General features: G+C 39.8%; 3 protein-coding genes across 7 annotated transcripts; 2 read left to right on the forward strand and 1 right to left on the reverse strand.

Annotated features, from left to right (window-relative positions):
* Positions 1 to 8,757: 8,757 nt before the first annotated feature.
* LOC121856401 (coatomer subunit beta'-like) lies at positions 8,758 to 44,014 on the reverse strand. 4 transcript variants are annotated; one of them, XM_042351977.1, is made up of 21 exons: positions 43,899 to 44,014; positions 40,950 to 41,108; positions 40,210 to 40,402; positions 39,675 to 39,823; positions 38,543 to 38,741; positions 37,609 to 37,799; positions 34,749 to 34,948; positions 34,015 to 34,214; positions 32,884 to 33,058; positions 32,610 to 32,700; positions 30,698 to 30,816; positions 30,264 to 30,518; positions 25,791 to 25,978; positions 24,848 to 25,004; positions 24,313 to 24,508; positions 23,508 to 23,631; positions 19,257 to 19,433; positions 16,799 to 17,332; positions 14,982 to 15,254; positions 11,341 to 11,438; positions 8,758 to 9,298 (listed from the first exon to the last, which is right to left on the reverse strand). In XM_042351977.1, the coding sequence occupies exons 1-21, from the start codon at positions 43,899 to 43,901 to the stop codon at positions 9,260 to 9,262; spliced, it is 3,720 nt and encodes a 1,239-aa protein (XP_042207911.1). In that variant the 5' UTR covers positions 43,902 to 44,014; the 3' UTR covers positions 8,758 to 9,259. The 4 variants fall into 4 exon arrangements, with proteins under 4 accessions (XP_042207911.1, XP_042207912.1, XP_042207913.1 ...); XM_042351978.1 differs by lacking the exon at positions 14,982 to 15,254; XM_042351979.1 differs by lacking the exons at positions 14,982 to 15,254; positions 16,799 to 17,332.
* A 3,267-nt stretch (positions 44,015 to 47,281) lies between these two features.
* LOC121856309 (transmembrane protein 107-like) lies at positions 47,282 to 57,543 on the forward strand. Of its 2 annotated transcripts, none has more exons than XM_042351787.1 (6): positions 47,282 to 47,394; positions 52,011 to 52,077; positions 52,291 to 52,428; positions 52,900 to 52,967; positions 55,069 to 55,169; positions 57,151 to 57,543. In XM_042351787.1, the coding sequence occupies exons 3-6, from the start codon at positions 52,345 to 52,347 to the stop codon at positions 57,312 to 57,314; spliced, it is 417 nt and encodes a 138-aa protein (XP_042207721.1). In that variant the 5' UTR covers positions 47,282 to 47,394; positions 52,011 to 52,077; positions 52,291 to 52,344; the 3' UTR covers positions 57,315 to 57,543. The 2 variants fall into 2 exon arrangements, with proteins under 2 accessions (XP_042207721.1, XP_042207720.1); XM_042351786.1 differs by having other exon boundaries at positions 47,352 to 47,493.
* On the forward strand, positions 47,578 to 49,567 carry LOC121856310 (thioredoxin domain-containing protein 17-like). The gene has a single exon (XM_042351788.1). The coding sequence runs from the start codon at positions 47,691 to 47,693 to the stop codon at positions 48,066 to 48,068; it is 378 nt and encodes a 125-aa protein (XP_042207722.1). The 5' UTR covers positions 47,578 to 47,690; the 3' UTR covers positions 48,069 to 49,567.
* Positions 57,544 to 144,179: the final 86,636 nt, after the last annotated feature.

A 144,179-nucleotide genomic window follows, 5' to 3' on the forward strand; every position in this document is an offset into this window, starting at 1 on the left:
ATGAACGATGTTGGTGGGAAAGCACTTACATTTACTTAGTTTTCATTTCTTTATAGTATTCGATTTTATTACTAGGAATATCAGATCTGCCATTTGCAAACTAATAAAGAGTATATAGCCAATCTGCCCTTTAACCCTTTGGTTAGGAAAGCCAAATTACGTCTGTCTGAAGGTAATAAATGGTGAACGACACAAGTTTTCGGCGTAATGTTGAAAGCTCTGTTGGTAATATTTGGTGAAAGGGGTTTGGGTTTAGGTGCTTTCATCTTTCAGGGATCTTTATTACCGACTTTCTCAACTATCAGTGGCAGTCAGTGTTCCCAATTCCAAATTACATTGGTTATTTCTTCATTCGGTGGCTCTAGTTTACGCCGCGGATTTAACTAATACTAATACAAGTAAATTTCAAGATTTGACATATTTTTGTTTACATTATTTTTTTCAATTTTCGTAGATTTTACGACGTAATTATATTTGAAGTTGAAAACAATTATTTTCGCAGAAATTTTCATAAAAATGCCAATGGTGTTGAGCCATTCGAATTCTGTTCCATTTTTTTATAGACAGATGATGTATGGAATACTTATCGTAAAATTTATATGTAATGACCACATTGGCCTCTACAAAACTGATTTGTATTCATCAAAAATTTTTATAAAAATACAACACATTTTCTTAACAATCAAGTGTTTCGAATATTAAAAATAAAAAGGATAGGATCTCTTTTTTGGGGGGGGGGGGAGGGGTTCCCTGTTAAATGGTAAAAAGCGAACTAAAGTTGGTAGCTTCTGCACTATTGCTCGGATTATCCTATTTCCTGCTTTACGTTGGTGAAAAGTAACAACTAAACGAACCTTGTCAAGGATAATGCATGATTCTTTTGTCTGGAAACTGGTTCCGTTGTCTATACTCTACATATACAACACTAAACATTTAAATTTACCCTTTTTTTCTAAAATCGGGTACTGTATTATACAAAACATTATATTTCAGTGACGGTCACCGCTAACACAGGCACTGGCCACGATGGCAGAAGTGTAACTAATTTCCTGTTAGTCATATAAATTTTGTACAGTATCTCCGTTAACACATCTCGACTACTGAAACAATTTTGAATAGGGTCTTTTGTGATGTTAGTTGTCAGATCGGCAAGAAGTTGTTCAAGCTATTTAGAATTCCACCTAATGCTGTACTGTAAACACACACACAAACTGGCACAACACACACAAACAGGCACAACACAAACACACAGGCGGCACAACACATTCACACAGGCGGCACAACACATACACACAGACAGCACAATAAACAAACATACACAACACACACACACACAGCGCACACAAACACACAGGCGGAACAACACATACACACAGACAGCACAATAAACAAACATACACAACACACACACACACACAGCGCACACACACACGGGCACAACACACAAACACACAGGCGGAACAACACATACATACATACATACATACATACATACATACATACATACACACACACACACACACACACACACACAGACAGCACAATAAACAAACATACACACAGGTGGCACAAACACACACACACACACAAAATGCACACACACACACAAATGGCACAACACACACACACACACACAAATGCACACACACACACAAATGGCACACACACACACACACACACACACTCACACACAGGCACAACACACACACACACACACACAGCACACACACACACAACACACACAAGCACAACACACAACACACACACACAGGCACAACACACACAGGCACAACACACACACACACAACACACAACACACACAAGCACAACACACACACACACACACAGGCACAACACACACACACAGAGGCACAACACACACAAGCACAACACACACACACACACACACAAATATGAATCCTAAATAAAACAGTCACCCAGTCAAAAATTTCGGGGTTTGCAAATCCTAACACGAATTTTTGCAAATAATACGAGTGTAGTATATGTCCTATCATTGGTTTGAATGGTCCATTTAATTTAACTACATAATAACTATACTATGCAAATGCGTTTTCCAAAAAAAAGTACCGATGGAGTAAATAACACGTAAAATTTAGGGTGTGTGACAGAAACCATCATTAGCCAAGCTATAACGGAGAGTAACGCGGAAGGTTTTGCACACAAATTGCTGGCCGGTGCGACGCCAACACCAGCGGCCCAACCTAGAGTGAGCACGGCTGCCGACGTACACAGGTGAATAGTAGAGGATTTTCTCTCTCGCGACAATGGCTCTCTCCAGTATCAGGAGTGATTCTTATTATGAATACTTCACATGAAAATAGAAATTATTTTCTTAAAGGGTTTTACTTTTTCAATTTGGCAAGTCTTGATTTGTGAATGGAAACTTTCCTAGTTGTGTATGCACGTCGAATAATATTTAACTCACGATCTAAAATGCTTAATGCTCACACTATTGTTGGGACTAATATAGTGAGATGAGTTTACACTCAAAAATTATTTTTATGGAAGCTGCGTGGTGTGAGTAAACTTTGTTGATCTTTATTTATGTGATGTTTTTATATGTGGTTATAACATTAAATACAATTTATATTTTAAACTATGGGAAATTGGAATATGCCCCATGGAGGCTCGCAAACATTTAGGATGTATTCAACACTGGACAAATATTAGGGTCTGACATTTTAGTCTGGTTAGTTTAGTTTGGCTTACATTAATAAGTACCCAAGAAACAGATTCTCAAGACTAACCAAAATCTTCCTCCTCTAACTAGCACTATGAGAAAACATCTAGTTATAGTAGTCTCAATGTAATTCCCACCCATTTAAGCCCTGGGGCCACTTAAAATTAACTTAGTTAATCAAGATAGTGGGCCAAGATATTACTTAAAATTGTACCTTTGTCTCATATCTCTTCACTTGTGATGGGCATTTGATATTTTACCCACGTGTTACACTTGTATCTGGCCAAAGAATAGCTGGGTACTGAGCATACTGCCAAGGTTTTCAAAAAGGTAGGATGAGATGGTTCAGGGATGTGAGGAAGATAGGAGACCAACTGGGTCAAGAAATGCATGTGTTTGAATGTAGGCCAAGTATGACATGGGAGATTTTTTATATAACATCAGATTTAAGAACCTGATGAGAGAAGCTGCAAGAGACTGTTCAGCACAAATAACTGCCATCAGGTAATCATAGCTAACACATACAAGGGGTCCTCTTAATCCGAGGCTTATTAGGGACTGAAAAATCGCCGCTTGAAGTAGGGAATTTCTGGCCATATGAATTCATGGAAATAGGGTTTGAGTGGGACCATAAGATACTAAATGACACTCAAAAAGATAATTTTCATGCCATTTATATTTATACTAGGGACCTGAAGAGCATGTGAGATGTCTATCATACGTTCACCACTTTTCTTCTGACACAATGTCTTATTCACATCTAATCCACAGCTGATAGGCTCCCTTTTAGGGACGGCACTTATTTCAATATGCTTTGAACTCATGGCTAAAACAATACCAATGATATTTCAAGAATGCACACAAAAATAACAAACACCTTGGGAGATGAGACACTGTTTACGGTGGGCAGTCACCAAGCTGACTCTCTGAGATGTGTGTGTGTGCATTTACTGCCCACTGCCTCCATAAGTATGTACAGTACATTGACTCCACACACACATACACACCCATGCTCTTAATTTTTCTTACTTTATAGTTATATATTATACAGTATTTTCTTTCTAAGCCACATTACAGTATTATAATGATTAATCCACAACTTCACAGTTTAATACCATGTAACAATGGCAACATGTCATCTCACCTCAACCCCAGTTTTTCCCATTCCCAGTGAGTCAAGCTACCGCTACACTGAATTTTGACCTAATGTTAATTTTTGCATGTTCTTGTGGGCACCGCCAGGTATCTGAACCATCATTGGTCCCAAGGAGTTTGGATAAAAGGAATTACACTGTATGGGGGATGAGCATGGTGGGAGTAGGGGGATGAGCAGCAGTATAAAGGGAGATTTGAGTCATTCTCTTTTGAGACTTCCGCACTTCATGGATATTATTCCTTATACGTAATCTCCATAAGTGCGGGGACTTTGTACGTATGGCTCGGCAATAATCTGGCCTCATAAATTCGACGACATGGATATCGATGACTCGAATAACGAGGACCCCTTTGTACAAATATTGTATGGAAAATGGCTGTAAAGTAACATTAATGCTGCCCAATCTACAAATACTAATTTCAAGTCATCTTCACACTACAGTACTCACAAATTGGAGTTGACATACACGTACACCAAGCACCGAGTCGTCCTTCCATAAGTCGTCTCTTGTACTGTACTGCCCTCGACTGGAGCAAAAACAGCTCTATTCATTGAAAAGCCTGCCAAACTAATGATGCCAGGCATAAACTCATTCAAATTACAAGTTTCTATTTTACAGACTATAAATTAATAATATTAATCTATCACCACCATTTATACTAATGAATCAAGAATTACAAACAATACTGTGTATATAAAAAAATCAATGCCTTATCCTGACAATGAATACATTCAACAATGAAGTGGTACAGAAGCTCACTATCTGTGCATAAGAACACTTACAAGGCTAATGGTAGCAAATTCTCTTATGATTTTTATAAATCAAAGATTGTTGGTGAAAATAATTTCCACAAGAAACATTACAAAATATTATACAGCTATACAGTAATATAAAAGTTTGCATCAGTTTTATTATGTTTATTTTCCATATTTTTTTTTAAAGTCCATGAAAAAATGTTAAGAGATCAATAATTTTTGCTGACACCATACTGTTGGATACAGTATATTATTTGCCTCTTGCTCTTACAGTTGCTGGTTTGATCCCATGGCACCCCAAGTACACTCAACTGTAAATGGATACTCAGCTATACAGTACAGGGAGAAGTGAGTGGTAAAGTGCAGTATTACATATACAGGTAGTCCCCGACTTACGACTGACTCAACTTACATCCATCCGCACTTACGACCTGCTCTGACCTTACGACCGTCGGGACATACCGCCGCAGTCGTGACCAAAAATTTTTTCAAATGACGCGCGCATTTTCTATACCGAAACGTTTCCGTCCTGAGCGAGAGCGTGGCGTGACTTGGGTCACCGCGTGGGTACACTCACTCAGTACAGCACTTAGTGTGTGGCTATCGTATCCTATACTGATCGCGCTGTGAACTTATGTTATTATCGTATTTAATTGACTTTATAATGACTGGAAAGCGTACAAGTGAGAGTGCTGGTGGTGCCCCAAAGAAAAGGAGACAGGCAATTACTTTTGAGATGAAAATGAAGATAATAATGCAGTATGAGAATGGAAAAACCGTAGCAACAATCTCACGTGACCTAGGTTTCTCGCACTCGACCATATCCACTATTCTGAAGGTCAAGGAATGTATTCGTGATGTAGTGAAAGGAACAACACCTATAAAAGGAACTATAATTTCGAAGAAAAGACAAGGTCCTATTCACGATATGGAAAAATTATTGGTGATATGGATAGAAGACCAGATACAGAAGCCTGTACCCTTAAGCCTTCTAACCTTACAGGCTAAATCAAGAAGCCTGTTCCAAAGCCTGAACGAGCAGGCAGGAGATGAATGTGAGCAAACCTTTAAGCCCCGTCCACACGATCGAGCAGTGCCCGGCGGGCTTTGCCCGCCTGTGTGTTGTTGTACACACGGGGGTGGTTGGCGGCAGTCATAGTCGGGCGCCGGTAGCTAGTAGGTGGTCGACAGTGGCGGGTGCGGTACGATCACCATGGTGTGTCGCAGGAATAATCGCCGGACAGTTAAAGTGAAGAGCATAGCGTTGTGTACTATAATAATTGCTGCTCTGTGCAAAAAGAAGAACCAAATGCAGAAAAAGGAATGGTGCAAAGAGTGGTTAGGTCGAAGAAAAGTATTGGGAAGTCATGCCACGATTTTACGTGAACTGCAAGATGGACAAGATGGACATGAGCAAGACTTCACCAATTACATGAGAATGGACCCCAACACCTTTTACAAACTTCGAGCGAAAGTGGAACCATATACAGGTATAAAAAAAAACAGGATGCCAATATGAGGGAGAGTATATCTGCAGAGGCTCATCTAGAGGCAACGCTCGTATATCTTTCAACTGGGTGCACCTACACGTCACTTCAGTATAGAACGAGGATATCAAAACAAAGTTTGTCTCGCATAATACCTGCCATGTATGAAGTACTCAAGGAAGATTACTTGCAGGTGAGATTTGTAGTACATAAAAATTCATTGAATAATGTTAGAATTATGATATGCATAGACAGGAAGCTATGGGACTAGAGTGAGGAGAGCAGCAGGAACGAAGAACACACACGAATGTCCTCATTACATAATACATAAACAATCTCCCGTTTATTGTCACGCCAATATTGTACATTGTATAAGCTTATTTGGTTATACACTGGACGTCTGGATCAAGCGGGGAACATACACGTATCACATTTGCAGTACTTAAAGTCGTCGCTCCATATCGGGCAGCAAACCACCAGGCAGGCGAACCACGATTTCGCTCAACGACGGGTACGGGCACTCCACTGGTTTGCCAGTCAATTTTGCCCGATAACAGGCATTTAGCGCGTGCCCGCCAGGCACTGCTCGATCGTGTGGACGGGCCTTGACAGCAAGTCATGGGTGGTTTAATAGACTTAAAAAATGCTACAGTCTACACAATGTTAAGGTGAGTGGAGAGGCAGCTAGTGCTGATGTTGGTGCTGCCGAAGCTTTTAAGGAGGAGTTAGATGATGTGATTGTGGAAGGGAATTATTTGCCTGAGCAAATATTCAATGTGGATGAGACTGGATTATTGTGGAAGTGCATGCCTGAGCGGACATACATCCACAAAGAGGCGAAAACAATGCCAGGATTCAAGGCATTCAAGGACAGAATTACACTTCTGTTGGGGGGAATGTTGCTGGTTTCACGTTAAAGCCCTTCATGACCTATCATTCAGAGAACCCCAGGGCTTTTAAACATTATCAGCAAGCACACACTGCCAGTGCTTTATCGCAGTAATAAGAAAGCCTGGATGACCTTAGCACTGTTTGAGGATTGGTTCATGACTTGTTTCATTCCACGAGCCAAGGAGTATTGTCTGCAACAACGGATTCCATTCAAGATTTTGCTGATTTTGGATAATGCTCCGGGACACCCACCACACCTGGACGACATGCACCCTGATGTTAAGATAGTGTACATTCCACCTAACACTACCTCTGTCATCCAACCCATGAATCAAGGTGCTATTGCACCAAAAGAACATTCCTATACTGCTCTTGGCTCCTTAAGCCATGAAAGATCATCACTGCAATGCAAAATCATTTCAAAATGTGTAGTTAGAAGAATTAGTAACTTGGCCAAATACTTAGGCTCACCAAACATGAGTCTTAAAGTCATTAAACAGAGTTTGAACTCTATCCTGGCTTTAATTGGATGCCAATGTAAGTCCGATCAAGAATGGAATAATAGGAGTCCTAGGTGTGAGAACAAAAATAAGCCTGACAATCCTGTTCAATACTGTTTGAACTTTCTTCAGTAAATAATTAGGTTGGCAGACCTATAATGAGTTACAATAGTCAACCTGAGACAAAATAAATGAATGTAATAGTGTCACAAGACATTGGCTATCCAAAAACTGTTTAACTACATACAGTATAGATTTCGAATATGAAAGTTACAACTCTAAACTACTGAATTTATATGCTCTTTAAAATTCAGTTTTGAGTCCAAATGCACTCCAAGATTACAACAGAATCGACAGGACAGAGTTGTACTTGTAATAGCCCCTGTCTTATAGGCAGAAGTATTTATATAAATGGGTTAATTACATTTGATTTATATACTCTATCACCCTCTGTAACTTTCCACTAGCTATGAGGTAGCATGTTCAGAGCACGTGTTAAGGTGTGCCCACGGGAAGTTGCGTCACTTAGTGGTGAGCTGAGGCATTAAGTAGCCAGCTCTCTGGCCACCCCTTGCGGCAGTAGTTTGATATCCTTGACTAGCGGAAGACGTTAGAAAGAGCCATCGTGGATGGTTCCGTCTTCCCTCGAGGGAAGACGTATATTACCGTTCTTCCTCGACAGGTATTACAAGCACTTACTCAACCTCACACACAAGCAGGACATATTTTAGAAGAGCTATTTAATATAATCTCAGTCCTCATTTAACGCTCTTAGCTACAGTGATCAAGTTACGGCTATATACACTTGGAACTGTATATAATATATTTTCTTAAATACAGAAAGGAACACATTGGATTTCACTACAGAAGATCCAATAAACTTTGATCTATATTTTAGTATGTCTAAAATATAAGGTAACCTGCTTCTCAAGTGATTGTTACAAGTGGTGACAACCCAGGAAGGTTGTTACGTATATGGCAGTTTCACAAATAACTGTTATATCACACTAAGTCACCTCAACAGATACACAGTTGGTAAAGGTATATGTTCTCCCCATTACTGTGGCATACTGTTCCATAAGAAGAAACCCTTATATACTTCCCCAAAGTTTAAAGAGCCAAAATTATCTATACTGTGTCCCCTCTTATTTCCTTGGATGACGATTATCTTGGCTTTGCCATTATTTAGCTTAAGTTTTTTCCAGGTCATCCAAATCTTAAGAGAAACATCAAACCAATTTCTAACATTAAAAAGAAACAATTGTGTAGTGGATTATTTTAATCTTGATATCTTCTGTGTATAAAAACAAAATTGGTGATGACCATAACATTCATATATGTATCCTTAAGGTACAGTATATTGGCTAACTGGGAGATCTTCATTTACCTGAAATTATAATTAATTTAAAATCCTATTTCTAACTGCACAACTTCTACTTATATAATCAAAACACAATGTATATTTTCCATGCCACTATTACCTCAAGGTAGTTCTAAAATGACCTTCTGAAATCACTAACTACCTGCAGTAATGTAAGAAAAGATAAAAACTACTCCCTTATATACTTGACATTTACTCTGGAATAATTTCTGTACTGTATAAATAAAAAGCAGTGACACCTGACTTAAACCTAATTACTATATAACATATAATGTCAAACAACCAAAATATAGCAATTTCTCTATGTACACCACATCCTTGCATTAACAAAAAGTTAACAAATATATATTTCAAACATATCATTCTTAAGTGCAGTTACAATATTATCTAATCAGCCAATAGCTCTTCTTCATCCAGATTCAAATCCTGAAAATAAAGAAAAATTATGAAAAAATATAGAATTATTCTTTTCACTCAACACCAAATATACACTCACCACAAAAAAGTTCTCGAATGCTCTAAAGGTCATACAATATGACAAATCAAACAAGAAATCTAAACATTCTCTCTGAGGAAGTTTTATTGCAAATTAAATGACTTCTTTTCACCTGAAAATACTACAGTATTCAGACATGCAACATACAGTATATTATAACGACATATTGAGTCACTTCGCAACTATTCTTAGATGACACGAGCCATGGTGCTCTTTCTGAAACTTTTTGTGGTGAGTATACATCCCCTTTTCCAAAGAGCTTGTGCACACACCAAAAAAATTAAATAATGGTGATGTTTATTTAACAGATACAGATGCTTAGCTTCCTTGTTTATCTAAATTGAAAAAAATATTCAATGGCTTGCTTGGGATCACTGAAACTCCCAACCTATAAAACACAGGAAAGGAAGGTGGAGAGCTACTGCCTGTAAAGTTGGCTGAATTGGCAACAAGCCACATCAAACCTCTAGGCGAACTGACTCTTCTCCACAAGTTGTAGAATATTATACTATATAAAGGATGATTGCATTTTTTAAGTAAAATATAATTCAGATTTTGTCACATTCACAAGATGATAAAGAAAAATTCTCACAAATGTCTACTGACCACCTCCACACTTATAATCAGTACTACACCTGCCAGGAACACTGAAACCATCCGATGTAAAATTTTCAACCTGTTTACCTGTTTACGCATATCGAAGATGTAATCCTGCACCAACTTTCTTTCAGTAATATGTACAACTTTATTTAAGCCATGAGTACTGAATCACAGTAATTAAAATAAAGTAGAGCTTGAGGCAATGGAAATAATGAAAGACAGATCTTTGATGAATAAGTAATTCTGATGTGTTAGAAGGCAGGTAATCAAACTAAGGAAGTAGTGACCTATGGTAACTAGGACACCATGCCATCAGGTATTCACAGCTAACCCAAGCAATCATGATGATTCGTAAAGCGGTAATAATGACAACAAAATAACAGATGGCTCGAGGACGTATGCTAGAACATCAATATAATGCAGAGTACAGTAGTATATGTGGCTAAAAAAAGAATCATTACAGGGAAACATATCCAACATCATGAGGTATCCAGAAAACTTCTCTACATCTGTCTGTCAGCAATTCCCCATGAGCTAAAGCACTCCTACAAACACAGCAGTACTGTACACACAATTACTGGACACCTACACATCTGGAATGTGATAAGAATGAACTGCAACATTGAAATCATAATGAAAAGAACTTAATTATTACTTTATAAATATCAAAGAAAACCATTTCAATTTTAATTTAGGAAAGCTACAGCATATGGCAAAAATGTTCAAATAAATGGTAATGGAGTACAGTGAAGGAACATACTGTACAGTATAGAAGGTGTAAATACTGATTAAGTTATAATATCAGGAAGCATCACAAGTGATTTATCCTCCCAGACTCTTACAATTATGATGCACACGGGCTCTAACTGGCTAAGAAACATTTCCCTCTACACAAATGTCAGTCAAATTTGCTCAACAAGGTATTCCCTTGCTAAACACCAAAGACATTCTGAGCCAAATTTTTTAACAGCATAGGAAAAACTGTGCGTGGCAGAAAGTTCGACTGTGTGCTAGTCTGGGGTATAAATGAATTTTGGGAGGCAGAGGTTCTGTAAAATGAAAAAAATAAATAAATAAAATAAAATAAAGTGAAATATTCAAAATAGCTTTCTATATCTTGTTGGTATCTGTGTTGTATGAAAGTTCAGATATACAGTACAGTACTGTACATTTGTACATAATAAATATTTAGCCATTTTCCCGAGGAATTTCCACCGGGTAGCTAGCCAAGACAATTATATTTATAGGAGGACATTTACAGTGGAAGCATTTAAATGTTTCACTACCTATCACAATAGTAAGGGGCACCATTATATCAAATAAATCCTCATCAACAAATACTGTGAAAATAAAATTAATCCAAATAGCTTACATTAGGGTCGATAGTGTCTTCAATGCGCACTTTCTCAAGATCAAGTTCCAATTCTCGTTCCAACTGAGCTTGATCTATTGTTGGTCTTGCACTTGCACCTGTTTTAAAATATATTCTGCATTAGCAAAGGAAATTTTTTAAGCAATATATACAGTACAGTATATATAAAATGACGAATATCACCAAACAGTATACCAATAATTACAGACAAACACACACCCACACTTGCACACATCAATATACTAAAGCAGTTAAATGAGGTAAAAAAAAAATAGATTTAATCAGAGGAAAAGTATGTTTGAGGTCATGTTAAATACAGCTACCTAACAACCTACATTTGGTCTGTAGTATGTACAGTATGTGCTTCTATACAAATGTGCACCTGCAAAAATCTTGCACGTGCACACACACACACAGGAAGGTTGTGTGTACGTATGTCCATGCACAGGCCTGCAAGTTTTTTTTTTGTGTACCGTACTTATACATGGTTGTGTTAGTGGTGGTGACAATGGATGTACTGTATGTGAATACAGTTCCTGTGAGTGTATATGTATGTGCACTTATACTTGAGCAAAGGTGGTAAAAATTTGCATATATAAACAAACACCGGACAATGTGTGAACATTTTTACATATAATCTAATCATAAATCAACCATGTACAGAAATGCACAATTATTGAAGTATATATTGTGATATAATACTTTAAGAAGGGATGATATTCTTTCTTATTCAGACATCTAACAATTAAAAATTTAGGGTTTATAACAGATCCTATAATTCTCCCTTTACTCTGTATCAGGGAAAAGGTTATAGCAGACACAGTAAAGTCAACACAACTCTCCTCTCTTATATGCACATGTATGTTAGTGTAAATGTTCCATAATTCTCCAAGTTCTTAATCATGAATGCAGTGTTTCATTCTGATAGTAAAGCATTAAGATAACAGGGACAAATATCCTAAGTATTATACAACTTCAGTTCCTGGATTTTTTTTCTTGTAGTCTTAAAATATATAAAAATAAGTAAATAAGAAAAAGCAAAACAGTGGAAAAGTTAAAACCTCCAGCCAACATTGCACTAAAGATGGAAAAATTGAATTTTTATTATTAGTTAAAATTTGTCTCATATAATACCTTAAATTAAGAGGAGGCCCCTAAAAGAACATATACTGCCACAGATTAGTAACTAAAGTAGTACCCCCAAAATGTCATTAATTCCACCACCACTTCTTGCAAAAATAAAATATATACAATAAATCCTCAATCTCCATGGCTCCAAGTTTGAAATTTTGGTTAGACAATAAACCAACTAAAACCATAACCTACAATTCCATGCAGCCCTTCACTATACAGTACACTGAATGACATGAGTTATTGGGAAAACAAAGCTGCAAAGAATTTAATTTCCATGCAAAAGTTGGATGTACTACATATCAGTGACAAATGGAAGATTTTTCTTGAAATCCTGTTGTCTAGCCGGAGCCTCAAGGTCAGGCTGCTCGTTATCACACTTGCCTTGTTTGGCTTTCTAGGTCATCTGACCACACTTTGCACCTAATCTTCCCCATTCAGGGTCAATGGGTGTTATAGGGAGGTCTAAGCAATCTTTATATCTACAAAAGATTTGCCCAACTGCCACATAAGGGTGTGTGCAAACAACCGAGAACCACAATCTAGACACGCATAACAAGAACAATCTGAGTTAAAAAAAAAAAAAAAATCCAAGCATTTTAGAGAGCCAATATGTATCACTAAATTCTTATTACCCTCTGAGGGCAAATGCATTATGGCACTAAGCCCTGGCTTTCTCCAAGAGCAGAGAATGGTTGTCACCACCAAGACCAGCCTCATTTTACCAAATAACTATACCATTATTGTGAAGGTAATACATTATGCATACAGTACATAATTGTGAGTGAACTGTATATATGTCTGCATATATAACAAACAAAAGTATCATAAAACTGGTTAAACTACAGTAAAAAGTTTCCCAAATAATTCCCATAATTAACAGCCCATAATAGAAGAAAAATAAGTAAAATCAAGAAAATTAACAATTTAAATGTGACAAGTTTCTGTAAATTCCATCTTTATTACAATTAAAGCTGTTTATTAAATTTTGTGAAGACAGTCAAACCATGCACCACCACCTTTCAATGAAATACATTTTTTCAAAACTTCAATCAAATGTCAAAAAGGAAAAGTATTAACAGTAACAAACTAAAATTTGATTCACAGATGGAACATATAAGATGGGCAAAGATGGTAAATATCACCTTTTGCTCTGCCCCATGTGAGTCATGATTGAGTAAAAAGTAAATGAAGAAGAGATTTTCAAAGAAAAAGACCAACTACTTTTTGGGCTATGATGCTTTTGTCTTAATGTCCATAAATAAAAATATAGGGTTGTCATATTAAAACTGTACAGAATTACTGTTGTACTTCACGCAAAATTCAAAAATTTTAATTACACGTACGTTAGTCATAGTTATTTGTTGACCTTAGGGAATTTGTGTTCCCTTTACACCAAATGCACAGTTAACTGTTTTACTATGCATATTGAAGAAAATTCATTAAAAATTTTCTAGCATTCAAAGAAATACTGTACTGAATCTCTAAAGACATAAGCACTGTCTGCATATACCAATACATTTAAAATAACCCCATACTAGGACACAACCCAATGTTAAGAAACACCAATCCCAAGGAATAACCTGGTTAAGAATGGTTCTTTGGTGGGTGGTTACCACCTGCAACTGTTACTTGCTAGTCCAAAGTAATACAATACTGCAGTCCCAATACAAGGATAGTTCACTTTGGTTTATAACAAAATATTTCCATTATTTTTTTTAAAAGATGAGATCTACTGAAGTAGAAGTTAATTCAATCATACCCCTACGTGTAAGTGATAAGCATACGTGCATACGTAATGGTTAGAAATATACTTGTCAGCTGACCAAAAGTCCAGGAGCCTGATTCCTGGAATTCTGATTCCCACAAACTGCACACTAACTACACCACAATTAACTGGAAGCAATACAATAAATGTACAGTATCTGTAAACCATGATTTGATCAGATAAAAACCCTTAATGTGACTCTTTTACATCATCTATGTGACAGTAACCACATTAATATACCATACCAAATACAGTACCTTAGATTTTGAATGTCAAATATAAAAGAAGCCACTTATTAATTACTTAAGAGAAATGTCATACACAAAAATCAAACAACTCCAGGGAAGTGTGGGCACTCAAAATGTTAGCATACAGTACTGGGCATGATTTCATTTATATCAACTAAATACACAGCCCATGTCTCACTGACACAGGTGGAAAACTGGAAGGTGGTGAGTAAAATGCAAGGGGTCAGTTTCTTCTGAAAAGCTATGCAATTGTTAATTTCTGAAAGGGTCAAAAGTATAAGTTGTTTTGCCAAATATAAAATTCAATGACAGACCAAAAAATAAATAAAAAATTTAATAACAGCAAACTTTTCTTTACATTGCAAGGGTAGAAAACCATCAGAAAAACTCGGTTTGATGTTTTGTTGGTTTTTCTTTTCGGTAAATGTTATCCTGGTTCCATGCCATTAAGCACGATGCATTTCTCTATAGCTGAAGTGGTCTCAAACAGTTACCTAGGTCCTGCATCTCGCCCTCCATTACAATGCTATCTACAGAGGGAAAGAACTCAAGTTGATGCCATGATGGAGATTCATATCCAGTCATATCCAAGGGACTTGATTTTGGTCTAGCCACATCTAAGATTAATCGAGGGGAGGTTAAGTCTTGTACCTCCTTTATGTTGAAGTCAATTAATGGAGGGCTTCCCTGATGGGATTTGGGGTTCCCAGTTTCAATTTGTCGCTCAAGACTCACGTCCTCACGGCTGTCAAATGCATCTTGCCACACTATGATGAAAAATGTTTGGCTAAATATTTTAGCTGTGCCCAGTAATTGTTTTAACTATGATAAAAGTTGAAAATCTTCCCAATAAAGAAAGTCTCTTATCAAATACAGATATGACAGACCAAGGAAGAGCAAAGAAAGAAAATCTGTCAATAATAGCACTTAAATTAACTTAACTGTATACCAATGCTCTACAGTAATTCTAATGAATTCACTCCAAAGCAGCAAGTGCAGCACTTTTTCACTATTTCTATTATCAACAAGCAGCACACCTATATTAACCCAAATGTGGTTCTGGATTTTGGTTGTTTTACAGGTAAACATTATATAAGCTCAGTGGACTGGAAAAAAATATATTTATCAATTATTTGTCCAAAACTAAAGGATATTTTTTTAATTGCTACATCCCATATTAAGGCTGATGTAGAAACAGATTCTTCTACAACCTACTGTACTGTAATTGTGATTTTGCAAGCACCTGAAAAATTTACAATTTTGGTCCTTTAAGTGTTGAATGTTTTAGAATATATCCTGAATTTCTGCATGCTGTAAAAGGAATAAAAGGAGTGTAGCACTGAAACCCTTCTGGCCTGGTTCACATTCCATTCAATGAAGTGAGTAATGAAGTATGGTATATAAATGAGATCATTTAACTAACTCACTGTAAATATATAAGGGTGTAAAGAAGAGATAGACATGTACAGTACTGTATACCAAAATACAGTAAGCTCTTGATTAAATGTTAATAATAAGACCAAACCCTGAAAATGGCACCTAAATTGATTGATTAACATCAAAGCCAGGTCTTCTTTCATTCTTTAAGATATACTGTACAGTATAAAGAACAGAAAATTATATCCAGTGAGCAGATGCAAAGCAGAATTAGAGACTAAAAGATGAATGAATAAAATGAGAATGGAAGTGCAATCACAAATGCTGGTAAGTGTACAGGTATGGGGTGGGGGAGCATTGGGATGGATAAAACAGGTGGGGGAGCATTGGGATGGATAAAGCAGGTGGTTGAGTCAAGTGCAAAGAATATATGAATGCAGATTATGAGGTGCATGTAAGGGAAGGTACAAAAACAAGGTAATATGACTGTTGTACTGGGATAAGAATGCTTGGAGAACAATGTCCATGACACTATCTTGGATAATATGATCTTGTGTACAGAGAGGGTGAGAGAGGAAGAATTGTCAGATTGTGCTGAGGAATAACAAAATTAAACACTGAAGAAGCAGTGACAATTCTCTATGCATGAAAAAACAAATTAAATTTCTTATATAAAGAGTCTTATAGATTTAAGTATAAAATTACTGCTAAAATGTGCAATGGCCAACCAAATACTGTACTATGAGGATAATGATAAAGGGAGGTATTACATTATGTGTAAGACAATGGACCATATCATTGTAAATTTTACCATTAAAAATCACATGCAATTAGAACAAAGTGTGTTAAGTGTGTATTATAATATACTCTCTTAACTAATATATAAAAAGCAAACAAATCCAGAGCCACTCATGCCCAACCCCAAAATGGTTACCTAGCGTCTCTTTCTTTTGCTCCAAACCCCAGTCTTCCACATCATCTTCATCCCATCCTAACACCCTCCTGGAGTGGAGTACAGGAGGGGGGGTCGACGCTGACGCTGCTCCAAGATCCACAACCTGTTCGTCGTCTTCTTCGAGGAAATTGTCATTATTTTCTTTTTGTGGTACATCACGTTTCTGTACAGGTACTAGAATATCGTCGTCATCTTCTGCTACAAGAATGTCATCATTTGCCGCAAGACTATCATCTTCATCTTCTGGTAATACATCATCACTATCTTCTGCCACTAAACTATCGTCATCATCTGCTAATATATCGCATTTCATTTCACCCCAATCATCATCATTTTCTGTATCCAGTTTCAAAACATTTTCCTCTTCCTCCTCCATATTCAAAACTGAAGGAATATCACCTCCCAAGAGATTTTCCACCTTTCCCAAATTTTCCACCTTCTCTTCTGGCTGAGAAAGATAATCAAGTCCCTCATCAAGCTCTTGACCAATACTCCATGGGATTTCTTCGTGAACTAAAAGTAAGGCACACATGATTGAAAAAAATTAATATTTAGAATTCAATGCACAGTAAACTCTCGAAACTCAAGAACTATTTCATGGGTAATTCTTAATTTTCTTACTTTAAGTACAGTTAAGTGCTTGTAATATCAAAGAATACAAAATAATAAAAAGTAAAAAGATGTGAAAGCAGGCTTATGAAGCAACTTCTCTAAAACAGAAATAGGATTTGAGATGGTAGCAAGCAAGGAATTTTTATGAAGGAAGACAGCAACTAAGCATTAATTATGTTTTAATCTAACAGTAGATTAAAAATATTCAATAGAAACGTGCAGCACACTGGGAGAAACTAAACTTCTGAGAGAACACTGCACTATACTCAAAACTGGTTTGTAATTAAACGAGGCTTTCAAAATTTAACTTCTTGTGGAAACTATAGTTGTAACTTCAGATATTGTACACTGACATTAATGTGCACAAAAATATTAATTGAGAATTCAAAATTCTCCCACCTTCACTTTACCCCTAGGCTGTGATACAATTTTTACATCATACATTAATATACTGACATTTGTCATTCACAGGTCTAATATACAAGTACTGTATATTGTAAACTCATACTGCTTTATTATTCCTTAATCAATTCCTTTAACTCATAAATGGTCTTTGCCCATTTCAAATTATTTTCTGAATACAGGTACAATACTGTACTGTACTGTACAACCCAATCACCAGTACTATACAAGTATTCAATGGCACTAGCTAAACCTCATAATACACTCATCGTATACTGAATTATATTCATCATTTTCAATAATGATATCACAGAAATGTAGACAGTACTGTGCAAAGAACAACACATCTAGACGGGTGTTTTGTGATAGTTACACAACTGCCAGTACTGTATTATGTATACCTCTTATTGGTGAATTCATTCCAACTTAAATTTTTCTAACTACAGGTGCTCCTCTACTTATGAACTAGTTACGTTCCTGAGGCTTTTTTGTAAGTCCAACTTCACTCTTGCAGATACCAAACATATTGTAAAAAAAATGAAAAGATTATGGATATTTAGTACAGCTATACCCTTTAATACAGCCTTAAAACCCAGCTCACTCTTCTCCTCTTAGGTAATGTTTGTCTATCTGGAATTTTCTTTAAAATAATCCAGTCTCATCCACATTAGACACCTGCTCTGGCAGGTAACCCCCCTCAGTGATGATGTTTGTATCTCTGAAAGTTTGTAAGTTGAACGTTCTTTAAGTAGAGGAGCACCTGTACTGTACAATATACCTCTATCAGATATTTCCAGTTATTTCTCCAATCACATAAATGATGCAATGGTCTCTATTAGGATTCAAATTTCTCTTTTTCAAACATCATGTATACATTTCCACCTTTTATGCCGGTGGCCTTCAAGTGCAGTTAATATTTTGTATTTTCTCACTTGGTCAACATATTTTGTAGTAATCATTTTGTTATTTCCAGTTTTACTAATAACTTTAATAGGTATTAATCTATCTATGCTCAAGAACCACATTATGACAATTCACATTTACCACATTACTGTACATATAGTGTATTAATAAGTAACATATTGGTTTCTTGGTTGCCACTGTTACATCCATAAGTTATATCAACAACAATATTTCATAAAATCAATGTGTGTCAGTTTTAATTTATTTTCAAAGAATCTATCTGTCCTGTCTTGCCATGCAGATTTTATTTTCATACCATTTGTCCAATGACAATGAATATTTCCTAACTTCACATCAATTCCTAATAAGAGGCAGTGATACCCTGAGTATATAGGGATCTAACCTGGATTTGAGGTAGAAGTAAACAGTAAAGTGCACACAACCATTTACCTCTACAAATATATGTACTTTGGTATCGAAGATTATGGACATTGAATAGAAGCCAAGTGATAAAACATACTCAAGTCTGGAGTAGGAGACACAGGGGCTGGCATAACAGGTGTGGGTAGCAGTGGTTCCTGAGAGACAGCAGCAGGCTGTTGTGGTGGTGAGGAAGAGAGTACAGGGGCAGCAGCAATAGGTTCAGAGGGTGGTGCAGAGGGAAGCATTGGTTCATCTTCTGGTAGATTTTGTGCACCTGTGAGGATTACCAAACAAAGCTCACAAGCATGTACCTCCACCCACACACTGTCTGTTTACAATTTCACTTTATCTGTTTACACAAATTAAAACAGGAATATAAAAATAACTGAATCAAAACTGAAAATATAGTACAGTAATTAATACTCTAAAATACAGCAAAAAATATAAAGTACTGCTTCTAATGTGAGAAATATGATGGATTAGGTTGGTTTTCCTCATGAAAAAAGGGGAAAAGGTATTTTTCCTTCATTATTTAAAGACAATCAGTTAAGTAATTTATGTTACCAATCAGACATTTATGGTATTACAAAAAAGTAAAACATTTGTCAGGACAGACCGAGTGGTTTAATATTGTACACACCTTGAGGTACAGTATATGTCAGATACAATATCATAAGAATTGCATTAAACAGAACACCCAAATTTGTGTGCATGAGAGAGGGATATTCTTTTATTTTTAACTACGTATATGAACACAAGAAAGGTAAACTTTTCCATTTTTTTTGTCGAGTTAGATTAATGAAGATTGCTAGATGGTGAAAAAATTATGGTGCCCTGAAGAAAGATCTCAGCATTATGAAGTATCTGTGGATATGATGAGTGACTTACATCGATCCTACTTTATAAAATGTTGTCCTGGAATAAAAGGCTGGTTACTGGTTACATTACTACAAGACCATCAGAGGGATAATGAAAGAAAACACTCATAAATGAAACTGAAAGACAATCAAGGACTAAATCTGGAAATCCCATTTTAAAGCCGAGTCAGGTCAAGGACACATACCCACCAGGTCTATGTCTGGCACTAATTTAACAATCAGCAAAACTCTACTGCCTCAATCCTCATCTTCAGAGGAGGGATCTGGAAATCAAATGTCTTCCATTTGAGTGTTAAGCCTCCACCTCCCAGACCCCTTGATTCTAAGAGCAGAATTTTTTCATTAACAATAATGATTATTTAGGAACACTGTTTACCACTTTAGCATCCTATGGATCATATACAGTACTGTACTTCATACTTGTACAGTACTCAAATTTTTGAAGAGTGTTATTTATAATCTCATATAAGTACTGTACTGGTTGCTCTCATTTATACTGGGGGTTATGTTCTAAAAAGAGGCAAATCTGACAACTGCCTCTAGTAGTAAGTAATATTGGTGCTTGGTGGACTGAGTAGTTGCTAAAAACTAATATTTACATAAATTATGTTTAACTAATGCTGAAGGTTAACTAGGCAATTTCATATACTGACCAGACTTGACAAAAGTTGTCTTGGGCTACCACGATGTGTCGCAAATTTTGTGAAGGCAACTGTACCAGTATTAACCAAATCTGCATAAGCAATGAAAACTTCCCACCACAGGCAGCCCAAACTTTTGATGATGATCCTGTACTGTACAGTAATGCCTCAATTAGCACAAAGTATACATGCTGAAGGGCTAATCAAATTTGCACTAATCAAGTAGTGTATTGTACTGTATGTACACTGTACAGTCAACCAAAGATGCACTGACCTCACCCTGGGTCTTATGCCGAGACAATTTTACCTGGCAATACTTAGTAAAGTAAGGCTGTATGTAATGGTGAATGTGATTGGTGGACATATTTTCAGCAGTCAGACTCAGACTAAATATTAAACAAACCAACGGCAGACCTTTTTAATATAAACTATTCATTGTTGTTTTAGATCATGAGAAGTTTCCAAATGTTCATATACTCTGTATTTGTATAAATAATGAAGAAAATTTGATGTGAGAATCTTGTGGCAGCTGTGGTTGTAGTCGAGTTGCCAATTCATTAATATAATTTTCTTCATTATTTAAGCAAATATATGAACATTTGGAACTTCTCTTCATCTAAAATAAGGATGAATAGCTTATTAAAAAAATTATACCGTTGGTTTGTTTAATATTTATCCTGACAGTGATACAGCCAAAAATATATCCACCAATCACAATCACCATTACATACAGCCTTACTTTACTAAATATTGCCAGGTAAAATTGCCAGCACGAGACCCAGGGTGGGGTCAATGAGTCTTTGGTTGACTGTACATGTACGTACAGTATTTTATAAGTGATAAGTCTACAGTACTTGTAACAAACTGAGCTTGAGGAGTAAGTTATATGGTGTTTGTCAGAGAATGATCACACATTGAAAGTTTCCTTTGATAGACTTAATAACATCACAAGTGTTAGAGAGCAATCAATATTCATTCATACATCAAAGTATGGGAAAATTTTTGTTTTAATAACTGAATTAGTGTAAATCAATATTTTGTAAATCGGGGACTACCTGGAATTTTGGGGTAAAATGAATACGTACTGTACATTATACTTGTTTGAAAAACTGAGATGACTACAGTAATAGCTTTTAAATTTCTCAATGTCATTAAGATATAAGAATAATTTAAGTATGAGAGCAAATCAGTCTAACAGAACAAAATTACACACACAAAAAAACAAAACAGGATAAGCATAAAGAAATGTGCAACATCCATGAGGGTGCGCGCTTTGGGAAAACCCGAGACGTGAAAGCAGTTGCTGGACGTGTGCAACAGATACAAACCTACTCTGATAGGTCCTCATATGTGTAAGTTTCTGCCTTTGAGTATCATCTTGCAACTTTCTTTTTCAAAATATCATTTATAAACACATTAATGTATGAAAACCTTTAATGGTATAAAATCTTCATAAGCATATTTACGTTACTCGGGAAAACTTTGAGGTCAGATGAGATTGCTCCATCACACTGCTTTTATAAGTCATTTTAATACCTACACCATATAAAGCATAGTATTTTTATACTGTATAATAAAAAAAAATAAGTACAGTACTGTACAGCATAAGGCCTTTACTTAATTTTAACCTCGAGTTATACATTACATAACTCCACATTAGTTTCTCAGGGATCATTTCCCAAACTCCCTATTTCCCATTGAATCTAGCCCTTGCCAACCACAAAAATAATCTACAACGCAACCCTTGTAGTTGGTGAGGGATTATTGTAGGTATAATTTAATGACAACTTATCAATAAGTGCAGTATTTCAAGCACACTTAACAATTTATGTATCACCAAGCCTTAAGGTTGACAGGACTCTAGCTACCTGTCATACTGGAGCTTGCACATCCCAATAATGCAATTCACAGCACATGTAATTAAATTCACAGCTAGACTAGGGGTGAAACTATAACCCCTTATCAAATATGAACATCACTAACCAAACCAAGCTAGGCACAGACCTCCCTAAAGATCTACAAATGTTCCTGCATTGATAGTGGAGACAACTTTTGGCTCCTATGAAGCCTTCTGTCGTTAAAAGACAACTGTTACACTTACTATCCTATTTTGGGCCACAGGGTGTAAAGGGAAAGAAGTAATGATCAATATACCCTTGGGGGTTAAGCCTTTAAAGGTTAGTGTCACGCTTTGTTATTTTATTCCGGCTAACACCAGATGATTTTATTCAGCTTAGGAATGGTCTCTGCCCCTAAAGGATTAATGTAACCTCTATTCTGGGTACCAGAGCTCTCCAATTGGTAGCATGTACGTGCAGTATATTACGAGGAGTCACCTGGCAGATTGTTTAAGCCACAAAAGTTTATATATTTGCACTTCTTTCTAGCCATCCGCCAATAAACAGGAATGGCTTGATCGGAATTTTTTCAAAGCATGCAAGCCTTTCCCCGGCCAAGATGCAGGGTAGCCTGACAGGTACTGATCTCTTGATTCTTAGCAGTTAGTGGTTTACCTACCCTCTTGGCAGGATGCTAGTCCACCTAAGGGTTGATCTACCATTGGGAAAGAGTGTCCAAGTCATACAGTTAAGTGGAATAAAAGAATAGAAATGTTATAATCTATTTTGTACAAACTTGAATAACTAGATATTTTGAACGTACAGTACTGTAAAACTTACGAAATTAATCAGGGATAAGAGGCAATTTTATCCATTTCTTTCTTCTATTGAATAAGAAAAAAATCTTCCTTTAAAGATACTGTACTTCATCCATCCATTCACAAGTTATGAAGATGAAATAAGAACTATCATGAAAAAATACAATTCTCACATAGCTTGGGTGGCTGCTGGGGAGCATCAACAAATTCAGAATCTTCATCTGCACCAACATATACAAACGTTCCTGCTGCTTCAGCTGCATGCATCTCTTCTATGGGATTGCGATCATGATTACCCTGGAAAAATAATTATGGTATTAGCACTTTATACTTCAGACACTACAGATTACATCTTACTGAACATAACATACTTGGCTTTATACTCTTTATAATTCTGTTTTTACAAATTCTGCCCCTTTTTTATCTTTTAAATCATAAAATGAAATTTACCTGTACATTCAACTGCACTTATATTAACATGAAATCTGAACCTTAAACAATTCTTATGGACAGAAAATTACAAAGGACATGTAAGGACTAAAGTGGTTCAGTGTTACTGAGGAGTAGAAGTGATAGAAGAAAATACTACTGTTGTGTATACTGTACCAAGACATTTTAGGTTGTTGGTCTTTTTTTCAAGTTTTCATATTCTGTTTACTAAGTTACACCAAATGTTTACAAAATAACTATAATTTATCTCCTAACTTCTTTAACCCTTGCCTGTAAGCTCATGAATAAAGTTGTTATATCCAAAACATGGAGTTTTCTCCCAGCTGTATCATTCAATTATTTAACCAGACATTTTTCTTAATAAAATGAACAATCTTTGTTACTAAAGAATGGATGGTAATATCACAAGAAGAGTTGACTTTTATGAAACTAATGCCCCACAGTTGTGTTAACAAGATGAGCCTTGTGGGGCAGACAGTGGCCATATTTTATTAAGTCGTGTCTATATACATGAAAACAATTTCTTACGGGTGCTGAAGGTGCTTTAGTTGCAGGGAGAGTCCTCGACTGCTTTTCAAGGAAGTGTTGAGTCTTCACAGCTTCTTTAAGGCCTGGGAATAAATTATCATATTGTGCAGGATCGGCCAGGCTCTGCCCAATCTTCTCCCCAGCTGCTGTTTTCCACAGGCCCACAACACGTGACATTTCACTTGGTAAGTAGGTTCTGCCAACAGTTAAAAAAAATACTACATTATCATATTATTTCTGACAATAACACAGAAATCCCATTAGGTGGTATCAAACAATAATATTTACTCCAGAGTTGTCCTTAAGGAGCACAAAGTCAAAAGTACCTCCCCAGTCTGTCACATGATGGAAAAAATATATAAAGTAAAGAACTAGTGGGAATAAGAAGACAAGGTTAAAAACATTTCATTGAGAATAGCATCTTTCTACAAAGGTACCTCTACAGGAAACCTGGGAAAAATAATCTCTTGCATCTCAGCAATTATGTTATATCAGGATTTTTTTTACAATAAGATAAGTTTCTCTTATAACTAACCTTGCAAAGAAGGCAGCCTCGGGGACTCTGTTAGTCTTGATGAGCAAATTTAAGCATTCTTTAAGGTTGCCAGTGAGGAAATATGATAAGAAGGCCACATTGTTTCGTCCCTGACTTTCAGCTTCGTTACCTACTTCTTTGATCAATTCTCCGTTACCTTTAAAGAAAAACGTTACATTAAAAAGTAGAATTTTGATGAATGTCTAATATATCTGAAAAGTTACATGACATTAAACACAGATTAAAATTTTTCTCTTTCATTAGTTTTGCATGAAATAAAACATTTAATAACTACAGGTAAGTTCAAAAATTAACACTAATGAAAAATATCAAACACAATTTATCATAGTTGCAATCAAATCTGATGTCTTGACAGATTGTCATTTCTACTTAATGCATCCAAGCAGCAAGCATACTTTATTTTCACTACCCAAGCAAAGATCCCCTTAGTACTTTAAAAGCCACATCCACATTTTCAGGAACTTATAACATTAATCAATATCTACAAGTAGTACCTCATCAGCAGTCTTTGAGTTTGGTTTTACTTGATCTCCTCACATAAATATAATATAATAATCTCATTTGTGTGAAAATAGACTTACTGTAGTAAAAAAATAATGGTTTAATTGAGTGTTCGTGAGATCTTAATTAATTTTTTTTTTAATTCAGGTGCCTTATTACTTATTACTCAGGAGCCTCCTCCATCATTATTATCTAGACACTTAGTCTTCCTTGTTCTTCTCTGCTATTTATTACATATATTCTTCTCTGTCATTCAGTACACAGGCAGTAATACAATAATCCAGACACTGATCCCATGTTTTTAACTCTGTAATCATTGATCCTCCCTGAACCTTATCCACATATAATCAGAACCCCTAGTCATGGAAGAGTAGAAAGAAGAAAAATGGAAAATAATAAAACATTATGTGCATAATCTTACCAGAAGCTGTAGCCTGCAATAATAATCCTGGATAATCATGTGCACGAAGAAGGCAAGTCTGTGCAGTTTGCAAATCTCCTCGCTGCTGGGCCAAGTCTGCCACCAATCGCCACTTGTGTTCTGAGCCTGCTTCTACAGACAGCTGATGACAGACATCTAACTCACCAAGACTCAGGGCTAGATCAAATCTGTAAATATATTTTATGTAGACTCATGATGCTCATTACTACTGACTTAAATAACATTGTTTTAAAATATCTCACTTGTTAATAAATACTCCTGATGTATTAAGCAAAAGATTTCCTAAAAAAGCAATTTTAGCAACATGTAAAGTAGTAATATCTCCATTAACCAAAATCCCCCAAACCCAGAAGTCTCCGACAGCTAGAATTTAAATTTTCTCAGAAAATCGTTTCCAAAGCCGGAATTTTCCGGAAAACTTCGGCTTTGGAAACAATTTTCTGAGGGGCACACTTTCTGGAAAATTCATTGAAAAATTTCACAGTACCCAGAAAATTCCAGGGATGGGGTACTGTATATATTTCCGGGTTCGAGAGATGATGTAATGTGCAATTTCTGGAACTCCCGAGATTATTTTTCCGTCACCCGTAAAATTCCGGGTGCACTGCACCAATTGTTCCAGCTAACGGTGATACCACTGTACAGTGGGGTATGCTATAACGAAAGGATCCTACTACGAATATTCCTATAACGAACGGTTTTACCTATAAAATTGAGAATGCTATAACGAACGAAACTCCTACAACGAACATTATTTAAAAAAAAATTTTTTTTTTTTTACTAATTTATTGTTTTTTATTACAAATATTAATGATATTCTTTATTTCAGGGTTTAGATGCATATTTATGCACTTTTTTACAATTTTTACAATTTTATATTACAGTAAAAGTCCAAAAATCCGGATGCCAGAAATCCGGACCACCCGAGAATCCGGACTTTTCAAAAACAAATTTTTTTTTTAGCGGGCATTTGTGTGCATGTGCGCATGCGTGAGCGCCACAGCTGCACAGCGACAACAAGCGACCACGTGGTCGCCACTTTAAAATGGGCAATCAAACTGTGACAACATACCGTATATACTCGTCTATAACCCTCCCTCGTTATCAGTCGACCCTGATTTTTTGACCAAAAAATCGTTAATTTATGATATTCCTCGTTTATAGTTCCACCCACGCTTTTGAGGGTAATGGAACAACAAAACCACTAAAAACACTCTACGTCCTATAAACTGAGGCTCGCCGTGCATGAAACACAAGTGCTCAAGGCAAATTGTTTACCATTTATTATTACGACACTTTACACTGAAACGCGGGTAGTTTCAACAAAAATATTGTATATTTCCATTTAAGTATTTATTCAAGTCAATTAGGAGGGAATATTATTGAAATACAACAGTTTTTAAACTAAACCATTCGAAAAGCGATTACGGTAACATCTTTTGAACGAAAGAAAGCGAAAGTCATTGTTTTCGTCATGATTTTATCCCACTTTCCACTGTAATACGTATGTAATTTCAGGAAAAATATTACATTTCCGTGAATGTATTATATCAAGCACAGTATGAATAGAATATCATTGTAATATACAGGTAGTTCTGCTATAACGCGATAATTGTGTTCTTGTAAAATATCGTGTTATAGAAAATCGCGTAATAGAAATAACAGGGCTTATGGAGAAAATAGGGTTAGGTGCAGATTACTCGAAATCGAAAAAATTTAGTAGTTCGCCTAACACAAATGATAGCACAGTCTAAATAAATGTTACATTCAAATCTAATAATGAAATCATACAGTAAATGTAACACTTTAGTTGATGGGGGAGAAGGGTGATTTTGAGGTTGATAAAATCGAGCTTCTCTTCAATTGTTATATCCTTTCTTTTACGATCATCACCGGGAATTCTATCACCAGAACGCTTCTTGATGATATTCTTCTTTACTATATTCACAGTTAATACTGTACCACAAAATTGGAGAAATAGTAAGCAAAAATCGCGTTATAGCAAACAAGCGTTCGCGTTATACAAATATCGTTCCTAATTCATAAATCGCGTTAGAGCAAATTCGCGTTATCAAAACACGCGTTATAGCAGAAATCACTGTATCAGAATTTTAACCGAAAACTATTAAAAAAACGAGTAACATCTCAAGAACATCGGAAGCTTAGGTAAAGTCTTTTGTTTTCGTCATGTATTTTATCCTATTTTACATTGAAATACGTCACGTTTCCACAAAACTACTATTTATCTCCGAGAATATATTCATTCAGGCGCAGTTTAGGTAAAATAGACGAGTGATGTAATAGTTTTTTAACTGAAAACGATTCGAAAAACACGTACCCTCTAGCCCTGTTCAAAGAGAGGACTGGGAGAAGCTGTTTGGTGCTGCAGACGATGACAAGGAAAATGATTTTGATGGATTTTAATGAAAATATTCAGAAATATGGTATCGTAGTATTTATTCAAGCCAATTAGGATAGAATATTATTGTAATACAACAGTTTTCGAACTGAAAACCATTCGAAACGCGATTACGGCAACATCTTTTGAACGAAAGAAAGCGAAAGTCATTGTTTTCGTCACGATTTTATCCCACTTTCCACTGTTCAGCAAAAATATTACATTTCCGTGAATGCATTATATCAAGCACAGTATGAATAGAATACCATTGTAATATAACAATATTTTGAGTCCTACTCTTTCCATTTACAGAGTACTGTACAAGCCCATAATAATGGCTCCTAAAGTAAATAAACTTCGTTGTGTGAAGAGAAAGAAGAACACATTGAAATTGAGTGACAAACTTGAAATAATTAAGAAACTAGAACGTGGTGTGAGCAATACTGTTCTAATGGAAACATATGACATTGGAAAGTCTACAATTTATGATATATAAAAGGCAAAGAATAAAATTTAGAATTCACAGCTTTTTCATTAAAACTGCTCATTTTGATAAATGAAGCATGCTATATTTCCAAATGAATAAACTATCAAAATGTACCTGTTCATTTCTTCTTTATTCTTCATTAAATTTGAATTTTAAAAGTACTGCCTGAGAATCCGGAAAATCCGGACCGACCCAATCCCCAAGCAGTCCGGATTTTTGGAGTTCTACTGTATATTTTTCAGTGTTAAGTGGTTGTATTTGGGGGCCTGGAACGGATTAGTCCTATAACGAACGAATGCGATAACGAACAAGGTTCTAGAACCAATTAGATTCGTTATAGCATACCCCACTGTACTTTATTCTTCGCTAATCACAGACACATCACATCTCCAGACCACAATTACTGAAGAGTCTCCGACCCTCCTGATGACGACAAACCTTTACCCTCCCTATTTCCTTTCTGAATGTACATTTGTATCTTCACATCCCACTTTGTATAATGTCTGTCTCCAATCAATGCACTGTACCTACTATACTGCTCTTATTCAACCTCTTTACTGTCATCATCTCCCTTCCTGCACCCATCTCAAGTCCCTACCATTTGCATGAACATCTTTATTTATTCGATCATTCCACAATTTACATCATTTGCCTTCTTTGCCATTCCAAACATCCCTTACAGTTTCCTATTTATTACCCATTCCATTCTGGTATCTCAGATGCAGCCCTCAGTGTTTCACTGCTAAAACCTAAGGTAGGTAGTATTATACAGTACTACCGAAAATCATAAATTCCTTCCCTTCATGACACTTCCCAGCTTGCCAATTACCTTCCTCCCATGTAGTATCTCCCTACTGCACTCCCTGTCATACCATATTCTTAAACATAACTCCAAACACAAACATGGTTTACCAAGCTCCATTATATCAAACGCCTTCATCTCAAAAACAATTACTTCATTCTTCCCAGCATTTAACTTCAATTTCATTCCATCATACTACCTGTCAAAGTTAGTCACCAACTTTTGCAGTACTGTACTGTACTGTATCTGTTCACTCTCCACCACATCATTATAGAAACATGTTATCAGTGGCCACATCCTACCTTACATTTCCAGTTTTGCTCCTTCCCCTGAAACCCTTGCCTTTATTTCCCTTGCTATGCAATCTACAAATATGTTGAACAATTAAAGAGATATCACACTTCCCTACCTTACTCCAACTTTCACCTTAGAACTGTCACCTTGTTCTCTATTTCTTCTCATACATGCCTACTCTAGTATTAACTGATTACTGATATATCACTCACAGACAAGACCCAAACATAGTAGATCAAAGCTGTTTTCACTTACATCATGCCCCTTCTGAATAAGTTTTACAACACATCAACCTAAGCTTGTTTTATCATCTCAATATTACTGAAGCACTTCAGATATATCCTTCATGTTACTTAAAGAAAAAATTCAAGGAAGGTCTAGTTTGCATTTAACATACAAAACATTACACAAAGCAATAGTAGTTGAGTCAAGTCTGATAAACCTAGAATTTATTTCTTCCTTAAAACTTACCTATGCTCTGGGTCAGTAGAAACAGCAAGGGCCTGTTTCTTGAATCCTTGCTTCTCCAGGAAATGAGCCACACGTGTGCGATGTGCAGGAGGAATTGTGGGCAGTACTCGATCGGCAGTATCAAAATCACGCCGCATTACAGCTGTCTGATACTCAAGGACAGACACCAGCAGCTCATATGACACAACATTTAGTTCCTTGTCACCAAGATACAGTCTGTTGTCCTTTGGAATGTATCCAAGTAGGTAAAGAGTCCTAAAACAGAACAGTAAGACAACTATAAATTATAATTCAGCAGTAATTTACAATATTCAATAAACTTATCATTTTCATGGTTTTCATACACTGTAGTGTACAGGTGTATTAAAATATCATCAGGATGACAGCAAGAATGGCCTTACTAGAGAAGCAAATGACATTTTCAGGTATCTTACCTATCCAGATGAGCTATGGTAACGATCTCACCACCCACATAGTAATTCAGTCTGTTCACTGAATTAGTGTAGATGAAGCAATCACCCACCCACTTGCCGGTCTTCACAATCTCTTGAACCTAAAGGAAAATAATTTCTTAATAATAATTCATCTCTAACAATGAAGAGGGTGATAACCAATTTATTTTTTTCGGGGATTAGCCCACCCGGGCAAAGGTCACTGACCCACATCGGGGCTGGGGGAATATAATAATAATAATACCTGTAATAATAAATTTCATAAAAAAAATAATAACAATTAATAAAAAAACAATAATAAAGCATACATAAATAAAAATAAAAAAGATTAAGAGTGAGAAATGATATACAGGTTGACAATCCCTTATCCGAAATCCTTGGGGCCAGAGGCATTTCGGATTTCGGAATTTTTCGGTTTTCAGAATGGTTAGGTTGGTTTTTTTTTTTTTCAAGTACAGTGCGTGTATTAGCCCACCCACAGGTTACTGACATTGGGGCCTGGGGGCTATAATAATAATAATAATAATAATAATAATAATAATAATTATTCATCGGTCTAGGTCGTGTTTCTCACTTTTGATTCTTGTATTTCTTTATTATTATTATTATTTTATTATTACAGTATTATTATTATTATTATTAATTATTATTATTATTATTATTATTATTATTATTATTATTATTATTGTTATCATTATTATTTTATTTTGGTGTATTTTTATTAAAATTTTTATTTACTATGAATAATTATTATTATAATTATTATTACTATTACATCGCCCCCCAGGCCCGATGTGGGTCAGTGATCTATGCCTGTTTAAAAAAAAAAATGCTCCACAATTTTTTTTTTCGGTTTTCAGAGCTTTTCGGTTTTGGGAATTTCGGATAAAGGGTTGTCAACCTGTACAGTATGTATGTTGTGCTGTCAAACTAAGAGAAACAGTTGAGACCCTGCAATTGTAAGTAAATGAGGCAGAAAGTCAGCCAGATCAGCAACCTGGGACTTGGTCACAATTTTTGTGATGTCATATGGCAGCGGGGTCTACCATTAAACAACACATTATGCTTCCAATATCTCTCCAGGCGGTAGTACAGTACCTCCCTGTTTGGTAGCTGCCTACACTACCAGTAAAGCTATATATTTTCTTTCCTCCTCTCCTACCATTTTTAGGTGAGGTGAATCAAAGGATTGTGATATTGTTGAGGACTGAGGTACTGTATTACTGTACATAAGTGAAAAGTGACAGGAGAGGACTGATAAATGGGCAACACTATGCCACACACACATTCACAGCTCTTACTGTATAGGCAGCTTATGTGAATAAATATATTTGAGCAACTTATTTACTTCATACTGTACTCTCATTCATTTACATATGCGTGTTACATTCTTTCAATGTTAATATAATAATCATTATCTAATATCCTTGTTCCATTTACACTGAATATCAAACCTCTTTAGAAATTATTTTTATAAGATTTTAGCCTCTGATTAATCACTTATCCCACTTCTCTGTTTATTGTTTATAACTTTTGGGAAATAATATATAAATATATTTGTCCTCGCTAACTGTTAGAAATACACAATTAAATTAAAAAAATTTAAATAAATCACTTTTTACAAGATTAAGCTACTGTATTGGATGTATCTCCAATACATATACCGTAATTACAAGTGTAAATACAGGTATAACTTACAAGTACCGCACACCAATACCTATGTCAATATCAACAAGATGCCTTGATGTCAATATTAATTAAAATACATAAAATACTTCAACTAATTACATATACTGCACATATTGGTAGTACAGTACCCTGCCTGTGCTGTAGAACTATAGTAAACCATACAGAACTCTCCAATTAAAATAGTAAATTAACTGTATAATCTTACCTCACCAACAAGATCAAAGGCTTCTTCAATCCCATCCTCTGTCACACTATCCTTGTTTTCCCTGGCACTAGCAACAGCTTCAGCACTATACCTGTGAAGAAACAACAATACACTTTCTAGCAACAAACTCCACTTGCATAAATACATGTCAACATATTACTGTACAGACTTTACCACTCTCGTTAAACCCTTCTGAACCAGTGTTTGATATATGCATCACGACCATCTTATGCATAACACTCTGTCATGCAGTTCTATATGGCAAAACACTTACTTGAGAATGAAATAGTTTTCATCGGTGGCAATGCAGACATAATCTCCATTCTCTGACCAGAACACCTGACGAGGCTGAATCTCAATACGTCGCACCAATTCTTCAGTTTCCCAGTCATAGAATGCAAGGCCTGTTGTACTAGAGCGGCACCCCAGAAGGTACCCACCATAAATACCTGTCAAATGGAATAAGAAACCAAGTTAAGTAGTTGACCTAACTTTTTATACTTCCAATCAAAGGTTATCAACAGATGAACTGTATGAAGCATATCAATATACAGTAATGCATCTCTAAAATAAAACCTTGTACTTTATGCCACATGATGAGTGGATACCTCTGTGCCCATAGCTCATTCTTGCCTTTTTCCTCTTACTCTTCTGATGAGGTGGGCCATTAGGTTTCCTACCTCGCTGAATTTTAACTAATGCCCTAAAACAACCATGGACAGGCATAATAATGCGAGTTTCAGGCATTCCTGGTGAATCAGCATCATCTAAGGTTCTGTCTCCCATACTTGTTGGCAATATGCCACTTAGAGCTAGCAAATACCTGTACAGTGTGAGCATAAAATCCTTGGATATTAAAAAACAATAAAAATAAATAAAAAATTACCGGTAACTCGGAATGAAATAATATTATATGAACATGGGAAGTATGTAAATGTTTGAATGAGGAGTAACTGAAGTGAAACAGACAGGTTCAAATTCCACTTGTGAAGAAAGTCACTTTATATGGTCATGTGGTGAAAAGCATAAGGTTTAGTTCCCAACATATACAAGTACAGATGAGTTTCTAGGAGAGCATTATAACAATTTAAAGAGGGTAAAAGAAGTTGTGAATTTAAAAAAATATGTGATTATACATAGTGGGTGATTTTTATGAATTAGTAGGAACGATGAAAGAAACACAAGAATCAAGACCACAGGAGTTGGGTAACAGAAAAAAAGAGGGGAAAAGTTAAATGACTCTGGAACAAAATATTACTGTGCTTCAGTCAGAGAAAAAATGGGCTAAGGCTACAAAAAGTAAAGACAATAAGAACCTATAAGAGGTGGAAGAAAGAAAAAGAAAATGTGGGACAATTATGATAATGATAAAATGAAGAAAGAACAATTTAATACAAATAATTACCTTCACAACCAAAGTCAGGCTTGAAGGACTTCTTTTCTTTAAAGTTTTTGAAAAGTTTGACACTGAAATTAGACTCTCTGATGGCATATTCAGATGAATCCAAAGCCCAAACAAACTCAAGTGCAGGGCCAAAAGCTTTGTTCCTTAGGGCCATAGCAGTGTAGATGATATACTCTCCATCACCACAAACAACCACAAATCTGTTAAAAGTAGAAACATACAGTATAGTGTGCTCAACATTAAGATGCAATTACCATAGAAAAAATATATATACAGTACATACAAATAATGAAAAACTCCATACCGTCTTTAAATTACAATAATGATATGATACAATATTTCCTGCATCACAGCAGCAGGACTGAGACCTGCAGTGGCTTATTTGGACACCTGAGCTGCAAAAAATCTTTTGGGAACTGAATGTCTGGTCACTCGGAAATATTTAAAATACAGGTACACACGACTTCCAGGAAACCAAGGGACCCTAACTATGCCTGACATCTTATGATGCAGATAGCCTTGATATGGTTAAGAATTTAAAAGCTATAAGACTAATGTTGGATGTAATTATGTAACATCACATCATTTTACTAAAGCCTAATTATAAAAAGAACCTTCCCCTAGGAAAGGTGGCACACAACAGAAAATTTTGTATGCTACTCAATCATAGAATGTATTACTGTCTCATTCTTTAACATGATAATATCATACTGTACTCAATATGTGATTCATACCTTCCATTGGGATTATGTGCAATAGTTTGTGGATAGATATCACAGGCTCCAAGGTCCTTAACTGCTAAAGGTAGCCGCTCACCATCTTGGGCTTCTGCATCTCCCATAGCTTTTAGATTTGCCTGCTGAATCTCAGAGTGTCGAGCCCAGACAATCTTTCCACTAACATCCATTGACATTGCTGGTTCCTCACGTCCGAGCTGATGTAATCAGTAAGAATTAATTCAAATTAAATAACATCGAATTTTTACATTATTAAACATTTACATTACACATTAAGGTCATACTATTCATGGAATTATCAAGGTGTCATCCAAGAGGAAGGCCCATTCCAAGTATTCCAATAATAAACAAAACACAGCATAACACGGCATATACATGCAGGGGGAAATAACAAAAAAGTCACAATAAACACAACCATTTCAGCCTTCTAGTTTGCACTCCTATTCACTAACAATTTGGCAAAAGTTTTGTCAATAAAGACCAATTAGTCTTAACATTTTCTCCTTTGCCATTCTGACAAAGTAATGTACAGTACAGGTAGTTCTGCTATAACGCGATAATTGTGTTCTTGTAAAATATCGTGTTATAGAAAATCGCGTAATAGAAATAACAGGGCTTATGGAGAAAATAGGGTTAGGTGCAGATTACTCGAAATCGAAAAAATTTAGTAGTTAGCCTAACACAAAGGATAGCACAGTCTAAATAAATGTTACATTCATATCTAATAATGAAATCATACAGTAAATGTAACACTTTACTTGATGGGGGAGAAGGGTGATTTTGAGGTTGATAAAATCGAGCTTCTTCAAGTGTTATATCCTTTCTTTTACGATCATCACCGGAATTCTATCACCAGAACGCTTCTTGTTGATATTCTTCTTTACCATATTCACAGTTAATACCACAAAATTGGAGAAATAGTAAGCAAAAATCGCGTTATAGCAAACAAGCGCCATGCGTTATACAAATATCGTTCCTAATTCATAAATCGCGTTAGAGCAAATTCGCGTTATCAAAACACGCGTTATAGCAGAAATCACTGTACTTGTACAATTTTGTTTTTGCTTTTTCCTCAAGTACATTTTATGTACTGTACAGGAATACCCCGCTTTACGAGGTTTCACTTTCCTCGATTTCGCATTTACGCGGTACCTCGCCAGAACCGGACTTTCACTTTATGCGGTGCATCTACTCATATACGCGGGAAGCGGCGCAGGCAGGATGCGCACAAGGTCGCCCAGTCATCAAAACATTACCGAGTTCTTCACCCGCCACCCACCACAGCCGGCCCAAGTCAGTGATAGTGAGGATAGGGACTTATATGGACTTTGAGGGGTTTGACAAAGAGGTGCTGCAAGCCTATGTGGTGGATAGTGATACAATTGATACAGGTGAGGGCCAATAATCTGCCCTCTGCCTCGGAACCAACCCCCCCATCCCTGTGTGCCCAGCCATCATTTCTACTAATGTAAGTGTTAAAAAAACTAATATTATTGATATTTCTCCTAATTATTAATTGTGTGTGCATACCATCATAAAATTAAGATGTAATTTTTACGACAACGTAGGTATTGTGTCTGAAAAAGTGGAGTTTGGGGGTCGGGCCAGTCTCTATTGGAATTAATCCCATATGTTCTGTTGTTCACTTTACGAGGTTTTCACTTTCCACAGTACCCCATGGGTTCAATTGACCGTGTAAATCAGGGTACTACTGTACTGTATTTGTAAAATAAGGCATTACTGAGGATATCCTGAGTGAATAATAAAATCTGGTTTAAATTAACTCTTAATGAACAGGATATCATCAATGATAAATAAATTCACCTAATAATGATTTGCAGACTTACTGGACAATTATAACACAACCATTTACAGGTCTAAGGCATCCAGGTAGCATGCCTTTCACACTATACAACATTAGTAATATCTCCATTAGCCAGAATTAAAATTTGTTGCTCTGTTTCTCCAGAAACTTCTGAGTTTGGGAACAATTTTCTGGAAAAATCCGAGAAAATTTTCCCAGTACCCGGAAAAATTCCAGGGATGGGTGATTTTTTCCGGGTTTGAGAGATGAAACTCAAGAGCATTTTCCGGGAATTCAGATAAAATCTTCCTAGACCCCAGAATAATTCTGGGGATGGAGGATTTTTTCGGGGATTGAGAGATGAAATAATGCATCATTCGGCAAAATTCAAAGAAAATTCTGGGGAATTTTTTTCCGTGTTTGAGAGATGATCTAATGTGTAATTTCCGGAAATTTCGGAGAAACTTTTCCCGGTACCAGGAAAAATTCCCGGGATGGGGGATTTTCTGGGTATGAGAGATTCGTCTCACTACCCGGAAATCTCTCATTCCCGGAAGTGCTTTACACCAAATGCTCTGGCTAATGGAGATACCACTGTATTAGAAACAGGATGTAATAAATCTGCAATACAGGTGCAGTATATACAGTAGTATTAACAAGCACCACCATTCTAAGACAAAATGAATAAATAAAAATTGCTATGGCAAATACACACAGTTTTAAACTTCATTTGCTATCATACAGACACTCATTCTTATTACTGTACATCATTTCTGCTTTATTCTCCTTCCAAAACACGGTTTCAGATATTTTTCTGGTTTATTCGTCTCTTCACACAGCCTAGCACTATCCATAAGAAACACATACCGGGGTACATGCCCCCAAAATCTCCTAATGCCTCTGCTCATTCACTAACTGAAAACTACAAAATGTAATAAACAGAGTACATATGTTGAAATTCAATCCTTGTGCAGGCAAATAAAATACACACAAAAATATATAAAAAGAGAGAGGATTCACAGTACAGGTAGCTAATACTGAAGCTTATCTTACCTTGACCATAACACTGCCTTCATCATAACCAAAACAAACATTGTTGGATCCTTTGAGGGCACAGATGCACCATACACGGTCAAGGCCATAGTTGAGTGTGTTCTCCAGGCGGTAAGTGTTGGCGTGCCACACTCTAACTGTACAGTCCTCAGAACCAGTCAAGATAATGGGCAGCTCAGGATGGAATGACACTGTTCAAAAGAAAAGTCTGTTGACAAACCATTTTCAACTTCCAGAATACAATGTTCAAAGTAAAATCTTCACATACTATACTTAGATCATTATTTATACCTTCGTATAAATAGACAAATTTGTGTAACAAAGTTTACAGTGAACACTTACGCTGAACAATAATGCTTCTTTTTAACCTAGCAAAAGGATCCATAATATGATAGCAGTGACTCTTGTAACTCATGCAACTAAACACACAATTGCAAATCCATTGCTTTACAAAATAGCTACAGTATTGATGAGCATTAATTTTCCACTCATGCAGACAATTTTTCACTGACACACAATGGTGCCTTTCACTTATGACTTCCTCTGCCCACCAATCTTCCATCTCCATTCTTCTCCTAACTCAATCAATATGCCCTTACCCCATTCATTTTTGGTCTTCTATCTGTACATTTGTATACCAAACTGTAATCTTAAGTAAATGGGCTGTGAAGTTTATGAAGATTCATAAAATAAACAGATTGTAATACCAAGTAGCTTCCCCACCCCAAAGAACAATGTTAAGTGCTACAGGGTTTTATGCTGTCAACCTTAACTTCTTTAGGAAAAAATTGGAATCAATTCCTCAACCTCCAAAAATTCTTGCATATTCCAATCTGTTCCATTATACTTTTACTTCACAGTCACAAAGCCTCAATTATCTAACACAAAGTCCATTCACTCAAGAAGTAATACCACTGAGGGTTAATTTATATACCTGAAGAAACATTCTGTGAGTGTCCCTCTAATGTCTGCACACAAGTCTTGTTCTGATAGTCCCATATCTTAACAAGACTATCATCTGCACCTGAGATGAGGTACGGTTTATCACCACCATGGTAATAATCAACACAATTTACTCCCCTCTGGTGACCTTCCAGAGTGAAGTTAGGCTGTGAGGACCCAAGTTGCCACACCTGAGGGGGAAAGTAACAAAACCAACATTAAATTTTCATAAATAACACAATTTATCTGAGGCTGATGTAACCCCAGTTGTAGCCTATTAAAGCCAAAGAGCCACAACTCCATCACAATCAAAAATATGTTCATGCGTCCATGTATGAAGTTTCTAGAAATCACATTAACAATTATTGTACAAGTTGGTTTTACAAATTTATGATAAAAACAACTTATTAAAGACTCAATAGGGAGAAGTATGTAAGTTATGAATAATAAATAAACATCTCAGCTGGGCCTCACACTCAGAACCCAAAAATACAAAACAAGTACTTTATGAGGGTTCTTCAAGGTAATCTTCCTTTACATACAGGAACATACATGTATAGTACATAAACTAGTTGAAGATAATTTGAGGCTTTACAGTGTCATTTACTGTATGTTGATTCAGAAAAATAACTCCCTCCTTAAAAATAAAATATATCTAATGGAAAACAATATACAGTACTTACAGTATATTTTTTTGACACATTCAATATTCTAAACAATACTATACTAACCGAGAGCCTGTGCCACCCCGTCCCAAACTTCACCGGTACATTTTTACAGTTGTTACAAGATACTAAAAAACATTTACACAGTGCACATCAATTACTCACACACATTACCTCTCAAGTTCAGTAAGCTACTGTTCCTGGAATGTTTAATTAACCTTCCTCTCCATTCATTTTTATCAGTCAATCCATCTGTGTTAGATTAACTTCCATGTATATTCTCATAAACAATATGGAAGTATCAGTACAATCCAAACCTATTTGTTCTCAGTACAATACTGTATCGTACTAGGTACTTACAGTAATGGAAGTAGCTTTATCCTTTTCCATTTTTTACATAAATTTTTATGTTTACAACCTCAACCATACAATATCCATTAAAACTAATGTAACATTTACCTTGACAGTACGGTCAAGTGAAGCTGAAGCAAAGGTATTATTGTCCTTGGGGTTAATGACAATCTGCATTACATAGTGTGAGTGGCCTTCAAACCCTTGCTGGCATGACCATTTCTTGTCCCAATTCCACAGTTTAATGGTCATATCATCTAGCAATTAAAGAGAAATCAGTAACTACAACATAAAATACATTTTATTAGAAGGCTTTTAAAAACTTAAAAAATAAATTTAAAAATATATACTATACTGTATTGTATACAACCCAGTTAGGTAGTGAATATACTGTACAATGACAAATAGTAATGTATTTGCAGCAAATACAGAGGTCTGCCTGATTTTATGCATAAGCTCATGCCTAACCCAGAATAACTTATGCTCTAAGTAAAGTTTACCCATTCAAAAACCTGCTTAAGTAAATGTGTGTGTGTGTGTGTGTGTAATTATGGTTCAGAGGACCCTGATGCTGTATACTGCTCTGGAGATTTTGTGGACTGATTGAAAACCACTTGTAAAAGGGTGGTTAGAATACACTTACCACTACATGTCAATATGAATGGCTGAGTTGGATGAACTGCAATGCATCTGACATAGTCAGAGTGAGCCTCAAACTGGTGCACTCGTTCAAGGGTGTTGTAATTGTAAACACGCACTTGCATATCATCTGACCCGGTCACGACCCAATTCTTGCGAGCCACAAACCTTGCAGCTCTTACTGGAAGATCACAAACCTAAAACAAATCACTCCATTAATATTTCATAAAAATATTGAAAACCTGAACTTCAAAATAAAATTCCAAATGGTGTGTGATAAATATACTGTCTACCTTTATTATCATTTAATAATTACAGTACAGGGTATAATGAATTTTCAAACATTTATTGTAGTTACTACATAGTCTTCCAATAATGTAAGGATTAAAAGATTTTTTATTAAAAAACTATATGAAGAACATTAACAAAATAAAACAGACCATACTGTGCTGCACTACTGTTAAAATACAGTACGGTAATGCCAAAGATTGAAAAGAGCAATCACGAGAACTTATTTATTTCCCTATTACAATACGATCAAAAGTTACACATAACCAATACACTGTAGTATTAATAGTACTACAGTATAACTACACCCACAGTACTGCAATAAATTACCAAGGATACACTCATCACAATACGTACATGCTCAATGTTTGTTCTGTGTTATGGATGGCAGATTCCTCATTACACTATGGTACACGGAGTAAGGAACTAGAAGTCTCCCTTGACATGTACACTTACCTCAAAACTCTTGACGAGCTGCTGGCTCTCAATGTTCCAAACATGAACATTGCCATTGTAGAGAGAAGCCAGCATCCATGGCTCAGTTGGATGGAGGTCAACTGACTTCACGCGGTCTGACCGGGCCGTCAACTTCCGCTTCACGTCTAAACGCAGTGGCTGTATGAGACAAAACACCCATGTATCATACATTTATGATCACCAAGAGATATGAAAAATAGAAAATTTCAACACTTCTACATATAATGTACCCATACTGTACAGTATTTATCATAAAAAGTATAAACTAAACAACAAAACCATATTTAACCTACCTACCTAACTAACATACCTAACCTAAGATGGAAGTGCATTTTTTTATGTTAGGTTAGTTGGTTAGTTTGGTTTGGTTTGGTTAGGTTAGTTGGTTAGTTTGGTAGGGTTAGGTAGTTTGGTTTGGGTGTTACTGTATTTAGTTATTTACAGTTACTGTACAGGCAGTATGGAAAGTATGCTGGTAAGCATTTGGTTACTAAGCATTAGGGTAGCTTACTGGCAAGCATGCTAACAGTTTAAATGTAAACATGGTATCCACGAATGGACAGACAAAAACTAAATAAACAAAAGTAGGAAGGTTGCAGTCCCCCAACGAGATTTTATATTTAAATGGTAAGAAGCAATTTTTTTCTATACCGTCTAATTTTTGTTAAAGTTCTTCTGTTGTAAACTACAGTATTAACATTTTTCATTATGTAGCTGGTTAACCCATACACCTGACCTACAGTATAGTGTAACAAAAAATAGTTTTTACTTTACTTTTGACCATTGTTCTGATTGTCAAATGATTCAAGCCAAAAATGCGGCTAATCTATGTAAACATTTCTCCTTTCTCTGAATGATTTATTGCCCATTTTCATCCCTAATGTTATCACAAACAACACACCTATACTTGTCAGCCAAGGCTAAGGACAATTTATACCTCACTTTGCACGCTCTGGGTGTGTCACTTCCCATAGGGTTTGCATTTTGACAGTACGTACCTGATGATTACTGCAAAGTATGTACTTATTTTTTACTTGTGTGCCCACCTTTAAACCTTACACTTTCTATGTTACAGGGACTTCTCCTGAGGCTTTCAGGGTTTATGCATCTCTGCAACACCCACACAGCCAGTGTGTCTTTGGTTTGAATATTTTATATTTATATGTTTTATTGTTATTCAAATGGTATACCAACAACAATCATAATTTTGGGCTCAAACATAGTAACTGAGGTTGGAAAGGTAATTATCGAGTAATTTTTAACAAACAACAGCATTGTATTTAGGCAAGTCTTCCTTTTCCACTGCCAGAAAAGAAAATTAATACAGTACAGTATAGAAAAAAAAGAAAACCCGATTTTTTTAAAGTAATAACTACCACCACCACAAGAAGTATCAAAAAATGATAAATATTTCATAATGACCATGCATGGAACTTTATCTTGATTATCATATAAAGGTAGAGCAAAAAAAAAAGGGGGGGGGAGGAATACTTTACTAGATACTGTACATTAAAGCATTTCCGTTGAAAAAAATATTATTATTTTTTCAATTTCACTTTAAATAAATGAAATTGTGGGATAAAAACTTGCAAAAAAATTACGAAACCAAACCTAATGACTCAAATATCAGTACAGTACCTAACCTAACCAAAGAAAACAGAAGAACCTGACCTAAACTCCTAACCTAACCCAACAAGACAAAAGAAAAACAAAAGAACCTAAAAAAAACAAGCATGATATAGAAAAGTAAAACAAAACTCAAAATAATGTATAAGTTTCAAAAGAAAATGCAATTCAGCGCATCTACACGAGTATCACGTAACATGACATTTCTGCTGATTGCCGAGTAAGAGGTACAGTAAACAACGTATATCCCTGTGAACTAAAAGAGGCCTCCCCATATTGAAAGGGTTAAGAAAGTACAATTTTGCAGGGATAAATATTGTTTCTTAACCCTTTCAATATGGGGAAGTCTCTTTTAATATCTTATTTGGCAAAGGCTACACGATTTTGTTCAGAACAGACACCCCTCAACACAAGGGGTTAAGTGAAATAGAAAAGTGAAAATAACTCGAACTATAAATTTCCAACAAACACTATACGGTATACTTTTCTTCAATGGCATTTACGGCACAAATTACATACAGGGTATAAGCGAGATATTTAAAACTTTATTATGTATGTGGAGGTACACACCCAGAACATCCGACGACTGTGGAACCCCCCAGTCAGGTTAGGTTAGTTTTGGTTGGTTAGGTTAGATTCAAAAGTGTTTTTCCGATGGTTTTGATGTATTTTGAACCCTTTTAACCTTGATTTTTATAGCAAATCTGAGATGGGAGGGGGCAGTGCTTATCTCAGACACTATTGATTTGCGCCAGAAATGAAGTTTAAATTCGTTCATAACAAATCAAAAACCATCGGAAAAACATAATTTCAACTTCGATTTCGTTTAGTGGCAACAAGTGAAAATATACCCAAAACTGTCATTGAGGTCTGGTGATGTCTAGCATTTCTGATTTCCCCATTTAATTTTAAATGAAAATCAATTTAACTTTTAAAACAAGCAAAAATTACCAACTTAAATAAAACTTACTTATCCTAAGTACTACACTAGTTAAATTAAGAAGGATTAAGTGAGGTTTGTTTGGTTTGTTTTGCCTGATTTTGAAGAAGTCCCAGATACCAAAACCGCTATGGCAGACAGGCTCAATAACGTCCTGTACAATTACTCCCAACATTTCCTATAAACATTATAAATTCACAACAAAATCGTTAGGCTCACAGGAATAAAGACAAATCTGTTGTCATTCTCCCGGTCTGTCATACCTTTGCATGTCACCAGTTCAATCGGTTATATATGTATATATTTAATGTATACCCTCATATGTTCAATAAACATTAAAGTATTCCAAATTATTTACTTACCATTGTGATTTGGTGCTTAGAAAATGGATTTTACAGGCAATATTATGATCCACCACCCAGTGCAGTCTTTCGACGTGTCAACTAACTCGCGCATGCGCCGTGGCTGTCACTCACACCAGTCCTTTAACAACGAACCTAACAAACTTTCCTAGCCTGATAATTTACTTTTTATTTTTACTTTATTTTTATAATCTTCACCACTGATCGGCTCGTTAGCTGTTTGGGCGGTCGGTAAATATTTAAACTGAGTAGCTAGATTCGATATTTATTCTATGAAATTATCATAGAAGTTCACATTGGTCTTGTACATGTGTACAATGTGTAAACTACAGCTATATATTTTGCATAGTGTAGGTATACAATGTGCATGGTGCAGGTGCAGATTTTCTTTAATTTTGCCATTGTGACGGGGAAAGGAAACCGGTGGCTTGTTTAATTCAGTCCTGAATTATCTGTATTATCCACCAATGAATCCTGGACTATAGAAATGATTCACCAATTCCAATTATTTTAAGGTAGAACAATGAGCTGTTTGTTGCATTTAATCATAAACTTGTATGTATAAAGTTAATTTTTTTTAGATATATTGACAGACTTATATACCCAACCCCACAAAGGACTCCAGTGGATAAAAGGTTACAAAGTAAGAGCTGTCTTGAGCTATCCTTGATAAAATCAACCTTTTACTTTTTTACTTTTATCCTCTTCGCCACTGATCGGCTTGTTAGCCGCTTGGGCGATCGGTCACGACTCTTTTCCTTTATATTCTTCACCAAAAGGTCGGCTCGCTAGCCGCCCGGGCGATCGGTCACGTCTCTGTCACGCACTGTTGGCAAATACTGGGCATGCACCGGCTCCTGAATGTACCTGAACCCGCTCCAGTGTTGGTCAAGTCTTCTCTTGAAAGAGCTCACACTCGGTGCCGTCACAACACTTTCTGGTAGATTGTTCCAAGAGTTTACAACCCTCACTCCGAAAAAGTTTGCCCTCACGGTTTTCCGGACTTGCGGCTTCTTCAATCTTGAGCTGTGACCCCTTGTGGGGCGAGCGTCCGCCAGCTCCAAGTAAGGACACTCAACTGAGTAGTGCCCCCTGAGATGCTTATAAACCTCAACTAGGTCCCCCCTTGCCCGTCTGTAGTATAAGCTAGGCAAGTTCAGGCGCTCCAATCTCGCAGGGTAGCTGAGATGCCGAAGTGCAGGCACCAGCTTGGTGGCCCTCCTTTGAACATTTTCAACCAACTGACAGTCCCTAGCATATCTCGGGGACCAGATGGGGTGACAGTACTCCAGATGGGGAAGCACTTCACTCCTGAAGATCGTCACGAGGGACGGACCGTCTAGATATCTGAACGACCTTCTTATAAGACCCAATAATTTATTTGCCTGATTTACCTTCTTCTCACAATGGCCCGAGAACTTCAGCTCATTGTCAACATACACACCTAGGTCCTTCTCACACACAGTCTCAACTAGTACATTTTCTTCATCCCGTTGGGACATATGGTACGCCTCCTTACCGTTGGTACGCCCCAGGTGCATCCTCTTACACTTCGTGACATTGAATCTCAGCAGCCATTCCTTCGACCATTCCTGGAGCCCACAGAGGTCCTTCTGCAGCTCTTCACAGTCCGCTTGGTTCTTAATTTCCCGAAATAACTTGGCGTCATCGGCAAACATTTGTATGGAGGAGTGTACAACGTCAGGCATATCATTTATGAAACAAACAAACAACAGCGGGCCCAATACACTACCCTGCGGTACCCCACTTGTTACAGGTACAGATGACGATTTCGTGCCATTAATCACCACACATTGCTTGCGGTCATGTAGAAAGTCTTCTATCCACGCTAGGACATTTCCCCGAATTCCGTACCCTTCCAGTTTGATTTTCAGCCTTTCGTGGGGTACACTGTCGAAAGCCTTGGCAAAATCTAGGTAAATATTGTCGATATTACCACCCCGTTCTAGAATATGGGTCCAAATATCCAATACCTTGAGCAATTGTGTCAAGCAAGAGCGCCCCGGCATAAAACCGTGTTGGCAATCTTTTACAAGGTTGTTTCGTAGTAGATGTTCCATCGCTGCATCTCTGATAATACTCTCAAGTACTTTACATATTATGCTGGTCAGGCTCACCGGTCTATAGTTGTTCGTGGAGTGCCTATCGCCCTTCTTGAAGATAGGACTCACATAAGCCACTTTCCATTCACTGGGGACCATTTGTTCATCCAGGCATTTACAAAACAGAATCTTCAGGGGCTCTGCAAGCTCGTTGCACAGCTCCCTTAGCACTCTAGGATGCACCATGTCAGGTCCAGGACTCTTATGGACCTTTAGCCTGGACAGTTTATTTCTAATACCCTCTTCTGTGAACACAATGTGGGTCAGTGCTGTGTCGAACCGTCTGTCCTCAAACGCAGGAAGGTTAGTTGCATCCTCTCTTGTGAACACTGAGGAAAAGAAGCTGTTCAATGCCTCAGCTTTATCCTGGTCAGAATCTGCGTAACTACCATCTTCAAGCCTCAGGTCTGATACTCCTACTCGCGTTTTCAATTTCGACTTTGCATAGCGGTAAAACGCCTTTGGGTTTGACTTGACCTCGCGTGCAACCAGCCTTTGGAACTCCTTTTCAGCCCTCCTACACTCTATCTTTGCTTGGTTTCTGGCTCTTGCATACATCCTCCTGTCTTGCTCATCGTTTGACCCAACCCACGTCTTGAATTTCTGGGTTTTCTTCTTAATTTTGTCGACCGCCGCATGGTTCATGTGTAGGGATCCCCTCGTATTCCTAGAAGCACTGGGTTTGGTCTTGGGTATATATTTATCGATCAAATGGGTCATTTTACTAGTTATGATATTCAGCGTAGTGTCTGCGTTCTTGTACCTTAATAAGTCAGGCCAGTTGATACCCCTCATCTCTTCCCTCATCCCATTGTAATTTCCCTTGTAATATTTGCACCTTGGCCTGGCCTTATCTTGAACTAGGTAACAGTTAACCTACTGTTAACATTGTTTGCATACCTGCACTCTGTATGAATTCATGCTGAATTGTATGCCTGCATTGTCTTCTGTATAGTATATACAGTACAGTACAGGGTGAATCAATGCAAACTTGTATGACGACTTTACTTGATATCTATCTTTCTATCTTCATGCACAGTATTTAGTTGTGTTATGCTTTAAAAACATACCGGACCTGACTTGGTAGTAGTTATTATGGTTTCATCCCATGAACTATCAATATTAATTGGAAGCACAGGTAAATGAGTACAGTATTCGGAATTATTGCTATTTCATAAGTGTTACACTTATCAGTGTTTCATGTAGATCCACAATGAAAAGGTGGATAAGATAAATCTTGATAAAATCACACAGCTCTTCCTTTCAAAAAACAACAAATGACAGACCCTTCTGTATTAAATCAAATGTTATCATACTATCATTAGTGCCAATGGTTCACCAGTGGTTCATGAGCCCTCACCGCTCCCTGGCAGGTATAAACAAGTATGAAATGCTCCTCAGAACAAGATGTTTGAATTCCTAACGAAATATTCACAAAGTGTTTTGTATGTATGACACCTATCATAGAAAAGGTAAGTTTAACTCTATATTTTAGTTACTGATACCGGATTCGTTTATGAATCAACAGAGTGCTAATTGAAGCTGACAATAGATGAGTTTGTTCTGTTGTGTCACACCAGCTGACGAAGATAACACCCACTTGACAACGTGACTCCTGAGAAGACTCAGAATAGAAGTCGTATCCTATATAAACCAATACACCACCATTATGGTCCAGAAAATCGAAGTTGAAGGCTTCGAAGCCTTTGTGGAACAAGTGGAAACCTTCAAGTCTTCCGGAAAACCCATTTTTGTTCTGTTTTCCGGCTCTAAGGACTCCAATGGGAAGAGCTGGTGCCCTGACTGTGTGGTGGCGGAGCCTGTGGTCAAGGGAGCTCTGGACAAGGCCCCTCAAGATGCTGTTTTCATCTACGTGGGTGTGGGTGACCGTGCTTTCTGGAAGGACAAGAATTGTGTATTCCGTACTGACAGCCGCACCAAACTGAAGTCTGTGCCAACCCTTATGAAGTATGGAACTTCACAGAGGCTGGCGGAGGAGCAGTGTGCCAAAGATGACTTGGTAGAGATGCTCTTTGACGATGCTTAGTATTAGTGTCTTCAGAAGTATGTGAGGATGCTACTTATTAGTTTCACTGAACTCTCATTAGTAATTGTGTTAGACTGTAACACTGCTTTTCCTTCATGTCACTTGTGGTATAAACTTTTAAAACAGCTTAAATGAACCAACCAAGCCTAACATAACCTCTCTGACCTTACCAGAATTTAACTATTCTTTGGTCGTGTCGTGTAGATCAGATAAGGGTTGGGTTGTTTGCTTAAAAAAAGAGAAACCATAGTTCAATATTATTATGTAAACTTAATGAGTAGAACTTTCCTGTGTACTGTGCTCTTGCTTTACACCAGTTGCTTGGAATAGATTATCAAAGATTGAGTTACCTGATACTTAAATTGAAATTATACTCGGTTTTGTTTCTGTTGGAATTAAGTTAATTTATTTAAGTTTTTATTTTGATACAAAATTATGACTTTTGCTGAATGCCAAGAACTTTGGAAATGTACCGTATTTTGCATTATGGATATGTATGCCATGAAACAATCTGTTTCCAGTTGACTAACTTCTTATTTCTATCATGTGTACTAAACCATGTTTATATACAGCTAGTGAAAGTTACAAAATCAACATGTATAAAACATTACATTAATTTTTTTGTGAAACTACAGTGTACAGTACTGGGAAAAAGTACAAGTCGAAAGGTTTTCATGTAAAGTTAATTAGAGTCAGAGTACCAAACGAGATGAATTACTACCTTATGCATTAATTACTCTTATACCTGTACTGTACTGTAGTGTAGTTATAAACTTCTGCTCCATACAAATATTATAGTACAGTACAGTGATAACGACAGTTACCCAGCTGTGACAAATTACCTTTATGATGTCTGTGATCCTAGGTTGCTTAAGAAATTTAAACCACAGTTAGTTTAATTACTGTATCTCCATATTATAAGATATTTACTTAGTGTACTCGGCAAGCCCAAAGTGAACTGGAGAATCTTAACCACACATTATTAATTATTGTAGTTTCAGTTGTGGGAAATACTGAACTGAACAAACATGAACATGACAGTTTTACACTGTAACTAATTTTCAGGATATACATAGCAATTTTATACAGTAATACTATACTATCGACATTATCATGATGATGTAAAAAGTTATACTACCTCTTTTAGCTCATCATAAGATGTAAGAACTGTCCTCCAAATAGTTTTTCTTTACAGTATAACTTTACTTGGTCACAACAAGAACATTTTAATGAACTTAATTATCAGTATATTGTTGTATGTAATTCAACTTTCCATAAACGTAATTTTTTGGTTTTTGAATACTGTACAGGATACCTTGTACTGTACAGCATTATACATGTACGTACAGTAATGTGATTTAGAAGTTTGTTGTGGTTTTTACTATACATTACATATGCTTAATGTTAATCACTGCCAAATTAAGGTCCCCATGATTTTAATTATATTACTGTACTGTATTTTATATCATATTACCATATAAAATAAACTATTAATCATACTAGTGTATTGATAATCCTCAACTAAGTACTGTACAGTATACCCTATACATGAATAAAAATGTAAAGCTGTAAAAGTAGGGCACTGGCCTATTACTCTCTTATATTCTTTCATCTGGGATTGAACAACTCAATTAACAGAACACCTATACTGTAGACTGATTCCCGGGGATCAAATTTTGGATGGGGTTCAAAATTTACGCAGGGTCCACTGCAGCTAGAGGTGGTCATGTTGAGGGAGAGAGGCTAGTGTAGTATTCTCCCATTGCTCTTGATAGTCTTATTAAGGGCTACTTTGCAGCTCAGTACTACTTTTGCTTTTACCCTTTGCATGAAAAAGTACAGGCAGTCAACGAGTTACGACCGTCTGACATATGATCATCCGCACTTATGAACTGGATCCCAATACATTCATTGCACAAATTTTTAATTCAAGTCACATTTCTTACATTAATTTCATTATTCTGTATTATTTAACATTATTTTATTTACAGTAATTACAATATTTGTCATGTATGGGCAGGATTATGCTTTAACCTAACCTAAACTGGAATTAACACTATTCTGATTTATAAACAAATTGACTTATGATCAGGGTCCAGGAACATATCCCTGTCATAAGTTGGGGATTGCCTGTAATTATCTTATATGACACCTTGGTGAGTACTGTACATGTTATCATAAAACAAATATTGGGGTTTCTGTCTTCCATCATTTTCAAGATTGTGAATGTCTCTGAGATCCACCCTATTGTGTCTTGTTTGAAGAGTTGTCACTCCTAAGGTTCAATATTGCACCTTTTCTGGAGATGTTATGTCTTTCTGGAGGTACAGTATGACCTGTACAGTATACAGTGGTCTGGATAGGGATGTACGAAAGACTTGTAAAATTGAAGAAAATTTATTTTGTCTAACTGTGCAGATATCTCATTTTATGTAAGGATTCTGTTCCAGAAAACAGGTATCCCTCAATTTATGATTGTTGTTTTTTTTTTTTGGGTGTGGGGGAATAGAACCCTCATGAAAATAGTGGTATGCCTGTACAGATAAGAAAAAGCTCCTTCAATTTTACAAGTACTGTACTGTACTGTACAGGCATGGAGACCATACTACCAGAAAAACGTAACATTCTTAGAAAAAGGTGCAACTGATTTAAGGTGTGTACTGAGGCTATATAATCCTAAGTTACCTTTGGCTTTTTTGTTACTCCCAATTGTGGGAACTTTGGCGAATGGAATAAGCATTGTACTGAGTTGTAATTCAGGGACAACATGTCAACAATTGTCTTTTCTTCATTATGATTATGTAAGATACCTCTGTTGTTTGTTGCATGCTTCTCAAGGCAGTTTAGGGGATGCAGCAGCCCTTGCATCATGAGCATTGGTTGAAGGTTGATGGCCCATACACAGCCTCTGACTTCCCCAAAAGGCTGGGCACATACCAGTAATGACATGAAGATGTGATTGGTCTAATTAGCGCCAAGTGTGGGTCCTACTCCACAGCCACATCTCTCTTTCTTCTCTCCCACAACTAGTATACTGTACACTGAGCCTTACATGCTCTATTATATACACAGGTCTTGACCATTATAGTGCTTTAGTTCATCCTCTTCTACAGTCTATGGAGATATTTGTTATCACCAAAAAAAATTTTTTACCAACAGTTTAAGTTATCACTACAGTATTACTGTATTTGCATCACCTCATATAATAGTACTGTATATATATGGAATGAGTCCCGAATAGATTGCAATGCTTGGGATCAAGCCCATAGTCCCCCTTCCCTCTTTTGGCCATCGTGAACAGTTTTTAGACCGTCACACTATACCTACTGTCTTAAAGTATGCACCAGGTGGAGTGTAAGGTTAAATTCCTCTACAGTGATATACCAGTCATGATATAGTTTCTTAGTACAGTAGTTACATGTTCTGTAAATGGCAAGATTTTTTTTCAGTAAAACTTGGTTTACTGTTCAGGCGTCCTTCGACTTACGTAAGAATTCTGTTCCCAAAAAACATTTTGGGGGTTGATTTACAAATAGTTTTCAGGAATGGAACTCTTACATAGATTAAGGGATGGCTGTATTTCCTATGTGCATGTATGTGTGGTCTACAGTGAAATAATTTTGTTGTAATAACGACTTAATTTTATATTAAAATATTACTGTAGAACTTATATATTTGTGCCATCATTATTACAAAATATTCCTAAGTACAGTATTCTGAAGTGCAGAATACAGTGATTACTGTATTGAGTTTTATTGTAACTCATCAATTTTCATTAATTGTTATGATAGTTTTGGGGTACAGAAATTACCCTTGGCTTCTCTTGTTATGTAAGATTTAATTTCCTTTCCTATGTCAGGATTTTTTTTCCTTTAATGGTACAGTACTGTATCTTTATTTCCAATTTGTAAAATAGTTTTGTATTTTTCTTGTCCTTCACAGAAGTAACATATGGTGATAATCCAGCTCATCTGCCCTTGAGGTTTTCTGTGATGGGAGCAACATAGAGGTACAGCTTTAGCCCTTTTATTATATACAGTACTGTCGATGCTTTTACCTGAAAATTAAATTCTTTTCTCTTGCCTTGTTTTAATTTAACAACAATCACATATGTCTAAAGTCCTGGTGTGGGTCTTCAACCTTGTAGTTTGTCTTAGTTCAGATAGTAACTGGGACATAAGGATCAGTCCTCTATTTTTTGTAATCATTAAATGTTTTTCAGATGATAACACAAGAAAGAAAATAGTTTAGGTTAGTTTCAAGTACAACAAGTAAGATGAGAGTGACAGGGCTCATCCCAGCACGCTTTCTAACACTGACATCACACCTTGTGCTTCTGATCAGTGTATTACTGGCTCGGGTAAGCATCGGTCTGTTTTTTTTTTTTTTTTTTATAACAGGGTTCAGATTGAAAGATTGGCTGGGTTCTCAAATTTCATGTTGGATACTGGCTCTGTTACAATTATTTTTTTTTTTTTGAAGGGGCCCATTTTGTTTTATTACAAGCACAGCAGTGTACCTCTAAAGACCTATGCTGTACGTAGTATTTACAGGTGCAGTACAGCATATAATATATCTGGTGTGTAATACTGTAGTCAAAGATAATTCAAAAGTATGATAACCAAACTTAAATGCAAAAATTTTTGGCACTTGTTTCATATGAGCCTACTAGAATCTAATCTTGCCTGTGTAAAACTGCAAGTGCAACAGTATCTTCAGAAGTGATTTTACTCCCATTATTCTTTATTAAAATATAAAATTAATAAAAAGATTTTATGTAGTGTTCCATAAGATTTGGATAGACATATGGATGCTTGTTATTATCTTGCAGGAAGAAAATGTCCTTGCCTGCTTGCCGGTGGACTACACAGAGATGGAGTACAGGAGGCGTGATGGAGAGTGAGTACTGTACTGTATCATGGTTTTATTCACCTGTGAAAGCGAGAAATACAACAGGTAATATGAGTTGAACCAAGTCATTTAGCCTTTAGCCTTCTTCCACCTGTTACTTTCTTACCTCTGAATGGGACCCACACAAAACCAGCTCCAGTCCATTTGACCCAAACATTCGAGGAGACAAAGGCACTTCATTAGTCTCTTATTTAGTAATATCAGTTGTTTCTCTCACTTGCAACATTAATTCCTATGCCCAGTATATTGGTAATGTGAAATATAGTTACTCAATCATTTATTAATATTTTTTCTTTTTGAATTGAGATTTTCAGCTACAGTTGGGTCTTCATTTACGCGGTCAATTGAACCCGCAGAGCACCGCGTAAAACAAGAAACGTGTAAATGAAATAACAGAACATATGGGATTAATTGAAATAGAGACTGGACCGACCCCAAACTCCACTTTTTCCGACACAATACCTACGTTGTAGTAAAAAGAGTATCTTAACTTTATGATGGTATGCACACACACATAATATAGAAGAGAAATATCAATAAGAGAATAATATACTGTACCAGGTAAAAGAAAAATCAGGGTTTAACACTTACATTAGGTTAGGTTCGAAAAAATCAAGTTTAGGTTAGGTTTAACACTTACGTTAATAGAAGAGATGGGTCGGCATACGTTGATGGGGGCTGATTCCGAGGCAGAGGGCAGATTACTGGCCCTCAGGTGAATCACCATCATTATCCACCATAGTTGTCAGGGCCTCCCTGACAAATCCCTCATAGTCCGAGGCATTGGTGGTAAACAGGACGGTGATGCGCTCCTTCTGCAACTTCCGGCCCCGACACTTGCTGGCAGACTTGACAATGAAGGTCTTGGAAGGTAGCTTTTTTCAAAACAGACTGGATTCATCCATGTTGAACACCTGGTCGTCGGTGTACTGTCCTTCCTCCATAACCTCACGTAAGAATGGAGGAAAATCACTAGCTGCAACACGGTCAGCACTCGCTCCTTCACCACCAATGTTAATGTTGGTGATCTTGTTCCTCTTAAACCCTTGCAGCCACCCAGGGGAAGCATTGAAGGGTTTGGGCTCTGCAATTCCCATCTTACGTGCCACTGCTACGTACAGTTCACGTGCGTACTCATGAACCGACCGCGTGTCCACCGCCATGTTCCGTCTTGCCCGACGAATCAAGTAGCTCACAAGTAAATTCTCCGTCTTGAGCAGCACCTTGTTCTGGCAGTACTTCACCATTGAAGCACCTGCAGACTTTGTGATATTAATGTGTTCTTTTATCTTGGCTGCATCCTTCTTGATCGTCCTGATCTTAGATTCGTTCATGCCATGCTGGCGCGCCAAATCAATTTGTCTCGTTCCTTTTTCTAAATCTTGTATGATCTTGTACTTAACTTCGTAACTTAGGGAACGTCGTATCTTCTTTGGCTTAGGGCGACTGGGTCCAGGTAATGCAAGGTTTTTCTGTGGTGGTGGGGGTCCAGTGGAAGCCATTCTTACAAGATTAGCGGGCACAATAGAACACAGTTTACACGGAGTGACTAGGTGGAGAGCAACTGACGCGGCTAGGTCAGCGGCTTCTTCCCTCCCATGGCAGGGCACGTCATGTTACATTAAACCAATCACAGCTAGCGGGGGAGGGAGGTAAGGATGCTTGGCCCAATCACAGTCCAATACTTCATATGACGTCACCGATAAAGCAACACCAACATACTGCGCAACCTTACTCGCGCCGCTTACCCAAGCATGGCGGGAGGTTTGAATAAAAAAATGGCGCGGCTGGACCGCCAGATGCTCTCCGCGTAAATGACCAAATTTACCGCGTAAATCAAACATTTCAATTCTGGCAAGGCACCGCGTAAATGACCAAACGCGTAAACCAAAACCGCGTAAATCCAGACTCGACTGTATTGAGAATTTGGGTCCATGAATTAAGTTGAAGCAAATCATTGCAGTTGAACGTTCTGCTTCACAAACTCCAGCCGACTGGGCAAGTGGCTGCTCGGCACTAATTTGTACTGAGTATTAATAATTGTCATTAAATATGTGATATAAAATTTAATGCAAGTTATTTCTTACAGATTTCTTGGGGGATTAATCGCTGGTGTTGCACTGATAGCCCTCGAGTTTATTGGCTTCATCACAGGAGTTTCAATGTTCACCGGTTTAGCCTCCCTTGTGTGTATCCTTTAATAACCAAAAATTTTTATTCATAGCCTGACAATTAAGTTTGCGAACTCATGCTACAGGCACCAGTACGTACCTTATTGAGGATCGGTGCTGTGGTTCCCTTCAAAGTATTCCCCTTGTGATGCTATACACAAATACCAGCCCTTCGTGCTACTCTGAATGTCATCCACGTCTTAAAAATGTGTCTCCTTGGTGTGTTTCTTCCATGAAAGAAATAGAAAAAAGTCACACAGGGTCAGATCAGGTGAAGAAGGAGGGTGTTCCAGTAAGGTAATTTGTTTCTCGGCCTAAAACTCCCGCACAATCAGTGCCTTGAGTGCTGAGGCATTGTCATGATGCAAGTTCCACTTATTTCCAGCAAAAAGTTCTGGATTTTTTCATCTAACCTTTTCTCTTGAGTCTTTTAAGCATGTCGATATAGTAAAACTGGCTCACACCCTTTTCTCATTTTCAAATTTACAATGCTTCTCACCGTCATTTGCCTGTTAGCTCGCACAACTTTCCTAATTTTTTAAATGTTTTCCTCAGTCTTGCTGGTTGTTGGTCGTCCTTCTCTGTCATCGTCTGTCACGTCTTCTCTTCCCTTAGAAAATAGCTTAATCCACTTGTAAACTGATGTTTTCTTTAGTGCATTATCCCCATGATCTAGGGTTAACATGTCCCAAATTTCAGGCCCAGTTTTCCCAAATTTGACGAGAAATTTGAGGTTCGTTCTTTGTTCTAAAAAAATTATGTCATTATATCGACAAAACCAGAAAACACTCTAATACAATAGCTGCCACTGCACACGTCTGTCTCGTTTGATACCAACGACACAACTGGGGTAGTAAGAGAAGGGATCAAGGTCACACGCACGCCACTCACACTCGTTATAGTGCTGCCGCCTCATGAGCCAAGCGGCGAGTTCGCAAACTTAATTGTCAGACCTCATATAAGACCATAGTTACTGTCCTAGAGAAGGTAGCCACAGACACTATAGAGATGCCAATATAGTACTATATTAATGGAGTAACGAAGATTTTTTTTATCTCATAATAGGAAAACAATATGAGAAGTATTAGTGTACACAGGTATATTTTATAATAATTCTTCTAATACTTTCTCAGTCCAATTTTACCAATCAGTCATTTCATGCTAATTACAAATCAGGTCATCTAGGTTATTTTTAATAAGTTCAGGTTATCCATGATAATAACGCCAACTCCTGAAAACCTAGGGACTCTCATAACAGTTTTGTGAGCTTCATTACACGCTTTTTTGTTTATTTATTTACTTATTTATGTCTTGCATGATGAAATGGAGGTGGGAGATGCACATGACAGCAGTGACACAAAGTGTTGTAGGTAACTAATTTAACTTATGATTTTGACATTGTAATGAGTAAGTACAGTAATTGTGTGTTTCTCTGTTTCAAATGTTTAAGATTATTTAAGAAAAGATAATTGTACAGAGAAGGGATAAAGGTACAGTATACTCTAGCTTTCACTAAATAAGATAGAAGAGTCATTGAGTTATGGGGCACGGTTCTCTGTGCATTACCTGACATTTACTATCCTTGGATCTCCAGGAGATGAATACCATTTATAAATTATAAAACTCATATCTAGGATTTATGTAACTGTAGGCCTAATGGGTTAGATAAGTAGCCTATTTTGAGAACACTTTTTCTGGGAACTAATTTAAGTTTTTTATAGCTTAGGCACATCCTTTGAGCAAACTGATGCTCCTAATTGGCACCATTTAGGGTCCCGTGTTTGCTGTAGGGAAGAAGTAACAGATTCGAGAATTATTCTCAGGATTGGTTAGCTAAATACTGTAGACATTTCAATTTAGTTTTTCATGTCTAACGTCCCAATCCTGTGTGTTTATCTTTCTAGACCATAAATGGAGTTGCTTGATCTGTGTTCATTTATAAATGGTATTTCAGGATATTTTCTTTTTCTGTTTGGCAAAAAATCCTTAATCATATTCAGCTATTGCTTGTCATAGTGGTGCTTCCATCAGCTTAGCCTATATGGTGATGGACTCCTGGGACTGTAGACTGTACTGGTGGGTCTTCTCCTTGGCATCTGTATGTCCAGCCATCATTGAGATAGGGATCATGATCAATGTACTAATGCTGAAGAAAAATGTGTGAAAACTTCTCTACATTACATCCTCATTTTCCAAAAAAGATCTCAGTATTTTTTATCTGGTATGATTGTCCTCACTTAAGAGTATGATTGTCCTCACTTAAGAGTCTGATTGTCCTCACTTAAGAGTTTGATTGTCCTCATTTGAGAGTGAAATATAAAATTTTTGTATTGTAAGTATGGATGAGAGTAGAGATAAACTAATAGAACTTATAATAAAAAAGAAAAAGATTTGTTCCTGTATTATTATATTTCTTTTAGTATAGCAGAAAGCATCATACAGTATTAGATTGTTTGAAAGTTTAACTTGCTAAGATGATTTGGCAGATATTTTGTCAATTGTATTTAAATTCACTATGTGAGGTTATATGGATATAAAAAGTATCAAATCCGCTTGAGTAATGAACAAGATGCTCAGCTTTGATTTAGGTTAGTAAGCTCCTTCATCCTTTTATAGTGTGCCTTGGTTTCTTCCTTGTACAGTTGTGGAAATGTGTTCCTCCACCCCCCGTTGGTAATCCATGTCTCCAAACGGCCAACCTACTGTATAGCAAACCTATCCACCAATCACGTTCGTCGTTACACGACCAATACCCATTTATTCATAAAAAGTGATATTACAACTGCGACATTACCGTTTGGAGACGTGGGTTACCACAAGGGGTGTAGGAACCCATTTCCGCAGCTGTACACTTAACAATGAAATGAGTGTGCTGCCAACAGTGGAACAACCATTCATTAGACAACTATTCTGCTAAGGAGGTGGAATAACCCACTACTGAATATGGAGACGCCATCAAAATATGAAAAGACTTTCTATATTGAACAAATAAATAAATACTGTATAACCAGGATAGCTCATGCAAGAGTTGTCTCTGACCACTCCATATTGTGTGGCATAAGAGAATCAAAACCCCTGCAAAGATTGTCTTCATATCCACATTATCACCATTCTTTCAACATCAGGCAATTCAAATTTCTAATGTGACATTAAGCAATTCCTCGCCTAATGTCACCATTAGATAATTTTTCATGTTATGCGTGACATGCAGTATACAAATACAGTACAGTACAGTACAATATATGCATTCATTGAACTGGATACCTGTATTGTGTACAGTATCTCAATAAAGAATCTGTCCACACTGTGTGAAACATTATGAAACCACAGATGATAAATATTGGGACATGGATTTACTTTGGTATATAGTTTAACATAAGTAATGCAATGTGTATTTATTTCAGCATAAATAATTTGATGTTTGGTTCCCAAATGTTATAGGATCAGTATACCACAGAACCACACATACCAACCCTCCTGGGACATCACAAGTTGCATGTAGCATTTGAAAGTCATCGGACCCATCCTAGCAGATACTCTTTTGAGGTACTTTACACTATCATAAGGCATATACAGTACAGTATTTTTTAAGAAAAAGTTAACATCATTCGAAGCACCAGACTATGATTGGTGAATTATCAGTTGGGTATAGATGAGTACTTAATGATGTCATGGTTCACCAACACGAGAGGACACAACTTCAAGCTCACCAAGGTGTCATACAGGATGAATGAGAAAATAATTCTTTATACACAGGGTGGTAGACCTGTGGAAGTCTACCAACACAACTTGTGGAAGTGAGAACAGTTCCCCAATCTTGGCCACCTCTAGGTGAGGTGGTCATTAGGTATATTACCAGTAGATAGGTAAGAGAAGGGGAAGAAAATATTTAAAAAACAAGTGCAGGGCTCTGAAAGGACAGTTACTGGATACCTCCACCATGACTAGCCTCCTTATCTCACTAAACCACCCCTCCTCCCATGATGTTAACACAACACATTTATGAACATACAGAAGTAGGCAGCTATCAAACAGAGAGGTACTACTGCCTGGGAAGATATTGGAAGCATAATGTGTTGTCTAACAGTAGACCCTGCTTCCATATGGCATCACAAAAATTGTGACCAAGTCCCAGGTTGCTGGTCTGACTTACGTACTGCCTCACCTACACAATTGCAGGGTTTCATTTATTTCCCTTACTTTGACAACACAACATACATATATCGTTTCTCAATATTGATCTTTGTTTTTTATTGTTGTAATTATTTATGGTTATATTTTAGTTTTTATAATTTTGTAATAAATTTTGATTTAATATTATTATTATTATTATTATATTTTCGCCCCCATGCCCTGATGTTGGTCATTGACCTGTGCCCGGGTGGCTAATCCCATAAAAACAGGAATAAAGAATAGTAAAAATCATCATTACCCCAGCATCAGACACGAAGGTCTCTGAATCTTTGGGTTCATGAAAGGCAGGTTAGGCGACAGGATTTTGGTTGATGAGTGTACAAACTGTACTAGTTTTTGAATGTGCACTGTGGCAGCACTTGTGAAGTACCTTTTTTATCTATTTATTGGGTGTTATTTTTAGCCTTGATTGCAAGTACATTTCCTAATATGAAGACTGCAACAGCAATATTCCTACCACTGGTTTCAGACTGAGGCTGAACGTTCTTTTTTATACATAGGTAGAATTAAGAACTGTATGGAGTCATACCCAGTGGCATACCCAGAAATATGCAAAGGGGGGAGGGGGACGAAGTTTGAACCAAGCATACCGAGGTACAGTATTGTGGAAATGCAAGATAATTAATATTTTTCTGTACATTCATAATGAGCTTACTGCTCACTTGGTGATGTTATTTATTTAATTATAGTTATTATTTTTCTTGACTTACTGTTAAAAATGGTTTATTTGGAATAATTTATTAGCTCAACGGAGGGGGCAATCGCCCTCATAGCCCCCCCCCCCCTTTGGTATATGTCTGGTCATGCCTCTCAGAAAAAAGTTGAGCAAACTTTGTATCCTGTTAACAGAATTTGATCTCACACGATCAGGGGCGGATCCAGAAATATATAAAAGGGAAGGGGGTCCAAGAAGTTTTGAGTGGCCTCATCCAGATTTTTTTTTTTTAAATCTGACCAATATTATGGGCATTTTGAGGCCATTTTGAAGCCATATACACTTGATATTAGGAGATAGTCTGAGGTAAATAGTAATTACTTTTTACTATAAAAAAATACACGAGTACAATACAGCATTAAAGAAAAAGTATTGGAATTTCTGATGAAAAGTGGGGGGTGGGGGTGTCCGGACCCGCAAGACCCCCTGCATCCGCCCTTGACCATTATTAGCTTTCAAAGAAATTTGGGAACTTTGCTGAATAAAAGTCACGAAAAAAACTGTAATCGAGGAATCAATTTTTGCATGGTACTGTATTTTGATTTCATTGTCGATAAATTTGCAAACCATTTTAAGTGATTTCTATGAAAATCTGAGTTGCTATGAATAATACTATTATCAGATATGTTAGGTGTATTTAATTTTTGTCAGACAGTATTAGACTAGAACATAACTAAAAAAAATGCCCCTAGAAAAGAAACACCAAGCTTAATTTTCTAAGACTTCCTAAATTATGATTACTGTATTATGGATAGGCCTACAAAAGTTTGCAGATGTATTGTCGTTATGCTTATTGTGCACTGGACCAGTACAACATCTGTAGTTGTATTATGTACATATGCCGTGATGTAATCTTTTTGACACTTCATTTTAAATTTTATCTCAAGCATGGACATATTCTGTACTGTATAATTTATGTGCTTTTATATTTTTGTAAATGGATGTACATTTTGGGGTCTTATACTGTATATTCATCATGCTACTGTGGGGTTTTGTGATGTGGTCTCACACTCAGGATGACCTGGAGAAAGGAAACTCACAATGCATTTTCTGTATATATAAATATATTGAATGTACAGTGCAGTTTGGTGCTGGGAAGTTGCTGCTTGGAAGAGGAGTTTGCTGAGAGGTCTTGCCGGTTCAGGAACTTGGAGTAGAATGAGAGCTGGTCAGCGAGGAGCCTGCTCAGAGGAGGTGTTGCGTGTTGCAGGGCTGTAGCTAGAATGAGAGCTGGTCAGCGAGGAGCTTGCTCAGAGGAAGTGTTGCATGTTGCAGGGTTGTAGCTAGAATGAGAGCTGGACAGCGAGGAGCTTGCTCAGAGGAGGTGTTGCATGTTGCAGGGTTGTAGCTAGAATGAGAGCTGGTCAGCGAGGAGCTTGCTCAGAGGAAGTGTTGCATGTTGCAGGGTTGTAGCTAGAATGAGAGCTGGTCAGCGAGGAGCCTGCTCAGAGGAGGTGTTGCGTGTTGCAGGGCTGTAGCTAGAATGAGAGCTGGTCAGCGAGGAGCTTGCTCAGAGGAAGTGTTGCATGTTGCAGGATATAGCTAGAATGAGAGCTGGACAGCGAGGAGCTTGCTCAGAGGAGGTGTTGCAGGGTTGTAGCTAGAATGAGAGCTGGTCAGCGAGGAGCTTGCTCAGAGGAAGTGTTGCATGTTGCAGGGTTGTAGCTAGAATGAGAGCTGGTCAGCGAGGAGCTTGCTCAGAGGAGGTGTTGCATGTTGCAGGGTTGTAGCTAGAATGAGAGCTGGTCAGCGAGGAGCCTGCTCAGAGGAGGTGTTGCGTGTTGCAGGGTTGTAGCTAGAATGAGAGCTGGACAGCGAGCAGCTTGCTCAGAGGAGGTGTTGCATGTTGTAGGGCTGTAGCTAGAATGAGAGCTGGTCAGCGAGGAGCTTGCTCAGAGGAGGTGTTGCATGTTGCAGGGTTGTAGCTAGAATGAGAGCTGGACAGCGAGCAGCTTGCTCAGAGGAGGTGTTGCATGCTCCGGAACGTAGGGTAGAATGTATTTCAATGGCGAGACTGAGAGCTTATATACTCGGCTACCGGAAGTAAACCCGGTGGGTCCCCCGTGAGAAACTCGCCGGTTGCTGAATCCTGGCTAGACTTGTCAGTTTGTAGGGGAGAGTATCCACTACACTACATTATCGTGTTGTTTATGAGCATGAGGCCTTCCTCTAGAGCCCTTGGCGTAAGGCCTCCCTTAAACAGGCCCCGTGTATTTCACATGGCCTCATGCCCCCCAGTTTGGGAAACACTGATCTACATCCAGCCGTCCATCCGACAACGACGTATTACATATTTTTGCTGAATATTCAATCAACAATTACTGTAAATTATATTAACAGTATCAACTCCAAGTAAACTATAACAGCAAACAACTGCCTGACTGATTCCAGAAACTAAAAATTGGAGTTTGTAGTATTATGCGTTATGGTTTGCTATTAAATTGGAAATTAATTATGAATGGGAACAATTATCTAAATCACCTGTGTGACATTTTCAATATTCTATGAAAGGTTGAAGGTGAGGGTGCACCTGGCCTTACATGCTGTATAATGACAGGTAAAGGATCTTATATTGTAATAGGATTACATACACAGCGTCACTTGTTATTTATTATTTATATAATGGCTTCGCCTTTCAAAGAATCAAACTCTTAAGAAACGTACTGCTGAAACATATTCTGATAAAAATGAATGTTCACAAGAATCCACGAAGGATAAAGCGTTGACTCACGTTTGAAATTAGTAGGGAAAGTAGGTATGGTGTTAAAATTCCTATTGTTTAAGTACATATTGTTGTGGAATGAGAAAAATTGTCACTTATGTATTAAATTACTGTCATCACTTGCTTCGTTATTTGCGGGAACCATGAATGGATTTTGTATTCACTAGTTAGTTAATAGGTATAAATAAATGTATATACCTTTCGATTAGGATTATTGTTAAATTAAACAACTGAATTATGAAAATAATATACTATGCATATGTTCCATAATTTAAGAAGATCGATATTTAAGTATACAGTAGCTCATTTGGCTGAACAGGAACACCAGACTTTTGGAGGGAAAATATATTGTCAGTGGGGGAACACATGTACGGGAGGTTTGTGCGCACTGATGCTCCCCTTATTTTTAGTTTTGTTTATCTTGTGAACGTTTAACTATAGTGCCGTGGATATAAATGTTGTGGGAATGTCATGCCGTCATCTAGAAGAGATTTGGTAAGTAGAACGGAACATTTTAATGTATTAAGTTAGAACAGTCAGGTGAGGCAATACACAGTTCATTTATGTAATTTGTTCACTTCTGTTATATCCTGTTGAATTTGCACTAATGTGTTAATAAATAAACACTTTCTTTAAAAATTTTAGTGTATAACAAACTGACAAAGGTGAATTTTTACAAACTTGATTAGTATTGTGTGTGACGAGAAAAATCAAAGGCAGTTATCTGGGCTACGATTCTGATATGTATACGAAGAAAAGAAGACAAGAAAGCAAATAAATTAACGAAGATAAGAAAGCGAAGACAGAACAAGAAAACAACGAACAACATATTTGTGAGGAAGATCAAATGTGGATCGTCCAGAAGAAAAAGAACGAAAAGAAGTGAACGAGAACACCAATATAACAAAGACTGGCCGTAATGACTTTAGATGTTGACCACCAGTACTGTATATCTACCAGTTATATCCGCCATTAGTCCACTATCTACCTGTCTACTTATTAACCATACAACTTTCTACATTCTATTTACCATTGATCTGTCTACCATCTATCAATAATTATCTCTATCCATCTCTCTGGGATAGTAAAAGGAAGTAGTGTCTTTTTTTTAACAGCCCCGGGGATAGTAATACCCAGATATCGATATTCCCTGCACGACAAACTTAATTTTTCTTCCGGTTCGTTAGTGGGTTCGCTAATTCCCGGACTGGACCTGAAACCAGACCTACCCTCTGACGTAGCCTAACTTGACTTAACTTACAGCTAACCTAACATATCAAACCCTAACCTAACCTACTGCACCCTTATCATTGCTTACTTTAATCTAATTCTACCCTTAACCCTTACCATAACCTCTAACCTTAACTAATCTAACCTAACTTAAACCACCCTACTCTAATGAACATACATATCCTAGCGGCCTAGCCTAATCTAACCTGGTTTTCTTTTGTTGTGTAATTTGTGTAATTTCTAAGTATCATATTTGTGTAAACGATTCGACAACCTTGTTAAAGTCACAGATTTTCAGTCGCGTTTGTTTTTATCTGCCAAGAAAACAACCTCCGTGATTTCCTAGGAAGAAAATCTGTTGTTGTTTACGGACGTACCTGAGGCAGCTCTCGCGCCTGAGGCAACATTATTATGCTTCTTCCCACTGAAATGTTGTTGTGGTGAACCAAGGTAACAAACGTTTATTTTCATATTTGCTGAAAAATTATTTTTCCCTGGTAAGAGAAATATAATGCTATTGTCAATTTATGTTTAATCTAGTTTGTATATTTCTTAAAACCATATATTCAGCATATAGTATCCAATGTAAACTACTAGATCTATATCGTTAATGTGTGTATTGAAAAGTATTAAACCACAGAACGTTAAGGCCGTAATGAAAACAACTTATCAGTCTAGAACTAGAGATGGTATGTGAATTTGTGGGTGACAATTGCAAAGGGCAAGGTTGTTGCAACAGCCATTAAAAAAATAAAGATTTCTATTTTTTAATAAATGGCCTTGAAACTAACGTTGACATAATAGTGCGAATACAGATTGGAACCTACATACAGTCAACTGGAATATAGGGCGATCTTTTTTTTTTTTTCGTAGTGCATTGAGCTTATGCAAAGACAGCTGAAGACACTTTAATACTGATTGTTACTCGCTCACTTAACTCACACCCGTTCTACTAAACCGTTACAACAGTCCCGCTACAGTGTTGCATCAGACTCCTTAAAATGATGAACGATAAAATGTTGCATCATTCCTGTTAAAATGTTGCACCAATCACGGTAACATGATACCGTATTTCAAAACTTTATGGCCAGGCCATATCATGTTATGATTTACGATTTGCCGCTGCCTTCAACACCACCGGGCCCCAAGATCAAAAACTAATGATGAAATACAATAAAGAATATGGAAAATAAAAGCGGAAACGAATGAAGTAGTGCAACGAATACTAATGAGGAACGAATGGAAAATTAGCAATATAATGTAGATAAACGGAACGAAAATTGATACGACCAGCTGAACGAAATAAGTCAGTAGAACAACGAAGCGAAAACTAAAGATGAACTAGATTTTAGTTAGCTGAGGAAACGAAGCAAAACAGAAAAGGAACGGAATAACAAGCATTTAAAATGAACGAAGATTAATGGAAGAACGAAACGAACGATCATAATCGGGCACCTACAGGTATGTTGATGGCCTTGACAAGGAAAATTTTTATTTAAATAATCAAACGAAATATTTGTATCGTGAGTTCCATGTTGGCCGGTAATTATGATTGCTAACTAAGAAAAACTCGCACTTTGGGGGAATGTATGTTCTAATACCAGGGATTTGTTTTTATTGAGGTTTGCGTGGTTTTTCTTTTTTATTTCTGTTGTGTTTAGATCAAGAAATTAGTAAACGAGAGGAGATGAATCATGGAGAGGGGGAGGCGTAGTGTCAAGGTATTGTTAATAATAATAAGTAATGAGAAATGCTACTAATTACAATAGCGGTGAGAGTAAAAATAATGATGATGGAAATAATTAAGGTACTGATTATACTACTACTACTAAAACTAATGAGCACAAGACTTGTAATAATAGCAATATCGAAAATGAAAATAATAGAAATAAAAATTGCACTACTACTACTAATGAAACCAACATTAAGTATTCCTTAAAGTTTAAGTGGCATACAGTTGTATATTTATGAACTATGATAGTGTACATTTGTGGTGCTACATGATGCACGTTGTATGACGAAAAAAATGTAGTTTAATGAGACCATAAATTTAGGTATGAACGGTTTAAAGTTAATTAAAACAGTGGTTACAGAGACTATATAAGGTTTGAGCTAAATATGAATTAAATCACTATAATTAAACCATACCAGATACTAGAGAATTTTTTTTAATGTGGCCAGGGAAAATACACACGGTAGTTTATGCCCTTAAAGGCAATATAACTCAAGTGACTTATAATGAATAATAATAGGACGTGAGGGGACAGGAAGTTGCATATAGACAGGAAGTGCGAGAACTAAAGGAGACAAATGATAAAGTTCAGGTAAAGGGAACTTGAAAGTTTATTGTCTAGTACAGTACCAGAACTCATAATGTTTTGATCAGCTTCCAGTGCTCTGTATTTATATGTATCATTAAGAATATTGACAGTTCTGGTATGGTAACCCAACTCTTCTCATGTATCTTTCTTTTATCTCCCAACGTATCGTCCCCTGAAGCATCCATGGCCTGTTTCTCCTGTGAGTGTGCTAGATGTATCCCTCTTAATTTATTGTTGATGGCTAGTGTAAATACAAAGCTAATATTTGCTTTACAAGACTTTAGTTAATAAAGCGCAGTAATCTATTATCACATCAATATTACAGTCTTGAAGGGGATAATGGATTTTCTTGATACTCGCACATAAACATTGGCTCCCCTTTGAAAGCTCGGATCAGTTTAATAGTGGGCCCAGGACGATTATTCTACCCGAGGGACTGCGGGCGTTCGGTATTGTATCGTGAGTTCGACTTGAGACCGCGTACGCGTGGAGAGTAAGTGTTTATTCTATCTTTTTACGTGTTTTTTTTTGTCTCGTCAGACACCGTCACTCTCCCTGTCACTTCCATTCCTTCACTAATGCTGATCTTCGTTTTTTATTTCTCTCTTTTCCTTTGTCTCTTTCCTTCTCTCGTTCTTGTCTTTTCTTTCTTTTTATATCACTCATTTTTCTCTTCCTCTCTTTCTCTCTCATTCTCCTTTATATTTCTGTGTTTTTCATATTTCCTTTCTTTTTTTCAATTCTTTCTCTATTTCTTTTTCTCCTTCCACTTCCGCCTTTCTCGCCTTACTCGTTTCAGGCATTCAGGCATAGCTCAAAAAATATATTTTAAATACAAATTAGCGTAATTGTGGGACATATTTGAAATTTAAAAACAACACAAAATACAAAGGGAATCCAATTACCTCATATTTACGTGTTTTACATATTAAAGATACTGTGTTTTATATGTGTGCTTGTTGTTAATAGAAGCTTCTGCTACCTTTGTCTACGAATAATTTAAAGGTATTGTGTACTGTTTACAAGTTGGTGTGACTGTAATGTGTATTGTTTACAACATGTCATGGTATTGTGTATTGTTTACAAGTTGGTGTGACGGTATTGTGTACTGTTTACAAGTTGATGTGACTGTAATGTGTATTGTTTACAACATGTCATGGTATTGTGTATTGTTTACAAGTTGGTGTGACGGTATTGTGTACTGTTTACAAGTTGGTGTGACTGTAATGTGTATTGTTTACAACATGTCATGGTATTGTGTATTGTTTACAAGTTGGTGTGACGGTATTGTGTACTGTTTACAAGTTGATGTGACTGTAATGTGTATTGTTTACAAGTTGGTGTGACTGTAATGTGTATTGTTTACAAGTTGGTGTGACTGTAATGTGTATTGTTTACAAGTTGGTGTGACGGTATTGTGTATTGTTTACAAGTTGGTGTGACTGTATTATGTATTGTTTACAAGTTGGTGTGACGATATTGTGTATTGTTTACAACATGTCATGGTATTGTGTATTGTTTACAAGTTGATGTGACTGTAATGTGTATTGTTTACAAGTTGATGTGACTGTAATGTGTATTGTTTACAAGTTGGTGTGACTGTAATGTGTATTGTTTACAAGTTGGTGTGACTGTAATGTGTATTGTTTACAGGATAATGTGAGAATTATGTACATTTTGTTAGTCCTGAGTAGTTTTTGTGTACATTTATCTCTTCAAGGTCTCTGTACCTGTGCTGCTGTCTCTAAATTATAAGAAAAAAAGAAATTACTTCGTTCTAAACTTTTGTAGTCTCGGTCCACTTTCGACGCCATTTTAGTCAGCATCTTTGCATCGGAGCTTCGGTCATTGGTGTTAGAATGTTATTGCTGTGTTTCAACAACTAAGGTCTTTAAGTGAGTAAAGAAGTTAGTAATTTCACTACCTTGGGCCACTCAGCTTGGTATGATCATGAATCTCTAGTTTGAGGCAAATAAACGTTCAAAGTCTTGGGGATATATTTTTTTGCCGGAGCTTGAGTGACACAGGTGGAGGAGATTTAAAGTAAGAAAGTTTGGGAACCATTAATTTTTTGTCCTTTGTGTCGTAGTTTAAGAATAGGCAGTTGGATGTGTCTCTGTCTTCATCTGATATTAATTTAACGTATGAACTTTTAAGCTTAAATCTAATGTATCGTAATTTGAGTGAGCCAGTCAGAGTCAGTTGATTTGACACATACCCAGTCAGGGAGTAAATATAGTGTATGAACCTTTGATATTCTACCTGTGCATCGTAGCTTATGTAAGTCAATTGGATCCGTCTATATCTCTAAGTAAGTGGAATTTTGCCAATTAATCTTTAAGAAAACACCCTTGTGCTTTAGTAATAAAGGGGATGAGAATTCTTATACGAACCTCTGAGAAAACCCCTTTATATCGTAATTGAAGTGACGCTCTTAAATGCGTTCTTTCTCCTCCAGTTGTGTAGTAAATTAATATATGAAACTGAGAGAATTTAAACCCATGAATCTAATGAAGGAAATGGCAGTATGCAAATGAGACGAGGATTACCTGTAAGGATAAAATGGTACAGGGCGGAACAAGCGGGCGAGAGGCAGAGCTGGGATGGAGGGATCCTTGATACAGATTTAGTCGCTTGATTTAGAAAGAAAATAATTGTTCTTAACGTTTGGTTTGAGAGGACAGTGGCACAAATCTAGTGGCTTGATATAGTTGGTGCAGTATTAGAGATAATATTAGACTTGGGTCATTGTTTTAGATATGGAATAGAGCCTGAGTTCTAGGAATGTAATTAAGGTTAGGTTAGGTGTTGATACAAAAGGAGAACAATTTAAAGAAGTTCAGATGCCGGAGACCCAGAAAACCGTTCTTCAGAAGAGAAATACTAAAAAGAAGAACAAATAATAAACGGGGAAAAAGAGAGGATAAACTAGACACGCCTTAAAGGTGATGTTCTCCCCGCCAGTACAGTATTGCTAAGACGAATATAGACCTGCACGACGGCAACAAGTAGGTGAGGAAAACGCCGATAATTATCGAACTCATCCTGGACAGTCATGACCTAAACCTATAGTGGTAGTGCACTTATCTCACATTGTGTGATTGGTTCGATCTCTGCTTGGGTAGGATGTGAGATGGGTGGTGTCTAGTGTCAACGAAGTGACTTGCAAGGTTTCTCCAGGTAATCTGGTGAGCTCTTGTATTAACACTGGACTCCTTTAGAAACCTGGTAGTCATTAGTTATAAAGCTGTCTAGTATAAATTTATCAATGAATTAATGCTAAACATTATTTCGATTGTTAAACAGCTCTCAAGTAATGAATGGAAACGATATTTCTTTAGAACGAACAGATAAGGGTAATACTATATTCCCTCAAATTTTCATTGGCGGGGTATAAAAAGAGTGTGTTGGCTTTCCAGCTTGTTAGTTGTGAGTTATGGTTGGTGTTTTTCCCACACTAGATAGCCACCAATTTGCCACATCTGCCACGGTATAAGATACTGCACCCGGGAGGATGGTGAGGTGTTATAGTGGGTATGCGGAGAGGTCCGATGAATTTCAAAATGAACACTGCGACTCCTGTTGTCTCGGTAGGGTTGTCAAAATCATTCGTCCGTTGTGTCAATTTGTCTAACACAAAATTATAAACATAAGTTTTTGATTGGGTGTACGTGGCTGAGGTAACGAGTTTAAAGTACAAGCTAATGGTGCTGGCTGGAGAGAGTAATAAAGTAATTTGAATAAAGAAAATGCAATAAATTACAAAGGTCACAAGATCCTCGCTGGGCACGACACAAATACTCATATCTACTGTGTATAAGTAACTGATGGCCGCTGTAGTCTCAGTCACTGGCAAGGTCGACTACTGCCTCCCTTTAAAAATCTTCACCTTACTTTTTATGTTTACTACGCCCATTAACTGTCTTCCAATCTCTATTTTGGGACAAAAAATAATCAAACTAGAGTAGAGATGGCACAGAAAACTGTCGGTGTTATGGTCTTTGGAGTAAGTAGTGTAGCCATGAAATAATCTACCAGCGAATGTTGTGGAAAAACTGAGTGTCTGGGTTAGACCAGCACAGGAGCGTGGTGAGGTACAGTTCAGACCAGTGCCCTCTCAGTACCTGCCAATAGTGCGAAACTGAGAAGTTAACGACCTTCAGACCAGGTAGTAGGCTGGCAAGGGATTAAGAGGTTAAGTAAATAAGCAATAAGGTATTGTACAGTGGTTAATGCGAGTACTAGCGAGGCAGGGAGGTGAGGAGCTGCCCCGACTACTGTAGTGTAAGGCAGAGCAGTGTGGTGGTGAAGCCTCCCCGACACTCACACATCATCCCTGTATCTCTCAAGAGCTTATAAATATTGGCCCACTGTGACAGGGTAGTGATCAGATCTTGTAACCTGGTAAAGTTTACTTTCACTAGTGAGTGAGTTATGCGTATTATTAGTAGAAAATGTAATCTAACGCTCATCATGTGGCGCTGACTAATGTACTGTAGGTGAAGGTTTTTCTGGTAAAATTATATGATGTGTTATTATTATTAGACCAAACAATTTAGTGAAATTATTTAATTCATCCTCGAGGAAAGATTTGTGATAACTGTTGAAAATCTTCCATTCCGAAAGTGTTGGATATTGGTAAATCCCATTTTAACATTAATGAGTGAATATAACTACAAGTTAAAGGTTTATAAAGGCATTATATATTCTCCAGTAATGTGAACAGTGCCCACATACAATATACTGTATGTCCGAGTTTCTTGACTCGTTATCCTCATCATCAGTAACGAAGACGTACAGTACAGTGTCCTCCTACGTTTATTGGACTCCGCTCCAGGATCCGTAACAGAAGAACCTGAGTGAGGGTGAGAAGTGCAGCAGCTATAGCCACACACGTCCCACTCTCCTGACCTTGTGCCAGTTAAAGCTATAGTAATCCGCACATCCACTGTGTTGGTTATTCTCATGTTGATGCTTGTACAGTATATACAGTAGGCCTAAATTATATCCCATAAACTGTGTCCGTCGCCCAAACTTATGAACTTATTAGCTTTTCGGTGTAATTTGTTAGTGTTTTGTCTTGAAGGTTGCATATTGCGGTACAGTATTGTCGAGTTGAAGATTTAAGTCTTGGTTGTAGCAGCTCTCAGTGTTACAGACACCATGTGTCCAACAGAGATACTGACTGGTCTGTTGCCAGGTGAGAACTGTCTTAAGTCCATATTATTATTCTCCTGTACAGTACTGTACCTCGGACGCCTGAACTGGAATCTTTAATCACCGTTTCTTCATCAGTTATTAACTTATCTGGTTATCTTTATAGAGCGAGTCTACTGAATAATTGTCTCTTCGTGATCCATTCTTCGTGTATTGTGGCTGTGTGTAGTCGCCTCCTGGCTGTTGACAGTGTTTTCAACACCCTCATTGTCAACCGCTCGTAGTTCTGAAAGGTCTTGTGCGTGCACCGAAAGTGTAATTTGATGTATCAATAGAAGTCTCTTGTACCCGCGAGGATAGTGCAGGTGTACTGTATATTAAACTGTGCACCACCAAATAAATGTCGTCGACTGTGTATTTCTTCTATTTCTTGTTGACACTGATGATGTGTATAAAAGTTAATCGTCGTGGACAATTTTGAAATGTAGTATTTATTATTATATGTTTACCTTTACAACGTTCGACAATATTGTGATGTGTTGTTTGGAAAGGCAAGTATTTTTCATCTGTATTAAGTTTTTCTTTCGTTTTTTTCTCATTACGTTTCAATTAAAAAGTGTTGGGTTTATCATTGAACCGGTTTTAATATTTATTGTACATTCTCTATGTGTGGTAATGTTCATGTCTGAATTCCAAGTTGATATTCCCACTATTGTGAGTTTTCCCGGAACGTTGAATAAGTTGACAGTTATCCTCAAACAAATTATTGAAGAATTCTCGACTTCCTTTACATATTATGCAAATGTGGACTTCAACTAGGTTACTCTCGAGTAAGGTGCCAACTTATTCTGACTGGTAACCTTATCAACGATGTGATCTTGAACTTTGACCCCCAAGAAAACGCCAGCTATTAAAGTTTGGACCTGAAGGACATACAGTATATACCAGCTATTAAGTTTGTTAGCCAGACGTTACGATATCAGCGAAATCTCACACAAATCGTTTTAGAACGCTATAAGAAATAGAACCAAAAAGTCAGTAAGGCTCCCAGTGGCCAGGATTAGTGTGGTCGGGTTGGTCGTGTCCTCGTGACGTCACAGTGAGTCTTTCCCGCCCGCTGGAGGGTGAAATGCCCTTGTCTTATTGTCTCCACCGTGTTCCTCAGGCGAGCCAATGGCAGAAACTCTAGGGCCTAGAGTTTCTGCCATTGGCTCGCCTAGAGTCTAGGCCTCAACTTATATTATCTGAAAAAGTCTCGTTTAATTACTTTTTTTTCATTAGTTTCAAGGTGAAGTATATTGTTTGCTGAGAATATAGGTGAGATAAATGTGTGTATATTCATTCAGTAAAATAGTTGTACAAGTTTACACTGATTCAGCGTGTATGTAGACGGTGCTGGTATACGAGGCATTAAGCTGGCAGGGAAGGGAAGTTTTGGCTAGAGTTACGAGTGTCGGGGAGGGATTTCAAGGAATCGATAGTTATTACAACTTTTTCTACACATGGTCGATGAAGCAGTAAAAAATACGATAACGCAAAGGTTTAATACAAAAGTAATAAACCTCTACGGTTTTTTATGAAAGTTTCTGAAATTATAACAAACATTATAGTGACAATATTCATTAGTCGGATGATTCCTCATCTTCGTGCTCTTTGGAACTCAACACGGGGATATTCGTCTTACAGGTTTCTAGTTAAGTTAAAGAACAGACTTGGTGCCTCAAAAGTCTTGTTTTAAATTAACGGAGGGTGAAATGTCCTTGTCTTATTGCATCCGGCATGACCCTCCGGAGGCCCAATACCAGACCACCGAGGCTACAACTTATTGTCTGGGAAAAACACTTAAAATTTAAGTTTTTATCTATTGTTAATGTAAATATTAAGAAACTGTTAACTCCTTTTTAAGTTTAAAGTAAGTTGATGGTTTTATTTATCAGAAAAATCGGATTAAAAGGACATTTAAGACGCTGAGATAATAAAGTGCTCACCTTCCATTCCTCGGGTCACCGGTTCACTCTCAGCGTACCCTTCATTCACCCAGCTATGAGCCTAACTACAGCTGGGGAAATGAAGGCGGACAAGTACAGCGCCGGTCATAGTACTTCTTACGTACCAAGAAAGGCGTAGTATTCTGAAGGTTGTATTTCCAGTGCCACCTTGTGCTTTAATTTTTATCTTCATAATTTTAACCAGTTGGCCTTAAACTGAAAGTAGCTTAGATATATCCACTAACCTACTGTAAAGAAAATAAAACACAAGAAGACCATCTTGCCTAAAGAAGGTTGCGGCGGGTGGGTCGTCAATAACTACCTCGGGTTTAATTCTTTACATCTTACTCACTTCTCTCAGTGTAATGTAAGCCAACAAGCAGGCCTGAAACATACCACAAATGCCACATAATACACCAGTAGAGCATATCAACCTTGACCTCTGACCTTGTGATCTCTAAATCAACAAATTTGCGCTTATCCCTTAAGGCTGCTCGGCTCTAAAGTTTACTGGAGATGGATAATAATTACGTGAGACTAACATTTTTTAATAAAAATACCATATACTCGATATATTCCTACTACTTACATTTAAGACATTAGCAAAGACAGTTGCATATTATCGGTTAAATTGCCATTAAGAACCCTGTAGAGTGACATATATTTTACTAAATAAAATGCAAAATCAATCTTTGGGTTTTGATATATTTGTACAGTATACCCGATAAATTCAAGTGCTACTGCTGTGTCCAGACAAATAATTTGATAACAGGTAACAGTGCTGCTACGACGATGCTACCTATTATACGAGGTGACGCGCCCTGATATCACCGACCGAGTTCATGTAGCTTTATGAGACAGTGTTATTGTATTAAATGAAAACGTTATGATCTACCTCAGTGTTATTACCTCTTATTTAATATCTCGGTTAAGTATTCAAACTTTCACTTCTTTTAGCGCTTGAAACGTAACGCTCTTGTAGGTATAACAAAGGTTTACCTCCACTTACAGTTATTAACAAGGGATCACCTGGAGATTTGATATTCCTGGTGTAGGTTGGGTTAAGTTAGGTTAGGTAATCTAATCTTCAGGTGATCTGTAAAAAGGTGTATTATATCAAGGTCATTTAAAGGGTCAATTGTAATAAATCAGTTTTAGTTCTTTGATATGTCACCATTAAACATCCTTAGTAATCAACTTTGAGTTTGCCGCTTTTTGGAACTCCTGTTGAACGCTCCATATGATCAACCAAATGTATTGCTCTTAAAAACAAAAGAGACACAATTGATATAGAATTGAGAAACAATATTGATTAACATCCTTGATAGTCGTATGCAAATTAGTCACGACGCTACTTTTTTAAGATGTACTGCAATGGTTTTACAAATGCGCAAAAAGACAGAGAATATCGTAAAATACAAAGAAGAAAAGAGCATTGGATCCTGTACTGCGCGCGCAGGTGACTACCGGGAAGAGAGGGGTTCTCGCATCTATAGCCAACGGAGCTCAGTGCAAACTTGTGAACAGTGCGAGAAGGTGTGTGTGTGTTTATGCTAGCAGTTTTCGACTTTGTTGGTGTTGTTTGGAAGTGATATATATCAAAACTTATATGCCATAATATATAAGTTTAAAGTGTATATATTTCTTGTATAATAATTAGAATCAATTTTAAATAACCCTGTGAAATGGTGTAAAATAGAGCGGCATCCCCCGTGTTCGAGGGAGGCTCCTCTCTTCAAGGTTATCCTCTCGTCTTGGGACGCTGAACTTCAAGAATAGGTAAGCCAGAAAAAGATACCAGAGTTTAGAGAGTATTTGAAATAACTAGTCAACCAGTTCATAAAAGATAAAGTTCAAATAATACCACTTTCACTTTTGGAGATGAGTGTATTGGGAGATGAGGTGTACGTGTGTGTGTGTGTGTCCACATGTACTGGTGTTACAGGTAGGCGCCCTAACCCACTCTTACCTGGTACTCCACATGACTCGACGTTTCCTCCCTGATATAAATTACTTTCACAGGCTGTGAATATATCTGATGGGTATATATAATAACAAGTTAGTGGAGAGTTTAGTCTGTGCAATTTAACCAAGTTTAGCGTAACGGTATCGTCGATAACGTTAAGTTGAGAAACAAACCAAAAGCTTTGGAACAGCTGCGAAAGGTTGTGGAACTTAAGTGTTGCGACAGTTGGAATGCCAACCATTAGTACATTTTAAGAGAACACACACAGTAATTGACTGACTGAGGACGAATAGGCTGTTATAGTGAAATAAAATCTTCCTTATCATACACGTTTTATAATTGTAAAGCACAATATTGTTAAACACAAAGCGAGGCGCTACAACTTTTAGAACTTCCACTTGGACTCGAGGATGGAAAGAGAGTGCACAAGATTTAATTTGGTTTCCCTTAAAAGTGTTTGAGATTTGTTGAAGTGATTAAATAAGTTACAATACAATTCTTAAAAGATTTCTTATCTCTTGTTATTACTTTTTACCGTTCGTGCTGTGTGTGGTAAGTTCAAGTTAAATTAAATTATAATTACATGGTAGGCTCTTGAAATAGGTTCTTTAGTAACTGTAATAAGCATTTTCCTAAGAGCAAACTGACAGTCGTCACATGTGATTGCCACATATAATGGATAGTCGAGTGAATACGATTGAATTTCAAATCAGTGAGCTTCCATTTAGTCGTCGTGAGCAGCGAGGCAACTAAGCCACTGGAGCCGTTGGTTGTTGACGAATATTGTAATCGGTAGGGAAGTCCTCACACAGCCTGCTACAGTACTACACAGACGAACTTTAGGGAAGCGCTGCGGCAGCGATTGAAGAATCTCGCTCAAAACAAAAGGTGAAGTTCCTTTGAATTTACGTGTTTTTCCCTACCCAAACCTAATCTAAATATGGAAACTAATTCCTAAAGGGTTGTGTGGGGATTTTGCAGCAATATTTTAAGAATATTTGAGATAAATCTTTTATTCACGTTTAGAGGATGCATTTGAGTTTTTGTGAAGGAGAAAAATGGTTAAGGTAGCCTACATCTGCACAGATAATGGTAAGTTTATTAAATGGCAACCCACCTAATTTATACAGTATACACGAGATGTTCCGGGTCAACCTGGATAATATATCGTGGTGGGTTGGAGGGGGTGTGTGACGCTAGGGCCCCTACTGGAGGAAAAGAGAGCACCAGGTGTGGGTCCAGCCTCTAAGGTCAGTGTTGCGGTCGAGTTCACCAGATCCAAGTTTAAACCCGGGTAATTTGATTATTTATTTATTTATTTTATTTATTTTTTGTCTGTGCAGTGCTTGTCCAGTCTCTCATTAAGTATTAGTACAAGTTGAGTCGGGCGGTGTCTGTTACACACACACACACACACTACTACTACTACTACTTTGCTGTCACTCGGAATCGATTATGACGATCATCCAGCTATGGTACAATGATATGAGTTGTTAGGATGCCACCTACGTTGGTGAGTTCTTAGGTGACTAAAGAGGCCGATACGGGACCGGCAGGGACGTTCACAAGTTGCACGTGTGTAGGGCTACGTCTAGTGCGGGAGGTACGGCAGCAGCGTCTTTCCGGCGTTGGCGTTTGTCTGCCTCGGTATGTAGTCGGGCTAACGCGAAAGTATTGACACCTTGTGAGGGGGGTCGTTTCGGCACTTTTTCAGGTTTTTCTTAAGACTATCCTTATACCTTTTCAGTTGCCCGCCAGCGTTACGGTTACTATTCGTTAGGTGACTGTAAAGTAGCTGCTTTGACAGTATACTGTCGTCCATGCGGGTAACGGCCAGTCCAGTGTAGTTGTTCATGGATAATGGTAGCCTCGATGCTCCTACAGTTGGTGTCAGCAAGAATACTGGCATTTGTTCTCTTGTCTTCCCAGCAAACTCGGAGGATGGAACGTAGACTATGTTGGTGAAAGTTTTCAGGTGCCTTGAGGTGCCTCCTGTATGTGACCCATGTCTCACTGCCATATAGCAGGGTGGAGAGGACCACTGTTCGATAAACTTGCAACTTGGTAGATAATTTCAGCTCCTTACAGCTGAAGACACGGGTACGAAGTCTGCCAAAGGCTTGAGATGCACATCTGATCCGATGTTGAATCTCTTCATTGATGTCCGCAGTGGTGGACAGGTGGGAGCCAAGGTACCGAAAGTGGGTAACATTAGAGAGGGTAGTACCGTTAAGCTGGATGGATGGTGTAGGTGTGTCTGAACCAGGGGCAGGCTGAAGGAGAATCTGAGTCTTACGTACATTCACCTCAAGGCCGAAGTGTGCATACACATCTGCGTAGGTGTTCAGGATCTCCTGCAGGTCGCGTTCAGTGTGAGCGACAAGGGTGAGGTCGTCTGCATACTGAAGCTCGGTAATGGAAGCTGCCGATACCTTTGTTCTTGCCTGGAGTCGTCTTATGTTGAAAAGACCTTTCATACGGTGCTCGATGTCCACCCCGCCGGCTAAATTGGCACTGGCACGAGTAAGGGAGGCAGCTAAGAAAATGGAAAAGAGAGTTGGTCCCAGTACACATCCTTGTTTTACACACACACACACAGTCAGAGTACTGGGCGTAAACCTGCACTATTCAGTATAGGGTCACACTGATATCCTCATATCCCAAGCCAGGCGGACACGGAACTCAATTCACAGATCAGAGAGGAAAGCGTGTTACCAGTGTACCACCGCCAATCCCCCAGAACCCATCGATATTATAACTGGTGATATTGCAAGGAACTACTCTACCAATTCGTTATACCCCCGAAAAAAATAAGATCGTAAGTTAGCTTTTCAACTAACCTAACTTAGCTTTGATTAGGTTAGGTTAATTGAAAAACAACTAACTTACGATCTTAAAATAACGGGGGTATGGCGGAAGAGTATCGGTGCTACTAATACTGTACACAAACGGCGGTGATAATGAAAAATATAAACGGTGCAGTACTTGTAATCATAAAATTTGGCCAATGGTCCAGTCCATTATGCTCAAATCCGAGTCCTACCTGGTCACAGAGGTGGTCAAGAACCGTTCACTGACCACCCAGGTCGATGTATACCGCGTGGGTCGCCTTTAACAACATATGCCATCAACCCGACCATAACCAACGGAACTCTTTGGGAGTTCTGTCGCTGCTTCTGGATATAATAACATGAGCCCAGACTCGTCACCCCAGCCAGTCACCGGGCCCTCCTCCAACCTCTACCGGCAGCGACCACATTTCCCCTGTTAACTGAAGCTACACACACACACACTACCGGAGTGTCAGGATCTACCTGAAGGTTCTTACCGTCCTGCCATCCATCCACGACATTTCATTGTCAGCGCAAGAAGTTTACAAATTATGATTAGAACCCAATTTGCCATGAACCAGTATATCGTTAAGCCCAAGAAAAAGTTTGCGTCTCAGTAAGAAAACTTCGAACACTAGAAAATGTGATTGTAGGTTATGTGGTGGAACAGTCGTGTATCATTTTGTCGTAGACGGCCCATATTTTCGAAGAAGTGCCATCGGTAAAATACTGTAGACTTACAGTTCCGTAGTCTAAGTAGCTGGAATTTTGAATATTCCACTACTAATTTTAGCTGAAAGTGTAGGCTACCCAGTATATAGCTATTGTAGTTTTGATTAATACATGAAGATTAGCCCCTGCTTATTTCACCTGATGATTGAAAACCCGAGCGTCACCTGGGGGTTAGGTTAGTGTACTGTAGTTAATCTGAAGGTAAAATTATTTGGGTAGCTAATCTTGAGGTGATACTTTTTTCACTGTACCTGTGTTATACTGTTGGTAGCTGATTCTTAGAATTATTATCTTTAAAGATTTCGTAACTGGTATCTTGAAAGCACATCTTCATGACTACGGCACAAAGATCACAGTTAAATGGCGTGGACCAAGTCTTTGGTGTGACTAGATACGTTCTCTTATCACTAGTTAGGGGAAAGGATATGATTATGTAAAACTCTCTAGATAATCTGGAAACGTTTTATGGCCCGTGCACTCAGACATCAGTTATCCCCAGAACGTAACCCGTTACAAACCAAACTCAACCCGCAGCTGTAATATTAAAATTTTGGTCGGGTACCGAAGATGAGTTTGACCCCCATGCACTCGTCTTGAGTCAAACACCAGTCAAGCATGACCAATTTTAAATGCTTGAATGGATTGGTAAAGGTGAGCGTTTGAGGGAGTAAAGGTTAAACAAAGATGAAAGTTTGTGTAGCTTTGGTAGGAGCGCCAGACGGTGTATCTTGGTAAATAACCTTGACTAATACCGATTCTTTGCTGGACCATCCTGAGAACTGAGAGTGTTTGGCAATATGAACTAAAGTGTATTTCCTCATAGGTTGCGGTACGTTCCTTAACAAGTGTTGAATCTTAACCTTGAAGGGCTGGAGGCCCCGTCCTCAAAGATTTTTGTAAAATAAAACATATTTGGCTCAGTCTAACTCCTGTAGCGTTTTCTTTTTCAGTAGTTCCTCCCGGCTCTTAAACAGACCCAACTCATGAGTTAACTCATCATCAAACAGCCAAGTATTGTATAACATTACCGGGCATGTTTACAATCACACTTTTAATGAAGCCTTGGTAGAGTCAGTGTTGAAGGAAAATCGTGGAAAAGGGATTTGTGTAATTGCCCTACATTGAGTACCATATTTATTTAATAAATGTACAGTACATCTGCCTTAGCAATGGTTCGAGTTTTATGACGTCGAACACAAATTTGTAATATAAAGAGTAAGAAAATGAAAGCGCAAAATAAATAATTTAATAAAAGATGAAATACTCGTAGGTACACAGATGCAAAGAGTCTAATAAGAAGAAAACACGGAGTTATGTTGGCGAGAGGAGACCGGCCTCCTTGGCAGACTGAAAAACTCCAACCTCGGGAATGTAACATCCGCCCCAAGGATCAAGGACAGGTGGAAACGAGCCTCCCACCACCACACTCACGGAGATACGCCGCCTTCACAGATCCCTAAGACTGGTCCTCTCACACAGAAAGTGCCTCACAGTCAAGCAGACTGGGCAAACTGTCTGGGGCTCCCGAGCAATCATGTGTCCCTGAGGGTGACCAGTGCCGTCTCTTGTCTAGAGGGTTTTTAGGAATACTTTGAAAGTGTTCCTTTTTAAATCCCCTTCTTAGGTGATAAGAAAGAGCTTACAGAGTGTAATTGGTTTTGTGTTTTCGTGGTTTTCTCTTGGGGGGCCAGATGAGCCCCTTCTCTACAGCGTCACGAGACAAAGGTTGTTTCTCGGGCATTGATGTTGCTGAAGTTTGTATTTAGCTTAACTGTGGCGTTTTAGGTATGACCTGCATATGTACGTTCTAACAGGCTTACGTATATACGTGCCTACATAATTTTATATACCGGGTATTTACGTGCTTACTTTGGTCTATAAATATGCGTACCAGTACTTATATAAGCCGACATACCTTACTGTATATTAGACGTATTTAAAATTGCAAGCTTTAGCTGTCAGACGCGCGTGCTCCGTCACTCACTCCCTGCGCTTGAACCGTCTAGAATTTCCACCTTACTTTTTCCCCTCAACTAGTAATGTGTTAATATTGACTTGTAGCTTAAGACCTTCATCGTGTAAGGCAGAAAGGAGTAACTAGACTGAAGTTAAGAGAGATGCCAGCTCACCGCTTGATCTATTTTTCAACGTTATGGCTGGGATTTTCTTGTTTTTAAACACACAATTGCTTCAGGAGTTGTCACGATAATTATTCTCTTGGTATGCCTAGTGTAAAAATTTTAGCTCTCTCTTACGTTCTCAGGTTACGCTGCCGAGATATAATTATATGGTTGGTTACACAGAGATGATAGTCACCTCCCTACGGCGTGAATACTTATAGCGTTGTGTATTTCTCTGTTATATTTTGTAAAGGTGAGAGTGCAGGTCAAGTAGTGCGGGCATTACCTGGGCACGGTGGGTATGTACGAGCTGTAACCGTTCACTTTACTCTCTGACTCGCCACACCCTGTCTGGGATTCGCGGGTCTCGATTAGTCGGTGACGAGATATGTAGAGGAGATGGGGTGAGGAGTATTGTGTGTTGGAGATGGGGTGAGGAGTATTGTGTGTTGGAGATGGGGTGAGGAGTATTGTGTGTTGGAGATGGGGTGAGGAGTATTGTGTGTTGGTTGTGCTATTTCTCATGTGTTCTTATCCTCCTTAGAAAGATAAAGCAGTCGGGTGTCTGTATATACAAGAGGAACCATGAGGACTAAAATAGGCCCTATCATGGTTTGGGATTATCCTCTCTAGGCTTCCAAGACCAGGCTCGCATATAAAGCTCCCTGGCGTACAAAATCGCTTTGCATAAATGCTTAGACGAAGACGATTATTTTCGATGGGGATGCTTGGAAGAATGTGAACCCTTTAAAGGTGATTTGGGTAAAAGTCGACCTATTTCATTTGAAAGAGTACCGAAGGACGTAGAGACAGACAGACCTGTTGGAGGAATGACTACTACAGGGCTCCTCGTGTAGATGTGTACACCCACTATCAGGTAATGCCGAATTCTGGGTGAACTTAAGAGTCAACATGCCTTCGTATCACCACGCTTACAGATACTGAAACACGTAACTACATTCACAGGATCTCTCTCTCAATTATTCATTCATTCATTTAAACATTAATTCATTTGCGCGCTGGTACGATATCTGCAACATATAATTTGGTTTTAACGAGCCGGGAACCTCGCACGTTGCCTGTAAGACGCGGTATTTGACCCTCCGGCAGTCCCCTCCGAATTCCAGAGAATTTTAAACCAATGGACTGTGTTCCCTGGGAAAAATAAACGCCAAGAGCTTTGGCCGTCTTTGCTGTATTGGAAACAGACACTTGTGTAAATGTCACAGTGTGGACGAGCGTGTAGCGTGAAACCCTTATGGTGTGCATTCAAGAGTGTGTTTGAGAGTTACGCATGGTGGCATTAAGTTATGTAAGAGCGTATTCTTTCGTTATGTGTGAGTTGATTGCATAAATTATATCCTTACTCGTTAATCTAGGAAGTTAGTGTTTCCAATTGTTTTCGTTATTATTATTATTATTATTATTATTATTACTATTACTATTATTATTATTATTATTATTATTATTAATATTATTATTATTACCTGTATAAGATTTTGCGATGTTCCTCTGGGGAAATGCGTAGCCGTAGAGCTTGGAACGAGCGGTTGGTGGTGAACCCTGGCTGACTTGATTCATGGAGGCATACAGTATAGCCCACTGTACGATTATATTCTTTAGCGCTCTGTAGGCCACCGTAGCAATTATTTAGGACCTGTTATGAGAGCTCAGTCTTAATAAAACAAGTCCATACTCTAAATTTGACTGAAATAATCTTATTGAGTTTAGACGAAAGATAATAAACGGGACAAGTATCGATGAAGAGGATCAAGTGAAACAGATGACTGGTGTAATAGATCACAGTCCTAACTAGACCTCAACGTGACCTATCGGATCCTAACCATTAGAAGTGAGGACCGCATCCATATACGTACTACCAGTCCATACGGTTAGGGTAGGTTGGATTAAGGTTACGTTACGGTTAGGGTAGGTTGGATTAAGGTTAGGTTGGGTTAAGGTTACGTTACGGTTAGGTTAGGTTGTGTTAAGGTTAGGCTTGGGAACTTGTTTTCACTCGCTACATTAATCTTCAGTTACAATTCATGACCGGGGTTTTACGGTAATATTTCTAGTTATAATTAAGGCAGAGACTAACATTACGATATTGGAATATTAATGACTCGGAGCTACAGGCAAAAATCCAATGTGTTTTACTGATAATTCAATCTAACCGACAAAACGTTGCGATATCGCTTTGTATTGTAACCACTTCGTATGCGAGTAGAGAATAACGTTACTGTATTGTTACATAGCGACTTAGAGGATATCTTACGTCGCTCAAACGATCTTAACGTAACCTAAATTAAATTATCTGAACCTAACTTAAATTATCTTAAACCTAACCTAAATTACCTTAACCTATCCTAAATTATCCAAACTAAACCTAAGCTCTAACCTAACCTAAATTACCTTAACCTATCCTAAATTATCCTAACTAAACCTAAGCTCTAACCTAACCTAAATTACCTTAACCTATCCTAAACTATCCTAACTAAACCTAAACTTTCGTAACCTAACACTTTCTTAACCTAACGTAAACTATCATACCCTAACTCTCTTAACCCAATCTAAACTTGAGCCAAGAGGCCGATGACGTCTTGATATCGTAACGTTAACTTGGCATAATCAACAGTAATAAGAAATATATTAGTGGTTATTTAGGCCAGCCATGAGAGTCAAGGTACAAGCGTGAATAGTAAAGTATATATAATTGGTTTAAACTTACGCCACGGACTGTAAATAGTTAAAGGGGACGAAGCAACTGGTCTCCTATTAGATTTTCTGACAGATGATACCAACAATACCGAGTAAATGTAGATATTGCATTGCAGTGTTTGTAATTCGTTCATTACTTGCATATCTGTTTGCAATTAGTTTAGGGTATTTTTATTGCAGTCCTTTTGTCATTCGTACTTAGTGGACACAGTATTGGAGTGTTTTAGCAAGTTGTTCTTCATTCCTACTCGGATTCCTTCCTTTCTTCTTGTTCTGCCTCCTCCCTCCCACTTCTCTTTCTCCATGCATACTCCTCTTCATCCACAGTCTCTGGTCTTCCTCCCGTCCACTTCTCTTCCTCTCTTCCCTCTCAATGTTCTTCCTCTCCTCCCTCCCACTCCTCTTTCTCTCCTTCCTCCCACTCCTCTTCCTTCCCTCCCACTCTTCTTCTACTCCCTCCCACTCATCTTCCTTCCCTCCCACTCCTCTTCCTACCCTCCCACTCCTCTTCCTACCCTCCCACTCCTCATCCTCTCCTCCCTGCCACCACTTCATGACCCGTGCTCCAGGTTGCTGTGGGTGTATTGAAAGCCCCGTCCTTACACCGCCGCGATACTCACTACAGACACCTGGTTGGGTCCTTTATGGGAGACGCTGCTGGGAACAGTCGTCACGTTTCACAGTTTCAGCTTTTGGGATCAAGTCCTCTCCGTTGAGGCTTGGAATCCTTTTCATCATCTACCTTTTACACCGCCCACCTCTCTCGTCGTCCACCTCCTACATCGTCCACCTCTCCCGTCTTCCACCTCATACATCGTCCACCTCCCCCATCGTCCACCTCTCCTGTCTCCACCCTTGCCACATCGTCCACCCTCCCTCCATCGTCCACCTCCCCCATCGTCCACCTCCCCATCGTCCACACCCTCTCCCAACGTCCACTCCCCATCGTCCACCTCCACCGTCCACCTCTCCCATCGTCCACCTCCAGCATCGTCCACCTCCCCACGTCCACCCCCCCATCGTCCACCCTCCCATCGTCCACTCCCCATCGTCCACCTCCATCGTCCACCCCCATCGTCCACCCCCATCGTCCAATTCTCCATCAGTCCACCCTCCCACGTCCACCTCCATCGTCCACCTCCACCACTGTCCACCTCCCATCACCGTCCACCCTCTCCCATCGTCCACCTCTCCATCGTCCACCCCTCTCCCACGTCCACCCTCCCATCGTCCACCCTCCCATCGCCCACCTCCCCACTGTCCACCCCATCGTCCACCTCCCCATCGTCCACCCCCACGTCCACCCTCCCCCATCAGTCCACCCTCCCATCCACCCCCCATCGTCCACCTCCCATCGTCCACCTCCCATCGTCCACCTCCCCATCGTCCACCCTCCCATCGTCCACCCTCCCATCGTCCACCTCTCCCATCGTCCACCTCCCCCATCGTCCACCTCCCCCATCGTCCACCTCCCATCAGTCCCACCCTCTCCAATGTCCACCTCCCCCATCGTCCACCTCCCCATCGTCCACCTCCCCATCGTCCACCTTCTCCCATCGTCCACCCTCCCATCCACACCCTCCCAATGTCCACCCTCCTGCATCGTCCACCTCTCCCATCGTCCACCTCCCCCATCGTCCACCTCCCATCGTCCACCTCCCCCATCGTCCACCTCCCCCATCGTCCACCTCCCCCATCGTCCACCTCCACCTCCATCGTCCACCTCATCGTCCACCTCGTCCACCTCTCCCATCGTCCACCTCTCCCATCGTCCACCTCTTCCGTCCTACCCCTCTTATAACCTAACTTAATCAATCTTACCCTTAATATAACCTAACCTAACATATCCCGCCCTTTACTTAGAGGCGGCGGGATAGATCCAGGAAATTGGCCCCGGGGAGTGCAGTGGCAACGCTTATGATAATAACCTATAAATTTAATGAGGCTGTGTTGACGTGTGATATATAGATCGTGGGAGTAGTACATGAAAAACTTGTTTGGGTCATCCATCATTAGTATAAGAGTCACTTCGGCTTTGCTATGTAACTAGTCTCTCTCTCTCTTAGATAATTAATTATTAGTCTTGGATACAAGTTGTGAGAATATTGATACTTGGAAATGAGTGAAACGCAACGTAATTAAGGTTATGGCGTATGTATTAAGTTCATATGAGAATTATATTTTTTTTTCGATTTCATGGTTGTAAAGTATTCAGCGTGGACGTGCGTTTGTCTGTTCAAAGTGCACCGGTATGTTTATTAGCCTGATAGGATGATTATGTTTGATGTACGCGTTTGAACCTTATTAGGTAGTAGACGTCGAAAGAGAAATTATGAATATATAAGATCTTGGTCATGTTCAGTGTTGAGATATAACGTAAAGGAAAAGGTTGGCGGGTCGTGAAAAATAGATTGGGAGGTTTTTATTTATTTATTATTTTTTTTTTAGATGAGTTCGTCACATGCTCACCCCCCCCTAACTCTTTACTCAATACACCTACACACACTCTGCCCTCTCAGTCTTTTTCACAACGCACAAACACACACACACACACACACACACACACACACACACACTCTACATATAAACATTTACTTACACGCTCTACATTATCGCACCATCAGCCATACATACTACACACTGAGTTATTACCAGACCACCTTTTGTTATGACACCTGTGTAAACACAGATTCTTTGTGTACCCACACTCACATTCTTCTGTCCACACACCCACATTCTTCTGTCTACACACACACACACACACCCACATTTTTCTGTACACACACACACACACACACACACACACACAGTTTGCATAATCCTACATAGCGTACTCCATTTGCATAAGTTGAATGTGGTTCCTACAGGCCTGACGGTCCGTTACAGGCAGTGCGGATACAGCACAATACTCAACCTTCGGTACATAAGGAAGCACCTTTCCCGGCTGTAAAGTTAGGCACCCATTCATAGCTGGGTGGACTGGAGTGCCCCAAGGAGTGCAGTATCCACTCGGCTGCCGCACTCCTTACCGATACATATACGTATACCCTACATGTTATAATGTCTCCACGTGTACTCTTCAACATGGCTCTCTACATCTTAATCTTTCTTGCTGTTCCAGTATTCACGAAAGTTATTTGTTAAAGAAACGAACAATATGATGAGCGTAAAATACATAGATAATATTTAAGAAGAGAAACATGGTAAACAGACCAGCCAGGGTGTTGGGGGGTGTAGGGTATAGGTGTTAACGCTCGCTCACAGGGGCCACATAAACAGGACAAATATCACAAATTACTACACAACTCCCCTAGTTCAGGGCCAGTATAGCCTGACATTGCTTGTGATTGGTTCATTATTGTACAAATTTTTTTTTATTTTTTTTAGATCCCCTGACGTTGCAAATTTCAACAGCCTAGTTGATCACACGATAAATAGCCTGGCTGAAGACCGGCCTGGTAGTTGGGGCAATTTATTATTGCTGTTATATATATATATATATATATATATATATATATATATATATATATATATATATATATATATATATATATATATATATATATATATATATATATATATATATATATATATATATATATATACGGTGAAATTTGCATGTATAGCTTTGATATATAAATTGTTTTTACTTCAAAGTTATTTATTTCAGAAAATCCATCCTAGTTTATCTTATCTGTAAAGAACTTATATTAAAAACAAGGTTTGAAACTATTTAATTTAAACAGATCAAGCTACGGTCTTCATTATCCATATTTCGATTTAATGAATCAAATGAAACTCATTTATTATGTAAGCCTTTAAGTTTTATAAGTATTGTACCTTTGTCTCTTAAAATTGGTCAAGGTGGACTGGGAGGCACCAGGATTGAATCGGCGAGCGCTGCACCTCTTTACCCGTAATAATGAGATGATAAGATAATATTTAGGGCAGTAAGATAGTACAGAGGGAGCCAGGCATCCAGTCATGCGTTGACACTTCCTTTTGTTTTTCAAATGTCGAGATATTATTTTTCTTAGCATACAGACGGTTTATGCCATTGAAAGTCGTTAAACAATATCATTTCCTGTGACATGAAAATCCTGAAGCATACCGGTATCAATAGTGAGTCTTGTATATTAGCATTTAAAGGCAAAGAACGTGAGGCAACCCGCTGGGGAAATACTGGAGAGTTTTTTCCTGAAGACACTCACAAATATCTTGCCTGGCCGAGGTGCGGGGCGCTGACACACGTCTCCAGAGAAATACTGGGGAAAGTCACGACGACGCCACCACCACAATCACAAGAAGCACTGTTGTCATCGCTGTGCCCACGACCTGTGACGGTGTATACCATTCTCCTCTCTCTTTCTCATCTCTTTATTTTTCTCATTCTTTCCCTCTTCTCTTTACCCTTTTTCTCTCTTCACTCCATCTGTGTTTTCCTTGTCTTTTTTCTCCTCTATCCTCTCTCTTCTTCTTTCACCTTTCTCCCCACTTCTCTCCCTCTTCTCTTCACGCCATCATCCTTTCTCTGTCTTCTCCACCTATCCTCTTTTTCCCTCCCTTTCTCCCACTTCTCATCTTTCCTTTCTCCTCTCTGCTACATTGTACTCAGAGTGGAACCCAATGACCTCATATTCCAGTAAGTTGTTCTCTAACACTCGCCAGTTGTCTGCCTCCATGCCATTTATTCACATTAAGCGCCTGTTATTATTTTGTAATCCCTGAAGGCAATGAAAAGAAGCTTAACTTACAACACTCAGAGACAACAGGTGTAACTTGGGTCCCTTAACAACACTCAAGAGACAACAGGTGTAACTTAGGTCCCTTAACAACACTCAGAGACAACAGGTGTAACTTGGGTCCCTTAACAACACTCAGAGACAACAGGTGTAACTTAGGTCCCTTAACAACACTCAGAGACAACAGATGTAACTTGGGTCCCTTAACAACACTCAGAGACAACAGGTGTAACTTGGGTCCCTTAACAACACTCAGAGACAACAGGTGTAACTTGGGTCCCTTAACAACACTCAGAGACAACAGGTGTAACTTAGGTCCCTTAACAACACTCAGAGACAACAGGTGTAACTTAGGTCCCTTAACAACACTCAGAGACAACAGGTGTGACTTAGGTCCCTTAACAACACTCAGAGACAACAGGTGTAACTTAGGTCCCTTAACAACACTCAGAGACAACAGGTGTAACTTAGGTCCCTTAACAACACTCAGAGACAACAGGTGTGAGACTCTTGCTTCACGGCTTGTCATTGTTGCTCACCGTCTCGAGAGGCCACAGTGATAAATGTTCCCCACAGTTCTTATGTCCGTCCCTCCATACGTCTGGGAACTCTGACCATGACACCTCGAATAACTTGTTGACTTCAGTGAAATATACCATAGAACCGCATGTGGATATATCACAACAAGACCTCATACTGTTTCGATAAGCTTCCCTTTTTGTTATTGTAGTCCAAGGTTATGACTTCCTGAATTTGGTTGGAGCTTGGCGGGAGACTCGTCAGTCTTTAGTGGAAGGTGTTTTATTTTGATACAAGTAACAAGCAGGTTGATCTGGGGAACTTGGGTCGTGTATTCAGCTGCTGAGGGAAAAGGTGCACCCAGAGTTAATGAAAGCCAACAGTACCTGAACTTACAAAAGGTCGGCTGTAATTGTCTTGTAGTAAGCTCTGGGTATCTAGCCTACTGTTAGGGGATACACTGAGAACACTTAGTATTTTAACGCAGGGATGGTCTCATACTGTGTACGAGGGAGAGAGCAGTGAAGGTTTTATTATTCCTTGTGTGTGTGGCGGGGTGGATGGGAGGGGACATTTTGTGGTAATGATAGGGGAGGAAGTAGCCATATGGATGGGGCGAGCAACAGGTGTGCGGACAACACCCATCTGGCCCACGGTAGGTTGGCTGGCCACAGGTAAGCAACAGGTTTAATCTGAATTACCTTATCGTATTGCCACTACTTGTGCTGTTGGCCAATCTTAAGCTAACCTTTTCTCCAAGGCTTAGTGCTATCAGGATGGATTAATAAGGCGACTATTATTTTTTTTCATTCATACTTTTTTGGATTATCAGGATGAGCAAACTGAATCGTCTAAATTTATACGAGTTTTTATTTTCTACCCAATTTTCTGTAGTTGCTTCAGTTGTTGGACGAATTTAAAGTATTCATGGAATGTATTATGTTGCTGCTCCATTGTTGCGCTCTCACTAATGCATGATGGGGGGGGGGGAGATGTGAACTGGGTGGCACTGGTCCGTCGTCACTGGGATCTGTAGTGGGGAAGAGATGTGAACTGGGTGGCACTGGTCCGTCGTCACACACTGGGATGGGGGGAGATGTGAACTGGCACTGGTCCGTCGTCACACACTGGGATCTGTAGTGGGGGGAGAGATGTGAACTGGGTGGCACTGGTCCGTCGTCACACACTGGGATCTGTAGTGGGGGGGAGATGTGAACTGGGTGGCACTGGTCCGTCGTCACACACTGGGATCTGTAGTGGGGGGAGAGATGTGAACTGGGTGGCACTGGTCCGTCGTCACACACTGGGATCTGTAGTGTAAGTATCTCCTTTTTTTGAGAATTTATCTGAAACTGTTGTTGGTCATTGACTGAAGATGTACAAGAAGTTATAAGTGTCACTCATATAAACTTTATGAAAAATGCAAGGAGGATGCAACCTTGTCTTAGGGGGAAGTATGATCTCCACACATAGTTCAGATATTTGTTTTCAGTCTGCTGCAGCACGTGAGGGAGGGACACGTCGTCTCTCTTCAGGATATATTTAGTGCGATCGGTTACTGTCAGCTGCCCACTTATATATAACCTCAGGAATTCCGGAAACTAAAATGCAGAATTATCTCCCGGTGACAAGTACGGTGTTGCCACACGTTGTGCTAGAGTGTTACAAGTGTGAAGGAACAAAAGTGTAGATTGAAGGTGGCTTTAACAGCTGATAGCGAACACAAATAGAATTAAGTGTTGTGGCTTTAGGAATATTTGGCAGGACACGAGACAAGGAACACTGTCTGGTGTAGGGCCACGCTGGCAGGGGTAGTGGCGAGACTCGCTATTACCAGGACCCTGAACATAACATAACCTACCTCTAACTTTAACCTGACCTAACAACCTTAGTTAACCTATCCAACCCCCAAACAACCTAACCTACTCCTAATTTAACATAGCCAAACCTACCCCTGACATGCCTTAGGCTACATCTTGCCAAACTTAACCTGACGTAACCGAATCTGATTTAACCCGCGCCTACACAGTGCCTCTTTATGTGTAACATAGCATGTTTTATCGCATGCTATGTTGCGTGCCCTTGGATGCATCAGAGACATGCATTACATGGGAGGAGAGTGTGTGTTTACACGGTGAGTATAAGGCACTTCTCTTCACGCTGCGTGTTCACTGTCATGTCTGTGGACGAGGTTGAGTTGGTTATGTAGTCTGGTTATGGGATTGGATGAAAAGCGAAAACCCATAGGAAATGCCGGAGAACATTTTATAATACATTCCGTGACAATCACCCGACTGCTGTGAGGTTGGTGGAGGAATCTGTCTTCACAATTTAACCAGAATTTTCAGTATCGATTTCGAGATATTGCAAATAATCTGGCCATATGTTACTAAACAGGACACATTAGGCTGAGTGACATTACGATACCTGGCAGCCGAAGATTCATATAATTTGATGCATCTGTTTAACCCATTGGCTCCTGGAGGTTCCACTAAGGTGAATAAAACAACCTGGTGAAATGTTTGTGCCGGGAGGAAGTGATCCTCAAAAACCAACGACAAGTAGACGCCAAGACCCCAAATTCTATACGGCCTCGATTATACTTTAAGATGAGGGTAAGAAACGGCGTTTTTAGAGTCTCCATGCTCATTCGACGCCATATCGACCTCTGATTCTTGACAGGCAGACATTATACTTTGAGATGAGGTAAAAGAAGACGCCAAGAATCTCAATGTTCATATCGGCCCCAGAATTGAGCCATATTACATACATTTTCACTCTTCAGTTATGACGTAGGACCCTAAGAATGAGAGACTTTACCTTGATGGACCCCGTGTTTAGCTGCTATTGTGTTTGTCAGTTGTTAGCTAATGGAATAAATTAGCGTGGGATTCAGTACTAATGGACACACCGAAGCTGAAAATTATTTTGGGGAAAATACGTTTATTTTGTTGGTTGGAAGATGGATGTTGTTGATTCTTTGACTGGCAACAATAAGAATAGTATGAACCACAATAACATAACTTTTAGTTTATCTATTTAATCATAAGTGCTGTAATTTATGAATTATTTTTTATATACATGATAACTTGATTTCATTCTCACGGTGGGGGGGGGGGATATTTACATTGTGTTTTGTGTAGGTAATTCAGTAGCATATTAACATTATCAGGTGGTTTTTCAATACATTTCCTTTAATATCAACTTATGTGACGAGGACAGTCTCTCTCTCTCTCTCTCTCTCTCTCTCTCCAAAAAAGTTGCAATACTATGGAAAGGATATTTAACTTTTTTCTAACGTTCATCCATAAATCATACGAATTTTAATAGTACGTAACATTATGAGGTTTTATCAGCCATTTGTCTATCCTGGCCTCTGATCAGGTTTATTATAATATTATTTGGTGAATTTTACTCGATATACAGTATTGTATATATCAAGAAAACTCCCAGGGGATGGTCGTCCGTATGTAAATTAGTGGAGATTGTTCCTCGCTTGTTTTTATTGTTAGGGTGAGATGAGAGGGTTTGAAGGCTTGGTGGGATGAGAGGGGTTGGAGGATTGAAAGGGTGAGTGGGGTTGAAGGCTTGGTGAGATGAGAGGGTTTGAAGGCTTGGTGGGATCAGAGGGGTTGGAGGATTGAAAGGGTGAGTGGGGTTGAAGGCTTGGTGAGATGAGAGGGTTTGAAGGCTTGTGAGACGGAGGGTAATGATAGAAGTGAGTGGGGTTGAAGGCTTGAGATGAGAGGGTTTGAAGGCTTGTGATCAGAGGGGTTGGAGGATTGAAAAGGTGTGGGAAGGCTTGGTGAGATGAGAGGGTTTGAAGGCTTGGTGGGATCAGAGGGTGGAGGATTGAAAGGGTGAGTGGGGTTGAAGGCTTGGTGAGATGAGAGGGTTTGAAGGTTTGGTGGGATCAGAGGGTTGAGGATTGAAAAGGGTGAGTGGGGGAAGGCTTGGTGAGATGAGAGGTTTGAAAGGCTTGTGGGATCAGAGGGGTGGAGGATTGAAAGGGTGAGTGGGGTTGAAGGCTTGGTGAGATGAGAGGGTTTGGCTTGGGGATCAGAGGGTTAAATTCTTTGTAGGGGTAGGTGGAGTGACGGCTTGGTAGGATGAGTGGGGTTGAAAGAAACCCCAAAGAGGTATGGAACGGGATGGCTGAGAAGGAGGCAGTAGTAGTAGTAGTAGGGGATGAGTGAGGTAAGTAGTGACCCACTAGGAGGCAGTAGCATGGTGGTGGTGGTGTAGAGGCAGAGGTAACAGTGACCAGAGACAGGCAGCATGGTGGTGGTAGAGGCAGTAGGTACAGTGACCCACTAGAGGCAGGCAGCAGGTGGTGGTGTAGGGAGGCAGTAGGTAACAGTGACCCACCAGAGGCAGGCAGCATGGTGGTGGTGTAGGGGAGGTAGGTAACAGTGACCCACTAGAGACAGGCAGCATGGTGGTGGTGTGGGGAGGTGCAGGGTAACAGTGACCCACTAGGGGGCAGGCAGCATGGTGGGTGGTGGGAGGCAGTAGGTAACAGTGACCCACTAGGAGGCAGGCAGCATGGTGGGTGGGTGGGGAGGTAGTGGGTAACAGTGACCCACTAGAGAGGCAGGCAGCATGGGGTGGTGTAGGGAGGCAGAGGTACAGGCCCACTAGAGGCAGGCAGCATGGTGGTGGTGTAGGAGGCAGGGTAACAGTGACCCACTAGAGACAGGCAGCATGTGGTGGTGTAGGAGGCAGTAGGTAACAGGGTCACCAGGAGGCAGGCAGCATGGTGGTGGTGTAGGAGGCAGTAGGTAACAGTGACCCACTAGAGACAGGCAGCATGGTGGTGGTGTGGAGGTAGGTAACAGTGACCTACTAGAGGCAGGCAGCATGGTGGTGGTGTAGGAGGCAGTAGGTAACAGTGACCTACTAGAGGCAGGCAGCATGGTGGTGTTGGAGACAGTACTGTAGGTAACAGTGACCCAGGGAAGTTAGGAGTGTGCCAAGGTTCACTGCCAGTATTGATCGTGTAAGGGCGACAACTGTGGGAAGGATTCATTAGTATTCATGAATATGCCGCTTTATAATTCCGTGCGAATGCATTTCAGTTTTTACGTCCCAGTTTTTCGACAAGTTGCTATACATTTTATATTATGTCGTAAGTTGTGAGAAACTTAAACAAAGGCACCTCGTGGATGCCAACAGTGTAAACAATCGGTCGCCATAACCCCAGAAATGTGTGCCACGTCTGAATATATCTATTTGTAGAGGAAACACCACCTTTGATATTATAAGAGGCGGAGGTTGCTTTGTTGATATGGCTAACGAGCGGCAACACTGCATCAGTTTGGCCGGGCAAAACGTAAACAACCTTTTACCGCCACGACGTTTTCGCTCTGAGAATGTAAACATGACTGCACAGTATTGTGATTTGTATTGATATTTCACTATTGTTGGATACGGTTTTTACTGGCACTTGACTTTCCCTGTGTTTATTGGTCTCTGTACGTTTTTTTTTATTTATTTTATTATCCCAGTTACCTTTCATTATCCTCGTTTCCTTCTCCTGCATTAATATGATTTTTATTCGGTTTTCGTTTCTTTAATAATTTTTTTTTCCTCCCAGTTGTCTTCTCCAGTAATAATTATTCTTATCCAATTTTTATGTTTCTGATAATTAGTTACTAAGTATTTCCCACTACCTGTTTAAGAAAATCTCACACTCATTAGGCTTCACAGGTGCAATTATTTGTTAATTTAAGTTGTTTATGGATAAAAGTGTTGGTTGGCTGAATTCAACTCATATGGGCCTCTTATGGGCGTCGTTATATAAGTGAGTTTTATTAAGCGGCGACTATTTATGACTGAGATATAAACACAGAAACCTTTTAATATTGTGCATCCAATCCTCTAGACTCGGTCGTGACTGTAAATCTTAACGGTGTGAATCATTCTGCCTCCGTTGTGTTTGAAAATTCTGACAGTCTGAGTTTCCTCGTGATTGTAAATTCTAATGACCAGAGTTATGAAGCTTTAGACGTTGTTAAATCCTAACTATGTGACTCATCCTAACTTGGTTTTGAGTTTAAGTGTTAAAATGATTGCAGGTTGTGAGGAGTATTATCGTGATTGTAAATTCTGCTGAGAAGAGTTGAGTTATCCCATTTGTAAATGCTATCGTGTGGGGTTGAATTATCGTTATTGTAAATCCAATTGTGAGTGGTCAGGTTATCATGTCCCTAAATCCTATCGTGAGGGCCAGAGTTATCGTTGTGTATCCTGTCTTGAGCATAAATCTCGAGGAGGCGAGTTAAACCGCCTGTCCTGGTGTAGGGGTGGACGGCGGTGGGGTGGCTGACCCAGCAGTTCTCCCGCACTTAATGAAGTTTATGAGAGCGACACGTTAACACAGCACTACCTAGCCTATCCTAAAACTCTCTCTCTCTCTCTCCTCTCTCTCTCTCTCTCTCTCTCTCTCGCTTTATATTTTATTGCAGCCTTAGGTCAGCTTAATAATTGCAGCCTCATGTAATCTATATTCTTTGTAGCCCAGGTAAGCTATATTATTGCTTCATGTCAGCTATGTTATTGCCTCAAGTCAGCTATATTACTGCCTCAGGTCAGCTATATTACTGCCTCAGGTCAGCTATATTACTGCCTCAGGTCAGCTATGTTGACTGTAGACTGGTTGATCAGGTATGTTCTACATGTAGTTTTATAGTTTTCAGTGGACATCACCTCCACTGGTCGTTCCATGATGGTCCTTCTAAAATCATGGGTGTTTGCCAGCACCGTGTTGAACAACCTCCAGTTCTATTGTTGACACTCCTCTCTGGTTGTACTTATTGCCTTCTGCGTCTCACTGGGGCTGTTTTCCACGTAATGCTGAGCTAGTCGTTTTAGAGCTGTGTTACTGGATGTTTGCCTTCCACGTTTCACTGGAGGCTGTATTCCATGTAATGTACCGTCTCTTAATTGTGTTTATTTTCTAACAACCTAACCTAACCTATCAAACTTCTGATATTAAGGAACTTGATGGACTACTACTATAGGGAGAGACTTACGAGGAGATTATAAACTCGATATTCTTAATTGTAATATTGATGTACGGTTGTTCTGTTTTAGGATTATATATAGATAATGTTTGACTGTTTTTGATTCAGTTATCGTAGGTGACTTAAAGCTGCAGTGTTTTGTCCTCCTCCGTGGTTGACGACCAGTAGAACACATCGACCTCCTCTCTCCTCCTCCACCTCATATTTATATTTTTTATGGTGGAAAATATATATATACTGTATATCTCGGGGCATGTCACGACGCTTGAAGCTGGAGGGTGAACGTGATGAGTGGGGAGTCCTTGGTGCGTGTATTGCTTTACCATATTAGTGGAAAGTAAATATTCATGGTTGATTAATTCTCGGCTGGTTGTAATGATCAGCCAGACTGTTGTGAATATACAGACCTAAGTGTTGTATAATGCGACAGTCTATTTGATCAGGTGACTGCGAATATTTCATCCCATAGAAAATTAACGTGTGGGTCACTTCTTTGTGTAGATAATGATCACATGGTAACTTTAATAGTGTACACAATTTATTCTACTTAAGAAAGAATAACCCAGCTTTGGTTAGTTTAGGTGAAGTATATGGTGTGTTAGTAATAGTGTATTATAACCGTGGACACGTTAACCTTTACTGAACGATATATATAATTATATCAGCGCTGGTGGCGGCTGACATTTCCAGTATTGACTTGTGGGCCACTTTCCTACGGGAGCCAGTTGAGGGTTAGTGGATACAGCCATCGCCTCTTGTCATAAGAGTCGCTGGTTCGTGCCCAGTACTCCCCATTTCACCCAGCTATAAAGGGATATCTGACTTTACAGTTTGGGGAAGTAAATGTGGTTAAGTGTAGTGCCGGCCATAGAGCCTCTAGTACTGAAAGCTTAGTATTTAGTGTGCTGTCTTGTGTTTTACTGCCCTTACCTGACCCTCTGGCATATGGAACCCACTTTCACCTTCTCTGGTTTATGTTTCTTGAAATTGTTTTGGTTACGTTACTTGGATTATGTTATACTCGGGTTAGATGAAATTACATGCATATTTACAGTTTGGTTGAGTTAGGTTAAGTAAGGTTATGAGTTAGTTAGGTTAGGGCAGGTGCGAGACCCTGCCAGCTTCCCTTGGGCCTGGGGGTGTGTGTGTGGGTGGTGAACTTCACAGGTCATGTTAACTATAAATGGAAGGCGAGTGTGGACCACGCAGCGTCCCTGAGTTTTCCTCTTATTTCGTAGTTTTCCGCCTACTTTGTGACGCTTCAATGCCCTGTACTGTATTTCATAAATGTTATATACGAGAGATACAATGAAGTAATGGATATGAATGCTGTGTTAATATTTTATACAATAAGTAATTATGGAACGTTATTGTCTTATGATGAATTTGTTTGTGTTTGTTATATGAATAAAAATTCATTTCGGAATTTGTTGAATAAATATAATACGTCTGGAAATATATTTTATATACGCGTATATTATTCCCCGCCTCTGTACATATACCGTATGGACACAATAGTTATTGCAAACAGTAGCTTTAAAGTTTAAGTCTGGTGGACAAACTGTTGGCTAGTAGTTGTGATAGTTAAATGTTGGCTATTAAGTTGTGGTAGTTACATGTTGGTTATTAAGTTGTGAAATAGGGAAAAAGGTTAAAACTGTGTAGTGATGAATCTCCTGCACTTCACGATTAAAGACTCGGTGCTGTCCATGACGATGCTTGAACACAAGCACGGACCCAAAATAGGATGGAAAACACAATATTTTACCTCATGGTGTTGTAAATGGTAACAGTGTTGTAAATAATAAGTAAGATTACGGCACGTTCGTGACTTGGTGTAATAGAGATAACAATATATTTTAGGATGTAATTGTATCGAGAACGTTTCCTGTGTTAATCATAATGAGTGATTGTATAGAAAACGCTTCTTGTGAGCATCAGGTAAATAAAAATAAGGAAAAAAATAAAGAAAATGGATAAACTTAGAGATGAAAGAAGAAGCAGAGCAGACGTCCTGATAGTGAGTTGTAAAAGAAAATTATGGATACACCTTTATCCCGATAACACATATGAAGGAATAGAATGGTGTTGAATCTTGTCGTCTACGTTTTAGTGAAGGAAATCCTCAGACCCACCTCTGCTTCAGACCCACCCCTGCCACAGACCCACCCTGCCTCCCTGCACAGACCCACCCCTGCCACAGACCTACCCACAGACCCTCTGTCACCAGACCCTGCCTCAGACCCACCTCTGTCACAGACTTACCCCTGCCTTGTAGATGGTACCGGGGTACAAAAATGGAGTCAATGTTTACATGTAGGAAGAGGGAATGTGACGCGTTGTTTAACCTTCAGTAGCCATCACCCTCTACCACGCCCGGGTTATGTCCAGTACTCCAGCAGGGTCAGGACTTACCTGGAGGCAGGTGTTTGAGGATGCTAACCCCTCCATCAGCACTCATGAAGGTTTCCATTGGTGTGTGATGTGTGTGCCGCTGTAGCCTTGTTGGTTGAAGATCACTCGTAAAATATTAAAAATGCTTTTGAACAGAGGATGAAAGTGTACCACTGAGTTTGATTACATATTACTGTCGCACTAAAATAAACATTGTGCCTTTTAATATGGTATGTGTGTACTTTTGGCCGCGCTACATACATATTATTTTTTTAAAGCACTGTGCATTCGTATTGAAGCTTTGCTGGATTCAAAGGAGGAAAAAATACCCAACATATGTCCTGTGGCTCCCAGGCATATCCGTGGCACAGCGCCAGTGATTGGAGTTTAAATCATCGCACAGGTTTTGATTGACGTTGTAAACATCCGGGGACTCCGACATCCCTAGTTATTTTCAGAAAATATAACAGCCTTAGCAGGAGAAGGTTCCATGCGTCCACCATCAAGTGTTTCTGCGGGGCTGGGGAAGCTACTGAGGCGTGTGTTGGAAAAGCAATGAAGAAAAATAATTCTTTATAAAACTCCGGTAAGATTGTGAGCAGATGCGTCCAGGGGAAGGAACACACATCACGGAATTGCGTCTGGGTGCAGCAGCAAATGGGACCCAATATACATCAGGGAATGTTGCAGCGCAATTTCCGCCACCCATGGTATACTCAACAAGGTTACAAGCACAGCATTTGACGACACCAGCCAGAATAGTCGTAAACTTTAGGCAGGCTCAAAGTAAACTGACTACCAACTAACAACTTCCTTCTGACTATAACTATAAGCACCGTACATCACAGTCAGGCTACAGCTGAAGAGAAGGAAAGATCAGTGTGTTTACTCGAAAGAATCAACGGTCTTTAACGTAATCATATTGTAGAACTTCGCAATATCACCAACAGACATATTAAAGGAAAAATATATAGATAAATAATTAACTGCCGTACATTGCGATACTAATTTTACTTTTAACTTGACTAACATATAGAAACATGCCAAGCACCACCAGTCAGGTAAGGCTTCGAAGATGGTCTGGAACGGGCTGGTGATCTCTTTACTTGTAGAGGAAATCTATAGTAGAAAAACTTAACCTTCCCAAGTCTTCTGTAGACTATGTAGGTTAAGATGACAGATCCAGTACTATATAATTATAATGAACGGAAAATACACTTATCGTTTAGGTGATGAAAGCTCATTACGCTGCTGTTTACAGGTACGAAAAGGAAAAGCTTTCAAAGAAAAGTCGAATAAATAAAAGTAAAGTTTGGATTATTGATTCGTTCATTTCTTTTTTATACAGTTGTGGGGAAATTATGGCAGACTTCGCTCACGTAGCTGAAGCTTACGTTGGCGCTAGTATATTTTGAAACACCGGGAGTAAGAGGAGCGGGGGCTATTACCGGGATTAAATAGGAATGGTCAGAGATTAAAGTGTTGTGCACTAAACCGGCGTTAAAAATAACCCCCGAGTACAACTTAGAGTACAGGACCATTGCACATGTACGAACTACAGTAAAGAAATAACAAGGTATTGTGGGAGCATCAGTGGTCGGTGGTGAGTGAGTCAATAGACACCAGGAAGATCGATGACCCAGATGATTTTTTTCAGGGAGTCATTGCTCCATACATCAGCTGTCATCACTTGTTCCCAACATGACCCGTTGCCTCCATACATCAGCTGTCATCACTTGTTCCCTTTCATTGCTTTATCAGTGTCATTGTTCCCAACACTGACCCGTTGCTCATACATCAGCTGTATCATTGTTTCCTGACAATTGCTATCGCTGTCTCTTGTTCCCCACATACACTGCTGTCATCAGTGTACTTACTGACAACCGTCCATACATCAGCTGTCATCCTGTTCCCCAACACTGACAACGTTGCCTCCATACTAGTGTCATCTTGTTCCCAACACTACAACGTTGCTCATACATCAGTGTCTCCTTGTTCCCAACACTACAACGTTGCCTCCATACATCAGCTGTCATCACTTGTTCAACACGACAACCGTTGCCTCCATACATCAGCTGTCATCACTTGTTCCTCAACACTGACAACCGTTGCCTCCATACATCAGCTGTCATCACTTGTTCCCCAACACTGACCTGTTGCTCCATACATCAGCTGTCATCACTTGTTCCCCAACACTGACCTGTTGCCTCCATACATCAGCTGTCATCACTTTGTTCCCAACACCACAACTTCATCAAATTACGCCCACACTTTCTGCTGTTGGTCCAGCCTTCCCAAATTGCTGTCTTTATAAAGTATACTAAAAGTCGATTCTTTGGCCATCATACTGCCTCCCCTTTTATATAGTGAGGCTGCTTCAGCGGTTTTATGTTTTTACACACTTTTCGGTCTCGCTGCAGCGTTTTAGAACACCATATTTATAAAGAGTATTAAAAGTCGTATGTTGCGGCTGGAGAAAACTTGGACTCTGGTATTATTTTGTCGAGTTTAAGATGTACTTAGAGCCGTCTCTGGGCCCTCAAAGGTCGCAGCGGTTGATCCCCAAACATTATACACTGGACTCAGCACTAACATGTCTGACTATGGAAATGTTTCAAACTTCACTGAAATGTAAAATGGTAGAATAATTGACTAACCTAGTCTATAGTCCCAATCAGTACTGTTTCAGGGCGAGATGAGCCCTGTGTCCTCCATCACTTAACTGCATAATGTTTTAAAAGAATATAACATTGAACTGGAAATACCATAGTCATACAGTGAAACCTTCATATAACGGACTTCTCTCTCCATGTAATCCGGTAACTGGGTTTTTACATCTAATAGCCCCTTGATATAACGGACTTCCTCTCCATATACTGTAGTTCGTTAAGTCGAGGTTTTACTGTATATGGACTTCAAAGTCTACTTAATGGTGACTGTTTTGTGTGTTGCTATATTTACTCAGCCTATAGTCACTGCTAAGATAAGTTGGCGCTTAATGTACCGCTAATTATATCCCCGGCTTTGTATAGTTTATTACATTAGCTTAAATACCACTGGGTTATCGGCACGGACTAATAACTTACAAAAAATAATAGTAAAATCAGATCATATAGATAGATCGATAGAGAGATTTCACATTGCTAGTAAATCGATAGGTACTAGATTACAAGATGTATAAACAGAGCCAAATCATAATTAAGTTTCTTCTTCTTCTTCTTCTTCTTCTTCTTCTTCTTCTTCTTCTTCTTCTTTCTTCTTTCTTCTTTCTTCTTCTTCTTCTTCTTCTTCTTCTTCTTCTTCTTCTTCTTCCTTCCTTCCTTCTTCCTTCTCTTCTTCTTCTTCTTCTTCTTCTTCTTCTTCTTCTTCCTTCTTCTTCTTCTTCTTCTTCTTCTTCTTCTTCTTCTTCTTTCTTCTTCTTCTTCTTCTTCTTCTTCTTCTTCTTCTTCTTCTTCTTCTTCTTCTTCTTCTTCTTCTTCTTCTTCTTCTTCTTCTTCTTCTTCTTCTTCTTCTTCTTCTTCTTCTTCTTCTTCTTCTTCTTCTTCTTCTTCTTCTTCTTCTTCTTCTTCTTCTTCTTCTTCTTTCTTCTTCTTCTTCTTCTTCTTCGCCTTTCTGCCTTTCTTCTTCTTCGCTCTCTTCTTCTTCTTCTTCTCCTTCTTCTTCTTCTCCTTCTTCTCCTTCTTCTTTCTTCTTCTTTCTTCTTCTTCTCCTTTCTTCTTCGCCTTCTTCTTTCCTTTTCCTTCTTCTTCTTCTTCTTCTTCTTCTTCTTCTTCTCTCATGACTCCTCCGCCTGACTGCCACTAACTGCTCACCTTCCATCTTCATATCATTTTTCGGACAGTTCCAGAATCAGTTTGAAAACACATTTGTCAGTGGAAAGAAAAATATATTGCCATCTGATACGAGTCGAATTTTCAGTGGACCGGAGATAAATTATTTGGTGTGAAAAGTAGGGTACAGAGTAAGGCAGCCAATGAGAAGTAAGGTTAGGAGGAGGATAGCCAATGAATAATAAGGTTAAGAGGAAGGCACCCAATGAAAAGTAGGATCGCTTAAGTGAAAAAAACTTAGCTGGCAAATTTGTGTGTTGTTTCAGTAAGGATGTTGACAAGTTTCTTAACTGATCAACTGCCGGGAGTGGATAGCCAGGTGTCTGAGAACAGTCAGTAGCAGCAACAACTTCACTGACTTTTTTTGACCATGAAAGGTGTGTCAGTGATGGAGCTGTGTGGGGGAGGGGGAGGCGAGGAGTTAATTAAATATATCCCAGCTTCACTAGTACAAGGATCGATTCTGTAGGATTTTCTCTTTGTCATTCTTACTCATTATTTGTTCCATTTTTTTTTTTTTCAACTATTTTTTGTATTTTGGGGGATATTTTGAAGTGTTGTTTGTATATGTTAAGTTGTTCTGAAGTAATGAAATGAGGTTTACTTGCATTATGTACCGTATATATCAAGTAAACATTCGTTGACATGGCTGAGGCTCTGATAGTGAGATTAGATAAGAGTTTATTACCCCACATTCACCTGCATCATCACCTGCTATACGTGTAGCTCACCTGAGTACGTTGCTTCCTATAGCCTTTAGGCCACCAGGAGATTACTGCCTCATGTATCAGGGGGCGGGGGGGATCCTCCCTTACGATCCTTTCCCGGCTCGAGTCCAGTACCTACAGTAATACAATACAGGAAGGCTTTCTGACATCACTCTGTTGCTGGTCTTATATTGTTGCTCTAAATTCTTACACAAGAATTTCTGTACTGTGGGGAAGCTGATCAAGTTTCCCTTTTGTTCAGCGTGATTGCTCGCTTATTTGTGGGAGAAGAGTTTACCTTCGTGCTTGTCGGCGTCATCAGGGGCTGGTCTCAACTCAGTGTTGTGGACAAGTTGCTCTGGTGTAACTCTTATCGGTCATGTATTCTGGTTATCTTTGGCCGGCATGTGCACTTTACTATAGCCTGATCGATCAAGTGTATCAATACCGAGATAATCTTATCCCGGGGTCTAGGAGCACGACAACACGGTAGCTACCTTGTTTTATAATAGATGGTTTTTTTTGGTGTTTTGAACATGAGGGAGGGAGCTGCGAGGAGGCCAGGAGTGATATAGCGGCTATAAAACCGGTTATCACAAGTGGTATGCGGTGTTATCAGGAGATTGGCGCTCTTGGCAAGTGAGTCGGGTTGATATCGCTCGCGCCTGTGTGAGTCATCCGCGTTGCAACCATCTCCATTTCTTATCATTGACCCCTTGAGTACGATAATTTAGTCTCTTGAGTACGTTGGTTTACACGCTGAGTACGATGGCAACCCCTCGAGTAATAATGATTTAACCCCTTCAGTACGATGATTTAGACGTTGAGTACGATGGCAACCCCTCAAGTAATAATGATTTCACCCCTTGAGTACGATGACCCTCACCGAGTACGATGATTTAGCTGCCGCCATTGATGACATGGTTGACAACACAGTGTTCCAGAGACCAGTTAAAGTAAGTCATACTGGTACGTGTGTAAATTAATTATTAAAATTCCCACCTGGACTCTTCCTGTTTGATATAATATGAACGTATTTGTAGTGCCAGATCTAAAGAGTATATTTTGAACGTATATACTTTCTTTGATGTGTTTTGAGGGAGAGATAGATATAAGATTTTATTTTATATTTTTACCGTTCACCAATATAATCTCTGGAGCCGGAAGCGTAAACCAGTCAACTGAGAGCTTCATGCACGTGTGTCAGGCGTCATGTATTGCATTCGAGTTAAGAAACGATTGATATATTACAAACTATTCTGGAAGTTTGTGAAAGTGTTGGTGGATGGTGTCGTTAGTTATTAACTTACGATGTGCACTGGTAACCAAAAATGGTCTCAGTTGCGTTAGTGAGGAATGGTTGGTGAGCGTTAATAGGGGTGCAGGGAGGAGTCAGGAGAGGTAGCCATAGATCTAACTAAAGCAGCTAATAAAGATTTAAACAACTCGCCAGCGAGGTGTTCTTGGCTCTTAAGGTTTTGAAAGCAACTTATTATTATTATTCTTGCAGTCAACACAAACTCCAGACACCACTTTCTCCTCACTAATATACTACACGGACAAAGTCAGGTACCGGTATATAATTTTCCTATTACTCTTAAAACTCTTGGTTTATCTAATCAGACTAATGTTACATGATGAACCTGACTACTAGGGCTGATTTTATAAAGTTCGGTCGAGTGACTTTGGAAGGTTTAAAGCTTTGACAAACTTATGCTTTTTTGTTAATGGATGAACTAATAAAAACGCAACTCAGGAAGATGAAGTTAATCTGGATAAGTTTACACTGAGGGTCTTTGATTTTTCTTCATGTATGACGACGTTGCCTTGAACACTATCGCCAGCGGATTGTGATTTTTCTCACTGACGATAATCTTGTGTGACTTATGAATCACAACGGTAGAAAGTATACTTCACTTTGTGTGTAGCAGCCGTGGTGTCTCACTCCCGCTGTGTAACTTGATACTCACATTGGTTATGGAAAATAGTCAACTATAAGGTATGTTTTTGCGTGCTAGTTGACTGTGAGTGTCGTGAAGTATTCTTATATTATATGCTATTGTCGTAGAAGTACAGCTTTAAGTTAGTGGACTGCCACACTTAGGACAGGAAATCCACTTTAAAGCTTACCTGTAATATGTTCCGTGTCTCCTCTCGTCCCCAGGTGTTCGGCCTCAGAGCAAAATTTAGGGGTGATAGCGTAATCAGTCACGCTGCTGCTTCTTGTAAATTATTCATGAAAATGTAATTAAACCAGCATAATACCTCATAGACAACAAGAGGAGACATGCTGCCGAAAAAGTATTAAAAGTGACTGCAATGGGACCACTATAGGAGGAACCATCTTAAAATAGCCGGACAATCGAGAAAGGAAATAAAAATGACAGCGGGTACAGTAATTGGGCGGCAATTCAGGGAAAAAATCAGTAAGCACTTGTTCACTATCCTGCTGGGCCGCCGAGACACAGCGCGAATGTGTTAAAGCTGTTTCTGAATTCCTGGGGAGTGTCAGACCCTGAGCCACATCTGGTAGTGGAGTCTCCCAAGATTTACGCTAATTTCCCCTCTAATTGGGATTAAGAGAACGTGTCTCACCAACGCTAAAGTCTGGCTACAATTTCGACACCATTTTTTTTCTTCATTGTTTAAGTTAGATAGTTATATGAGTTTATTTATCTCCTTGTTGAGGGAAAATTTAACATACAAGAGAAACTTCGTCTTATTATATACCAGAGGAAGACTACAGGAGGTCGTATCTATCGCTCGCATCTCAGACAGCTCCCTGGATGCTGCTGATCTACTCACTTAAGTTATTACTCCATACAGCTCAGAGCTTGAGAGTTCATTTATAACCATGTTGACCCGGTATTATTTTTTTAAGAAGTCTGTGTAGTTTAGTTCATCTTGAAAAACATTTACTGGTTCATGGTTCGTTAAGTCATCACTGGTATAGTTAGTTGTGTAGTGTAACTTAGTGTGTTGTAAATACTCCCGAGTTTAGCCGTTTATTAACTTATTCTTCCCATTAGTATCATCCTTGGAATCTTGGCCGCGTAAATTCAAGGTATTATGAGTTAAGTCTTACACCTGCGTTGATGACGATAATAAATAAAAACACCCAAAGACAATTTATTAATATAGTCTATGAAGTAAACGGTCTTGTCAGCAGGTATTCGAGAAAATGTATTTTACGCAAAGTGGTATTGACAGCAAGATGATGTGAAGTATATACGTCGTTGACAAGATAGTTGATGAGCAATTTTGGTGTGCTGTGATATCTCGCGCCAGTCGCCTGAGGTTGGAAGCTCCTTCAACACATCTCGTAACGGTCTCAGAAATTGGAGTCAAGATGTCATTCATTAAGTGGTGTTGACTTGAAGTGTGTTGGCGGCTTCTTCATCAACTCGTGGCATTAACTTCAGCTGCTCCAGGTGTATTGCATCCCTGACCTAATATAACCTAACCTAGCCTGGTCAACAGAATTAGGGCTTAATAGGTCGTAATGCTAATGGTTATATTAGGGGAGGTAATTATTAATCACCGTCTCAACACACCCTGGGTCACTCACTCGCGGTCTATGATACTGTATCCATAGTATAATGTATAACTTGCTCCCGTGTGTGTCTACAGCTGCTGGTGATCTCGGCCCAGGTATTCAAAACAGTCGTTTCTTTACGTAAATGTTTGATAGAGTTTTAAATGGTGTTTTAGTCAACCAACTTAAGCACTTAAAAATGTGTCGCTTTTCGTATACGACTTTTCATAAGTGTTTGAAAACTAAGGTGTTGGTAAAACTTGTTGAGTTTGTAAAATTGTTGATAAAACGAGGTGTTGGCAAAAATGTTCTGTGTTCAGCATAGTTCAGTGTTCCGGGAAGATAGGGTGTTGCCAGAAGTGTTGCGGCTGTTGCTATACATCATTGCCTCTCCTGCGTGCTGACTACAGACTTGGCGCTGCGTGACAAGACACAACCCTTGTCTGGTGAGATTTGGTGGCAGTAGACGCAACTCCTCCTTGGGTTAGTGGCACCTGGGGGGAGGGGGGGGGGCACCGGCAAACGTGTTGCGCTCATGACCCAATTTAGCAGAGTGCCACAAAATTGGCCTAAGTTCCTCTGGCGAAGGTCCTTGGCTGTTTAAGTTGAGATTGTGAGTGGGACTTAATGGTTTCTCTGGACTGTTGAGGTTAAGGGAATAGGTGCACTAAGTTGATGGTATCACAGTATTGGGGTTGTGATGGTTGTAGTTCATATGATCTTCACTTCAAAAGTTCCAATAAGCCATAACCTAGTCTAATCAACCCAACAGGAATGGGCTCCGTTAAAAGTGGAACCATTATAATTAGGACTGGCCCAATCCTAATGGTTAGGTTAAAGCCGATGATGACTTGGTACCAATCCTAATGGTTAGGTTAAAGCCGATGATGACTTGGTACCAATCCTAAAGGTTAGGTTAAAGCCGATGATGACTTGGTACCAATCCTAAAGGTTAGGTTAAAGCCGATGATGACTTGGTACCAATCCTAAAGGTTAGGTTAAAGCCGATGATGACTTGGTACCAATCCTAAAGGTTAGGTTGAGGACTGAGCATAAGCCCTATTGGTTAAGCTAGATTAGGTTGGGATGGGACCTATTTCCCTTATTAGCACTGAAGCCTGTTTGACCTGCCACTGAGTGAGAAACTATAATCGGTAATGCCAGAATGTTGGTTATGGTCGACCCAAGCCTCGTGATACTAATACTAGATTAAAAAGGATATTTCATAGGGTACACAAGGGTAGTCCTCCTCATCTGTCTCGACTATATTCCTTTTATTTTGTTTTATTTTGTTTTAATATATATCCCGGTACTTCAGGTGTCACTTCAGGAGTTAAACTGGTGTTCGGTATTGTCTTTGTAGGTTCTCAGAGGATATAAGATTGTGATTTTTACCCCCATTAATATACAAATAACGTACCGGGTATGTTGTAGACACAGTGTTAACGTTAGTATCACCCATCCAGGCACAGTTCAGGTATCTAATGAAGAGACATGTTAATTTGTCCGTAAACAACCTCTACTGTCCTTTACATGATGAATCTTATGAGACAAACCTTCATATCTTGTGTATTAGTACCTACAATATCATTCAAATATATTTATGCAACTCTCTATACAAACACTTAATAAACGGGTGTGTGTTGCTCTCCAAGGCGGCACTTTCGCTTTAAGTTTAAGTTAGGGGGAATATTTAGTGTGCGATCCTCTGTGAAGCCGGGCTCAGGCTGTCTTGATTGTCGTCTGGTTAACCGGGAGGGATGTTGGAATTAACAGTGTGCACCTGTGTACTCACATCCATTACATGCAACCCAGATAATGTGGCGTCATAAATACTCCCTTAAAGGGTTCCAGTAGTGTACTGATATACGTGAGAGACATTCATTTTGCATCTTATATGTGTAAAGACTTCAGGGTTTTGCTTTAAGTATTCTGTTTCTTTATGCCGTTTGATCTTGTTTGTCTCAGTAGGTTTTTCATCGCCCCAGATTGTTGTCTTATGTGACGTAATTTTGCCATTTATTTGTGATCATGTTTAAGGATGATCATTCACTTTGGCTGATTTTGTACACGACTAAAACTATTTCCTCACTTGCTCTTCACACTGGCCTGTGCGTCTCTGCATACTTAACCAATAATATACACGTTAAGGGGGATTTGTCTTGATATAAGGGGTCTGTATGTTTGTTAGGTCGTGTACTCATAAAAATATTGGTGTGTCATTGTTATTTATTATTTATATATGTATTAGGGCCCAGCGTTTATGCAGGAGCCTTACAGTAATCACCCTGTTATTTATTTTATCCAGCATGTATCAATAACCTAACCTCACCAGCATGTCTCAACAACCACTTACAATAAAGATGTATATATTATGTATCTCTTCTGTAGGAGTTATATACATGTTTTAAGGTTTTATTCCCCGTCCGTCCGTCCGTCCGTCTCCTTTGCCATTAGCGTTCTACATTATAAAAGCTATTTCCTCATATATTTATCCATGAACCTTGGAGCAAATCTCTCAAAATGGTAATAAATGAAGACTTCAATCACCAATACAAGTCTCTTAACGCGCTTGAAAGATTGACCTAGATGGCGCTCTAGTGTCTCATTTAGTTTTGGTTTTGTATTGATTTAAATTTAGTCATATTAGGTTTTCATCACCCAGGTCGTATTTGAAATATAGGGAAAGCCTAAATGTTTAAAAAAAAATGATTTCCTCCATATATTTACATGTGATAAGAATGGTTTTGTCACCTGTGTTAGAATCATATATTTATTTTTCTTGTTTACGTTAATCATATCTTTATTTTATTTTATGTTCGAATGTTTGGATAATATTTTGGTCAGGTTATAAGCTTATGTGTGATGTTTCAGATTGTGATGTGGTTGTGATCAAGGCGGGTCAGTACCAGCCTTGTAGCATCACACTGGTCTTCCATCTGTGCCACAAAAAACCATCATGCCGCTCAGTTCAGGTAAGTGACTATATATCCTGCCTCTCCCAGTCACATCTCTTTATCTCAGCCTCTCCCAGTCACATCTCTATCTCAGCCTCTTTCAGTCACATCTCTTTATCTCAGCTTCTCCCAGTCACATCTCTTTATCTCAGCCTCTCTCAGTCACATCTCTTAGCCTCTCCCAGTCACATCTCTTTATCTCAGCCTCTTTCAGTCACATCTCTTTATCTCAGCCCCTCCCAGTCACATCTCTTTATCTCAGCCTCTCCCAGTGACATCTCTTTTACCTCGTGACTCCTTGTGACATATCTCTTATCTCAGCTTTTCCCAGCAGCATCCCTTATTTCTTGTCTCAGCAGCGTCTTATTGTCCCAGCAACGTCTCTCATCTGTCCCAGCAGCGTCTCTCATCTGTCCCAGCACCTTCTCTCATCTCTTTCTCCCCATCAGCATCTCTCATCTCCTTCTCTCCCCTATAGCATCTCTCGTTACACCTTACCTTTGTCCTCACATTAAAATTCGGGGTTTTATTCATCTTCTCTTTATCTAATACACGACTTTCCTCATTTTAAGTGGCCCATATCCCAGTTATACCGTTAAAGGACCTATCTTTCTCTCCCTGCCCAACAGTTTCCCGTCGTTAAAGTGCTCCGTCTCTCAGTCCTGTCATAAAAAGGTGGCACTGTCCGTAGCTACATTCCCATTGTTTAAGTGCCCCATCTCCCTGTTGGGTTTTTTCTTCTTTTCTTTGTGCTCTCTCTCTCTCTCTCTCTCTCTCTCTCTCTCTCTCTCTCTCTCTCTCTCTCTCTCTCTCTCTCTCTCTCTCGGAAAGGTGAGGAAATAGGACCAGGATATAAAACGACCATAGAGTTGTGTGGTTCTGTTGAGTTTATATTTACATGACTTTCAAAATGGTGGAAGATCAAATTGGTATGTGGCTGCTGAGTGGATAAAGTGCTCTCATGAACCAACGCCACGCCGGTTCGAGTCCTGTGGCGAGATCGGGCCATGAGTGGAGGACCCTCAGCCAAGCCAGCTGCAGAATATCTACGGTATCTAATTTAATACCAACCGAACCAAATCGTCGGTATATAAGACAGGGTGGCCGGCACTGCACTCGTTACTTCCCTAGCTGTGAAGCTTAATACCCTATTTTAATTAGGTGGAATAAGGGTCCTCTTGGCACGAACCAACGACCCTGAGGATAGGAGGCGATCGCTGTATCCACTTGGCCACTTCCCCCCTCCCCTACACTCAAAAAAAAAAAAGTCGGTGATCAGCTGAAAAATAGGATATTTTCTTGCCCCGGTATCGTCTTTACATGTTTTATCATATTTATTACATTAAAAGGAATTCGGTCGTGAAATATTGTAAGAGGCACGAGGAAGCATCAGCGTCGGGCCAGGAAACAGAGACTTGTTTTTATCAGATGGCAGAAAGCGGTGACTGTTAGGGGGAACACCACACGCTGTATCCTCTCCCCTTACAGCTAGTATTTAACGTTAATAGTTCGTGTTTGTCCGTGTAAGAAGAGTTGACACAAGGGGGTGACCCCTGTAGTGTAATGGTCAAGCATGCTCGCCTCGTAAGCGAGCAGACCCGGGTTCGATCCCCAGGCAGGGTGAAACTATGGGCATGTTTCTTTACGTTATTTGCCTCTGGCTACTCAGCAGTAATTGGGAACCTGGATGTTAATCGATTTGCGGATCGTATTCCGGGGTAATGGTTAGCCAGTGTAGTTGGAGAATTGTCCGGTCATATCGTACTATTCCTTGACATTGGGTCATGCAGCTCGTTAACTTAGGGTGTGGCTGTTGTGTTGGCGACAGCTTCTACACCTTAACCACTGGGTCATGCAGCTTGTTAACTTAGGGTGTGGTTGTTGCGTTGGCGACAGCTTCTACACCTTAAACACTGGGTCATGCAACTCGTTAACTTAGGGTGTGGTTGTTGCGTTGGCGACAGCTTCTACACCTTAAACAAATTCACGCCTAGGTGGCCTATGGGCCGGCCATCCTCGTTACTCAAGGGGCAATCATTATTATTATTAAACCCATATTAGTTCGACTCATACAAAGATTATGTAAAAAAGCAAAAAACATTTACTATTTATTCCAGTATTTTACAATTTGCAACACAGACATTTGAAAGATGTTGATTGTTAACGTCAAAGTCTTGGTAAAATCTTTTCTTCATTTTCCGCCAAACAAGAATGCTCGGCTGGGTATTGTTTTTCAATACGTGGGAGGAAGTGGAGTAAGAAAAGGATGTGGCTGGTATCTGGGAGAAGTGGCCACCATTACCTGTGTGAGTGACCATTACTGCCGGAGCGAATACCTCCCACAAACATTCACACTCTTATTAACAAAACAATAATATTAAGTAAGAGGTTTGGTTTAACATAATGATATATAGTACTTTAAAATGAATTATACAAATGTGTAGCCAAATCTGGTAAGTTAAAACAAATAAAACAAAATTCGCTGTTGTGTATTATTATGTTTACGTCATGTATTGGAAAATCGTCTGCTGAAGGTCATACTATAACGAGTATTTCCCTCTTTGTAGTTTATAGATTCTCGGGTAGATATTGGCTAAACTGTCTAGGAAATTTTGGCCGTAACTTTACATTAATTTGCATATAATGACAGTCTGGTGAATGTGATTCCTTATGCAATATAGAAATGTGTCTCCAAGTAAGTTCGTTTACACTGTTATGAGATCATCTTGCCTTATAATCCGGCCCCAGAGATCAAGTATACATAGTAAATTAAATTAATCGAGAATCATATTTAGAATTAACACACAGACACCATTACAGGTTTAGTTAGAAAGCTCATATGATTACAATAATTTCCATTAGGTTATAGCAACACAGGTGGTGCTTTAACTGATATAACATAGAAGTATAGCCAAAATTTGCTATACAGTGGTCAACGAATCACAAATACTACTCTGTCGTTTTACATTTGCACAGCATCAGGGGGTTTTATGTCCCTAAATGTGTTGCAATGTCGGCTATTTGGTCCCTTTTCTCTGATACTCGGAGTCTCTTCCCCTGAGCCATGGTGTTATGGCCACCCGGGGTGAAGGTTTAGTGGAACCATCACCACCCACCAAAATGTTTAACATCTTACGAACCGGAAAAATTGTATTTCTATAACAGCTGCAGCTATTTCCCTCTCAAAGTGTGGGACACAGGTCGTATCGTACATACACCCACAGGTCGTTACACACACACACACACACACACACAACGTAAACACCTAGAAAAAGTGCAAAAGAGGGCATGCAAGATTATTCTCTCCCCTTGCTACTCCACATATCAAGAAGCGCTCAACACACTGACCCTCTCGGCTCTCACTGACCATCACCACGACCTCATCTGCAAATTTGGTGAGAAGCTTCTGCACCATCCTCGACACCGGCTCCTACTACCACCTGAGATCCCTAGCCCGAGAATTGCTGTTCGACACCATAACCGCATCCAGCCCATACGAGCACGAACTGATCGCTATAAGAACGGCCCAGTTCCATCCATTGTAAAAACATATCAACAACTCGTAATTAACCAGTGTATTCACTCTCAGTCAATCTTACCTTTTTGTACCGTCACTATGTTGAAATGCGCTGTAGTTTGACCTTCTCCCACCTAGTTATTATATATCATATTTGTATCACTTATGTTACTTGTATATTATTGTAAATCAAGAGACCCATTCCCCAATTATACAACTATATTTTCAGCCTTCCGGCTGCCATACTCTTTCAATAAACCGTTAATTATTATTATTGTTATTTTTACACACACACACACACACACAGGATCGTACATACAAAATAATAGTACCAGCACTGGCGATCAGCAGCGCCTGGCACTCTACTGATCTCTAGTGATAAGGTGTACAATAATATCCATTTTTATTTTGAGAATAAAGTTAGTTTTATCAAGTATCATCCAAATAAGGAAAGATAAGTTGCAACACTCGCTCGTGTTGGAATGAATTGATCGTCGCAGTAGTTTTCATTATGTCAACAAACTCGCTACCCCACCGTGTGTGTTGTATACATCTTGTTATACATCTCCTCCACTCACCTCCATCCCTCCAACACCCTTCACCCCTCCAACACCCTTCACCCGCCCAACACCCTTCACCCCTCCAACACCCTTCACCCGCCCAACACCCTTCACCCGCCTTTGTCCGTCTGGGTGTCTGTAACATGACCTGACTTTTTTCAAACATTATTGGTCACACAGTCAAGACGTGGTTATTATCTTTACGCGACATAAAATTAGGTCACTATAGATGTATATTATATATTTTTTATATTGGTTAAGCTGTTAGGTTAAGTTAGGTTAGGTTGGGTTAGGTTAGAATCTTTAAGGGTCAATATGTAAAGTGGGTCATCCATCTCCTGACAGTTTCTAGTTCTTCATTCATTACCTTTTTTCTTCATCAATTTTCCTCCTGGTTGTTTTCCTCCGGCAAACCTTCGCTTCGTGCTAATTAACTTGCCAAAGCCAAGAATATGGAAATCCTTTTTAACACAGCTAATCAGAATTGGATCGTCTTGGTGTCAGTCACTCAGGGTCGACTCTTTAAAAAATGTCCTCAGGGGGTGAAGATCGTGTGAGGGGGAGCCAAGTACCTCTCATCACGCCGCTCCTGCAATACTGTCACATTCTGATATTTTTTTTTACATTATTTATTCACTCTCATTTGGGACTTAACATATCTAACTGGATGACACGAAGATGGATTCTCAAATGGCGTCGAAAATACTATTAAACTCTACCGTAAATCAGAATCTTTTCTTACACTTTAAGGTTAAGAATCGTATGCATCTCTTAGTATCCTAGACCCAATACTCACAAAGATTGTTAACGTAAATTTTGTCCCTTAACCAGTAAAATATTCAGTTCAGGTAGAATCTCAGTATAACCTTGATGACATTTTGGACTTTTCTTAGCTTAAGTCAGCCAGTAATGTGCGTTCTTACAGCTCTAGTTACGTGGAAAATTTAACATACGAACCTTTTTGTAAACCTGAACCCTGGACTGAGGCGGGTAACGACTCCCAACATCTCACGGAGGAATTTCCGATTTCATGCGAAGTGAATCCTTTGATAACCCATGAACGTATCTGGGATCATATACCGTGAACCCTAAACAAGTTCTGTCGCGTCTTGAAAGTTTGGATTCATTCGGAGTTTCTCGTCGGTGGAGTAAGACGAGGAACATTAGCGTCCTGGAGAATCTTACCTGACGTTTACCTTGCGTCTATTCCGGAGACTCTTGCAACTCTTGCAACTCTTGTCATGAACTCGGTCAATCGATCAAGTTGCTTCAGTGACAGTTTCATCAACCAAGCGATGGCTGCTGGTTGCTGTCCGAGTGACTCCCCCTTACCATACCCCTCCTACCATACATCCCTACCAAAACCTTCCCATACCATACCATTCCTCCCACCACACCCCTCCCCTTAAGACCACTCCTTCCCATACTCCTTCCCTTCACGCCTTCCTTTCCCCCGTCCCTCCACTTCCTCTCCGTTCCTTCCCCCCACCCCCTCAAGGCCGCTCCTTGATGGGGTGTTTGATCAACCAGGCTGTTGAAGTTCGCAGCACGGTCATAAAAAGTGGAGGGCAGGAACGAAAAGTCAAGGCTGTTGAAGGAACCGTAAATATTTTTTTTATGCTCTTACCAATGAATATTGTTCTGGGAGAGAGAGAGAGAGAGAGAGAGAGAGAGAGAGAGAGAGAGAGCTACATTAAAGTGTATATCTCAGTTTTAAATACAATATAGCCAATTTAACTATAATTACATCGGCTTATTTTCAGGGAATTATAACTGATAAAGATGTATCCCTATTTCACAAGAGCTACTCAGAAACGCATATAAATAATGTGTGTGTGTGTGTGTGTGTGTGTGTGTGTGTGTGTGTGCAAAAAGTTCTGTAAACACCCTGTCTGTGTCTGTCTGTTCAGTGTAACATGACCACACTCGCCAGACAAACTCTCCCCATAAAGCTCTGTGTTTACGTTTATTTGTGTGATATAAAATAGCTCCAGTATAGGTTGGGTTTTATGTGGGGATGTTACCTCGCTTCATTTCCGGAGTAGTTACTGGGAGGAATATTATATGTGCCGTTTATATTGATTTATAGGATACGAGTTATAGAACGAGTCGCTGGGTATAATTGACTTCACAGTAAAGTATATGTAAAGGGGAATTATTAATAAAGATGAAAATAATATTGGAATTTTAAGTGTTGGAGTTTTCAATTACTGTATCTGTGAATAGAACGAATAATAGGCAATTGTTAAGAATGATGGAGATGGAAAAGAAAGAATGGTGAAGAATAAGTAGAAAAAAGATGAGGAATTTGGGTGATGTGAATTGCAGTTTTGTGGCTTAAAGTTCACTACTACGTCTCAGGTTCGATCCCCCGCTTGGGTAAGATATGAGAAGGGTGTTGACGAGGCAGGTTTTCTCAAGGTACTTCAGCCTCATATACTAACACCGTACCCGTGGCTGATGGCCCTCACTGGCCCTCTCAGTGTTGCCCCTCTCTCCCTCTTCCTCCCTCCCCCTCTCCCCCCAAAAGTGACGTAACATTTGCATCACCTCTCCCCCCTGAACAGAACACCTGCACATATAGTTAATAGAGGCACCCATTAAAAATATCTTAATTGGGTGGTGATGATTATAGGATAAGGGTGAGCAGGTGGATAAGGGTAAGCAGGTGGATAAGGGTGAGCAGGTGGATAAGGGTAAGCAGGTGGATAAGGGTGAGCAGGTGGATAAGGGTGAGCAGGTGGATAAGGGTGAGCAGGTGGATAAGGGTGAGCAGGTGGATAAGGGTAAGCAGGTGGATAAGGGTGAGCAGGTGGATAAGGGTAAGCAGGTGGATAAGGGTGAGCAGGTGGATAAGGGTGAGCAGGTGGATAAGGGTGAGCAGGTGGATAAGGGTGAGCAGGTGGATAATTAAGTTCACTGATAGAATAAAAGAAGAGAAAGCGTTAAGAAGGGCCAAGAAAACGTGTAAGAGTTATTCCGGTTATTTTCACCTGATGCAGAAGAGTAAATAACATAAATAAATAAAGCGAATACACTATACAAAATAAAATCATAATGGAAGTTAAGAGAAAGAAAGTTTATTTTAAGAGTGAAGGAAAATAATAGAGAAATGTATCAATACCAAGAAAATATATTGTAATTATTTGTTGGACATTTTTTTATACGTAATTCAGAATAACAAGAAGTTTAAATAATTTGCCTTAATACACTTTACGAAATAAAACTAATTTCAGAGAGAAAGTTAAAAAAAGAAAGTAAGAGAATCGTGAGTTTTGTTAATGGAATCTCAAGTTTGGCCAAAATATAATGAGAACTCCAGGAGATCCGGTTTCCTTTGGGTGGAAAATTTTCTTTTTTTCATTCTCTCTCTCGTTCTCTCGCTCTCTCATCAAATCAGTAGAGGAAGACGAAGAAGGGAGGAAAACCCCGGTTATGGTAGATTGAGATGGAAATGATAATTGGGGAAGGCGTTTGTTCGTTGTGGTGAAGAACTGACGATTGTGGCATATTGGCGGACAGATGGGAGAGGTTTGATTGGTGGAGAGTGGAGGGGAAGACTTTGATTGGTGGAGAGTGGAGGGGAAGACTTTGATTGGTGAAGAGTAGAGGGGAATGCTTTGATTGGTGAAGAGTAGAGGGGAAAGCTTTGATTGGTGGGATAATATTAAGTAGGCGTGGTTGGTGGATAGTATAATAGTAAGCGTTATTAGTTGGTGGATAGGTTGTGAATTCATGGATACCGTGGAGGATTCTGGTTGTTGGATAGTGGGGAGAAAGGCATTGTAGTGGGTACTGTACTCGGCTGCCTTCACTCCCTCAACTGTAAAATTAGGTTCCCTTGCTGGGTGGACAACACATAAGGCGCGAACCAACGACCCGTAGGACATGAGGTGAATCCTGTATCCACTCGGCCGCTACACCATACCATCGTCAGGATAAATTCGTCTCATTAGTTAGGATAAAGTCATCACAATACTCAAGATAAATTCGTCTGCCTGGTCGTCCGTTTATCTGTCAGTTGCGAGTCATATTTTGGAAGAATCTCTCAAACTGTTTATTCTGCAGGGCGGAAAATTTGCATATACGTTCCTCAGGGCATAATTGTGTGGCTAGAATTGAGGACAATGTAATTTACCGTTCAAGAGATACACCGCTTTGTACTGTGGAAGAATACCAACCCACCACTATGAGATCTGCTCTTGTTCCTGTAATTCTTTTCTGGTTGAGCGGCTTTAACTTTACAAAAAATAATGATCTACAAACACAATGATAATTTTATGGTGATTGGTAAAAAGGATCCGATAATTATCTCTGAGTCATTAACAATATTTTAAAGTTTTCAAGTTATATGAGGAATGATATATATCGAGAAAGAATTGTTATAGATATGATTATGCTGAGGCTTAAAATGACTATGGTTATTATTTTTCATATTCAGGAACAAAGCACTAAGCTTAAAGCTGTGGGAGGAGAAAGAGTGTTTGTATTTTAAAGTTGATTGTATTGTAATGTACTCCCCCTTTGTGCTAAGGGTCGCCAGTACTCGCTCGGGGCACCCATAGTCCACCCAGCTGCTAATGATCACTTACTGTACAGTTGCGGAAGTCGGCTCACTGCAGCGCTGGCATACAGTCCTGCTGTAGTATTATCTGTAGGACCCACTATAGTGAGTTAACACATTATTCCATTAACCTTATTGTAAGTGGATACCACATTCATTTCTAACTGTGACTGTTCAACAGCAGTGTGAGTACACTTAACACATCACAGGATGCACTACTCCTCGTTTATCCACAGTCCATTTTTTCTTGGTCTGTGGCTCGAGCTTTTGAATGTGTAGCTCAGTGCCTCTAACCCGTGACATTACCTGTGAGAGAGAGAGAGTGTTAAGTTTTTTTTTTCTTCTGGTGGTTGTTGGTCGACGCATAACTAAGATAAGGAGGTACACCATCTAACACATCGTTTGTGAACAACTTTAAGACAATACGGTGCGTGTTGAGGACTCGTAACCCGGGTATAGTGCCGGCCACAAGCTGTTTGCTTCCTTTCTAAATGTAAATCACAGCTCCCGTGAGGCGCGCGGCGGCCATCTAACTCCCTCAACATTTTAATGCTTATGAAGGAGAAATACAAGTTTACAGAGTGCTCGCGCTAACAGTTCTCAGACCACAAAGGAATTACTTAGTAAATTGGCCACAGGGAAATTGTAAATTGGGTATAAGGAGGATACTGTGTAAATTGGCCAACAGGGAGTTACTTTGCCTTTGTAAATTTGAGGGAATTGCAGTGATGTGTTCTACTAGCTTATGTATACAAATTTACATCTTTTACATATGAAAGTCATTTACAGCTTTGATTTAATGGGTAGTACTCAACATCACCAACTAGTACTCAACCTCTCAGCAAGTACTTGATGTTGTTATATTGTTGAATCGCTAGTGAAATGACGTCAGGATTTATATTTCAGCGTGGAAAATATTGCAACATTACCAAGTGCTCGCTGGGATGTTGCAAAAGGTAATTAAGAGTCTGTAATTAATCACTCCAGTCTCCTGAAAAGATCCATTTGCATGTCTATCGAGTTAAATCCGGAACTATACAGGGTGATACACGAACCTTCGGTCATGGTAAGGTTTATTTTTCGTTTATTTATAGTAACCCAACCTAACCTAACCCGACCCAATCCGATGTAATATAACTTTAATCATCAGGACGATAATGTTCCGATATCGTAACATTAATTTTCGTAAAATTAAAGGAAAAATATTTGTAAAACCAGAAAAAAAGTAATTAATCAGGGGGAGGAAAGGAATTAGGAGGAGGACAAAAACAAGACATTGGCGACGTCGATAATGAGAAGATGGTGGAGGTGGTGGCGGCAGATTAAACAAGGGTGGGTGGGGGGTGACCCAGGCGGCGACACGGTCAATGTTGAGAGCAAGTACCACGAACACAAACACTCTGATTCAGTTATTTTTCTAAGGATGTGTATAACCTAACTCGATTTAACTTAACCTAGCTTCAACGAAATCTAACAAACTTGATTAAACTTATCTAACTTCCCAAGAAAAAAAAGTAACAATAAGAGTTTGTTACTAGGTTCTATTCAAGGTAATTTTCCATCATTGTTTCAGGGTTGTGTTCGTGGTAGAGTTGATACATTGGCAGTGTTGTTTCCAGTCAAGGCGCGAGGCAATATACACGACTCGTGGGAGTGAAAGAAAACAAAGAGAGTTCCTTTAGCTGTGCCAATGAGACCTGCCTCGTAACTTGTCGCCGCTGCTACTGCCTCTCCTCCTACATGTTGTTCCTCCATCACCCCACTTTCATTACTGGATCACCTGATGGAGATTGGAGGAGGACTTGTGAAGGGAGGAGATGGAGGAGGACATGGAGGTGGAGGACGCATGGAAGTGGGAGATGGAGGAGGACGCATGAAAGTTGGAGGAGGACATGGAGGTGGAGGAAGCATGGAGGTGGGAGATGGAGGTGGAGGACACGTGAAAGTTGGAGGAAGACATGTTAAAGTTAAGAGAAGGTGGAGGAGAAGGACGTTGTATGAAAGCTGAAGTGGAGGAGGATTAGGACCTATAAATGCTAGAGATGGAGGAGGAGTCGAAGGATGACGTGTGAACTCTGGAGATGTGAGCGGAGGGTAGACCAAGAAGATGGAGGGTAGACCAGGAAGGTGGATGGTAGACCAGGAAGATGGAGGGTAGACCAGGAAGGTGGAGGGTAGACCAGGAAAATGGAGGGTAGACCAGGAAGGTGGAGGGTAGACCAGGAAAATGGAGGGTAGACTAGGAAGATGGAGGGTAGACTAGGAAGATGGTGGGTAGACCAGGAAGATGAATGGTAGACCAGGAAGATGGATGGTAGACCAGGAAGATGGAGGGTAGACCAGGAAGATGGATGGTAGACCAGGAAGATGGAGGGTAGACCAGGAAGGTGGAGGGTAGACCAGGAAGGTGAGGGTAGACCAGGAAATGGAGGGTAGACTAGGAAGATGGAGGGTAGACTAGGAAGATGGAGGGTAGACCAGGAAGATGAATGGTAGACCAGGAAGATGAATGGTAGACCAGGAAGATGGGGGTAGACCAGGAAGATGGAGGGTAGACCAGGAAGGTGGAGGGTAGACCAGAAGGTGGAGGGTAGACCAGGAAGGTGGAGGGTAGACCAGGAAGGTGGAGGGTAGACCAGGAAGGTGGAGGGTAGACCAGGAAGGTGGAGGGTAGACCAGGAAGATGGAGGGTAGACCAGGAAGATGGATGGTAGACCAGGAAGGTGGAGGGTAGACCAGGAAGGTGAGACCAGAAGAGGGTAGACCAGGAAGGTGGAGGGTAGACCAGAAGGTGGAGGTAGACCAGGAAGGTGGAGGGTAGACCAGGAAGGTGGAGGGTAGACCAGGAAGGTGGAGGGTAGACCAGGAAGGTGGAGGGTAGACCAGGAAGGTGGAGGGTAGACCAGGAAGGTGGAGGGTAGACCAGGAAGGTGGAGGGTAGACCAGGAAGATGGAGGGTAGACCAGGAAGATGGAGGAAGAATAAAGAACATTGTGTCTTTCACCGTCTAGATGAAACAGAATTTCCTATGTATTGTCTCTCTCCTCCTCTTCCACTTTCCTGTGTGGTGGATCAATGGAAACTGTTACCTCAAAAAAGGATTGGGAGGGAGGACGGGGTAGGAAGATGGCGGTGAGAGGAAGAGGGGGAGGGGGAGAAGGAGGAAACGGATGGTTAGGGAAGAAGAGGAGGGAGGGTTGTACAGAAGAATGGTGCAAGACAAGTGTAGGAATGAAAAGAAATAAAGAAAAATGTGTTGCAACGGTAAACAAACATACAACTACATTCACTTGTATCATATCCTCAGGTGAATCATTAACCTGTACTGTGATTCAGAATGCTTCATGTTAGTTCACTGTACAGTATGTACTGAAATCGCCTGGTTTGTTCATTCATAGTTTTGGTCTGGGCAACGGGTGTTATGGTTAGGTTAGGTCCGGACAGTTAGCGAGTGTTATGGTTAGATTAGGTTAGGTTAGGGTCTTAAAGTGACAGAAATTGGGCGTTGCTCAGCCGCCGTGCTCACCAGTGCTGGCATAGTAATGAAAAATATTTTGAACGGTTCATAACCTCTTCATATTTTTGCAGAATTTTTCCCGTGAAAGATGGAGGCAGCCTTTGTGGCCGACCGGGTCTTTTTAGGTACCGGGAAAGGCTGCGCTTCTAAATTTTGTCAATAATGAGATTGTGAGTGGTTTGGGAAGTCGATAAAAGTCATCACTTCGAAGTAGGTGAAATTTAAACAGGTTTGAGAAAGGTTAACTTTAGGAGTGATAGGAATCTTTTTACTCTAAAATAAGAGAAATTAAGAAAAAGTCATGGAAATTACACATTTTTTAATAAAATTTAAAACATTGACAAAACTATATAAAAGTCACTTATGTGAAGTAAATCAAAATAAAATCACCAGAGAGCTTCAGTGACCGTATACTAAGGTCAAACTAATGGCGTGTTCAAAATTACGATAAACTAAAAATATAAACAAACAAACAAGACTTAAGAGAAAATTCTAACCAAATTTATGAAGGTTGGCGGACGGGAGAATGGTGAAGGCGGCCCCGGCCCGGCCTGGAGTTTTAAGTGCGCCGACGTCACTTGATCAACTTCGTCAGGAACTTGTAGTCAACTCTTTGATCCTGGAGACCAAGGGGAGACGTGGGAATAAGTCAGTTTGTGCGGGAAAATAAGTAAGTTTGTAGGGAAATAAGTCAGTTTGAGGGGAAACAGGTTAGTTTATGGAAAAATAAGCGGTTTGTTGGGAAATAAATCAAGTGTGGGAGGAACTGCGTTAAGTGTGTGAGGAAATATTTCAAGTGTGTGGGGAAATAAAGACAGTGCACTGATGAGGAAAAAAATCAAGTAAGACTAAAATTCCACAATCCTAAGTTGGGATAAATAACAAGATATAAAATACCCAACTTAATATACTTTCCATGAACAAAAAACAAAAACATTAAATTGAGCAATACAAGTTGGGGGAGTCGTTTATGTGAGCACTGAGGACTAGCTTAAGGAGGAACACTCGACAAGTTGCTCCTTTTTACTTCTACATCAAGGCGGTAAAATGCACCACCATGTTATTAGTAAGACGGAAGTTATATACTCAGAAGTTCAGCGAGTGTAGTGAGCTAGTTCATACCTTCAGAGGCCTGTGGGGGAGTTGGCCTACGAGGAGGGTGAGGGAGAATTCGTGAAGCAAGGTCAACGTTTTGGAGAAGTAACTTTTTTATTTTTGTTTATGTGGGTAACGTTTGTGGTATCGAATTGTTATCGTGTTGGTAGCTAATGTTTACTTAGGTTAGGTTAGGGTTATAAGTCCGATTTAATTTAGAAAGCTTCCTGTATCCTGACCTAGGTTGATAGGACGACACCCATGGCAGACAAACACGTTGAATAAATTTGTGGATCGACAACGGAGATTGACAGACAGATCGGGGCCTTGGCTTGCGGGAGGGAAACAGGTTGGGTGAGGGATGGTGAGAAACTGAGGGTAGACGGAGGGGAGGAGGAACTAGGAGGAGATAGGGTAAGGCATTAGAGGAAGGGCTAGGAGGAGGAGATAAAAACAAAACTCCCTTAACCTAATATTCAGGTAAACGCCACAGGTCACAGGTGTGCCGAGTGAAAAATAGGAAAACAAAGTGTTACGGAAACTCAGCAATCAAGAAGGCAAATGTCTTAAGTTACTTAACTTTAACTTTTATTTTAATCTCAGAATTTAAATAATATCTTTACCTGTGTGTAAGCCGCACACGTAAAGGTGAAGACTCAATGTATTTACAGGGAAGTGTGACCCTTCTATGTTATAAAAGTGACGAGTGAGATCATCTGAAGATTTTGCCCCCAGCTTAATTCACCTAAAGATTAACTACCCTCATATTTGGGGTTAACGTCAGGACGGTTAATTTTTAGGTGAAATTAGCTAGTGGGAGAATTTCCAGGTGTACCAAGGTATAGGTATCTTACATTATCCATGGCGAGATGTCTTGTAAGATTTTGATGGGGGGGATATATGTTAATGAAAGACTTGCGAGAGTTTATCTGAATTTCAGTCATTTCTGTCATCTTAATTCCTCTTCTTGTTCGAAGACTGTAGTGGATGTCGCTTCTTTCTTCTTTTCTTCCTTAAGCTTCTTTCTTCCTCCTCCTCTTTCTTCCTCCTGTTCTTCATCTTCGTTTTGGCACGCGATGTCCGCAGTTAGTGGTGACTGTACTATATCTAAGAATATAGTGGGAGTTGTTGCTTCAGGCAGCGTCTTTTGTCCCTTCGCTCTATTGTTTGCGAAACTCTCTCCTGTATTAGAATCTTGGCCCACCACCTCCCTCCCTGCATTGTGACCTGAAGCTCTGGCAAGTTCATGGTAGGTCATCGTAGTGTGTGAGTTAAGGAAGGCTCCGTAGTGTGGGAAGTTTCGTAGTGTGGGAAGCTTTGTAGTATAGGGCTCCTTAGTTTGGGAAGCTTTGAAACATGAAAATTGAAATAGTGGGAGAAGCTTCGTAGTGTGAGGGTTAAAGGCATGCTGTTAATCTTGCACAGCCTTACACACATAACTAATGGTGTTCGTGAATATTTAATGAATATAAAATACCCATCGTACCAACCTCTTGGGGACACCAATGTAAAGAAAATAAAGTATCGGTACCCCTATTATCACTAGTCCAGGGGGATATCAATGTTCCCTTCCAAGCATCAATTAAATCCATCCACTGCTTCAAGAGTTATCACGTTCACACTTTAGGTTAGCCCAGGGACCCAGACTAGGCGGTAGCAGTACGCGTTAGATTCCGTAATATTCCCGGAACGCGCTGCAGAATACCTCGATAAAGACTTCCATGACTGATTCCTGGACTCTTAGATCGGGATGAGTCTTGATTGAAGGATATGACTTTAATTCTCTCTTTTTCTCTTTCCAGCCTCTATCTCTTTTTTGTTTTCTCTCTCACTTAATACAATTGGTTGGATTCGTTGATTACGTTTCCTGGTCTGATTTCTCTCTCTCTCTCTCTTCTTCATTCCTCATTTCTTTCTTTATCATCTGCTTCCTCCCCCTTTCTCTGTTCTCCCTCGGGGTTTGCGTAAGGTGTTATTTACCTTTGATGTTATTTCTTTTCTTCTCATATTCCTGTGTTCTGTCTGTTCTTTCTGACATTGTTTTACTCTCTCTCTCTCTCTCTCTCTCTCTCTCTCTCTCGTATCTTTCACCTTTTTATATACCTCCTCACCTGCTTTTCTCGTCCCGCTCTTTCTTTCTTGCTTCTTTCTTCCTCTTCCTTGCTTTCTCTTCTACTCTTCATCCTAGCTTCTCTCTTTTCATCTTCTTATTGTTTCTTGCTTCTCTCCTCTTCTCTCTTACTTCCCTCTTCCACTTCCTGATTCTCTCTTCCCCTTCTTCCTCAACTTCTCTTCCCTTTTCCCCCTGCTTTATCCTACTTCCTTCCTCCCTGCCTCACCCTGCTCCTCCTTCCCTCTCCTGCCTCACCTGCTCCCCCTTCCTCTCCTGCCTCACCCTGCTCCCCTTCCTCTCCCTGCCTCACCCTGCTCCTTCCTCTCCCTGCTTCACCCTGCTCCCCCTTCCTCTCCCTGCCTCACCCTGCTCCCCTTCCTCTCCCTGCCTCACCCCTGCTCCCCCTTCCTCTCCTGCTTCACCCTGCCCCTTCCTCTCCCTCCTCACCCTGCTCCCCTTCCTCTCCCTGCTTCACCCTGCTCCCCTTCCTCTCCCTGCCTCCCCTGCTCCTCCTTCCTCTCCCTGCCTCACCTTGCTGCCCCTTCCTCTCCCTGCTTCAACCTGCTCCCCCTTCCTCTCCCTACCTCACCCTGCTCCCCTTCCTCTCCCTGCTTCACCCTGCTCCCCTTCCTCTCCCCTGCTTCACCCTGCTCCCCTTCCTCCCTGCCTCACCCTGCTCCCCCTTCCTCTCCCTGCTTCACCCTGCTCCCCCTTCCTCCTCCCTGCTTCACCCTGCCCCCCCTTCCTCTCCTGCCTCACCCTGCTCACCCTGCCTCCTTCCCCTTCCTCCTGCTTCAACCTGCTCCCCTTCCCTCCCCACCTCTGTCCCCCTTCCTCTCCCACCTCACCCTGCTCCCCCTTCCTCTCCCTGCTTCACCCTGCTCCCCTTCCTCTCCCTGCTTCACCCTGCTCCCCTTCCTCTCCCCTGCCTCACCCTGCTCCTCCTTCCTCTCCCTGCTCACCTTGCCCCTTCCTCTCCCTGCTTCAACCTGCTCCCCTTCCTCTACCTCACCCTGCTCTCACCCTGCTCCCTTCCTCTCCTGCTTCACCCCTGCTCCCCCTTCACTCTCCCTGCTTCACCCCTGCTCCCCCTTCCTCTCCCCCTGCCTCACCCTGCTCCCCCTTCCTCTCCCTGTCTCACCTTGCTCCCAACAGATGAGCAACTCTTCCCAGCTCCCCGTTAGTGGTAGTGGCTGTCATGAAGAAGCCAGACAAGCGACCAACTCATCAACCTAACCTAACCGAGCCCACCACTTTCTTCTTCTCCTCCTCCTCATTCACCACCTCCCCCACCTCCACCAGTTCGTCCTCCTCTTCTTTAACCTCTTTCTCCACAAGTACCCCCCTCCTCCTCCTCCTCTTTTTCTTTCACCTCCTCCTTCAGCTCCTCCTCCGCCTGTATCGCCCCATTTCTGGTTCTGAGTTGAGACGTTCTTGCCAGGTCGCGGTATAGTGGTGGTAGTGAGTATCATGACGTATGAACAGGCCACACTAGCTACCCCACTCACTAACCCACTCCATCTTTCCCATTCCCTCCTCCCCACTCCATTTTCCCCTCTCCCTTCTACCCATTCCATCTTTCCCATTCCCTCCTTCCCATTTCATTTTCCCTCTCCCTTCTACCCATTCCATATTTTCCTTCCTTCTCCCCCTCTCCCCTCTCATCCTCCTTCCTACCTCTTCATATTTCCACCCCACTCAGGCCCCTCTCCATCTTATCTTTCCCTCTCGTGTTGTGTTACCTCTCATCTCTTCTCCCTCTTGTCTTCCCCCTTTCCTTCTTTCCTTCCCCCACTCATTTTCCTCTCCTTTTCATCTTCCTCTCTCATCTTCATCTTCCCTCCCCTCTCCATTTTCCCTCCCTTTCATCTCCCCAGCATCACTCGACTCCCCCCAATTCACGTTCCCTAACTTCCCTCCCCCATTCCCCCATTTTTCATGAGGTCACTGCCCGGGCTGGTCGTACTGGGTATCATGGGGAAGTCAGAAAAGTTACTCACTCACTCACTGAACCGAGGCCTCTTTTTTTTTCGCTTTTCTTCACCTCATCTTCCTCGTATCACTCTGCTGTTTTTCTTCACTCGTATTTTCTTCCATCGTCACCCTCAGTTCTCTTGTAAGTTAAGGGTCTTTGGCCAGAAAAGCGACCCACTCACCAGCTAAACCGAGTCTTCCTCCTCCTCCTCTTTTCTTCTCTTCTCTTCCTTCTCTTCTCCTCCTTCTCTCCCATTGCTTTACCTCACTCTTTCTTTCCATTTATGCTTCCCACCTTCACCCTACTCTTCGCTCCATTTATTCTCCCTTTCTTCACCCCAGTTATACTCCTGAGTACCCAGTTAAGGTCGTGAATTTCATGAGAATTTCGAAACGGGGAGAGACTTGTTCACGAACCTAACCGAGGCTCTCTTCTCCCCTCGTTATTTTCCCTACTTCACCCCCTCCCCCCTCCACTCATACTTTCCATTCATACTCCCCTCCATCACCCCATTTCTACTCCCGAGTTGAGAGTCTCTGGCCAGTACCTGCTGGTAGTGTAGGGCCTCATGAGGAAGCCAGATAGCGAGCCACTCGCCAACTTAGCTCAGTCCCCTAGCGATTGCTGAATCGACCCCTCGGGCTGCCTAAGAGCGCTCCACAAATCCAGAGTTTCGGGGCTGGTGCTGGGGTCCCGGTTGGCACTGCCGGGGTCCCGGTTGGTACTGCTGCTGTTGGTGATTCCGTTTCTGCTGGAGTTCTGGTACTGCTGCTTCTACTCCTGCTGTTAAAACACTGACCCCACTACTCCCCCTTGCTATTTTTTGCTATTCTTGCTGTTACTATTACTATTGTTACTGTCTGTTATTACGATCATTTTGATCCCTACTACTACTACTCCTGTACCACCATCGTTGTTGTTCCCGTTACTCCTACCTGCTCGCCTGACTCTCTCTGTCGTTCGGTGCTATGACTTAATCTTTCAGTGCTTCCGGATGCTTTGGTTTGATTCTCCCAGGATTCTCTACCTAACTGGCCGTGTTGTGTTAAATTACCTGTTGCTTCGTTCTGACTTTTCGGTGTTAAACCAAGATTATACTCGGTTTAGTGTCCTTTGTTTCTCCCTCCTGATTCTTCATGATTCTGTGATTCTTTATGACGTATTGTATAGTCCCGTGACTAATGTTTTCGTTTAGTGATTCTGTTTTTCTATAGATACACGTGATTGTTATTATATAGCCACGTGATTCTTGTTGTATCTTTTTGTGATTCTTATATAAACTAATTGTTATTATATCGCTTCATGCTTGTTATTATATCTACTAGTGATTTTTATAACGAGTTGAGATTCTTGATATATCGTCTCATTAGATCGTCTTGTGATTCTTAATATATCGTCTTGTGATTCTTAGTATATCGATTCGTGATTCTTATTATATCGTCTCGTGATTCTTATTTTATTGTCTCGTGATTCTTAATATATCGTGTGATTCTTATTATATCGCCTTACGATTCTATCCACCTGACTTCTCATTATCCTCTGATGACTTTACCTGACTTCCTGTCCTTTAAACTCATCTACTGCCGTGTACTTTAAATCTCTCATCACTTGCCACTTCATCTCCCCAATTCTTTCCTCCTCCTGTTTCTTCTTCACCTGCTCCTTCTCCTCCTGCTTCACCTCATCCTTCACCTTCTCCTCTCTCTACTCCACCTGCTCCATCTCCTCTTCCTTCTCCCTCACCTGCTTCACCTGGTTCCTACCTGATTTTTGTACCTGTGCTGGGTCCAGGCGAAATTGGGGTCATCTCAGGTGAATAGTTGCCGTTGTGCCGAGAACTGCGAAATTCACCGCTTTTGGCATAATTTACGGTACTGTTTCTATTGGGTGCTCGGGAGTCAGTGAGAGAGGGAGTCCATGGGGAAAAAAGTCCAGGGTATAAAGTTCAGATGAGGGTTTGAGGAATAAAGTCCAGAGTGAGGGTTTGAGGAATAAAGTCCAGAGTGAGGGTTTGAGGAATAAAGTCCAGGGTGAGGGTTTGAGGAATAAAATCCAAAGTATGAATTCCAGAATGAGGGTTAGAGGAATCAAGTCCAGGGTATAAAGTCCAGAATGAGGGCTTCGGGAAAAAAATCCGGCCCGAGGGTTGAGGAAATAAAGTCCATGAAGAGGATTGGAGAATAAAGTCCATAGCGAGGGTTTGTGGTATAAACTCCAAGTTGAGTGGGAATGAGGTCCAAAGGGAGGGTTCAGAGGAAATGAAGTCCATGTGGAGGGAAAAAAGTCCAGATTGAAGGGGAATAAAGTCCAGGTTGAGGAAAAAAAGCCCAGGTTGAAGGGGAATGAACTCCAGAGCGAAGGTTGGGGGCTATAAAGTCCAGGCCAGAGGTAAGAATATAAGTCCGACACCGGGGAAGGGAATAAAGTCCGAGGCGCACATGGGATTAAAATCCAATGCGAGTGTGTATTGAATTCCAACACCAGAAGGAAGGAAAAACTGGCTCGGTATTTTTTTTTTTCACGGAGTCAGGTGAAGCTTTAGGATATTACAGAGCCTTAGAATGTATGAAATGCCTAGGAGAACAAATACCGGAGCCTTAAGATATTAGGGTCCTAGGAGAAATATGGAGTCCTAGAAATATGGGGTCCTAGGAGAAATTTGGAGTCCTAGGAATATGTGGTCCTAGGAGAAATATTTTTGGAGTCTTAAGAGAAATATGGGGTTCTAGGAGAAATATGGGACTCCTAGAAGATATATTGGGTCGAAGATATACGGGTACTTGTTATAAATCTCAGTATTAATGTGGCAGATATTTTCCTTCAGTTAACTTTGCCAAATGTCCATCTGGCGTCTAGGAAACACTACACTTTTCTACACCACACTACACTGCAGAAAGGTTCTTTATTTTGTTCTTAAGAAGTTTGATTACGAGCACATTTACAGGTTCATCGTCAAGTAGGGTTACCTAGGAGAATAAAAGGGGGTTGTAGGAGAATTATTGGAGATAATGTAAGCTTCGAGGACAAATACAATGGCCCTAGGAGACTTAAATTTAACGTAGAGATCCGAGGAAACGAAATTTAACATAGGAATTTCCATAATACAAATTTAACCCAGGAATCCGAAACACACACACACTCTCTCTCTCTCTCTCTCTCTCTCTCTCTCTCTCTCTCTCTCTCTCTCTCAACGCACCACTCCAAGACGAGGAAACTAAATCAAGACAAACGCGGCTTTCCTGACTCACCTGTTATTTTCCTGACGGTGAAAACTTGGCCGTGATCATCAAGTGAGAAGTGCGGGAACATTTCTTACTTTTTTCCTTGGGGGGATGAGGAGTAAGGTGGGGTGAGGGGAGAGAGGGGGTGTGGGGTGAGGAGAGAAGGGGTGGGGGGGGGGTGAGGAGGAGAGGAGGGTAAGAGGTGAGAGGAGGAAAGGAAGGTGGGTATTTATCAGACCAAACACACAGACTTATTTATCGACCCAAACACACGTGCTTATTTATCGACCCAAAACACACGTGAGGTACTTATTTATCAACCCAAACACACGGAGGTACTTATTTATCGACCCAAACACACGTGAGGTACTTATTTATCGACCCAAACACACGTGAGGTACTTATTTATCGACCCAAACACACGCGAGGGGCTTATTTATCGACCCAAAACACACATGACCTAACACTTATTTATCGACCCGTGAGGTAATTTATCGACCCAAACATTTATACGACAACCAAACACACGTGAGGTACTTATTTATCGACCCAAACACACGCGAGGTGCTTATTTATCGACCCAAACACACGTGAGGTACTTATTTATCGACCCAAACACACGGAGGTAATTTATTTATCGACCCAAACACTGTGAGGTACTTATTTTCAAACACACGCGAGAGGTGCTTATTTATCGACCCAAACACACGTACTTATTTATCAACCCAAACACACGTGAGGTACTTATTTATCGACCCAAACACACGTGAGGTACTTATTTATCGACCCAAACACACGTGAGGTACTTATTTATCAACCCAAACACACGTGAGGTACTTATTTATCGACCCAAACACACGTGAGGTGCTTATTTATCGACCCAAACACACGTGGGGTACTTGTTTATCGTTGGTGAGAGTGTACTGTACTACTTGTGTTTCAGCAGCACAAGTGAGGGTGACTGAACAACAATATTCTGTTGGCTTAATAAATCTTGTTTATATTGCACCATGTAGTTTACTCTTCGGTACAAGTGGGTGTTCTTATTGTTCCTGAATTTGGTATAGCGGACGTAATCATCTGTCTGTCTCTCTGTGGAAGGTCGGGTCTTCTTTTGTGGCAGAGTGATAGAGTTCCCCTTCTTACGGGTGCCATGATGATGCTGTAAACGTTAAACTCACTGACCTGTGGAGTTACTTTTAATGTTACCTTTGTTTCTATGTCACAGACGAGTATCTTTCCCGGGTATATGCTGACTTGTTAAGGTGAAGACTGTTTGGCCTGCTTACATAACTGTACATATATGACGTAATTGTGTTAACTTAGTCAAATCTTACGTGAATATTTATGACGTAGGTTTCAGCAACGTGGCAACTAATGGATAATAATAATAATAATAATAATAATAATAATAATAATGATGATGATGATGATGATGATGATGATGATGCATGTAGAAAGGAACGAAATAATGTTTCAGTCATAAGTTTCAGTTATGAGTTAGTAACACGTCAAGTATCGGCTACATTGATATGTCTATATAAGTATGTTATGTGTATGTTTATAATAATTTACGGTTATATGAATCAGTTTGTGCTTGCAGTAGTGTCTGAAGTATACAGAGCCTCCGGTGATCACACACTTAATGCACAATTTATCCAGTTACTTACAGTATACGTGTGTCAGAGTGACTTGTGCGTCACGCCGGCGGTCGTTAGACAAACACAAGTAGTGAGTGAGTACTCAGGGTGACTAACCAGCACGTATTTCAGTGCTGTACGTGTCTCAGTGCCTCTCAGTACGTGTCTCAGTGGTGTGCGTGTCTCAGTGGAGTACGTGTCTCAGTGGAGTACGTGTCTCAGTGGAGTACGTGTCTCAGTGGAGTACGTGTCTCAGTGGTGTACGTGAGTTAGGCAGAGTTAAGCAGTTAACGTTGTGTGCCTAGATTGGCCAACATGTGTGAGGACGACTCTTTTACGTTATTTCCTTAACTTGGAGAGATAAAATAAGGCATCTGACTTCACCCCCTTAACTTGGGGAGATAAAATAAGGGGGGGATAAAACACATAACCACCCCCACCAATTAACAAGATGGTAGATACGAGAATGCATCTAACATTCACTCATAAAATAATACAAATGAAGAAAAATAAAATCCCTCTCACTTGACACTATGACTCTGAGGACCCCCTCTGACGCGGCACGAGAAGACGCTAATAAAACTCCGCTGGACAACGATTGGGACGGATCTGGAGAGCTTCCTGACTATCACTGGCCAAAACAATGATGAAGACTGAGGTTTTATGGCATTTGCTGGAGGCGTGTGAGGAGGGGGGGGGAGGGGGGGGGGGCAATAGAAGGAAGGGGAGCAGGAGAATGGGGGAGAGATAAATGAAGAGATGGAAGGTGTGAGAGGAGGAAGATAGATGGAAGGAGGGAAGAAAGGGGTAGGGGGAGGGACAGGTGGATGGAGGGAGGGAAGGGAAGAGGAGAGAGAAAACTGGTGGATGGAGGAAGGTGGTGGGTGGAGGAGGGATATATGGAAGGGAGGGGGGGGGGCAGATGAGAGAGAGGCTGACTTGCTTCATTTTCTGTTAGTTTTCGTATCTTCTTTATTTTACTTTTTTATTCTCGTTTTACTCCTGTTCTCCACTTCATCGTCTCTTCCTTTTCCCGTTTCGTTTGTTTTCCTTATCTGTTTTCTTGTCTCTTTTCATTTTCATGTTTTTATTCCCTCTTCTATTGTTTCCTGATTTTCCTTCTCTTTTTTAGTTCTCTTGTTCATCTTCCCTCCTAAACCTCCTTCTTCTTTTTCTACAGCCTTCTCTTCTTTTACTCCCCTCCTCTTCTTCATTTAGTCCCGTCCTCCTTATCATCTTCTTTTACTCCCCTTCTTCTTTCTCCTCTTATTTTTCTCTTCTTTTTCTCCTCCTCTTCTCCTCTCCTCATATATCCTCCTCCTCCTCCGTTTCCTTGTCCCACATCTTCCCTCTTATCTCCTTCTTAGTTCACTTCTCCCTCCTCCTCCTTTTTCACCACCTCTTCCATCCTCCTGGCGCCGACGGTATTAGCCACAGTGTCTCTTCTCCTCTGTATTTATTACGTGATTTACCGCCAAATTATTGTACACACGTTGCGGCGATAATTATAGCACTGTCATCCATGCGTGTGACTCCTGGCTCCAGATGCACCGTAAAGTGGCACATCTCTTGGGCTGTGTGTGTGTGTGTGTGTGTGTGTGTGTGTGTGTGTGTGTGTGTGTGTGTGTGTGTGTGTGTGTGTGTGTGTGTGTGTCATCCCTATATTGTTTCTCCTGTCTTCCGTTATGAAATTTTTTTATATCAGCTGTTGAAGTTCTTTGTTAATTATTGTTGTTGTTGTCCGTGTTTGTTTTTGTCCTACGTGAAACAAAAACAAAAAAAGGGAAAAGTTTTTAAATTTATCAAAAACGCTGTATAACTGAGTGAACTTTTTTTGTTTTGTTTTTAGGTTTCCATCTACATCGTTATTCTCTCTCTCTCTCTCTCTCTCTCTCTCTCTTCTAAGTAAGCCAGTGTAACAAAACTAGGTCTGTTCCATAGTTGTGCCGTCTGTTTTGGCGACAGTATTTATTTATTAACTATTATGTGCTTGTCTATCAACTGTCCATTTATCTATTGACTGTCTGTTAATTTGTCGAATGTCTATTTATTTATCTGTTAAGTGTTTCTTTCCTCCTGGACTGACCGACTGACAACTGACAGTCCGTTTGTCTGTCAAGTGCCCGCCTCCCTGTTGACCGTACCGAGTTGGTCGTCCCAAGGGTGTATTTACCAGGTTAAGCTTCGGTATTAAAGGCTTTACGGGCGTGCTGCACATGTTGGCTCCGGACACACTTCACTTGTTACCCTCTTGGAGAATTAACACCTACTTTCTTTCTTTGTCTCCCCCCTCTCTCTCTTTTTCTCTTTCTCTTTCTTTATTTCTCCCTTTCTTTTTCTTATCTCTCTCTCTTACCTATTCTATTACCCTTCCATCCCTCAAATGACAATCCATTACCGTTCCATCCTTCCTATCCCTCACTTACCTATTTCATTACTCTTCCATCCTTCCCTTACCTATTCCATTACCCTTCCATCCTTCTCACCTATTCCATTACCCTTCCATCCCTCAAATCACTTGATCCATTACCCTTCCATCCTTCCCTTGCCCATTCCATTACCTTTCCATCCCACACCTCACCTCATCCATTCTGGCAGGACCAACCCCCTAAATCACCTCAGCTCACGTACTCGCCGCCTCCCCTCTCGACCTCCCTCACTCGCCTCCAGAATGTGATGTTCACCTCCGCCAGTGAATCACACACATACACACACACACACACACACACACACACACACACACACACACACACACACACACACACACACACACCAGATTTTTTCACATATTCGCGTAAGTTATATTTTCCTCGTAAATGTTGTCACTTAAATATTGGTGCATAAGTGGTGTCCAATATGGCGTCACAATTATACTGACTCACGAAATATTATATAGGGTGTCCCAGAAAAATGTCCCTGCCTCCCTCCCTCCTTTTCTGCTCCCTGCCTCCCTCCCTCCCTGTCTGCTCGTTCCCTCCCTCCCTCCCTCCAACTCACAGTGTCTCAGGGAGCAGGCAGGGAGGAGGGAGGGAGCCAGGGACATTTTTCAGGGACACCCTATATATTGGTGAGCTTCCGAGTGGATCAGGTTCCTGTTTTTCCCAGGTTCACACGTTAAACTTTCCTCCCAAATAGAGAAGCTACAGTCACTTTACTGCATCGTTTAAGTGTGTACAAGTTCACTTAAGCACTTAAATAGGGTTCAAGATGGCGTCACAATTACGCTGAGACTTGGAAAATGGTAGGTGTTAGGTCTCGGATTCTGGGAAGTTTGTATGTTAAATTTTCCTCGTAAGTGATGTCACTCACTGAAGCTGAAGCGCCTGGATAACATATAACATAACATAACATGACGATAACATGACGTAACATAACATAACATGACGTAACATAACATCTAACATAACATATTTACTGGTGCTGGGAACTAAAGTGATAATAAATAAAAAAATAAAGATAGTAAAAGGAGAAACAACCAAAATGGAAAATATGCAAGAGAAAGAACAACAAAGATAATAAAGAAACATAAGAAAAACAAAGATTGAAATAACTCGTTTATGTCACTGTTTCTAAACCTCTGTTACATACCTGGTATTTTTTATTTATTTATTTATTTTTTCATTTTTCTTTCCCCTCCCCCTTCCCCCTCTATTCCCCTCCCTCTTGCCTGGCCCCCCTACCCCTCCCTCCCTCCCACCTGCCCTCTCACTCCCCCCTCCCTTCTTCTCCCTCCCCTCCTCTTCCTCCTCCCTTCCACCTGCCTCACTGCCCCCCCACCTTCTCCCCTTCTTCTGTCCCCCTCCTCTCCCACTTGCCTCCCCCTCCCATCTTCTTCCCTCCCCTTCCACCTTCTCCCCTTCCCCGGGCCCTATGTTTGTGTGGAACCATCATTGGTGATTGGTGTGTTGGGGACCCGTGATGGATGGATCGTCTCAAGGGACTCAGTGTTGCTGTAATTGGGGGAAAACAACTACAAATTGACACAGGAAATACACTCGCCACCTTTATTTTTCCATGGTAATTACTGTCGCCTTTTGTTTTTCTTTTGTTTGCACGTTTCATTTTTCATTGTTTTATTTTTATTTTTACTAACCTTTTCAGTTGTAATTATTCTTTTATTTCCTTATTTTATATTTGTTATTTCATTTACTTCTTTGTTTTTATTGTTACAGCTCGTACAGTCAGTCGTCTTTGTTCAGAGATTCTCAATGTTATTTTTTACTTTTTATTGTGTTATTATTCATATTACTTATTATTGTTTTTAGTTGGGTTATGGAATGGGTTTAGTGAAGGAACGAGTTGAGTGAGAGAAAGAGTTTAGTGAAGGCATGACTTTAGTCTTAATGCAATATCTTCAGGTGTTATCGTCAAAAGTCTTAAAGATATGAAGGGGGGTCACTCAAGACGTCTGATAGAAGTAGTAGTAGTAGTAGTAGTAGTAAAATTATTATTAGTAGTAAAAGTAGTAGTAGTAACCAAAGCTGACAACAGCTGCAAATATTGACTATGAGGCAACAGTCACTGAATGCCGCATAGATCTGCGGCTCAACTAACTCAACACAGCTAGGATAGCTAATTATGTATTAGGATATTTAATTTTAAGGTAGTAGTAGTAGTAGTAGAGGTAGTAAAAAATTAATTTTTAGGAGTAAAAGTATTAGTAGTAATTAGTAAACACCTGCTCAAGGGTTCAGTAGACAGGTGTGTTGGTTTAGGCTCAGCTCTTCTGTCGTCCTTGGTGATCAACCCCCATCAAATTTATGATCAAAATGCTGGTGTGAGTCATCTCTTTAAACTTCCTAAAAACGACCCATTAAACTTCAGATGAAAATGTTTGTGATTCACCTTTTAAATTCCCTAGAACGTAATTAAGTGGTGAGTTGTCATGTTTTAATTTACCTCTAATTTCAGTTAATTACTAAAAGAATATTATTTTACGTGTATCTAAGCTATTTTTTCTTAATTTTTTTTTCAGTATTCACTCAACACCAATTGGTATTATTGTATATTTGCCTATATTAATTTGTTATATATGGTAAGGAATAATTTGTTATGTGGGAAGGAAATATAGATAAAATATCACGATGGATTAAGTGTACAAAAAAGCGAGTGGTGGTGATCTCAGAGCCGTGACTGGTCGTGTTGTAGAATTTTCGGCCAATAACAAACCGAACTCGTGAGATAAAAGGCCACCCACTCAATCCCAGCTGGAGTCGACGGGCCAAATTGTACTGCCGTGGGAGTATAGCGGGGAAAAAACTTTTATTTGGAGTAAACAAGGTAGAGTAGAATGGAGAGCGATGGAGGGGAGAGTCAATAGACGAACAAAAAGTAGACCTCCCCTTGTTTATAGAGTGAGTGGGGAAGTGTTATGGGTTGTAGCTGTGTCTTGTACCGTATAGTCTGACATTACTGCCTTCTCTGTGTGTGTTTTGTAAGTCTACACTGCTATAATGGTTTAGTTGGCCGTGCAGGCGCTATTCCTTCTTGGTTCATTTATACATTCAGTAGACCATGGCTTACCCTCGCCAGTAGAAAGGTTTAAAGATGATGTAAAGGTAATCTGACACAGGTGCTTTTAGAGGCAGAATATTATAAAAAATAAAATCTACTAATTTTCTTATTAATGGGAAGTACGCCATCAACTTGGAGACAGAAAGAGCAGTCTTGTCTGTCTAACACAAGGGAATCAGGTGACGTGTGTGTGTGTGTTATTGGAGGCAGGCCAGTGAAGGACTTGTCTCCAGGCTCACAACAGAGAAACTGGCTGATCGCCCACTTGGTAATGAGCCATCCTCCCTGGTGAGCTGCCCGGGTACTGTTTTACCTTAAACTATGCCATTCTTCTTCCCCCGTGTTCCCTCAACCCGTGTCTCATGGTTCAATGTCCGGTGGTCCTCTGGCGGATGGGTCCTATGGGAGGCGTGTGTTTTCGTGTTGATCCATGTATACATAACACTCTTACACACACACACACACATCCATGTATACAGTCCGCACAAACAGAAAACATTTATTAAGAGATTGTGATGTAACTTAAGGAAATGTAGGTCATTAATGTGGTATTGGCGGAACTACAGAGTGACGGTAAAGGGGAGTCGCTAGATGAGCCTCTGGGTAGACCATAAAGAAGAGGTGTTAGACTGTGCCCCGTTACTGGCACTCACAGTAATGAAAGGTAGAGCAAAATGTTGGTGATTCTTTTTTATCAGCGTGATGTTATAAGAGTGTCAGGGGGAAGTGAGCTGCTCAAGATGTGGAAGAGGAAGCAGATAAAGTTTTTCTAAAGTATAACTATTCAGAATTAGTAGTGTGAATATTCAGGCGTAAACACTAGGAACCGTAACAGCGTGAGTGACCAGACTGCAGGTAGGGGGGGGGGGGCAGCCATATCCTCGTGACCCTCTTAAAGGATTCCCAATTATAAATTATAACCTTTTCACCCAGTCAATATTCTTTACCTAACCTCGGGGGGAGGGGGATATTTTTGATAAAGAGACCATATCTCATCAAGCCTTTGGTAGGCTCCGAAACCGTGTCTTCAGTTGTAGGCAGGTGAAATTTTCGGCAAAGCTGCACGTATATCGATCAGTGGTCCTCTCCACCCTGCTATATGGCAGTGAGACATGGGTCACATACAGGAGGCACCTCAAGGCACCTGAAAACTTTCACCAACATAGTCTACGTTCCATCCTCCGAGTTTGCTGGGAAGACAAGAGAACAAATGCCAGTATTCTTGCTGACACCAACTGTAGGAGCATCGAGGCTACCATTATCCATGAACAACTACGCTGGACTGGCCGTGTTACCCGCATGGACGACAGTAGACTGCCAAAGCAACTACTTTACAGTCACCTAACGAATAGTAAACGTAATGCTGGCGGGCAACTGAAAAGGTATAAGGATAGTCTTAAGACAAACCTGAAAAAGTGCCAAATCGACCCCCTCACCTGGGAGACGGTTACTCCACATCGTAACGCTTGGAGGAGCACCACACAAGGTGTCAATACTTTCGAGTTAGCCCGACTGCAAGCCGAGGCAGACAAGTGCCACCGCCGGAAAGACGCTGCCACCGCCCCTCCCGCATTAGATGCAGCCCTCCACATGTGCAACGAATGTGGACGACCCTGCGGATCCCGTATCAGCCTTTTTAGTCACCTCAAAACTCACCAATCTAGGTGACAAACTTAATAACTCATATCATTGTATTATAGCTGGATGATCGTTATACTCGATTCCGAGTGACAGCAAAGTAGTAGTCTCTCTCTCTCTCTCTCTCTCTCTCTCTCTCTCTCTCTCTCCTCTGTGTTTGTGTCTGTCTGTTTCTTTCATTAATAATAAACCTTTTACTCTCAGATAGGTTTTCTCTTTTATTCCCGTTTTCGTTATTTTTCTTCCATCATGCCACCCAACGAAGGATTTTATATTGAAATCTGTCCATCATGCCACCCCCGGCGAAGCTTTTCACTCACAAGTCTCTCCTCCTCCTCCTCCTCTATGCTATCTCTCCAATTTATCAAACATGTCACTCAATCACTTTTAACCCTCCTGTTCCATATTATCATCGTCTACGCCTTAACCCGTCGTGCATCTTCACTGTTTCCTTCACATTCTTTATAATTTTCCTTCCTATTCTCTCTCTTTCATTGTTATTGCTTCTTCCTTATTTCTAAGTTTCGTAATTTTGGGGTTATTCCTCATTTTTATTAGGTTTTATTGCTGATTCTTATGTATTTAGCTTTCCTTATTTCCCTATATTCCTTACTTATTAATTTCCTCATTTCTATTATATTGTATTGTCATTTCTCTTATGCTGTCCTTCCTTTGTTTTCTTGCTTCATTTTCTTGACTTTGTCTTAGTTTTCATTTTCATAAATATTTCAAGTTTTTAATTTTCCTTAACTTTTCTTAGCCTTCATTTTCTTCACTTCTCTCTTAGCTTTCAGTTTCTTCATTTTTCTTTTAGTTTTCATTTAAAAATTTCGTTGCATTAATATTCACTTTTTTAACAATTTAGTTCATTTACTTAGTTCATTATCGTCATTTAAACAACCTCTGATATTCTAAGTCGCTTCGTGATGGTGGGCAGCGCTGTGGTGGAGCTTGACCATTTTATGCTATTTTCTTGGGTGGGCAGTTTCTTGACCCTGCGTGACTCGGTGTTGTTTGTTGTGTAAGAATAGTCAGTTTGGTAAGCCGTGTGATTCGCTGGAGAGATTCCCATTGACCCGAGGTTGAAGATGTTGGTAATAGTTGGAATATTTTGGACTTATGATGTTGGTAATAGTTGGAATATTTGTTGACAATACCATGCTCTTGGACGGGAATGGTAGCGAGGTGTAAACAGTGGCAATAAAGCCTTATAAATAGTGGTTGCCACGGTAACATTGCTTTGTGAATGATATGTAAGAATAAAGCTTTTATTTTATTTTATAATTCACACGAAAAACAGGTACACGGATAAAGATGTTTGGTACTATGTGGTTTAATTGTAGAACTCCCTTGTTGAGTTGGACAGGGATAGCAACAAGAGATATACAGTGATATTAATGTATAGTAATTGTTGTATGAATCACTTGGTTTGTGTATGATTTATGAGGAGACATGACATAATATCTGGTGTATTTATAAATAATAACTCCTTGTATTGATGGTCAGTCGTGTTGTTGTGTTCTAAATAATTTATCGTATAAGTCAAAGTTTTCATGAAAAGTTCCATTTACTTAAGATTATTTATGGAATATTTATCGAAGCAGCCATAAAATTAGACAAGATTCGGATTAACCGTATTAACGTGTTGTAAGTGGTAGTTGGTTGTGGTAATGTTGTTTTGTAAGAGATTTATTATAATAGACAGGGAAGTTGTAAGCCGTCGGGTTGTCAGGGAAAACTCACATTTACAGAAGATTGAAGATGTTAATAATATCAGAAATATTTGTAGGAACAGCGGTGATGGTAGACGGGAATGGACCAAAAGTTAAGTCGAGGTAATAACGCCTTATAGTTGATGGGCCACGGTCATGTTGTTTAGTGAATAATATATTATACAGCCACAGTTGTGAGAATGTTTAATATGTTATTGTTGATATGTGGTTAGGTATCCCATTTAATATACACCAGTGTTAACTCTGAACACTGTCTAGTGACGCACAGATTCTGTTACTGCCACGATGAAAAAATTATTCAATTTAGTTTATTTTGCAGACTTTTCTCTCTTTCTTACAATAGAATTGTCGGGGGTTTGGTCAAAGCATGTGCTCTGATGTCTACTCCTCAGGTAAAGTGGAGTCCTCACCTGGAGGAGTTACCATTGTTTACCTGGAGACTCCCCTCCCCCCTCCCCCCGCCCTCCAGCTCGTCCCTCCTCATTGTCTCTTGGTAAACTGTACTAGACTGTTGGAGTTTATTCTTTTTCCCAAAGGAATTGTTTCTCTTCCCTTTAAGCTTTCTCCTACCACTCTTTTTCATCATTTCCACTTTCATTCTGCACCTCCCTCTCCTCTCTTCTGCTTCTCCTCTCTATCCCCTTCTCTCTCCCCATTTGAACCCGAAACTTTATTTTGTAAGAAAATATACTGATATAAATTTTATAACAGGACTTTTACACGGCTGAGCCTTTGAGAGAGGTGAAAGTGAAAGTGGGCCCCCGAGGCATGCCTGCCCTTTAGGGACAGCATGGATAACAGCCTACTGTACACTAAGGCTTCAGCACGCAAAGAGACAACGTGGCCGCCACTGTGTTGGACCACCATCACTTCCCAACAGTTAAGTTAGGTACCCATATAGAGCTGGGCGAACTGGTAGAGCCCCGGGACCAAACTGGTGACCTGCACCCCACGAGAGAGGCGCTGAAGAGGCGTCTGAAAAACAAAAAACACCTTCAGACTTGACTTGGATTCATCAGCAATCTATAGGTCCGTCCAATAGACAGTGCCAGTACGAACAGTCAGCAGCGCCTGGCTTTCCCTACACCCCATAATGACACTTTTATGGAATCTCTGTTCATCCTACTATGACTGCATTCTATTATCACTGGGGCCTACTATGACTGCATTCTATTATCACTGGGGCCTACTATGACTGCATTCTATTATCACTGGGGCCTACGAGGACTGCATTCTATTATCACTGGGGCCTACTATGACTGCATTCTATTATCACTGGGGCCTACGAGGACTGCATTCTATTATCACTGGGGCCTACTAGGACTGCATTCTATTATCACTGGGGCCTACGAGGACTGCATTCTATTATCACTGGGGCCCATTTGACCAGCAACTAACTATTTGCGCTCGACAGTATCTCTGTGAATTTATTTCCTCGGTGCTGATGCTGATGGTTTTTTTTGCCTGTCTCTCCACCTCCTAACTCTCCCCATCTCTCTCACTTCTACCTCAGTCTCTCTTCTCCTTTCTCTCCCCAAGTCTCTCACTCCTATCATAGTCTCTCCTCTCCCCAAGTCTCTCACCCCTACCTCAGTTTCTCCTCTTCTTTCCTCCTCACCCCCCAAATCTCTCGCTTCTCTTCCAATATCTTCTCTCACCTCTCCCTCAATGCCTCTTCTCTCCCCAGTTAGTCACCCCAACCAGTCTTCCCTTCACCAGTCTCTCACCCCTCCCTCAATACCTCCCTCAGTCTCTCACCCCTCCCACAGTACCTTCTATCCTTTCCTCCCTGCCAGCATCTCTCCTCGTCTCTCATAACATCTCTGGGGAACTCGCTTGAAGGCAATACTCGGGCAATAAACCTGGTTATTCGCCCTGTTCCCACAATCTCGGTTTCATTCGCCTTTGTGAAATAGAACTCGTTTTATTTTTTTTATTTTTATTTTGGGGGCTACTGATGCCTTGAAATGTGTCCCTGTGATGATTGTGTGTGTGTGTGTGTGGTGGGGGTGTGTGTGTGTGTGGTGGGGGTGTTGGGTGTGTGGGGTGAGTATTTTGTGTGTGGGGAGTTAATTTATTCTTAATTTTGACACTTACCGACGGCTAGTTTATTGTGCACCCCATACTCATCCTGTGGGCGGTAGCGGAAAAGGATTACAGATACACACCCTACAGGCTGATGATAACATCACACAGACCATCTACACTGATGGATCTCTTAACACCGCCTGTGGGAGGCCTGGAAGTGCCATCGTTGTGACTCAACCTGACGGTAATACAATTGAAAAAGAAGTTAGAATTTATAACTTGGCATCCACTCTACAAACTGAATTAGTTGTCTTACTCACAGCTATTAAATTATTGAAACTGTAAGTGTATATATGGTACATACCTCTGTAGGTGTGGGGTAATACCATCCTGGACGTCCACAGCTCTACGTAAGTGTGCGAGAAGGCATTAAATGTTTTGTAAATATTTTCAGTGCATAAGAGCGCAGGAGGTGGAGGCAGTTACCAAATGTTTACTATATTTCTTGCATTATTGGCAGTAATGTGGGGTAACGAGTCGTGCCTGACTTACTGAATTGCTCTGCTTTTTCAAAATATTTTTCTCCTGCTAAAATCTCATGAAACTCAGGCACGACTTTATGGAATTTTTTATGTTTGAATTTCCTGCGTTTTTTTTTTTTTTTATAGTAATAGTTGGGGATTTTGTGTGGACGTTGTGGCAAAGCGTTTATAAGACTGGATTTGGGTTTTTAAGTCCCCGGGTTCGAGTCTTTGGTCGTGGTGATGTGTTTGTTGGTGTCATTTTAGGGAAGGTTAACCATAGTCAGTGTGACTCATCTATCTACCTAGTTTCTCTCCCCTCCAGCCTCTCATCTCTCCCCCCTCCAGTCTCATCACCCAGTCAGTCTCTCACCCCTCCTCCAGTTTCTCACCCCTCCCTCCAGTCTCTCACCCCTCCCTCCTCTCAGTCTCTCACCCTCCTCCAGTTTCTCCTCCTCCCTCCTCCAGTCTCTCACCCCTCCCCTCCTCCAGTCTCTTACCCCTCCCTCCTCCAGTCTCTCACCCCTCCTTCCTCTCAGTCTCTCACCCCTCCCTCAGCCTCTCACCTCCCCAGTCTCACCCCCCCCCTCAGCTTATCATCATCACGTCCAGGTTCTTTTTAAAGTTCATAGCCAAGTCTGCCGAGCTAACCAAGTATATGCAAATGACATCCTCAGATTTATACTGTGAGGTAATGAACCAATTTTCAATATTTTAATGTTAAGTTGAATGACAGGTGAAGAATGTGTTCAAATTTTCGAAGTATATATGTATTCCGGCGTCTCTATGTAGCATTAAGGATTTTTTTTTATTGTCGGGGGATATAGCTAGTGATTTGTATGTGGGTGTGTGTGTGTATGTATGAATGTGTAGGGGTATGTGTAGCGGGTTGGAGGGTAGGTGGGGGGTAGAAGGGTGTGTGTGGGGAGGGTGGGAGGTTGTGTGTGGGGGTGGAAGGGTGTGTGTGGGGGTAGGGTGTGTGTGGGGAGG

Source organism: Homarus americanus, unplaced genomic scaffold (assembly GCF_018991925.1).
Source record: "Homarus americanus isolate GMGI-L3 unplaced genomic scaffold, GMGI_Hamer_2.0 scaffold48220, whole genome shotgun sequence".
In the NCBI taxonomy this organism is placed as follows: Eukaryota; Metazoa; Arthropoda; class Malacostraca; order Decapoda; family Nephropidae; genus Homarus; species Homarus americanus.

Coding starts and splice junctions, on each gene's coding strand:
- LOC121856401 (XM_042351977.1), bottom strand. Junction 38,742..39,674: donor CACTTGACCGTACTGTCAAG/GTAAATGTTACA, acceptor TTTCCCCCTCAG/GTGTGGCAACTTGGGTCCTC. Junction 9,299..11,340: donor AAGACACTATCGACCCTAAT/GTAAGCTATTTG, acceptor CTTTATTTTCAG/GATTTGAATCTGGATGAAGA.
- LOC121856310 (XM_042351788.1), top strand. CDS start 47,691: ATGGTCCAGAAAATCGAAGTTGAAGGCTTCGAAGCCTTTGTGGAACAA.
- LOC121856309 (XM_042351787.1), top strand. CDS start 52,345: ATGAGAGTGACAGGGCTCATCCCAGCACGCTTTCTAACACTGACATCA. Junction 52,429..52,899: donor TCAGTGTATTACTGGCTCGG/GTAAGCATCGGT, acceptor ATTATCTTGCAG/GAAGAAAATGTCCTTGCCTG. Junction 55,170..57,150: donor CGGTTTAGCCTCCCTTGTGT/GTATCCTTTAAT, acceptor AATCATATTCAG/CTATTGCTTGTCATAGTGGT.